Source organism: Dermacentor variabilis, chromosome 5 (assembly GCF_050947875.1).
Source record: "Dermacentor variabilis isolate Ectoservices chromosome 5, ASM5094787v1, whole genome shotgun sequence".
In the NCBI taxonomy this organism is placed as follows: domain Eukaryota; kingdom Metazoa; phylum Arthropoda; class Arachnida; order Ixodida; family Ixodidae; genus Dermacentor; species Dermacentor variabilis.
This window is the reverse complement of record NC_134572.1, coordinates 59,550,112-59,687,135: the sequence shown is the minus strand read 5'-3', so window position 1 is coordinate 59,687,135 and position 137,024 is coordinate 59,550,112. Positions and strand designations below refer to the sequence as shown.

Genomic DNA, 137,024 nt, shown 5'->3' with positions numbered 1-137,024 from the left:
AATGTGGGAGAACTTGGCATTGGCTGCAGAACGGACGACGTGTATCGAAAGATTTTCAACCATATTCCACCCAACGACGTTCTCCGAGGGGGCGCATACTAGTGGAAAACCTCATTACGGCAAGCACGTGCTAGACTCGCTTTTCAAATTTTACGCGGAGACGCGCCTGACGGTGCAGCTCTAGCTCCTGTGCCTCGTGTTTAACCCTTCCGAACAAGACAACATACGACCGATTGGAGATAGGATCCTGTAGTTCAAATAAGTCCATTTTTACCGACACTTAATGACTCGATTGTGCGCCTCCTGCACACAGGCAAAATTAATGAAGCATCGGTCGCCAAGCGGATGAGGCACAGGATACGCAATGTCATATAGGGCGTGTTCTTAGCGTATTATTAGAGCAGATTGTGCCTCCTTCTATGATATAAACAAAGGGATACGCCACTAAAGATAGAGAGAGAGAAAAGCAGGAAGGCTAACGCGATGAGAGTTTCGGGTTTGCTATCCTGCACCGGGGTGGGGAAATGTAGGGTTGGATAGGAAACAGAAAGGGAGAGAGATGTAAAAAGCTTAAAAGAAGAAACAAGAAGAGGGTTTCCGTTAGAAGTGGTTACACGGGCAGGTTCACACAGGCACGGCCTTCTGATATGGCGAGAAATGCCCGTCGATGCTGCAGAACCTTTTGTTGGGACAGAGGCCGGTCGTCCAACTTGTTAAGCATGATCAAGAGTTATCGTATTTGTACACTACAATGCTGGCAGTGTCACAGAGTATGCCGCTAAAATGTGTCGACGGGTAGTTCTAATGCCCTGCAAAGCTGAATTTCTGAGATATTGGGGTGCAGTCATGTTTAAATACGACGCAATATTTATTTCATCTTGTGTGTGCGTATGTGTATGCGCGACAGTCGTCTCCACCTTACTTTGTCATCGTTAAACACAATGGAGTTATTCGTGCGTGGCAAAAGTGCCCCACAGGCAGCGCAAAAGTCCGTGGACAATTATATTGAGAACCACTGTATTAGAGAGAAAGATCGGCTTAGCTATGCTTTTAATTAAAACAGTAGTCACCGCGATACAGTGACACGTTTAATTTCACATCTGCAGACCATGCGGTAAACAAGCTCCGCAGTCACCTCTTCTATCCAAAGGAATAGGGAAAAGTTTGCGACAAAATTTGCCGTCATTTCCAGTATCATAAAAACAAAGTAAATAAACAAAACATCGGGATCGCAATGGCTGCTGGCTGTTCAGGCCACGCATCAAAACCAAGTAGTTGCTTCGATTGATTTTATTTTACTCTGTGACAAACGGGCATCTCCAGACAGATAGTGCTTCGGGCCTTCTAACGGATCATCACTTATGCAGGTACCTCAGAAAGAACGCCAAAATTCTAGATAACTTGAAAAACTCTAGCTTTCCTGCGTCTGCCCAAAAATCGAACTTTTGGCAACAACGTTCTTGCCGACGAACTGAAGGTAAGTACTCAACGTAGGCCGGCACACCACACGTTTGAAAGTAAACAGTACAAATTCAGGCAGTGATAAAAAAAAATGTCTTATCTAGCTACTTTTTCCCAAAGTACTTTTTCAGTATTCTTTGCCACAACGAGCAATATTTCCCCAGACAACGTTGCGCTTCTGGTGGAAGATTTCCTGTCACGAGGAGTGTTCAAGTGGTCTTTCGCGCTGATCGTAACAGAAGAAAGAAAGCCAACATCGCATCTGTGGGCTTCTTTATTCAAACGTCGCACACAGGACAAATATTGTGAACGCCATTGCTTTACTGCACCGTTATTTTCATTGGCGCCACTCTCTTTTATTCTTCATGCCTCGCATATTGCTTGTCTCGAAACATGTCAATCTTGCGTTGTTTTCCTTAGTGTTTGTTTCTTATCACTCTTCACCCTAGTATCCGCCTGCATGAAAACACGTTATCCGGGGCAACACGACGAAACTTCGTCGCCAAGGAAGTTGACCGACCGAAACTGTAGTCAAAAACGCCAGCTGTTTCGTACGCGCAACAACCGAAGGGTGGAAGACACTGTATTTTTTTTCATATGCTTCCCATGTCTAACAGGTAGAGGCAACAAGAAATAAACTGCTGGTAGCTTGCTCTAGCTCCTACGTGAAGTTTCCCAACAAAAGAACACGCTCTACGGTTTTCTGTGGTGAAATTCAGACTTACGAGGACGAATTTTGCCACTCAGGAAATATATATATCTAATATCTATATCAGTCAACGTATATCTCATATATATATATGTGTGTGTGTGTGTGTGTGTGTGTGTGTGTGTGTGTGTGTGTGTGTGTGTGTGTGTGTGTGTGTGTGTGTGTGTGTGTGTGTGTGTGTGTGTGTGTGTGTGTGTGTAACGTTGATAACTCTTAAAATCACGCAAGGCTTACAGAGTTCTCAGAGGTTTGGCATGCAGTGGAGCGTGAGATAACCTGAGCAAATATATGTTATGCCTGAAGGGGAGATGAAACGAAATAATCTGTGCACAACAAGGAGAGTTAAGCAAATTAAACATAAGTTTTGTCATAGTTAGTCATTGCCATTTACTTGGAAAGTTTCTGTTCTTTTCTATCGAGTTCAGAGCCGACAAAATAGTGGGAACCACAAGTTGTATACCAGCACCTTTGTCACGACGTAAAGAATGCATGTTCGGCATTACATTTACGAGGTCCTAAGCGAATTAAACGGCTGGCAGTGAGTGGAACAGAGTTTAAAGCAGTCTGTTATGCATTTGTGCCAAAGTCATAAAAATTAAGAGCCCCACGTTGTCCTGCATAATATCGAGTGGACAAAGCAATCAAACAATTTCAAAACATCTCGCCTCTCTCTAAGTTGTTGTTCAAATTTTTCGAACCTGCTCCTCACTGACAACCGCTCTGGACTGGGATAAAGACATATTTAATAAATGCAAAAAAGCAGTGTTCTGTAACGCTTAGATTGAAGTCAAGTTGTTCAAATTCGATTGAAGACGCCCGAAATCTTGTCGCATTCATTCGGTGCATTCCGAAATTTACAATGAGAACGTCCGCCCATCTGCCCTTAAAACAACCGGCGTACTTTGTAAAAGGTTGTTCAAAGGAGCGCGCTGAAGCCGCCTTGAAAAGATGCTTGGGAGTCTGAACGACAGAAGAGGGAAAATAACATTCCTACCAGGTTTGGTGCCTCGACGTGTATTACTAGCTATTTTTCACAAACCTTCTCTGCGTTTTTACATACCGTATGACTGATGGCAGTAGGAGTGAAATGTTTATTGTTTGGGCAGGTTCGGCGAACACAGTGAGCCGATAAAAAACCAGCCCGAAACCAGCACTTGAGGACACAGTAATGTTTGTTTAAGAAGTTTAGCATGCTGAAAGTCCAGCATTTGCCTGTTCCGGGGTTATTGCATATACGCATCCCTTCTTCCTGTCTTCATCCTTTTTCATTATTCTTTCTCTCTCCTACTCTCCTTCCCCTGTGCAGCGTAGAAGGGCAGAGCATGCTATCTCCGGCCGACCTCTGTGCCCGTTCGCAATAATAAACTCTCCTCTCTCTCTCTCTCTTAGCGATACTTTACTTGCGTAATGACGGTTATTTATTAAAAACTGTGTGGGGCTCACCGTGGAACGCTTTGTACACAACATGAGTACAGAAGCCTATAAGTAGATCGTAAAGTTACAACTTTGTATTATACTACCAAACACGACAAGGCCATGTCGTGTTAGCGAGGACCTGGCCTGAGCAACTTGAGCGGTCACGACAGGCGCCTGTGTAAGTCAGCACTGGAGCTAATCTTAATGATGACCCGGTGCTCCTCCGGCAGGCGCGTCATCAGTCACGAGCGGCTGTCTTCAGTGCAGATACTGTTGCATCCTTCTACATATCCCTATAATAGGACTGCAATATAAATTGATATTTAATAATACTAACCACCAAATGCAAGCTACCGGGTCACATACCAGGCCTGCAAGGCACCGTCTTCTTCCGAAAATAGGAGACACTTTAAGAAACTAAATGAGAGAAAAGAAAGGTCGGGAATCGTTTTTGCGAATGCCTCGTTCAAGGATCTGGTAAATGTAATGCGATATGTAATATGTCCACGATTTATATAATGTATCCGTTCTTCACTTTTACGCACGTGTCTTGAATGTCGCTGAGATTTTTGTCGTTCGGTTTGCTGCAATCACATCTTTTAATGGTAAAAGTACAAAGCGGGAAGCACGTTCCTTCACACACGGGTGCTCTGAAATAAGGGTGATGTGAATACATTTAACTACAGGATGCCCAGCAGTAGCGGAAAAAAAGTGGACAGCGAAATTGTTCTTGTGTTATTTTTGTCACGTATGCGGCCGTCCTAATGCTATACTTTTGTACTCCTACACCACTTAGGAGAAACCGGTGCTAGCGAGCCTTCCAGTAGCTCTGTTCCGAAAGTGGACCAAAAGAATGCCGCTTGGTCAGATAATTGAATACACAAAGACACTTTTTTGACTAATGCTGGGACCACTTGGAACACGAAATATTTCTTTTTTTCTAATAGGGCAGAATGGGGACAAAGAGGGAGAGTAAATAGAGCGGTTTGGTGTTCTCATAGATTTGCCCAGCTCAGGCGGAATACTTCCTTCTTTTATCTTCAGTCGTTGTCGCTGAATATACCGGACGTATTCTGCATAAATACAGCAGCAAAAGAAAATTGCATTGGTTCTGCAGAAAAGCTTCATTCCAGTAACTCGTGTTTTAATGCATTCAGCGAAGCAAGGTGTTATGCAGAGGTAAACTATTACCAAAAATGTCATTCTTAGCACAATCCAACATACTTTGACGCGTACTGAGAGTACCCAGGAAAGGACATTTAAAAAGTTCAAAGGACACTGTTTTTGCAGTTTATGGTTCTCCCCGTCAACTCCGTTCTCGAATACAATGCCGCAAAACCTAGGTACAATGCGACGGAGGGAGATGGTCATAGAAGTATAATTTGAGCACCGTCGAAAACCTCTGATTTTGCGGCAGCATACGTACCCACTTAATTTCCTTCACATCGTGCAGCTGATGCTCCTTGAGAGTTCGTTCCTGAAAGTTGTGGTTACTGATGGACATGCTTAATTTAAAGAGCTCAGCGGCATAAGTTTCATAAGTCTGTTTTATAAGTGCGTGTCCCGCGACACAAAATTATCAAGCCTGCAGCTTAAAAACAAATTTCCAATCACCATGGTGGTTCTCAATGGAGCAGGGCTACGTGCTGTTAGGCGGGCGGGAATCAAGTTCAACCCAACCTTTGCGTGCTATCGGATTAGAAGGACATGTGGCTTGATGAGTAGTTGAACGTGCTAGCCATACGCCTGCATGTCATCACATCAGTAAGGACTGTTGCTCGGGTTTACGAATAGATTCGGGTGACATACGAATCACATTTACGAAAGCATTCCCTTATGTCGTTGTTATACGATAGTGTTTATTTGATGCCAGTCACAGTAACGAGATGCAAAGCCCCTTCTAGCCGGTTCGGTAAAACAGGGTTTGTTGTATTATGGTATATTCTAGGATTAAGAAAGTAGATAAAGAATTCAACTGGCAGCAGCTTTTTCGAAACTGCTAAAGCAGCTATGAAGTCTGTGCATTTATACAATCATCGGAAACAAACAAGTTTATTGTTGATTTAGCAGCAGAATCTATTTCATAATTTAACAAGAAAGCTTCACGATAGTACCCATATTAAGTTCGCGTCAAAGAATAATAAACAACCACTCTTCATACATTAGCGCCACTTTTGGCCATTTTGAGAAGAAAATTAGCTATTCCAGGATGTCGGCTGCGAAATTCCAGTTGGAGCCTCAATCTTAATGAAAAAGAAAGTCTGCCCATGATTTGAAATTTTCGCTAGGGAAGCTTTTCGGTTTTCCATTCATACTTCGAAACAACGCCTCGCAACCCCACAAAATGATAACAAGCCCGCAAAATTACTTTTCAGTTCTGACACATACGAAGCCATTTCGTAACGCCGACGAGTTCTATAAGAGTAATGGTGTTTACTTGGCTCCAAGGCGGAACATGCAAGTTTATAAACTTTTTTTCTTTAAGCGCACTATTGAGAGCATTTGCTATTTGCTGAGCTATTGGTCTTTTCGCAGAAATAGAACGGAGCACCTTTCGCACTGCAAGTAAAAAGGTGTGTGGGAGAGGGGGGAGGGGGGAGCTTAACCTTTAGGAAGTAAATTCCAAATGTCATTATGGCTTGCCTTTGGTATATGAGATCATTTCAATTTACCTCAACATACGCGCCTATTGTTCCTTTCGTTCAGCGTAAGAAAGGGCGATGAAGCAATAAGTAAAAAAGAAATTACTCGAAACAAGCGTGGCTAAACAAAAAGATTTCATTTTCCGACCACTGAATTCCTTCGTGAAATGAAATTTACTCTTTATAGAAGCTTGTTCCGGTTAGTCATTCTTGCGTCTATGTGCATGTATAATAATCTAAGTGTTTCCACAGTGACATTTGCGTTGATTGCCAAGCAAAGAGTACTAGAAATTTTTCTCAGATGATGATAATGATTATTGTTGTTATTATCAGTAGTAGTAGTAGTAGTAGTATAGTGTCGTCATTGTCTTTGTTGTTGTTGTTGTTGTTGTTGTTGTTGTTGTTGTTGTTGTTGTTGTTGTTGTTGTTGTTGTTGTTGTTGTTGTTGTTGTTGTTGTTGTTGTTGTTGTTGTTGTTGTTGTTGTTGTTGTTGTTGTTGTTGTTGTTGTTGTTGTTGTTGTTGTTGTTGTTGTTGTTGTTGTTGTTGTTGTTCAGCAGCAGCAGCACAGCAAGACCAACTTCACTTTACACTATTTTCAAACTGTATATTTTCCACGCTGCATAACACATTAGTGCAGCGCTACTTGAAGCCAGAATTTAGCCAAGTAAACGTGTAAGAGTGACAGGTTCAGCGCTTATGGAAGGGCTATAGGCGCAAGTGCTGGGCACCAGCAGGCGCTGATGTTCGGTCTCCTCTATGGTCTCAATGTCCACCCTGCCTAGCACCGCTTGCGTTTGTGCTGTAAACAAAATGACAGAACTTCGCTGCCTGTTCGTGCATGCCAAGCATCGAGTCCGGCTTTTGGGTTGTTTCCAGCTCTCAAGTGACGCATCTTCGGCGCTAGAACGCTGCCTATGAAGTACTTCGGAAGAAAGCCAGCCGTTTATGAAACAAGTTCGGAAGCAAGTAATTATACTGCGGAGCTCCTCGACACGTGACTTGTTCTCTTCGCAGTCGAGTCCGTATCGCCCCCAACAAATTATATTATATTTATAAAGAGAAACAAAAGCTAAGAAGATAGCAAAGCCAACGTGGTCGAGATGATGCTGCAAACTCCACTGGAATGATAGACACAGCTGCATATGAACAAAACATAGAATAGCTAATAAATCGCAACGGCTTCCCGCAGTCGCTTAATTGCAGACATGCGAGCCCTCCATGCAGAAAGTATCCGAAGAGCTCCGCATCACTTCAGCGCTGCATATCATTAGCGCTTGTCACAGAAAATCAAAAACACGCAGCTCAATTTCCTACGCTCCAGATGCTCTCGCTCAGCTTGCAGCGCGTGCCCGTGATTGGTCTCCCACCCCGCCTTCTTTCTTTTTTTTATTTCCCTAACCAATACAGAGACCCACTGCTCACTTTGGCAAGAAACTCTCGACGCTGCCTTTCCAAACTCGGGGTTATGAAACTTCTTGATGCTCATTGTTTTGTATGCGTGTGGGAGCACAGCAAAGCGTTCGTTTCGATGGACACGAGGCGTGCTGCCTGGTCATTTGTGAAAGAGGCTCAGTACAAGAAATTTTAAAAACAACAAGGTAATATCAACCCGTCACACGCTTAGAAAGAAATGATTAAGCGAGACAGCACCCAGATACTTTTTCCTGCGTTAGCAAACAATCTTCTTTTATCACAGAAAATTGCACTTTTTCATTACATGCAAGGAAACACTGGAGCAAGTGGTCTATCAACCATATGCCACCCTACGGTAACAGTACCGTAAATTGTTATTCTCTTAAATATAAACTTGTTTTTCCTTTTATATATTTTTACTGGCAATAAATCAAAAATAATAAACGGGGATACTTCCTTTCTGGCAATAATGACTCGTAATTACAGCTGCATGTACTCGAACATATTTCGGCTAGGTAATAATTACAAGAAGACGAAGGGGTGTAAATGCGGAGTAATAAATAGGTTTGAATACAGCGCAACGCGCTGTATTTGATGACGTTAAGAAGAACCGATACTGCATAGCTGTGAAATTATCAACGTTAACATGCCAAACAGTGACCTCTGTAGTAAATAATAGGGCTCGGTCTGTCTTAGATGATATTTAGGATCATCGAAAAACAAGAAAGAAAACGCACTAATGCAGTAGTCGACAAGAACAAAACAATATATCGAAATTACTTAAGAAATGCGAGTTTGAAGAGTGTGCATCACACATAGCCATGTAATGTGGCCAAGAACATATTTGCTTCTGCATGGTGAGCTCGAATAATTGCAAACTCTACATAATAACCTCTCGCGCCAACACAGAAAAGATAGAAAACTATGACGTTCTTAGTTGTCCGATAAACAAAGCCAAGAGACCTTAAAGAGCCGCTAAAGATATTTTTTTCTAGAAGTCGTGAGGACACTCAGGCGCTAGCGGGCGAGCAGAGAAAGCTTTCAGTTTTTTTTTTTTTCTTGTCGGAAGTTCGGAGCTCAAGATCAGTTCCTTGAAGAGTATCCAGTCTAACTTCAGTTCTTCTTGACGTCATTAAATGTCTGTGCTTTTGGCTGTAGAGCATAGAGTGTCGATCAATCCTGGCATATTATATATAATATACACTTTGTTTAAGATCATCAAATTATCTTAATATATAAACCAATTCGCAACTTGACTTCTTTTGCTAGATGTCAAGAAATCAGTCTGATAGGAAAAAAGAGATTCAGTATTAGAGTTTGAAGTGCATCTAGTTCGCAAACTTCATTGAAGAACGGTTGTTGCTGTTTTATTTTTCTCTTAACGTCGACTTTTCCAAGCAGCACATTCGAAGATTGTGTTACGCCCCGCACATATCGTTTCATGGCCGGTACGTGATGATGAATCTGTTTCCCACAGTACAGGCAATAAATACTTCAGGATGGAACGCATTAAAGGCTCTTCTTTATGCGCATTTGGTGGGTACGCAACGCAATATACGCAACGTATATTGCGCTGATCGAAACAGCAAATCAGCCGAAAACTATAATTCTCTTCTCAGCAACAATGTAGTTTCCTGTATGGTTCTTGTTCTGCAGGTTAAGATCAACGAAGCACGACTCCCTTCTTTCATTTGGGGGGCGAAAGTAAATTAAGCACTGTTCCAAACTACCAACCAATGGGTGTCCTTAGGGTAGCGTTTTTTTAGAACACTGTGAATGACCCCGATTAGCCATATTCAGATCGTGTCGTCTGTACAAGCGTGTCTGCCGAAACTAACAAACCACCATCGTTGTTCAATATCATATCTGTATGTGTTCTATGGTCTCCTCGCGTCAGCAGTGACTGCAGGCCGCGCTGTCGTCCATACCGACTCGGAAGGCAAAACGTCTTGTGAAAGCGACACCAAGTCACAGTCGGCAAAGTACTGTTGTCTCGAGTCGAGAGAGTCCATATGGGGGTCGAAGTCGAAGGGACGGGTCCAGTTGGTGCAGATGTGTGTGCTTCAAGCTGTGTGTGTACCATAAAGGCCTTATGGCTTCATTTGCAAGCACACGAGTTTTCCTTGCTGCGTCTGTTCTTGAGAATAGTATGGAGTCTTGCAAGCCCTCCTCATGTGCAGATCGGGCTGCTGCACTGCCATGTTTATTGCCCATTTTACCGCAGTGGCTTGGAATACACTGTAACGTACGTGATGTCGCGTCCTTGCTCAACGAGGTGGTGAAGCAGCAGTCTGATTTCTAGAACTAGTTATTGGTGAGGTCCGCGGCGTAAGGCAGAAACCATACAATGAAGAGCAGCGTTGCCGTCACTGAACACTTTCCATTTCCTGGGCAGTTCATCAGAAATTACGCGAAGTGTACAACAAAGAGCAGCGAGTTTTGCGGCAGTCGATGTAGTCTGGTGAGATAGTCGAGTGTTTACGGTGGAGGTTTTTGCAGGAAAAATCACCGATCCTGCAGACCCATTCACCCTTCTTGAAACGGCAGTATATAGATGATGATGCTCGCTGTTTGTCTCCTATAGCAAAAGCAGTGAAAGCTGCTTGAGTGCTGGAGACGAGAGTTGTGCGTTTGTTCGTATTCCTGATATCATCAGTCGAACTTTGCTTGATCCAAGCAACATGGGGGAAACGGAACTCTCACTCGAGCTGTATAACCTGATTGAAGGTATGCACGATAGGACAGGATTGTCTGACAAAAGAAATCACGTGGTCGATCCTCTGGCAGCCACTGTCCTCGATACAGCGCGCACCGGCTGTCGCTAGCGGCCGTGTTGGCACGCCTTGACGACAGGCCACTTTCAGAACGGACAGTCTTGGAATACCGACATGAACTGTCGTCGCAACGAAAGTCGGTCAAGGCTTTGTTGACCTTTTTTACATGGCAGTGACCTATGAGAAAGACTATAATGATCCCGTCCTTCTTTTTTTACGCTTTTCTTTTTGTCCTCGCTCCTTCCGTCTTAACTTCTGCTTTCCCTTCCCCTAATGCAGGGAAAGTTAACCGGAGGCTTTTACTCTGGTTAACTCGCTACTTTTCTCTCATTTGCATCTCTCTCTATATATGTACATGTAGATTAGGAGAACTGAGTATGAGCCGTAACTAGAATCTAGCTCACAGTATGAGCAATGAGCTAAAGAGTTTCAAAATACTTCATTCTGAAGTTGCATGTGCTTTCACATAAATTCATGTGTTTATTTGCTTTAAAGCAGTTGTTTCAGAATGTATTTTGTCGAATGTCTGTGACTGTCTTTATCAGGACATTTCTCTGACGTCTGCATATGCAACATACAGTCTCTTTATAACATCCGCATATGCGCACGAATACTGATCGTTCTTTTTTATCTCCTTTCGTGCACATCTCACTGCTGCCTGCCAGTGGAACAGCATAATATGTAAATAACTGTTCCCTAGTCAAGGGCATTATGAAGGTGCTACGTTTGAACTGCTAGACATTAGCAAGCAGTCAACGTATTTCTTTTTCCTTTATCATTTTTGACTCCTGCTCGGCCCATGTAGGCATTCTTTCAATTTTTCTTTTTCTGGAGCAAGGGAAAGAAAATGAAACATACAATTGTTCATTCAACGTTGCATCTTTTCTTTGGCTACGATTATCTTTCTTCTTTCTCACTCACAACAATGAACATTCGCCGCGAGAGGCCGATCGATGACCACCTACAAACCACATCTTCGTCGAAAGCATCGCGGACCCTGAAGCCGATAGGAGACGTTCCATACGTGACCATTTCCTTGGCTTCCTTGCGAGATGAAACAATGCCTCGAACAGCGGCGTCTGCAGCAGCAGTCTGAAAACGATCCGAAAGAAAGCTTCTTTCTGAAGCTGCTGGCAGTGCGTAGACAGCTGTTCGTGGGGCGAGCAGGCTTTCATTTTGTTACCTGAAGCCTGCGAAGTGCCAGGGCGCAAGAAATCCCCCTAAGGGCCTCCGTCAGTCCGCTGGCAGGGGATCCACCGTCTCTTCTTGGCCTCGGCGCGGCCACCGCCGCAACTTTCGGCTAAAGCACTTAGATCAGGATACGACGGTATCAGCCGCCGTTCCTGCTTCTTGAGAAAGCGCCTGGCTTGCTGGCTGGCTCCAAATGACTCCTCGCACGGAAGCGATGTTTTCCTCGGCCCCGCTCTATCTAATGCGGGCTTGCTTCATCCATACATCCCCTCTTTTCCTGATTTTTGTATATGCATCCTTTATTATTGGCGGACCTGTTCACTGGTGGCAAATGCGAGAGCTGGTAGGAGCATGGTAGGCAAGAAACGATGCGACTGAGCACCCTTCGATTGATGCATCCGGAACTATTTGTTTGCTCTAGAGAACTTGTCGAATGGCGACAACCGTACGCCTCAAGGGAGCGAAATTTGTAAAGATACATTTGCCAAAATTCCTAAAACTTCTTTCTTACGTAATGCTATTAAGCGTGTGGAGTAAGTTCTCGCAACATGTTGCAGACAGTGAAGCTTGGCCGACATTCCCACGCATTGGTAGCAGAGTACAGTTGACGACGGTTACTTGTTTGTGCCAAATTTTTCGTCTCCTGCTTATGTGTCATTTAGTTCGTATACATTCTTTTCTCAATTTTCGTTGCTTTTTTGTGGTCGTCGTTTAAACTTCTTTATTACAATAGTGTCCTTGGGGCATGCTTTCGGCTTCATTCCCTACAACATAGAATAGAGGTCAGAACCCATGATGAAAAACCGGAGCGAGTTATGCTGAGGAGCGTACACTTCTGGGTCGAATCTGAGCCGTTCGAATGACTGGGCGAGATGTGCGTTCGAGGAAGGTGTTTTCTTCTGACGTCTCTTCCGTTTAATGGCCTTTCCAGAGCAGATGCGTTGGAAGGGCATCATTGCACTTCATCCGATTGCTTTTATTGTAGTGTTGCTTTATCAAGATTTTGAAGCGTATTGCAAATTTAACTTTTATGCAATTCTAAAACAGAGCAATTTTCTCTGGTTTATTTTTGGTTCATAAACATGAACAAATAAGAAAGGTGTGTGTGTGTGTGTGTGTGTGTGTGTGTGTGTGTGTGTGTGTGTGTGTGTGTGTGTGTGTGTGTGTGTGTGTGTGTGTGCGTGTGTGTGTGTGTGTGTGTGTGTGTGTGTGTGTGTGTGTGTGTGTGTGTGTGTGTGTGTGTGTGTGTGTGTGTGTGTGTGTGTGTGTGTGTGTGTGTGTGTGTGTGTGTGTGTGTGTGTGTGTGTGTGTGTGTGTGTGTGTGTGTGTGTGTGTGTGTGTGTGTGTGTGTGTGTGTGTGTGTGTGATTGCTGCAGCCCAAAAGCGTTATTAAACCGAAGAAGCCTCAGGGCAAGTCGCATGAATAATAGTAGTGTTACAATGCTAGATATGCTAACGTGCAAGTTACGGCATACGCTTAGTGCGGACATATGCATTGCATATGCAGACATTACCTATGATTACGAGTCCTGCACTTATAAAAGAAGTTGGTCGCAGAGCTCCTTAAAGGAATCTGTTTCTGCAAGCATCTAATTCTGCCATCTTCTGTAAAACTTGCAGTCTTGCAGACGGCCCTCTACTTTCCACGCAGCTTGTGCTGAAATAAATTGCAACACCGTGGCGTCTTGCAAGCTTGTCGGTACGCTGTTTTGCGCTGTTCCCCTGTCGATTATACTGAAAGATTGTGGCTGAGTAAAAAGCGGACTACGGAGCCCTTAACACTGCCTAGAAGCTGAACATGAAGTATTTCAATTCGGGCCACTGTTTTTGTTTTGTTTCTTTTTCTTTCTGTTCTTTTCTCTCCTAGTTATGTTCTGTTCTGTACTGTTCTGTTCTGTGTTGCCATGTTATATGATGGGCTGTTCTGTTCTTTTCTATTATACATTAGTTCCTGTGTAGTCATTGAGGTAAAAAAATACCTGATCTATGTACTCCATTTATTCATGTTATAAAATAAAATAAACAAATAAAAAACATTTACTCAAATAAGATAATGAATGAATTAAGTGACAATAACGCTAATAACGATAACACTGCTGCAACAGGTGCTTCTCATGAGTTTGGACCAGGGTAGTAATAATCTACCTCTGCACACAGCGGAAAGGTCCCTGGTGTTTAAATATTCAGTATTTCACCGTTAGTCATTGCCGTTGGTGTTGCTTGTATAAGAGAATATTCTTTTGTAATCAACAGCAGCAAAAGACAAAGAGTAGTGAAGCAGTTGCCAAGCGCCAAGAAATGAAGGAGGAGGAGGAGCAGGAGGAGGAGGAGGAGGAGGAGGAGGAGGAGGAGGAGGAAAAACATTTATTAAAGAACAGACAAGCAGGTGTCTTTCTGCTTGTGCGGGGAGGTGCCCTGGTAAAGCGCATTTCTTACTTATGCAATGGATACACAAAATGCGTGTATTTCTCCCCTGTGAAAGCCATTAATTATGTGCTCATATAACAGCCCTTTCTATACGTCCTTGTAAGATGGCTTTCTCTCTTTTCCTTACTTTTGATAATGCCACGAACACTTCCCGTTTAAGAAAGAGCGGCAAATGTAACAGAATTGTTTTTCTCTGACGCAAGCCTTCGCTAACCAAACCTAACCGAGTTACTGCGAGTAAGAGTTCTCTGATGTGCAATGTATATCCAAGAAATCACTCCCATATATACTAATGCATGACAACAGAGAAAATTTTCCATAGCGTGTACAGTACGTTCAAGTTTAAGATCACCATACGCGTATTAACTTGCGCAGCGGGTATGCGAACCGTACAGTATTTCTTGACGAGCATATCGTATTATACGCACGAAAACAGCAAGGGGTGCCAGAATCCCAGCCACGGCGTGTCTTAATTAACCCGCACTAGCTCCAGTTTCGCGAAGGGAGGGCCAAGTGTAAACGATACGATACTATCCCGTTACATATTCCTGCTCACGTTATAGAAGGTTACTTTTGTTTTAGTGGCTCTAAATGAACCTGCGTGATCTTGGTTAAACAAAAATTGCGGCATAACCCATCTCACGATGGTTGCTGACGGTAATGCGTTGGCATGCAATCAATATAGCGGCATAACGTATCACCATCGTCGAACCGAATTATGTATGAGGCGCGTACTGCAACGCGACTCCTCTTTCGCGCTCGCCTAAGAACACTGGGCTCCATCTGGCGCCTCCACCACGAAGTCTGCGTGTGTCCTTCGAAATGCATCACGCGCCGGTGCGTGCGCATGCCGAGAAATTCGTCATGCGTTAGCCGTGCTCTTCTCTCGCGAACTCCAACTTAGCGACACTTCGGACTGGAAGGTAGGTGTCCAACTAGGACCCTGCGGTCCAGCTGCGGGGTCAATTGGGATTTGGAGACCGCCAAAATTGAAGTGCCTACGGCCACCTCACGCTGCCTGGCAGAAGAAAGAGCCCAAAATTCATAGAACTCTAACATCTGACGAAAATAATGTTTTTCCTCCTCTTCCTCCTCCTCTCTCGCGCTTCTTTGCGGATGCGATGCGCCATCTAGTGGCGCTGTCTAGAAGTCCTCGCGTGGCCTCTGAGACGAGAAGCGTGGGGCACTGGTGCTTGCGAACGCTTAGAATTGTTCCTTAGCTTGCCGCTCACTCAGTAGCGCATCGTCAGTGAACTCAGTTGGCAAGAGGTTCATTGAAGAGTGGCACATACCCAGTTCGTTTGCGGCGCAGCCTGTTAAAGCATCGGGTTGCTGTCTTTGAAGAGACCTTGTGACATAATTCCGCTCAGCATCGAAGAAATTTAAGGGATCTTTTCAGTCATTGTAGAGCGGCCCATTGCCAGTATCACATACGTAGTTGTCCAAGTTGGCATCAAAGACGTTCATTGAAGAACGGCACACACCTACTGACACATAACCAGGGCTCTATGTCGGCGTCAAAGAGCTTCTTAGAATAGTGGTCCCGCGCCTACAGTGACCCATGTCACCGTGAAAGAGGTTTGTTGATGAGCGGCTCGTATGCACAAATACCCATATACTCATTGACCTGAGTTAGTACGGTGGTGTGTTTCGAATCCTGTTACCTCAGCACGGCAACCCGATGTGCTACCCATTCGACCACAGACAGACAGACAGACAGACAGACAGACAGACAGACAGACAGACAGACAGACAGACAGACAGACAGACAGACAGACAGACAGACAGACAGACAGACAGACAGATATGCGAACGCATTAAAAACGCATCATTAATTTTGTCGCTGATCAATTTCCTCAGCACTACACAAATGCGCATGGTGTACCATAGCGTCGATTGCACATTCCGTGCACTGTAACAGAATTTTTTACGATTCACAATCAGTCTTTGGGCTTGGCACTCGCTTCTTTTGGCTCAGCCACTCCGATCTTCTGATTGCTATTCGCGTACACAGACCCACTCTGGTTTCGCTTTTACAATTCATCATAGAAAAATCATATATTGTTGATACCATTCAAAATAACGCCGAGTGATTATGTAGACACATATGATATGTAAATTTCTGCAGGCTTTACTCAGAAATAGTCACGCAAAATCACACTTTCTACACTCTTCCCACCCTTTGGAAGTGGCCTAGATCTATAGCGCAATAACTATCGGTTTCCTTCAATGTGGTAGGTAGGTTTAAACGGGGTCAAGCTCGAGAGGTTGGTAGCCAGTATGCCTTCATCTCCTCCATTTCACTTATGCAGAAAACTAAAATTTGCCTAAAAATTGTGAATAAATTAATATATCCAACATTATTGGGACGAGGACCCACGTGAAACAGGTACAGTCCTCATTTGCAGCAGCATAATCAACAAGCAAGGATTTCGCCGTAATTATTTCCTTGTTGGTGTAATTCAAGCGCTTTGCAAGATGTTCACTCAGTGATGGCATCCTTTCAATACATGGCACAGATATACCGAGTAGCCTCCACGTCTGAGGATCATATTCTTTAACTCGTCACTGAAAATGCGCTAAACGTGCTCATTCTTCACAACTTGAAACTACACCAGTTAAGGGCATCAAATACACATAAAATGCTTTAGTAGCACTCATACAACTCTCAAGTTATCTTAAATGCCATAATATACTTTATTTAACATACATACATACATACATACATACATACATACATACATACATACATACATACATACATACATACATACATACATACATACATACATACATACATACATACATACATACATACATACATACATACATACATACATACATACATACATACATACATACATACATACATACATACATACATACATACATACATACATACATACATACATACATACATACATACATACATACATACATACATACATACATACATACATACATACATACATACATACCACTGTGTATTAATGGCATATTTATGCATGAACGCCCATAAGTTTCTACGACTTGCAGCTGCAGTGAAGAAACCTATAAACGTATAGAAATGTGTGCGCCTTCTATAAGATACCCAAGCTTCGTTTGTTTCTTTCGGAATGCTTCTGTCTTTGTGGGCAACATTTTATAACTTACGTGCCGTCGTTGCATTTCACAGCGCTCTCACATTCGTTCAAAAGCGTTTTGAGGCAGCACTGAAAAGACGAAAAGTACGGTCGTTCGAGGTGCGGTCTCATTCCTCTGGTTCCTGTTACAAATGACACTTCCAGGGCTTTCCACAATCTCCTTTCGCTACATTGACCACAATGATCCGTAGCCGAGTAGCGAGAAAAGCCAGAAAAGAAAAGAAAAGGGGTAATACTGAACTGGGCGCAGAGAATGCGTCATGGCAGATTTTCCGGTCTAAATAGCTTTTATCTGGGCTCTATACGCTACCAGGTTTCTTAGTTCCTGCAAATACGTGAGGTTTGCGAAACCGATATACTGCGTGCCCCAAATTCCTTACCCAGCGCGAAACTTTTCAAGCTGCGTTTGGAATGAAAAGTACATTTAGACTTTATAAGGGCAGTTGTCCGCTTGATGACGGTCGCTCCGTTGTCGCCTTTTCATCGTGCGTACGGCGTAGAACCTATTTTTATACGAAAGCCTTTAACACGTACGATGAAATAATAAAGGTACCGCTACAAGAACTTGGGGAACACATCATGGAGAGTCGCAGCTGGATTCCACGGCCCGATAATAGAGCAGGCCTATTCGCCGGGTGAGAAATTGGATTCCTAAATTAAGTGATAGTGTGGAGGACATACATTTTTCAATGCCCCTAGGCGTCATGCGTTTGCATTTCATTTTTTTTTTGTCAAATTTCAGGAGCAGGCATTCGCGACCTATTGATTGAGTTCGCAGCAGCGAAAAGTCATGCATTACTCAAGACTGTGGTCTTGACATATCAAAACCGGACAAACGTCGCTTCTTTGTCGAAGCTAAAAGGTGGCTCGAGTAAAGCAAGCAAGATGTAAATAATATTTGGTAGTAGTTGCGAGAGAGGGAAGGGAGCAAGTAACGACAGCGAGGTTAACCGGATTGATTCCGGTTAGATACCCTACAAGTAGTAGTGGGGATACTGAAGTGAAATAAAAATAAAATACATGACTCTATATCGCACTTTCACATGCACTAAGCTCGGTGCAGCATGTCTACAGTCGGGCACTCAACTCTGTTGCCTCCGGGTACTGAAGAAGCACTCGAATGGCTTTCTGGGCTGATGAACTGTGACGTCAGGCTCCCAACACTTTTGCTTCTCTAAAAGGCCTATCATCAAGTCTATTCAAAGCACACTGGAGAGTCTGACGTTGATTATCGAAGCGAGAACAGCGGCACAGAAGGGGATTGGTGGGCTCTTCACACTTGTACTTAGCGGACATCGGTGAGTCCGCCATTCCAATACGTTAGTTGTAGGAATTAGTGAATGCTACTCCTACCTACAGCCGACACAGTAGCGTTATGTCACATCATGAAAGGTTGGCTGGTAATTTCAGTTTCAGTGATGGCTCTAGGCTGCATAATCGACGGGTAGAGTTCTGCGGTGCATCCTCAAGGTGATGGTACGAGCGAGACTGCGAAGCTCTCTTGCAGCGTCTACTCTCGATGAAGGTATAAGGAGTGTCGGTGCTCCAGCCTTTGGCACGTCGGGCGGTGTCATCGGTGAGGTGAATACCAAAGATGCCACAATGTACCGACAACCAGTGAAAAATTATATCATGTCCGATTTCAGAAGCGCAATGGCAAATTTTGTTGATTTGGGACACTATCTGGTCGTAGTCACCACGTCGTAAAACTCGCAAGCTTTGGGGGCTGCTTTCGAATCACAAAGTATTGCCCATTTGATAGGCGGTTCTTTTTCAATGTATTCCACAGCAGTGCGAAAAGCGGCCATTTCGGAACCAGTACATGGCGTGATGTGTGGAGTCTTATACTTGACGACGACCGATTGAGATGGCTTAGCAATAGCCTCCGTCGAAATTTCTGAGACCAAGCCGTCCGTGTAGACATGGATTAGCTTAGCGTGCGAACAATGCAAAAAGTTACGATTTTGAAGGAGACGCGTGTCGCTGTAATATTCGTATTTGAAAACATAATCAGCTTGCTATATTTAACCTTCGGGCGAGATGGAAGTTCCGATAACTTATTTTAATCAGCCGAGCCCAATGAGTGGGGTGCCTTACGGCATGAGATCGTTAAATTAATAAATGTTGGATCTATTTAATATCTGTCCAGAAACAGCCTAAATAGCGTTTAAGTGTGAGTATCTTATCACGATCAAAATATAATCAAACTTCTTACAAGTGTTACTGTCGAATTTCATTCCTTAATCACGACTTATCGTAGCTCGTGAAAGTGACCTTGGTAGAACGTGCAGAGCTATTTCAATACCAATTATTATTTCAGTACACTGAATTGAATTTTTTCTAAAGGCATGTGTCACTTCTGACTTCGACGATTTCATTTTCGGGCTGTTCATAAATAAGAGCAGCACTCTTACTTGTTTGCCGAAAGGAGAAGGAATAGCAAATATTTCGTATTCTAAAAAAACTGAGGACCCCTTTTTGGCGACGTGTTCCGAAAATCTGCACTGTGTAGGTTGCTTACATGCTCTGAAAATAGTCAATAAATCGTCGCTTTCTCTCAATTTTTATGCGTTATACACGACATTTAGTTGTATCCCACCGGCATCCATGTTAACATATGTGGGGCATGGTGTTCATATTTATTCGAAGTACGAAGCAGTGTTCTGAGTGACGAGCGATATATGTTTATTCTGTGTAGGTTAATCACAGCCGTTGTAGAACGTCACTCATTGAAGCGTTACAGGGTTTTATACTGCCGGTGATCGGAATGTTTCCCAGACTCCCGAAACAATAGCACAAGAGATCGACAATTGAAATTCCGTGAATATAGAGAGAATCTCAAACGCAATATGTTGCCAAACTTTCACTTTCCTGCTTGAAGTGTTGCAGATAATTACTGAATCGCCGTTTTTCCATGTGTTTTCTTGTATCATACGAGATTCGTAGTTTGTTTCTCCGGTGTTCTCGGTGAGCTGAACAAGCGCCTTGCTTATATCAGGGGAACAATTAGGGGCACGGTATGGTCAATGTGTAGGCAATGTTCCAAATGGGTGGGTTAAATACGTATTTTTTCAGTATATCATGTATGCAAGCGGTCAATCGCGTTATTAGCAGTGCTGGGCAGTATCCAAGATACCTGTACGTTAGATACTATCTTACTCTTTCGGTATCTTCTATATATTTCATGATACGTCTGGTAAGACGCGTATCAGTATCTGCATTTCCGATACACGAAAGACTGTATCGTGTATCTTAACATGCAATATACTCCTATCGCGACATCACCGTGTGAAACAATAGACGTTGGCTTAACTCTGCTTCTCAAGCTGATACTGCTGCCACTAAGCCACCTGAATAAAACTAAAGGCAGCGACATCCTTTTATCTTTCCGCCCGAGCCCTCAGCGAGGGCAGACGATTAGGTCTGCGCGTCCCTATTGGCGTAGCAGAATCACGTGGTGGCGCTCGCGCCGTCTCGACAAAAACAAGCGTGCGAACGTCTACACGCAGCCGACCTTTTATTTCCTCGATGTTTTTGTTTTTACTTGCGTCGGTGCCATGAAACTTGCTCGTGGCCATCGCACTGCGCTGCGTGCGCCAATGCGCGAGGCGTCTTTCGCGTGAATTCTGATGCCGCTATGTAGTGTCGTTATCCACATTTCTCTCGCGTGGTGCTTTGTTAAGAAGTCTGAAGAATACTAGAAGTCAGAAAGGGTATTCGAGAAACATTATAATACCAAATACTCCTTTTTCCTTATGAGCGTACACACGAGCCGTTTTAAGCTATTTTCCACGGGTACTGAGTTTTCTATTGCTTGACCCTAACAGGTGAGTTGACAATACTTCAGGCTTAAATGGCATAGCTATGTGTGGTGCCGCCTATATCTTGTTTTTATGTATTCAATGCGATTCTGTGGTGCGGAACCACCTTTCTGTTTTACTTACTTAAATTTTCAGTTTTTTATCTCACCGTTAAGTTTCTTCCTGTAACAAATCACCAGGTAATCGGAGCTACAAGTAGCAGTAGTGTGAATAACGGCGGTATCCTGCGACGCTTTGTGCCACTGCATTATTTATGAACGTTCTTGGGCTGCACAAGTTTTCTCTCGTGGAAGACAAATCGTAAAAGAATTGTACGTTAATGAATACGTCGCTAACAAATGCTCTACGCCAGCGTATAAGTAGAACATGAAAGGTCATTGCAGATTTATGTGCTCTCTGTATACACAATGCTTCACAAAAAGATGTAGCACGTCACACAAGGTAGACACGGATACATGTGCGTATTTCCATCATTTGGTAATGGTAGTGGTAATAGCTTTGTGATTACTGTGATATGCAATGATTAGTTCGGTTACAACCTTAGAATCTTGGCCAAAGTTAAATCTATACATGACCGTTGTATAGTTGAGTACCTTGGGATGGTGTGGCGCTTCAAACCAAACTCTTCTAGCACAAACTGAGTGAACCATTTCTTGTCTGGTTTTGAAATGTCCCCATTGAAGTCTCCAACGATGATCACGGGGCTGGTGTCATCACGGCTAACACATGCAAAGTGCGTGGTCATGAATTTCTCGATATCAAACTTGGTCTGCTGTAGATATCACAATTCTGTCTTTCGGTTCTACGGCTCAGACATCCTCACAGTACGTGGCATTGTCCTCTTGTGAGTCAAGGGTGTATATATATATATATATATATATATATATATATATATATATATATATATATATATATATTATTAGGGGTGGAGTGAAGGGGAAAGGCCACTTTATTCTTTTTAATGCGGAGACACGTGTATTGGTTTCCATTATGAGGTTGCAACGAATAGGGAATTAAAGGAGTACTGACACAAAAAAAATCCACGTGGTGTTTTCTGCTTTAATAAGTAGTTAATGACCCAGTAATCATGGCACGAGACCTCATTTACTTCAGAGCGCGACAGGTAATTATTTGCAGTCTTTTTTGTAGCGACCAGTCCAAGTTTCGGTTTCAGAGAGCAACGAGACGGCCAAACGGGAGTGTAAACAAAGTGGTCACGTGTTCGCAAAAAACCATGACGTATGCTCTGACGCGCAGCCAGCGTGCGGCGCGCCGGCACGCGAGCTTCCTTTTGCTAGTCGTCTGCTACGCCTGCACGTGGTTTGCCATGTCCTCGCCATCATCGTCGTCGTCGTCGTCCTCGTTTTCGTCGTCCAGTGGCGACAATTTCCTGCATGTGGGAGTCGCGAACTCGGTCCACTTCTGCCAGTGAAGGGTATCGTGGGGAAAACTATGCATAGTTATACCCAACCCTGAATATATGTTCCGCAGAAGTCAACGCAGCAGTATGTACGCGGCATGGTACTGTACTCGCAATTCGTGCGTGGTCAGTGCAGCGCAGCCAAGCTGATAGTGTGGGAAATATCCCGACGGACGCGACAAAAACTGCAGTTGCAGCGACACGGAGAGCGTCCCACTACAACAGCTAGAACAAGCAACAACAGAGGAGAAGAGCACGCGTAAGCCGCATGGCAGCCAACGAAAATTCGTGACGTAGCCACACGACGTAGCGTTGTCTTGGCTATTTACAATCCCGGGTGATGTCAATGTCGCGAGGTGCTCTGTTTTGCGGTTGGCTGCGCGCACGTACTTTAAAATTGATTTTAAATATGTTCTAAGCGATATTCGCCGCTGATATTTTATAGACGATGTGTGTGTGACCAACTAAATCGATCTCACAAGTTATCTCTACTTCAAATTTTTGTGTCAGTGCTCCTTTAAGCTAAGTTCTGTGCGGATATAAACAATTAGTTTGCTGGATTTCCCGTCCGTCGACGCCATAAAGATTTTGCACCTAGAGAGCCTTAGCGCCTTTTACACGTTTGTTTCACATATTACCACTATAGAAAACCAGTTTGGTAAAAACTCATTGGCGAAAACATGACATCCGTGATTTAATTGCTCTGGCATTCCAGTGGAAAATCGTCGCATTATGCACCTCATACTGAGTGAAGGCAATGGAAGAGCCATTGTGCCTACGCAAGATTTGCAAGCACTGGGCTCGGGGCATCCAACACTTCCACTGCGCTTCGAGCTGTATGGCGTATTCGAATTGCCCACAAACATGCAAATCGCATTTATCAAAGACGTGAGCATTTTCACAATTCGGCGGTCATACTTTGTCGCCTCAAAGGAAAGGTGTGGAGCATTGTGGTGCCACTCCTTGTTGTAGTTTATCCAGAAGGATTATCTTTGGCAATGGTGGCGTGCTTCATCCACGGCTTTCTCTTTAGCTGCTCAATTATCAATGCACAATTTGAATACATTCCGCAGCAGTGGTGGAGCGGATTCAACAGCAAGAGGCTTTGCGGAACGGTGCATTCTTTGTGCGGAGAGCAGAATTCCTTGGCGAGCGTCTGCGACGAGAACGACGCCGCCTGACGTCAGCAGCTGCTTCTCGATGAGTCGAACGGTCCCTCACCATTTTATTCAAGACGGAGAGTTCCCGCTTAACTTTCGGACATTCCTTTGATGAGGCGTCGGGGGGTCCCTGACAGTTTGGACACTTATAAAAGTTTTAGCCTGGAAGTTGTCTGCAGAATGTGCTACACAACAGGAACATATCGTAGACTTTCCACAGATGACGCTCACGTGACTGAATTCCTGGCATTCTCTGCACTGAAGTGGCTTGAGGACCAAGGGCTGGACAGCACGTCGGAAATGACCTCCCTTCAGATGCGACAGAAGGCAGTCACACTTAAAGACGATTTTTACACATCGGGAATTTCCGAGACGGGCCACGTGGAGTATTTGGGTAGTAGTTGTAATAGTAGTAGTAGTAATAGTAGTGGTAATAAGAAAAAGAGTGAGAGGAGACAGGGAGTAGATGGCAGTAACACTGAATTGCATACTGACATACATGAGTATAAGACACTCTGAGAAATCATTCGTATCAGCCGGCGAACAAATGAATGATTGCTCAGTATTGGAATGTGTATTTTTATTGTTTGTTTGTTATTTACACATTGTCAACTGCATGAAAATGGATGTTTTGCAATTGTATCCCCTTTATAAAAATGCCCTCAACAGGCGCTGTAGGTACCTGAATAAATAAAAAAATATATAGATGACACATGTGGGCTATCTACCATTTCAGGCGATAAGGTCTTGCAGCTTTATTTTATCAGAAAAAAAAAGAAATAAACATTTACACATTATCATAGGTTGTTAGCATTCGGCTACAGTTAAGACGGAGCCATCGTGTTAGACGTCGGTCAGTAGTGTGAACGTATTTAGTTTTCCCAATTCCTAACTTGTGGTATGGCAGAGCATGCAAAATTAGCTTCATCTTTCTGCTGTGCTCTCTAGGTTCTATATTTTCGAGGCCCGCATTTTGCGTAAGAGGTGTCGGTGATAAATGACATTGGCAAGCACCAAATACAAGCCTTATTGCATTTTGGGGGAAGCAGGGATCCCATACAGCTGACATGTATTCCAGTGTTGGCCTGAGAAACGTGTTATAGGCAAACATTACTTTTTTTTTTTAGTTTGATGACTGTTCTTAAGTATCCAAACTTTCGTAATGCATTTATTTCAGCACCTACATGGTCATTCCAGCTCCTAGTTGATGGTGTGACAGTTTCGGTTGAGAGTGTCAACGCATGTGCCGTGTTTATGTTTCGTTTATTTTCCTGCCCAACACATAGCAATGTGTTTCATTTCCACAAAATTTCGGACGTGCTGTTTCTCATGATAACTTATGTAGCGTAAGAGCTAGTAGGCTTTCTTCATTTAGATGCGTTCCTCTCACCACGTCGTTCTCAACAAGCGGCCCATGCTCATGAACCTGAGCTGAGTGGTTTGCGACAACCGCCGCACATCATATCAAGCAGACGTAAACGCCACACTTCTCTCGTAGACAGGGCAACAGCGACAAAAATGTCAACAGCGATCGCCCGGTGAGAGAACAGCCATTGGTGATTTGTGTACGAGGTTGTTCCCAGCCGACGGTAAACTCCTACGCCGTACAAAAAGAAAAGGAAACTGGAGGTGGCTGTCTGTGCCGCTTTCCATACCGATGGCGAAATGAAGCAACCTGTTTGGGGATTCTGGTGCCGATAGGAATCCATTTATTTAGTCCGTAGCGCGTGACAAACTCAACAAACGCAAAAGTAAACAGTTGACGTAGGAACGACGTTGAAAAAGCGACGCAATATGTCGTTGGGCGAAGTTCTAGGCAGTTCTGACGTTCCGTAGAAAGAAAACTGCTCTGAGAGTTTCACGCTAATCTTCGACAAGTGTTTCTTTTCTGATGAGGCAGGGTATTTTCAGTTTCAGCAAATCGAACACGTTAACGTTAGACTAGCTGTCCTGCCAATATGACAAGCAGCCATAAGTTATGCCAGTGCGTTTTCTACACGCCGTTGTTAGGGTTGCCTAACGTTAATCTCAAATACGGATTACTTTGTTTCCAACGTTCTATTTGCATGAGCCGCCTAGCCAAAGTGGTGCGTGCGTGAAATCTACATATGTTTGGTATCCGCTGAACATTGGACAGCGTTTCTGTCACAGCATGGCTACTTTATATGTTTCATATCGTTTTGCTTCCGTTCTTTTGCTTGTGCGAGGAAGACAAATGACCACCTTCAATGGGTTGCGAAGGCGTATGAATACTCTGAGCTCATACAAAAGAAAGCTCAAAAGGCAGTAGTGTGTCACGTACACTCTGCAAAGTGCGCGTTGCGTAGCTGGAAGTGAGAACACCGCTTGTTTCCTGTTTTGATTGTAAGCCATTAGATGCAAAGAACGGCTCAGTAGGCTTGACATGGATTAAGGATTTACCATGAAATATAGGCGGAGACTTAAACATGGCTTCTGATTAGTGTAACAATATACAGGGTATTTACAGTGATGACGAACGAGTCAGCTGTTCGGCTCCGTCGTTTTAGGCGATTTGGTGGTCGGTGCAAACCGCGTTCAGAAAGCGCTCCAAGTTTATGCGGAGGCAAGGACCATTCTAGTGGACACCGGCATGGAGCTTTGTAAATAAGCATCAAACTATTCAATACTGCGAGAACACTTCCAAGCGGACCAGCTCTCTTTTGAAGGCGAAGGTGGCGATCCAGACACCATAAAAATCCCTGGTTCAATGCTGGATTTCGGCATCACTTGAAATGTAGCTAAACAACGGACCCGGACATCTGACTCGTTCGTTATCTGGCAGCAACTAAGCGAGCAGCGCCCATGGCCGCTGCCCGTGCTCGGCTCACCTTCTTATTTTTTATTTGCAACACACTCCCGCGGCCGATGAAGTTGCTATAGGCTGCCGGCTTCAAGAAAGTAAACTGTTTGGACGCCAGCTTCAAGCAGCACGCTCGAGCGACGCCGTCGCAACCACGAAACATTCCCGTCACTTGGGCCAGCTTCTACAGCATAGGCGGCGAATCGTCGTTGCGCACCAGGACAACGTCTCCAGCTTGAATTCGTGGTGGCAGCTTGGGTGTCGCCTCGTGTGCAATAATCAGCGAGTACTCCTTGCTCCAGCGCTTCCAAAGGTGGTCTGTTAAAGCTTTTCGATGCATGCTTCCATTCTTCGGCGTCGCAGATCGGTGCTTGTTGATTGGGGTAGCGTGGCGCCCAACTGTTGAGGCAAGCACGTTGCCAAGTAAGAAGTGTGAAGGCGTTAGTGCGCATAGCTCGTCAAGGTCCACAGACAAATTTGTTAAGGGACGGCTCTTGATGTTCGCCTCTGCCTCACATAGAACAGTTATCTCTTCAAAGGATAAGGAATTGCGACCCAGAGCGCAATTCAAGGTGAGCTTGTTAATGCGGACCAATCGTTTCCACCATCGTCCCCACCAAGGCACTGGCTCGATGTTGAACTTCAATTCGATTGCGACGTGTGCTGCAGAAATCTGCTCAACTGCAGATCTGCTCAACGACAAGTCGGATGATTTCCGACTTGTCGAGCGCAGTGATCAAAGGAGAGGGTGTTGTCCGAATAAATGGTCGAAGCAGTACCAGGAGCGGAGATAAAACGCCGCAATGCAGAGAGGAAGCTGGTAGCTGTCGTGTCAGCTGGCTGTGAGCTCAAGATGAAGAGCACGCGTTATCGCACATGAGAAGACTGCAATGCAGGCTTTGGGGTGAATTTTCTGTGCTGAACGACAATAAAAGTGGTCTGCAGAAGTCAACCCCACCAACTGTAAACGAACTCCCTTCTGAAATCCGGTGTCGTGGCAATGATGCTATGGGTGCAGACCATGGGTGCACTATGGCTTCCACGTACATGTCACATGTGCGTAGAAGTTAAAAACTCGATATACGCTGCGTTAAGAGGGCTAAACATTGTCACCACGTATAAAAATGGCCGTCTAACAAACACTTTCACAAAACTAAGTTAGCCTCCAAAAATAGAGCACTTTCCAGCAGACATCCACGTTCCTGGCGAACAGTCAAAAGTAGCTGCAAAAGGCAGAAAATTGCGCAGAGGGAAGTTGCATTCCTCAGCTCCGCCACTCCGCTCTTTACCACACAGCGCGTGGCAATAGCTCATGAAGAATAACTTGGCACCTGACGTGGGTCCCAATTCCACTGCGTCAATTGTAATATCCTGGTCAGGTTGCCTTGAGAAGGCAGCATACGCAACTTCTAACGCTGCCAGGAAAGGCAGCAGCGGCACGTGGTCAACTCTCTGCACGTCTGCCATCTGGCAGTCTGCTCTCTGCCTGTACTCCGTGATACTTTCTTTCATCCACAACGCGCCACTATCATTGGAGCTGTACGTCGCCCCCGTCTTATCCAGGAGGCGCAGCAGCTGGCTGGCGTATACAGAAGTGAGACCTCCGTAGTTCACGGAGCTTGGCGTGTGCGGATAAAAGAAGGGAGCTCCGATGACGGCAACAGACATAAGAACGCGATTCACGTGGTAAATGTAGCCGGCTGCTCCTAAGGGTGTAGACTTCAGGTTCCCGAATAATACGTCCGAATAACGCTCGTTGCCAAGGAGTGACCTCGAATTAGTAAGGACAGCAAGAAAATTGTCATGCTTCGAAGTTCGCATCTTGCTATGGAGAGCGAGGAGCGCTTCGATGCTTAAAACTGTGACTTCGGGCCACACGTCTCGCTGCACTTTTCTAGCCTTTGCCACCACGCGTTCCTTTGTTTTGGCGTCTATCCAGGTGGATGCGTTGGCGAGAATAATCAGTTCCTTGTCGATGCTCTCGAAGATTTCATTTAGCTGCCTTTGCGATGATTCCGGAAAGGTGTCCTTAATGTGATTAGCCCCACTGAGTAGTCCTAGAAAAGTATCCACGTAGGCTAGGCACGCTGCAGGTCTGTGTCTCTGCAATAGTCTGGAGTCGCTCTCCATATCCGAGGTTTCCTTTGCTGTCGCGTGTGAATCATTGGAGCGCAGGTCTGTCAAGAGCCACAGATACTCTTCCACAAACACCCAGCAAACACTGGCCACGACATCCTCCCGTTTGTACTTGGTCAGAACGCCATCAAGGCTCTTCACCATGCCGACGTTCTCTAGTACAATTAGACTGCTTTCATCGAACACTTGCTGGCTACGACTGTGGGCGTTCAGAAATGTCATCCACTCTTGAACTGATGTCGTGGCCATGGTTAGGTTGGCCAGTGTGAGTAATGTCTGGTCTTCACGCTCGAAATTCACGGCGTTGAAGAAATCTTCTTGCACGGCGCGCAACAGCTGCACGTCGGCACTGGCGAATGCGTTGATGTGTTTCCGGACGTGTGTCCGAGCGTATCGGCTAGCAGCACTGCGTACTTCCGGTACCACATGCTTCCGGTGTCTCGTGAGCAAAAGGAAAGGTTTGCGATTGTCAGAGACGACTCGCAAGCCGAAAACTAGGTGTAGGTTCCACCGAAGGCAGAGACGCACGAGATGGTCCATCGGGTGGCCTGAAAATTTGTCTTCTGCGGACATGGGAAGGCCCAGAAGCTTGGCGACACCAATGAATGCATCTGCACTGACGCCGATCTTATTTGCGACGCATGTCGAAACAAGGTTTCCAACGACTCTGTTGCTGGCTAAAGGTCGCTCCAGGCTGCTGATCACGTCCACCGCTAGCGTCATGGCAGCGTCCTCTGCCTGACTCCGAGCTCCCTTATGAAATGCCCGCCACCGGCCACAGACGTAGGCGTAAAAGTCTACGCATGGGTCCGCTGCTCTGTTGGAGGCGGATGCGAGGCGATACGCGTGATACAGGCAGCCCTCGGATCTGCACGGCGTCGGCGGCTCAGTTGTGCTGGCTGCCAGCATGCTGGAGGTGAATGCGCTCACCAGAAGAACTCCGACCGAGACTGCGCAGAGGATACGTGGTACGACCGAGACTCCGGCCGAGCCACCGCCACACGACGCACACGACGGCTTCGCCACGTGTTCTTGAGTGAGCATGGGTGGCGATATTGTCACGACAGCAGCGGCCATAGCCAATGCGTCTTGCAGTGTAACCACAGGTGAAGAATCTGCAGCGTCCTTTGATCTGTGGCGCCGGCGTGCAGACGGCTTCCGCTGAGGCTGCGCGCTTTCTTCTTTAAGTGGTCGGGTCGTTGCTTCCTGAGCAGGCACAACCTTGGTCTTAGACGATTTGTGATGGGTTCCAGTGGTTGTTACCAACTCAGGGTGCTGCTGCTGCGGCTCGGCCGCGTCCTTGGGCACCGGCTTCGAGCGGTTCCGAGCACGACTGCTGCGCTGTTTGCGAACCGTGGACTCGCCGCCCTGCCTCGCTGCTGCCTCGTCAATGATCGGCTCCTTCTCGTTCCTGTTGCGATGACCGCGTCTCCTATGACCGCGTTTCTTAGTCTTGCCGATGCGCACTTCGGTTGACATTTTCTTCTTCTTTATTTCCAGCGATGAAGTCATTCTAACATCGTCTTCTGAATTCCTCCATCTTTGTTTCCCGTGGAATAAAATAACTGGTGTCCTTCAAAGCAACTTGAAGTTTCCTTTACAAACCTGAGATGTCGTATACCGCCTCTCAATTTTTACTTACACAGGTCCCGTCTGGCTGCGTCCCCTTTTTGTTCTTTTTGCAATGCGCCTGAATCTACTGAGCATTTCCTTCTCTCGTGCCGTCCATTTTTAAGACAAAGAAAACTCTTAAAATTTCAATGCTACAAGTTGTGCTATCGCTAACCTCGCCACCCATTCTTTCTTTTGGGACGACTTCACTGGGATCCAGCCACAGAGATGCATTTCTCTCAGTTTACAATTTTATTAGAGCGGCAAAAACAGTACCTTGCTGAATTTCTAAAATAATCAAGTATTTCTGTTATTTCAGTTCTTTGTGTCAAATTATTTTACCAGAACTCTTAACAATATTTTTCTGATTTCTAAATTATACTTCTTGAGCGCACCTTCCATTATGCAATTTTAGTTTTTGTTTAGTTGCAAACATAACTGAAACCGCCTGCTTCTTGGCCAATCTTCCGTAGTGGGTATGCACCAGTATTTGGACACAAGACAAGATTGCAGCGTTGATTATTGATGACAGTGGTGAAAGAGAGCGCGCTTGGAAATTGACAAGGATATATCTCAGCACGTAAGATACAGCGTGACTTTTTTCACTATACACTTCTTTTTTTTTAAGTATAAGAACAAAAGTCCTTAGTTAGACAGATCAGCCAGGCCGCAGAAGTCAGTGGGGCCCTGGCCGGGGGTGCTCCGACCACCCCTCCTTAAAATCATTTCCATATATATATATATATATATATATATATATGAGCACAGCGCACGTAGCGTTTTTGCTAAGGAGTTCCTAGGTGAGGTAGACATGCTTTGCTGCTGATAACGTGAACTTCAAAAGACTATATTAACAACTTATTAATTACCTTTTTTATTAGTGCCTTGGGAGCGATTGTTTAAATGGCAGTGCTGTATTTATTTAGTTACTTGCTATTTTGCAAAACAGTTGATACTTTTCAATGTGTTTAAAATTTTGCTGTAAATAGTGTTGATATTTCCTGTCTTATTAGTTGTATCTTGTTTTCTCGGTAAACTGCTACTTCTGCTGCTCCAGCGAGGTAAAGACCTTAGTCAGGAGGATTACGCCCTCCTTTTACCTTACCTTGCGGGCAAACCTTGTATTTGTTTTGCCCAAGTAATTAAACAAATAAAGATAATAAATAAAATTTGAAGGCAGTCACATTTTTGTGTCCTAAATTTTTTTAAAAGTCCTAGATATAGCACCTAATTCGAGATCATCGTAAGGAGCTGCAGCCACCTATTTTTGTGACCACTGCAGGACGAAGTGCTTTCCCAGCGATCTCCAGTTACCCCTGTATTTCGCTAGCTGATTCCAACTTGCGCCTACAAATTTTCTAATTTCATCATCCCACCTAAATATCTGCCGTTCTCAACGTTGCTTCCCTTTCCGTGGCACCCATTTTGGGCTCACGGCACGCTCGACTCCGATATTACCTGGATTTACAGCTGAAATTTTATCATGAATATCTTCGGTGTGATTTTCCATATTAAAAGAAAGAATACATCAAAATATTACCACCTCCAAATTTGCGATTTAAATAGGGTACTGCTCCTAAAGCAATCATAAAAGGTTAATTAACAAGCTTTTGTTATTTAGCCTCCTGAACCTCGCGTTATTAGGGGCAAAGAACGTCTGCACTGCCTATGGTTTCTCCCACAAGTACGCCACATTCGCTGCTCTTATAGCTTTCCTATAAAAAAAATATGTATGGTTTAAAAAGGCACCTGATATAAGTAGCATATCGGTAGCAGGTGAGAAGCATCAACACTAGGGAACTTTTTTCTTCAGTAAGTTCGCCCTACGCAAGCAAGAATAAATTCTACTTTTAGTGAAGATACTTAAGAACACAAACAACTATGGTGAGCTTCAACTATAACGAAGTAGAGAGGATAAGAAATCCTTTTGAAGTACCTCTGACATCGACTTTTGTTCGCGCCTAAGATCATTTACTCACGCAAGAGCATCGAACGACAGGTTGATTGAGCGCGACTCTACATTACGTAGTAGTCGGATGTACATGGTGAACGAGTTTGTTGGTGGTCACTTACTTTTTTGGCAACATTAGCGCCCAAAATTCTCCGTTATGTACAAGGTCGCAACAGAGGAACATTTGTCAACGTTCGTTGCGTCGCATCGCTGGCCCTGAGGGCCTACCGTGCCGAACATTCGCCTAAGAAAGGAGTGGGCGTGTATTTTCAAGCCCAACAAAGCAAAGCCGTCAGTTTGAATGCCTTCCGCGAGCGCCTTGAGGTGACGTAACTGAGAAAGCGACGGTGGACTGTGATGGACGGCATTGCGCGTCTTCGATTACGCACATGTCAAGCCCGTGTCTCCTTCTTCAGGTTCACCTGTAAGACCATCGTTATGTCTATGGAGAAAGAAGCTCACGCCTGCAATGAAGTTTCCGGCATTTCTTTTTTCTTTCCTTTCTTTTTTAATAGCAGTGTTTTATGACCGAATGTTTCAAGTAGGACTGTTTCTAGCACAAAATAATTTGAATCTCTTGTGGATGGTACAGGAGAGTGAATCCGCAATGGTATAGTTAGTCGGTGCAAATTGAGGTGAACCATTATGTAAACTTAATCTAAACAATGATATTTCTACCGCTATTTAGAAGGAAATTTGGCGCAGTGTGTACGATGGTTTTCATGATTATTTCCTAACCCCTTCATCTGCTTCTCTTTTCTTTTTTTTAGGTATGGGAAGTCGATAAGTTGGCTTTGCCGTTCCCTAAGCCCACAATCTGCGAATCTACAGACGTGAAAATTCCACATTTATGTTTCATTTTTTTACTTCTTCATCTTTTTTTTTGCCTGCCTTTGGGGCACAGGTGTGAGGCGCAAAAGACGCGCACTACCGTATTCCTACAACTCTATTTGTTAATTATCACAATATTCATTTCTTTATCGAAATTTAACACATTCGATGTCGAGCGCCGCTTAAAGCACGGCATATACGAGAGAAGTGATAGCGTGAAAGGCGCGCACGAATACACGCAATATTGCCGCGCCACTGGCCGCTCGAGGAACCTTGCATGTATTCGCGGGCTACATTCACGCCCCGGAAAAACACTTTTATGGAACACGTATCGAGCAACAGAAATCTCTACCGGGAGTTTTTCATGTTGCCCTACAATTTTGTCATTCATACTTTTAATCTAATTGTAATATTTGAGAAGTTGAATAATGAATTAAGTCTGATTATGTAATTAGGCGGAATGCAAAAAATAGTCTGACTATCTCCAAGCGACGGCAAACAATATTACCTTGGTACTGCCCTGTTAAGTGGCATTGTCATATACTTAAATCCTGGAGCATGACAGTTATAAAGATCCTGGATTTTCCGCTCTTAAAAAGGCGAAAAATATCTAAGGACATTAGAGTTATTAATTAAGTTTTACTTAAAAGGTAAACTTATTAGTGGCGTTTATCAATATTTCCTCCTATACGAAATTGAACTTGATCACGGAAGCTCTGCAATGCAATGCTTCAAAAGTCTCGCAATTCCAACCCCAACGGACGACCTCCCAGGGCACCAGTTATAAGACGCCTCATGTCCTTGCGCACAGAAATATGAATCTTTCTCGATTTGAAATTCAAAACGCGAACGGGTCCCGGTTAAATGAAACATTTCGCATCGGTATACGTTTGCGTTGTCTTGACTTCAACGAGAACTCGTCTGCTAACTCAGTCACTGACCACATACAGGCAAACTGATGCCCCCAAGGCTGCGTTCAGTTGGATTTCGAAAGCACGTAACATTCGTATAAACTTTTCAAACAAATATACATGTAACGTGAACATTGCTTCTGAGACAAAATTTTGTAAGCCCATTTTCTGGCGAAATTTATCTATGAACACGTTTGAATGATGGTATGGAAATCAAACGATGAAGCCGCTGTTCGCGTAGAAAACAAGTATTCGAATAGCCATTATATAGTTTAACCGGTCTTGCAGTTTCAGAGGGGACATAGAGGGGACACATAGAGGACACGATAGCTGGTTAACGACAACGAAAGATCTCTCGTCTATAAGCAAGCGATGGTTCGAGCGGTTGTGTCCTGTTTGTCATTACAAATAACTCTGGCCCTTTTACGGACTGCATACAAATCACAACCACACAAAACATCGATGTAAAGCCAGTCGTTGCAATGGGAAATATTTGTAATGGGGATGATAGTTTAATAGTGCCTCTTTACGACGACGAGTTAGCTTGTTTACGACAGAGAGAGAGATCTCGTCCTTAAGCAAAGGATGGCTGAAGAGCTTGCGTCCTCTTTGTCCTTACAAGTGACGCGGATAATTTTATACACAGCATACATTTCGCAACTTTACAATACCCCAGTGCCATTGTTGGCCATTAAAACGGGAGCTTTCGCGAAAATACTGAGTATATTATTTCAGAGGCACTCAAACCTGCTCTTGGTATTTCCTTCATTTCTTTCGTTTTTCGTTCTTTTTTGTTGTTTTCTTTATTTCTCGTTTTTTCGTTTTTGAGTTGGTGCAGTATGATTTGAAGGTATGAAGAAAAACCGTCCACGGAGGACATGGAAGATGCGTTCAGCAGTCATTTCCAGCGAACATTAGTTACTAGCAACTCTTTATTCGTGGTCTACGAGAAAACATTTTAAAGCGGCACATCCAGTCTGTGTTGCTTGAACTTTTTCTTGTTGTTTGTCTGATTGATTGATTGATTGATTGATTGATTGATTGATTGATTGATTGATTGTTTGATTGATTGATTGATTGATTGATTGATTGATTGATTGATTGATTGATTGATTGATTGATTGATTGATTGATTGATTGATTGATTCTAGATGTCATATTCTCAGCTTTATTTGCGGGAATTCGCGGTATTCTTTTACTGCTATTACGAGAGTGCGAGAGTGCAGAGAAAGAACAAAAATAAAGTGTCTCCTGCGTTTCGGAGCACGCAAAGCTCGTTAGCCGCATACCATGCACTTTAATTGCATTAGGAGCCAACTACAAAGCGCCGATAAAGTTTAGGCATATCTGTTATTTTAGCTCTTCTTTCATTTTCTTTAAGCTATGCCTGCCGCTTTATGCATTTGATATTCAGTATAGCGGCCCATAAGATAGCCGAACGCAAAATCTAACGAATATTGCCGGTTTTAACGCGTCGTACATGTATTTGGCTAATTGTATCTTTCCCCAAGGCAAATGTAGCGCAGTCATTCGAACTTTCATTCGATCTGTCATTCGAACTTGAATAATCCCAAAGCACTGCAACCACGCTAATATGATAACGAACAATGGTAAACATTTTCCAGAAGAACAGAAAGATCAAGGTTGGGTAGCATCAAAGATCGCCGTTGCAGCAGTTCGCAGAATAATCTTGATAGGATCCGCACTGTGTACGTTCCACACTTGCCAGCCACGACATTCGCAAAGCATGACAGACAGCAGCTGCGCATTTCCAGCGTGGCTAAGAGCGAATCTTTAAGTTACTTTTTAGTCAGGAGGTACAAAAGTGTAAAAGGCAGGACGTATAAAAGTATTCAAGACCTTATCTGTGCGTGTAATGGCGAACGAACCGCGCTTTGAAATAAATAAAATTTGTTTAATGTAGCCACACTTTCCTTTCTCTCTAAAGTTTTCCATACAGTAAGAAGGCTTTGAATTTGTACATAAGGCCCTTTTTCACTGACACACAGTATTTAGATGGTGATTCTGCCGACAGAAACACTTCCGTGGAGCACCACGCTCTTTCTTTTGTTACTTAACCTTAATGCAGCGTAAATGTAACGACAGATTATCTAACTATGCAAGTTAGTCCCTCTTAGACTTCGTCAGAACGCTTGCTGGTTTGACATACTACTAAACGCATTAGTTGACAAGTATATAGTTTCGCATTGCACTAGCATAGCTGGTCCACGGTCCGCGATAACGTCTTGGCAAATCCCGCATGGGAACAAAAGCGGCTTCCTGCTTCACTCCGCCTTTCAGCGTTTTTTGCTTTCACCGTCCACAAAAGGAAGCTTTTGGAAGTGTGCCCATTTACCAACGCAACTTGATAACTTGGCCGAGTCCCGCTAGTGTTCGCACTAAGTTAGTATTTCGCAACGGTAATTCTGCGGGCATTACTGGCGGTGAATAGCACATAAGCGCTTCTCAGCCATTCTCTCTGTGCCGGATTCGCTTTATCTGCTCTTACTACGCCGCAATCTACGACGCTTGCAGGCTGACAGTGGCGAGGCTTTTCACGCTCTCTAAGCCCAGAGCAGGCGTTTTATGGACGAGAGGTTGTTGCTGTTTGTGCTGCTCAAACTTATCCGACGTAGTGTGTGGGAGTTGCACGGCCCGGCTTTCATTAGGCGTTATGACTTCCGGTTGCCACAAAGACGGTGCGCAATGCCACCTGGTTCCGACAAGTGCGTGCGTCCAAAGCTTGTATAGCTGTTGACGATTCCCTCGAGACAAACTTCACGCGCGGCCTGTTCGGAACAAATACGATGTTTCCGTTCGGGACACTTGACGTCTTTCCTTCGACTAGGCTGCTCTGGAAACCTGAGCGTTATGACGACCGAAAAAAGTTTTTGTATCTCAAGAAGGGATGTGAAGTACTTGGGATGTCCTGATGTGAAATAGGACGCGGGAGCGAAGAACTTCGGCTGAAAAGGCAGTCCGCGTCCAAAATGTTAGTACAGATTGCTTGGCTCAAAATGAGGAGGAAAACTGACATCTCAAAGCGTGGTACTAAGCTCCTTGTAAAGGCGCAATACTTCTTTCTTGAACCTGCATGCGCTCTTTTTTGAAAATGTAAACCGAAGAACTCAATGTAAAAGTGCACGTGACACTCGCCTCCTGTAAATAAGTTGGCAGTCCCAGATATTTTTATTTCTTAGTTGGTACGAAACCGTTCTTCAATAAAGCAGCAGACTGAATCGTTTTCTTCATTCTTAATTTAATTAAAAATTAATGCTACTAATGAGGGAAAGATAGCAGAGTGCCCTGATTCGAACGAATCATGCTTTTTACGACTATTCTTTTTTCTTATTGGATGAGTTTTTAGTAATGGCTGTTCGAATAGTGAAATTTTCAAATCGAAGCAAGCGTTCGAGAAAAACGACCTTCGCATACCAAATAAAGGATTGCATATTTCCTCACTTCTGAAGTAGCATCAAATACGAAGGCTGCGTGGGTCCGTATTGCGACAAAAAGAAGAATGGCTTATATGCATTTTAATACTGTTCACAATTAGACGTCCAAATAACTTAAGATCTTGTAAACGATAAAAGACTGATTTTTGTTATCTGAGGCAGCATAGTCATGACGGTACTGAAACAAAGGAAGAGCATGTTACCAGATCCACGTAGAGCGCTGTGTTCTCCGAAGAAGAGAAGCGTGATATTATAGCAGCGTCCATTTTCTTAAAGGGATGCAAATACGCTGAGACTGGCAAAATAATAAATCAATAGTAATTGGTACACAGGCTGCTTAAACGTGAGCCATTCTTATTAAATTACAGAAAATTATTGAGCAGAAGTTTTCTCCTGCATTCGTTCAGGAATTGGTGCCCCTGCGCAACAACGGAAACTATCCTGCAGCAAAACCATTTGAAACAGTCTTCACATTCTTCGTTCTGTCTTAATGAAGGCTTCAATAAGTGTTTCTATCGCTTAAATATTCGTAAGAAACGAATATTCGAAAACTTCGAAAAGTTAATTGTCGATTCAAATATAAGTATAATAGCCGGGAGTATTCGATTCTTATTCATAATCTTTGACATTTCACACCCCTGGTTTTTAGCTTTAGTTCCTGCACTGCTGTGACTTCCTTTCTTTTTTGGGTGTAAGGGACCAAGAGGGAGAGGGTTTACTTAAAAGAAACGATAGTCGAGCAACTGCCACTCCCACATACCTATTCTTGCTTTCAAAAGAGGTATTTTACTGGCAACCGGGGTTTCTAGCGATTTAAGAACGCAGGCTTCCATGAGTCATGAAATTTAAACACTTATATTTGCAAGTTAGGTTCTACACATAAAATGTGAAATCCTAGATGAGCAGTGTTAAGTGCTCAATAACGCCACCATTATTATTACATCATAACGTTTGGTATCGATAAAAATCTGCACCAAGTGTGTTAAAGTCTAGAGGTATTCATTTTGTTTAGTATTATAGTGCTTTATTAGGCAATATACAATGCTCTGAACTCTGACATCTCTAATCCCTGCCGTCAAGCGGCTCAGATGAAAATATCGCGTTCGTTAAACGTACCCTCTGCACTTCCTGTGCAAGACGAGCTAAGAGATTTCGGCGTTTTCGTGTGCGTGTTGATAGAGGCACTGCAACTGGCCACAGTTTGAAACGTACTTTCTCACTCATCCCCCTGCTATCTGCAAAAACACGCCACAAAAACTTACAAATACTTTTGCCATACTGTATTTTATTCGCTTGATTCTACAGTCTACAGAGGCAAGGCAAGAAAGAATAGAAAGTATGTAGAGTGTTATTGTGTCTGGTTCATTCTTCCTGAGCATGCATACGCCTTTTCCCCTTCCCCAGTAGAAAGTAGCCAACCGAAGATATGCTCTGGTTAACCTCCTTGGCTTTCCTTTGCTTTCATCTCTTTCTCTCTTTGTGTGAATCTGTCGTCACAGTCACAAACACATCATTCGCTGCATGTATACGTAATTAATCCGGTACACTGATGTCTAGTCATTGGACATTGAACATTTCCCTAATGAAGGGACAGATAAATTTTTACATCACAAAGTCCGGTTCGAACCTGAGCTATAGTATAATTTAGGGATTCCCTTCGGTTGATTCTAGTCCATACCTCTACCGTTCTCGATCGGTCGGTTCTTGTGACAACGTAGGTAGAGCCCCGCTCGGGCAACGGATGAAACAGGAAAAGGAAAACAATTTTGGTGCGGACTCGTTACAGTATCTCAACCCTGCAATCATATTGGTAAGACACAAAGAACTTGTCCCAGCATGTGGCATCAGACTCAAATAAGCACTTTTTTTTCTTTCTTTTTTTTTTGCTATTTGTGTTCAAGAACATGTTAACGCTTGTATGTGGTATCGGTTATTCATTTTCTCTGTCTTGATAAATGTGTATAAAATGACGCAAGTATGACGGGCAAATGAAGCAAGTTTACCTTTTTTCCTCCCCCTTAATGCAAACAACAATACCTCCGCAGACTCCGAACGTTTTTCTTAGTAGTAGGAAAAGTTTCAGCGGCGCTCATCAGTGACATATTCCGTCGAATGCTTCGATGGAAGAATAGATACTTGGAATAGCCCTCGACAACGATATATTGTACTCCAATACTCCTATCAGAACTGGCTCTTCGAAAATAAAAGAGAAAGAAAAAAGGAACATATAATCTAGACACGTTGAACAAATCTGCGACACAATGCTTTTCAAAACCGGAAGGATGAGACGAACAATGAAGTAAAATGAATTGCAAAGCAACTTTTTTTTTTCTATAAGACTACATTTTAACATTTCCGGCAGGATGTGAGCTGACAATGAATGGTCCCAGAAAGAGCAAATGAGAACCATGTCTCGGGATATATATTTCTTTTCTGTTCAAAAAAAAAAGAACCCTGGAACCAAGCGGAAGTTATCACATCTTATGCGATATTCGGTAAAAAAAAAAAAACAGGACGAACCTTTTTTTTTAAAGAGAACAAACGTGCTGTTTTTCTCATTCATAATTCAAGGCACGCATACCTGGTTTCTATTTTTGTTTGGGATGTATTTGCTCACGCTAGAGTCATCGGAGCATCCAGTCGTAATCTTTCTCGTTTCTGAATTATTCGTAACAGTGGCACCAAAGCTGATATTTTACCGAAGGCGACGCGTAGAGAACGGAAATGGCGCTTCTTGCCCGGTGAGTCAACCCTATTGCCCAGGGGCGTCGTAAGGCAAACGTCTTCGATGCTCGCGCTTCTCTTCCGTACTCGACACAGATAATTTACCTCGGTCCTCGCTTCGCGCCACTCCTTATCCAGGGCAAAGCGAAGAATGCGAAACAAACAGGAATTTCCGAACGTTGCGATGGCAACCAGAGGCGTCGTAAAACAGATCACGCCGCCTTGCCCGACCATCGAAGTGAACTTATTACTCTCCAGGCGTTCTCGTGAGGCACCTAAGAGCGACACGTAAAGGGGAACACAACGGAGCAGTGGCGTTTACAGCACCGGCACTTAACCCAGTTTTCGGGGCTGACAGTATTGGCTATGCGTCGCTTAAGCCATCGAGTATACGGTGTGTGTTTGTGGTATGAAGCAGACACCCTCGCCCGGCACGCGTCATGACCGGAATACATGGTCCAGGAAATCGTGCGGATGACGGTCATGAACAGGTGCCAAGTACAGGGATATTTACAAGGACACACTTTACAGGCTCCTGTAATGACGTGTTTAATAGAATCGCTGTTGACTGTGCGTTTACTATTTACTAGAATCGCGGCGGTTCGATGGCTGCAGCGCTCAAGCTTCTATAGCGAGCGCGAGGTCGTCAGATCGACCGGTCGCTGACTGTGCATGAAAGTCGTTTTTCCGGTGGGTTCGCAGCGCGAACAACTTTTGCGCACCTGGATTTATGTCCGCGTTTATTAATCCCGGATGGTGAAGATTAACACGGAGTCATCCATCCACTTCGGCGTCCCTTTGTGCAGATTCGTAAAATTCAATTAATACATCATTACATTTCGCCAACGAAAACGACACATGGTGTGTCCTTCCGCAAAGCAAATTAGCAATAAATGCTAAGAAAAAATAGTGCTTATCACGCGTTCGTTACCTCATGTGAGCACTGTGAAGAAAAGATTTGCAGTAAAATTTACCAAACTGAACAAGCTATTTCTAACATCAAACGAGATATCTGGAACGAGGTCTACAAGCGACAAGCTCGCCGGTCATGCTTCAAGTATGGCCTTTTCTCGCCATTATATTTGCGCAGATAGATTATATTTGTTTCAGATCATTTTGACGGTCCTTACTGCATCGTCTTTACTTTGTTGTGAAAGAATTCGACGTATATTTGTTCGCCCGAGGTGTTGGCTTAGTGGCTATGGCAGTGCGATGTAAAGCATGAGGTTACAGGTTCGAGTCCTGACCACGGCGACCGTACTTCGGTGGGGTTGCAAAGCAAGAACGCTCGTGTACCGTGCATTAGGTGCACGTTAAAGAACCCTAGGTGGTAAAAATTAATCCATAGCTCTTAACTACAGCGTGTCTTATAATCAGATGGTTGTTTCGGCACGTAAAAGACCAAAATAGTTTTATTTAAATTAAGTATTTGTTTGAGCGGAAATGCCCAAACAAAACTCAATTTTATTAGGAAACTGATGATTGCGAATTTACAAGGAGAAATAGTCGCGTATCATTCACGATACAGAATTCACCCCAGTTACGGGTAAATTTTTTTATAACCATGCAGGAACGTTGAATTGAAAAAAAAAACCGTAAAATATCACAAACAATGAAGGAAGCTTGAAACTTTGTTGTGATAACTGTTACGCATTTCTCGCAGGTAAAATTAGTATAAGTCAAGTTATGGTGTGGAATGACGTAATGTCTGATTGACTAAATGATAGACTCGATATCTAAGCCGGATTCATTAGTGCGCTTCCTTTTATGTGAATTTTTGCTATACGCAGGCTTTACGAGCTTAACGCAAACAGAAAGAATGCCTTCTCTCTCTTTCTCCGAGAGTTGCTTGTCATTGCTCTGTGTTAAGTGCTTAGAACACGGCTGGGGCCCCACGATATGTCTGTCGTCAAAGCTGCTGGAGTTTTCACTTTCTCACATGTTCATCACAGTAATGGTGCTCAGCAAAAGTATAGCCTGTAAACGTATTACGTTTCGCCCGCAAACTTGTTTTCTCTCAACAAAACAAATCTTTGCTCTCCTCCGCATAACTGTTCATAACTACACGTTGTATCATATTGTTACGTGAAAGCACAGTGTCGAAACTATTTACATGGTGTACATACAAAGGTAGCAGGCACTCGCCAACATGAAAACCAGCCAACATCCAGCAAAGCACGTCATCGGCAACAGATCAGCAGTGGCCACTTATTGGTACGTCCCACTAAATCCAAGGGTCAGCATCATCGTCTTCTGGTAGCACGTAGCAATGTAATTACACAGCAATTAATATGTGCCTCACAGAACTATCAGCGCGCATTTCTCGTTCAAAATATCATAATACTATCGATTATGATGCTACTGAATGTGTTTCTTGGCGCTTTCTTTTTCGCCGTGTTCTTGCTGCTCTAATACTCTTATGTGCCCACTAATGATAGGAAGTCCCCCTGGCAGTTTCTCACTCTGGCACCTCCTGATGCTGTATATATGTAAGCCCTAAACACTAAACTTCGACTTCAGCAATATTATGAAGAGTAGACAAATCTATATCATTTCTGCGCTGTTTTCAGGTGACAAGATTTATGAAAATTACCAGGAGCCGAATTCACGAAGCTTAATTCTGTTCGTAAGTTCTCTTTTCATCGGTCGACTGCCTTCGACATATAAGATGTCCAACATCCCGATTGGGGAGCATATTCTCTTACAAACAGTTTCCGAGTAAGAACATTTTTGTAAACATGGGGCCTGTGCTATTACCTTTTTTCTTGCGCTTTGGGCAATGGATCACCGCAGTGCACATTTTTATAGATAACTCGGTAATAATTACTGGACTACCAGCCGCTATGAATTTTATCGCTAGAGACGACACAGATTCCGAGGTAAATACGTGATGCTTTGTTTCGTGCCTATTCTATTAAACTGAAAGAAACTGTTCTACGCATGCCATGTATAATGCACCATGCGGTGAGCCTTTAACGTGCAATTGACGATTCGCTGCCGTGATGCACGTAGGAATGGTTACATACCCGCATGCACAGCTCTCCAACAAGACCGCAAGCAGTCCCTCAGGTTCTCGCTTTGTGCCTCGCGCGGTGTTTGGGCACTAGAGCTATCAAAAGACTCCTTAGTAAATGCAGAACTAGAGACAACGTTTTAATAGTCGATATAATAGGAAGAACTAAGGATCAGGTGAGCTGGGCGCTTGTTATCTAGACAGGCAAACTATTACCTAATTCTAAGAGAGGCCTGGTGACGGAGAAGTGATTTTTTCTTTGATGAATTGTACTCTTTATATACGTAACTAATAGCAGGAAGCCTTCATGACTACTGATGACCGAAACCTTGATTCCCGAAGCCGTTCAGAGGCAACAAAAATTTCATAAGAAGGAGGATCAGTCAATAGCTTTAATTAAAGGGATGACACCAAAGGCATTAAACATTGTCTAAATTGTTTTTACGAACGAACTCTGTGAATAAGTCACTAGAACGCAGATTCGAGAATTTTTTTATCCCAAAAGTTTCATAAACCAATATAATAGTAACAATAAGAAGAACAGAGGTAAGCGCAATGGCAACGCCGAACTATTGCTTACAAGATTGCCATTCCAGTCCAGATAATAAAAAGTGCAGCTGCGGCTCAAAGGGGTCTGCGTAGAACGCTAGAAAAGCGCCATCCACAGACTTCGTCCACCGCTTGAGCCTGGGAGTACCGGTGTTTACGCACGCCGAGGCTCGCGGCACAAAGCCTCTTTACGGCGCGAGATTTAGAACTGTAAACTGTGTCTCTACCGCGCCGCCACGCATGCGACCAACATTACGCCGAGCTGGGACATCGCAAACGCCGTCGAGTTGGCACGTCCACAAGTAGCGGACGCTCCGCCGGCAATTAGGCGCTGGCTGCCCACAGCCGCAGGGTTAGCAGAGCTTTCCCATGAGAACGACTCCCGTGCTCCAGCTGGTTACAAATGCGTGAAATGGCCGAACCATGTTGCTTGCGTCCGGCAAGATGGCCGCGTGCTCGTAAGCACCACACTTAGTGCGCACGGGGCGCAGTAATGCGGGACAACGCAGTGGCGAACTCGAAGTGCCGGGTAACTCCAAGCGCCAAACTTTTACTGCGAGTCTGTGGCACACAAGCTTACGTAAATGTTGGGCTAGCAGGATATATATATATATATATATATATATATATATATATATATATATATATATATATATATATATATATATATATATATATATATATCTTCAGTGAATCCACATGGTAAGCACTACAAATCAACGCCTAGCTCTGTTTTGGTTTCCGTGTTGTAAACACACATGAACGTTCGTCCCTCGGAAGTCTTCTCAAATGGGAAACGAACTTAATGTGTCTACGAAATGCCATAGGAAGTAGCAGCAAGCGTTCCTTGCGAATGTGGCTCGTGCGTGTTCTATACGCTGTACATGAAGTTGTTGTTGTTGTTGTTGTTGTTGTTGTTGTTGTTGTTGTTGTTGTTGTTGTTGTTGTTGTTGTTGTTGTTGTTGTTGTTGTTGTTGTTGTTGTTGTTGTTGTTGTTGTTGTTGTTGTTGTTGTTGTTGTTGTTGTAAATTAATAGCTAAATCGCCGCCCAAAACTGACGCTTTGCAGCAGGGTTATTAGTAGCAATGGATACAACTCACGAAACAAAAAAATCAAAACAAAATTATAGTGTCTGTAATGACTCAAAGCAACACGCGCTCTATGGAGAGACATCGCAGTGGTGTTCTCCGCAATAATATCGACCACTTTGTGTTGCTTTTAACTTGAGAAGGGCAAATCACTTTCTCGCAAATTAAAGTATATATGCACAAGCGTTTTTCAATTCGACAAAATTATAAGGTAACTATTATAAAAAAATATCCCTCATCACTGATTGTCAAGGCGTTAATTTAAGTTCGAAAAACGGTGAAACGTGTCTCTTGGCGGGGCTGTGACGGGTACTAGCAGGCGATATGTTAATGCCAACGCGGTTCTCTGTACCTTCATTTTCTTTATGTGCTATACCTTGACAACAATGCCTTAGCGTGCCTTAGCTTATTTCAGTTACGTGTACCGCACTTCGTCACTGGGAAGCCTAAGCATGCTGCCTCGGCCCGAACGAGAACTCCGTGGCTTGGAGCCTGCGTTCCGGGCTACCTTATTAAACTAACACCACCTACTGAAACACGAAAACAAACTCACGAGAATAGACGCAATGTAAAGAGCACTCAGGTTTGCTTTCGAAAGTGTGCTTCTGGGATTATTTGCCAGTGCCCAATTTTATCAACTCACTGTTTCTCTTCGAGCTCAGAAAGGGCTGTACAATGAGAGGGAAAAGAAACGTGTAAAACATTTGCACATATCGGAGAGACGTAACAAAATAACATAAATTCTAACAGAAAAAAAAATGTCAGGAGGAAAGCTCGTCAACCTTCAGTACTTCAATAAGACAACACAATAACTATATGGAACTGCTCTGAGAAAACGAGAAGCATGACGCCGTTTCCTCTTCTTGAACGCGGTCCAAGGGCGCAGAAGAAAGTGACTAAAAGTAATTTACGAAGTCTATATTTGCAAGACTGAGATTAATGCAGAGACTACAGGAGACTCCGTGGAGCTCTTGTGGAGTCTCGTCTATTTCGCATTGCATAGCGGAACCCGATTCATGAGGCGGAGCAATTACTGTCCTTGATCGCCAGGCTAAACACACCTGTAGCTACAACACACCACCACCACCACCATGAGCAGCCACTTGATAATAAGGAAAGTCCAAGAAATATCTCCCGCCAAGTAAAATCTGGGCACTTGACTCCTCGGTCTCTCGATTTCTAGATCATGAGCTTATCGGCGTAAGAATTTGACTTGAGAAGTTAAGGCTTTTGTGAAGCGTGCGGTACATTTCGGGAGCCGTGGCTATGATAACCAAACGAACAGTAACAAGACCAAATCTGACAAAACAGATATAAGGAGTACCAGCCCATGTACCTCTCAAATCCGAAAAGTCCGCACAGAAAGCATGCAGTATGCTTTAAAGTTGTGTACACTGCTTTAAGAGCGCAACCTCGCCGCGAACTGGTAATCGATAGCTTAAATGTAAATTTGTGAAGAACCACGCAAGCAAAATGTTAGTTAAGTACCATGCAAAATACCGACAGCTGGCCCGGCGACGACGAAAATAATGACTACCACCGACGAATACAAGACACAGAAGCGTTTCGGATGGAAACGTCGAGTGGTCCATGGCGAAATTACCGTAACATTCCAGTACACGTTCTCGTGGCTTTGCTGCCTCCGACCAAATTATTTAATGTTGGCATGCTGCTGCTGCTGCTGCTGCTGCTGCTGCTGCTGATGATGATGATGATGATGATGATGATGATGATGATGATGGTGGTGGTGGTGGTGGTGGTGGTGGTGGTGGTGAGGATGATGATGATGATGATTCCTGCTATAGAAGACACGAACAAGTACCATCGATACCCTACCAGCTGTCGCTGCTGAAATGTGAATAACAAGGTCATTACGATTCCAATTTGATTTCACACAGCCGTTATGCCTTGTGGAAACCCAAGCAAACAAAAAATAAAAAGAAGACTAAGATTTCATCTGTTACTGAGAGTTATAGCAGTTAAACTCATTCAAGCCCGTTTGAGTTGCATCAAAGTTGCAACTTTCTCCTGGTGCGAAATAACTGTCATCTGGCCTTTCCCAAGGCAAATAACGTGTGCACATGTGCGTTTAGCACTAAAGGCTTTTTCATTTGCACAAAGGATTTCGAGGACCATTAACAGTGTGCGTGTGATGACAGTACAAGAAAACATTTCGTGCTCCCACGTTATTATTGTATTTAAACACATTTCACACTTACAGCAACCTACTGCAACAAGTCTTATTTTTTTTGCTTTCACATGGCAATATGTACTCCATAAACATTACGGGACCACTTACAAGCTTTGTTTTTACTGCACTGCGGCTGCTGTCAAACTTGAGCATCGCATAGCCGAAAATCTCGCTGCTGTCCCTCAGGAGCGTCTCTTAAAAATTTTGGCATAGGTATGCTTATTTGGAAGGCGTTAATCAAGTTATGCTGGTCTCTACTGCACATAAGGAACAAACCCTTTATTTTATCGGAGGTTGGCCGCCGCTCTGCGCAGCTCAAACCTGGGCATCCAGACGTGGGCAGTCCAGCAAGCCCGTGAGGCGGCATTGAGGCAGGGCCTTGACGTTCCCCCGTTAGAGACCTGAGCCCGGGTCGCGTTAAACCTTGCCGGGCATACAATAAAGTTGTATCCATCCATCCATACTACTCCGTCTGTCATCACCATTATCATCAGCCTGGTTACGCCCACTGCAGGGCAAAGGCCTCTCCCAACTTCTCAAACTACTCCGGTCTTGTACTAATTCTGGCCATGTCATCCCTGCAAACTTCTTAATCTCATCCGCCCACCTAACTTTCTGCCGCCCTCTGCTACGCTTCCCTTCCCTCGGAATCCAGTCCGTAACCCTTAATGACTATCGGTTATCTTCCCTCCTCATTACATGTCTGCTCATGCCCATTTCTTTTTCTTGATTTCAACTAAGATGTCATTAACTTAGGTTTGTTCCCTCATCCGATCTGCTCTTTTCTTATCCCTTACTGTTACACCCATCATTCTTCTTTCTATAGCTCGCTGCGTCGTCCTCAATTTAAGTAGAACCCTTTTCGTAAGCCTCCAGGTTTCTGCCCCGTGGGTGAGTACTGGTAAGACACAGCTGTTATACACTTTCCTTTTGAGGGATAATGGCAACCTGCTGTTCATGATCTGAGAATGCCTGCCAAACGCACCCCAGCCCATTCTTATTCTTCTGATTATCTGAGTCTCATGATCCGGATCCGCGGTCACTACCTGCCTTAAGTAGATGTATTCCCTTACCACTTCCAGTGCCTCGCTACCTATAGTAAATTGCTGCTCTCTTCCGAGACTGCAATATTCCGAGACTGGTAGCGAGGCACTCGAAGCGGTAAGGTAAGCGGAAGGTAAGGTTTGTATTCTTCCAATATTCGGTCATCGACAAGCATGAGTCTGCGCATTGTGAAACAGTACGAGGTCAGTTACGTCAGTATAGAACTCAGTTAGGTCACCAATACAATGTAGTGAAACCTCCAGGCACGGTTTTTAACCATGAGGAAATCATGCCAAAGTCCCGGTGCGAGGAGTAAAATACAGCGACGTGAATTAATCCCTACGCCGACCGCAGGGTAAGGTCTTTCACCCGGAGGCCAAAGTTGACAGATGGAATTAGGCTATAGCTTCTTTACCAGGCATTATTTTTCTTTTTCTTTTCTGACAAGCACATCCTTCTTCTTCCGTCTTCCTCCCGAAAAGCTCGTCTGCCGGTGCAGCAAGCCACGCGCACCGATAAGCGGGTGGGCCGGCAGCCCGCACCAACGCATCGGCGCCGCGCCAGGAGTTGTCGTGTGAGCGCGGCGTGGGGAGAACGCGATCACCATTTCTCTCTCGCATGGCGCGACTCTTCCGATGGCCGGACGCGACGAATTCGCTCCCATCGATCCCCGCTGCGATCGCTGTCCGCTCGAGCCTACGCCGTGATAGCGGCGACTACGGCACAGAAGCGACGGCTCGCAGCAAGAAGCAGACAGCAAGAGGCGAAAGCTTCTCTTGCATTTTACACCTCAGCAGCGTTGTCTTTCCTAATACAAGACTTGCTCCCTCCAATTTTGTCATCTCCGAACCCCAACCCCTTCTCCCAACGTCTCCCGTATGTGACTTTCTTGCCGTCAATAAAGCTGCGTAGGAAGCTTTATCATTAGGCAAGAAAAGGAAGAGAGAGAGAGAGAGAGAAAGAACGGCATCGATACAGAGAGAAACGGAATGCGGGGTCATTTGCGGTCAGGTGGAACTCCAATAGATCCTTCTCTGTCGATATTACTCCTGTAGACGCTGCCTGTAAGCCTTCTTGTGCATTCCGTGATTTGACTGAGTATTAGGTGAGGCAGAGGAGGCCGCGAAATGGCAGTACAGAGTAGCAACATCCGTATCCCATTTCGGTCGTCCTGCCCACGCTGCTGCCTACAGCTGCCTTTGTCGTATAAAGTTGTCGTTTATGTATAACGTAGGACACGGTTGTCGTGACATGAAATGGGTCCCTACTGCGTTGTCTGGACCCTCCCGCATGGTGGCGCTTCCTATGTGCGCTGCCGCTCTATGGCGGCTACGAAGGGAAGAGGCGGCACCGCTACGTGTGTTCGTCATAACGCAACAAATCAGCCCTCGGTGACGCCTATATTCCATTGTTGTATAGGCGAATTCGCTGTAGTGGTCTTCGCTAGAAGCGTTCGCAATACGTATAGCGGATAGGAATTGGGCAGGTACATAAGAAATCCTTCGTTATGCACGTCATTTCGTTGTAGAGGCGATCGCTGAAGAGGCGTTCAACTGTATTTTTCGTTTTTTTTTTATTTCACTGCTCAAGAAATTTCCTCGCAAACTCACATACCTAAGCATTTGTCTACGTTTTTTTTTTTTTTTACATGTCATCTTCCGAACTTTATAGGCACTGAGGAATACAAACGTCTGCTTAGCGGAAGTAAGTACGAAGGTGCGAGATATTAAGCTCAACTGACTTTAATTGAATATGTCATCAGTTGTTTAATTAACTCGTACGCAGGTTCATTGCATAATTTTTTTATTTAAGAAAGACCGTTTTGATATCATAACGTGCACGGCCTGCCTAGAACATCAGTCAAATTCCACTCGAAGTGAAGTGAAGTGAAAGCGACAGTGACATGCTGTTGCTGAATTCCATTCAATGCTATTTATGTCCTCCATTCCTACGCTGAGCTTCTGTTCGTATATGTAAACAAGAGCCAGATGCTGGAGAATTCACTGCGCATAGAACAGTACTGAACATTCAAAGCTTCAGTATTGGATATAGTCGAGAGTGCAATTTCGAACAAAATGATTTTCCAAACGGCTGCCTATTTAGAAGGAGATCAGAGAAGTGTGTTAACGTTCTCGTATGTATACGGCACCTCGCGGTACCACGTCAGTGTAGTTTGAAAAAATTTTAAAGGGAATTTCGGGTTCTTCTACAACTTTTTCTGTCTTTCTGTATTTCTGTCCTTCTTTCTTTTTTCTTGCTGCTATTCTTGCTGCTGCGCTGCTGGGTTGACCGGTGTAGATATAAGTAGTAAGATTATATGTGCGCCGAATGCAAATGCCAGCAAACAGGCTTAGATACACCTGTATGCTGAGCGACAAAGTAGTACCAGTAAGCGCACTCTGTTCTGCGTAAAAATAAAATAAATTCCTGCATAATGCCTCAGCATGTAATTTTGGTTAGTAGATATCTCTCAAGCACACCGGCTTCTTAGAATGAATTAGTACTTTACCTCCAATGGCATTTTAGATTTACACTATCTTCTTTGATCTGGCCATTCGGTACGTATGTGCCACTAAGTACGGGCCCATTCCTGACGAATCCTCAAGAAGGGGCATGTCCTACTGTAACGTAAGAGGTGCAGAATCCTTAAACGTAGCTGTACATGTGTGTTACTTCTCTGTGCGTGCGCCTGTCATCACCAATCGTCCCTCGACAGATATCGTGCATCGCCTACGTCCTCGTGACATAGCGTAGAGGTCTCACGCTACGCATTCACCTGAGCCTGTGTTTGCATTTGATGTATACACAGCTTGTGAGCGCTGTAGTACATAAACATAAAATTTAGAGAGGGGTTAATATAATCAAAAATCGTGAATATGAATCGAATACTAATAGTAAATATCGAATGCCGAATTAAATATCAAATGGTGAAATGCAGACGCAGATGCATATTTACGGTAGCAGGAATATTTACTTCTATATGATCAGGTACCATGCCTGTACTGACAAGTCCAAAAAAGACAGCCGATAATCAAAGACAAAAAAGTTTTAAACGCAAGGGCACTAATTGTCATTAAAGAACTGCACGAATAGCCTGTCAACGCCGTTAGAGCCTGGTTGCAAACACGCTTTCCTTCCAATACTGAATGGCTGCTGTATGGAATAGACTTTTACAAAAAAAAAACGCTAAAAAAATGGCTGCTGAAAAACGATAAAAAATTGGGGGGGGGGGGGGGAGCTGTTGAAGGACTTACGTGCCATAAGGACATGTAAAAAGGCCCGTTGCAAGGAAATCATCACTGGTCATACCATAAAAGATACAAATGCTGCTTGATTTCACTGCCAAAAACACTCAATGACAGAATACAAGCAAAACTCGCATGCTGTCACAAGCTTCCACTGGGAAACGAAAAACAAACTTTGCATCATCCGTCTTGTTTCTGCATTCCTTCAAGATCTTTTGTCGTTGTTTCGCTTCTGATAATTTTCGATAATTTGCTTAGCAGAAAGCCTAAGGCTCACTTGTTAGGAAATATTTGGTTAGTTTTAAATATTCGAAAATATCTGCACAGGCGCTTTTTGAATACGAATACAAATAGCCAGTGCGTAATATTCAATTCATATTCTAAACTTCGAACATTCGCCCAGCCTCTATTATAAAATTGCACGTATTAAACATTTCTTCACCGAAAAGAGAAAGCTTTAATCTCATGAGAATAAAGTTCCGAGATTTGTGTTTTACAAATTAACATAAACATGGCTTGAGATTATATATTCGTTGCATAAAATGACATGAAATTCAATGTTTGGCGGAACCCCGTCTAGAAGCATGAGGAATAAAAGAGGACGCCGACCAAGACCTAAAAAACATTTAGTTAAAAAATTAAGAAGTCGTATCGACTCCTGCGCGGAAGTCTTGTTGAGCTTGCTTATTCACGTTTATTCATAGTAGGATGAAAGTAAACGCATTGTGCGCTTTGCTGCTAGCTGCAGAGGACGTAATACATACCGCTTCACATAGATTCCAGCATGCGCGTTGGACCTGCATATATATATATATATATATATATATATATATAACGTTATTCATTTCACAGTACCACGCGCCTCGCACGAACATTGCGTGACGTCACCAAAATGTAATCCATACCAGTAGCAAAGCCAGACTCAAACATCTAAAGAAAGTAGTACGAAAGGACGGAATATCATGAATATCGTGCTTACGAGGGGGCTGCCCAACTGCGCTGTAACGCTTTTCAATTTTGGGAAGCGAGCTTTATTATAGTAGCTGTATGTGTTCGCCTTCTTTTTTTTTTTTTTATGGTGCACAAGCACGTTAATTTTTCTGTTTTACCAGGTAAGCATCTGAGATGCGAACGAAACAGCGATTATGAGAGGTCAAATTTTTATAATGGCCCAACCATTTCGGAACAAAAGTGTTTGAAGAGGCGCTTGAAGAGAGGAAAAAAAAAACGCATTCAAACGCGGAGTATTGACGCGGGAGATAATCGCTTCTAACGCAATAGAGCATGCACCTGCGCACACGTGAACTCATCTTATCAACCAAGCAGTGAAATAACTCAAACACTGGCTTTTTGCCAAGACACTGCACGTTTGATTCTGCGTTACTTATAATAACAATCGACACTGTTTAACAAGCTAAGTCGGGACGTCTCAATCCTAGCGCAGTAGCTATAAGAGATAATAAATAGCTAATTTAATATGCGATTTCCTTAAGGCAGGTATGTGGCATGCATAAAGCAATTTTCCAAACAGCGTAAGACCTAGAATTTTCTCCTGAAATTTCGGCATGTCGAGCTTTTGCATCCAAACAGAAAGCGGCACTAAATATGTGGCCGTTCTTGGCCAATCCTCCAGAATGGGTCTGTGCCACTGTGACATAAAAAGGGTATGGAATCCTGAAACCTAGCTAGATATATGTCGTATTTATCTGCGCATTCGCCCGTCATCGGCACGAATTAGACGCGTAGGTACGCATATTTCGTCGTGAACGCGCTCTATTCCTCGGCCCAAGAGCCACCCGAGAGTAAAGCACGTCGATCTTTAGCCAAAGTTGTGTGAGTATCGCCCTCGCGTGGTCAGTCAGAGAACCTGCTCTGCGTGTGCTCATATTAGACTAAGACGTCTCTCTGGCGCGCGATTCGAAGCGCTTATACGCAGAGTCACGTAAGCAGAAGGGCTATTCAGACGCTTGTCAGCTACAGGCACGTAGCCAGAATTTTCTTTGAAGGGGGGGGGGGGGGGGGGCTGAAGCATGGTAGCCACCCTTCCCTGTTAAGTTTCGCATGCTTGGTGCATAATCATACAACTATTAGGGTCCTCCGTCTGCCTGAAGGCGTGTACCATCCTTTACTTGCCTGGGGCACGCGTTCGAAGCATATGCGCCTTCGTACATAGGCGACGTGCCAGGCAAAAAGGGAGCAGGGCGCCGGCCGGAAAAACACTGGGGGGGGGGGGGGGGGGGAGGGAGGGTGAAGGGGCTGAAGCCCGGCAGCCGACTCGAGCACTCTCCACTCGCCCCCCCCCCCCCCCCCCCCCCCCTGGCTACGGCACTTATCGGTTATGTTCAGTTTATGGGATGAGAAGCAAACAAAATTATCTACTCAAAAGCAGCGAAAAAGTGGCGAAATATCGCAGGGATTCACTGTCATGTTTTATGTCTATTTAGGATAACTTGCACGATAATTACATTATTGGTATCTAATCCACGTACAGACTACACCACCAGCCTGATCAATGATATCTTGACAGCAGTATCTACGACAACAAGCTATGGGTTGACGCAAGCTATGCGTTACAGAAATGCAAGCAGCACGTCGACGATTGCCCCGCGATGCGTTCTTTCTGTTCCTTGAAACACCGCTAACCAAACATTTCGCACCACGTACTGCAACTATGTGCTTCGGAGAGATGGATAAATATAAAATATTCTCGTCAGCACTGCCACTCAGTGGTTCATTCGTGCTTATTCTTCAAATTAGATACTTTGGCAGACCGAACGGTTCTTGTAAGTACACAGAGTTAATCACACTTGCCTGTAGAGTGGTCCAGAGGCCGGCTTCGAACAGCGCGTGCGCCTGCAGCTACTGGGGTTCCAGACCTATTTGTTGTGCAGAGCACGGGCGGAGCACGCGGGCACGACCGTGCATGGTATTATGGCAGCGTCGGCCTGCACATTTTCTCGCGAAAGATGGTGACCGAATCAGACTCAGTAGGCCGATTCGGTCACCATCTGCATACCCATGGCACATACACTTTCCTTGAAGAAATCGCATGGCCAAATCAGCTATTTATTATCTCTTGGCTAGCGCACTAGCATTAGGACATCGCGAGTTAGTTCATTACTTAGTGTTAATTGTTCTTGTCGATAACGCAGAATCAAACGTGCGCGAAGGCTTCGTACAAGCCAATTACCGAGCTATTCGACTGCTTGGTTCCTAGGATGAGTTCACGTGTGCGTGCATGCATGTACTTTTGCGTTAGATGCGAGTATCTCCTTTCTCGTTACTCCGTGTTTAATTAAACGCGTCATTTCTAGCTCTTCAAGCGCCTAAACGAGTTTTGTTGCGACATGTATAGGCCACTACAAAAATGTTGACCTCTTACGATCGTTATTTCGTTCGCACCGCAGATGTTTAACTGATGAAATAGAACATTAACGTGCGGGTGCATCATAAAAAAAAAGGAAATTAACCCTTAAGACTGCCAAGCAAAGCTTGCTTTCCAAAGTTCAAAAACGCAAAAGCCGAGCTTAGTATACACAGCCCCTTCGTCCGCATAAAACAACTGCACTATTCTCCATTCACTTTTTATTGTGTAATTTCTTAAGGTATTTCATGATAGCTGTGCGAGTGGTATGGGTTGTATTCTTAGTTAAACATTTCGGGGCTTTTCTATTGCCCTTCGCGGGGAGACGACGACAAACATTTCTTTTTTACTTTTCTTTTTTTTTTTTCAAGACGTATCCGTACCTTCTTACCCTTTTGTTTTTAATGTGTGAGCGCCCGGCTGCGGACTGTAGCGCGGTCATTCAGGGCCTCCAAGATGCAAGGCGCTGCGCGACGCAACACGCGCAAATCTGGGACGCCGTGAGCCACTTCGATGCACTGGTCTCGGCGTGACCTGCACCACACGCTCTGGTGCTCATAACCACGCTATTACGAGCCGGCCTTCTTGCGATTCATTTATAAGTGCCTCTTTAGCGCACAAATTAAGAAGAAACTGTTTACCCACGTACATCGAGGCCATTCTGTATTTCAACTCACAGTGCGAATGTCTTATGCCCATGTCAATTTGCTTAAGTTCGCGAACACTTCATCGAGATGAAGCCACCTTGAACGCAAGCATACACACCGCAGCACCCATGGCACGGGAATGCAAGAGTTCTCGAAAGTATTCGCAGTCTACTAAAGAAAGCAAATAAAATTACGTCAAAGTCATTGCAAGCCACTCGCTCACAGAAGCAAAAGTGACAAACAGCCCGATTTCGGGGCACAAATATTTTTAAGCAGAGGCTTAATTAAGGAAACTACAGTACAAAAGCGCGTATGTCATGGTCTGATACACAAGTTGCGGCAGACATTAAGATATCATTTTTGTGGACCGCGGCTGTCACACCCAATGTTCCGCGTCTTTTCCAGCCGTCGATGACAAGTGAAGAGTCTGCGCAAGGCTTTTAACAGCAGGCGACTGTTTGTGCGATTAAGCTTCCGTTCGACTTGTCACCTGAGGCGTACACCGCGTGTGTTGACATTTCATCGTTTTTCACAATTTTCTCACGTTTGCTACCTCTTATCGTCGCAGTCGCTCCCTTCGCTGCAAACATATGGCTTTATTTTCTGCCTTTCGGCCTCGAAGAACACCATCGTTTAACCGAATGTCGCACGTCGCTTGTTTTCCCGTTTAGAGGTTGCTTCCCCGTTGCGCCAAAAGCAATGTGGGGCTGCATCCACCCCGGGAATAAAAAATTGTTTCGCGTTGCGGTGATAACAGATGTGTGCTTTATTATTATGTTTTTATTTATTAAGTTATTATTCTTGCTGCTAGCTTTCTTTTTAAAAAGGTGTGCGTGTGAAGGGGCGACTGGGCTATACAGTGAAGAAAAACAGCGATGGGAAAGGTATTTATACGTCGCAAGGTTCCGCGAGATTTTTCTTTAAGAATATGTGTATATATTAAAAAAAAATATGGACTACCTTGCTAGTTGACAGAAGGAAAAATAACAGTGGATGAAATTGAAAGCAGAGAAGAAGCAGACGTGGGCTAAACCTGCTCGTGACATGCCAGCAAAACCGCGAACGGCCATTTTCCGCCGGATTAAACTGCCGAGCAAAACGTAAAACAGCCAGTGAGAGGTAGGAATGCTTTTGTTCACTCAAAGAAGCAGAGGTAACGAATGTGGTGAAGCCTTTCAGAAAATGAAGTGGCAAGTGACGTGTGTACACAAAGACACAACAAAAACGAAAGAAAAAATATGCTTGGATCAAACCGGCTGTAGTAGACGCTACTTTCAATAACTCGGGCGTATTTAAAGGCGCGAAAAGCCGAATACAATTAGTAAAAATATCATGAATTAGCAGCGCGCAGGATCTCTCGACTGCTCTATTCTCAATCTTATTACTAGTGTGTATGCATGCGGTTGCGCATGCGTGAACTTTTGCGTGTGTGTTCGCATGCTACGCGCGCGTACTTGCGTTTTTCACAAGGAAGCTGTTCGTTTTTTTCTTTTTTTTTTTTTTTTCTCTAAGGCGAAGCTGTTTCTGCGGCTATAGATGCGTTTGAAAACGTTATAAGGGGGTTTGTGCGGTGGTCTGGGAGAACTAGATCATTCATCTAGTTTACAAGTGCGTAAAATAGAAACAGGCCAGGGGGGAGGGGAGGAGAAGGCGTTAGTGGTGATGTGCAGACTAATTTCTCAGCGCGTAGCTCAATTATGGGTTAAATGAAAATTGCTGTGCGCTCGCTTTTTCTGCCTGTTTAGAGGCAGAACCTGCCTTTCCGTCTTTTGTCCGCATTTGGGCTGTGCACATCATCATGGATTACCAAACAATCGGCGTGTTTCTTGATTTCTCGGACAAGGTCGTCGAAGTCTGAAAGGTGGTCTCTGGGAGTGCCGTACATACTCGTTATACGAAGACGCTCCTGAGCGATTTCCTCTCCGGTACAATTTCTATGAAGGTGTGTTCGATCGGTGTGTTGACCGGTTCCGATTCCTGCACAGTGAGATTCATCTTGGTGAGAATTGCCGTGCGTTTTGTATGTACGTGGGCGTTGTAACCTTGTAGCCGGATGTTTTGTGCATACGTTTTTTGCAGCGCTATGCGATCGGGTGGATCTTGTTTGACAAATTATTGTAAGGTAGCGTGCCGTGGGCAATAGGAATTACAGTTCCGCTGCCATATGCGGAGAGTCGAGAGCGCATTTGTAGTCCTGTGATTAGGGACCGCTATCTTCGATTGGTTCTGTTCCCTGCCGGCGCTCGCGGGTAGCTGAAACTGAAAGAGAGGTACTTCGGCCGTTTGGCTCGCGCCCGATTTCTGTCGCGCTGAATGTCATTTAGTGACGTGTTGAGGTGCTGTTTTATTACGCAGATCTTCTTCTCGTGGGCTATGAATTTGTTTTGCTGCGCTGCAAGTCTTGGCGTCTAGCGTCTAGCGTGCCAATCTTATTGGCTATACTTGCGGCGAAATCTGCTATTGCTGCCTGGACGATTTTCTCAACTGTGGCGTGGGTGCTTTTCACGAGTTTCTTGGAGGATTTGAAATCTTGCGTCAACTACGCATGCATTCCAGATCTGCGTTGGAAAGTGAGGGTCGCGGCTGGGCAGTGTTCTCTTGGACTTTCGTACATCTCTGTTGCAGCTTGTCAATGAAATTAATTTGCTCCTCGCACTTCTGAAGGAACCTGTTTATGCTGTCTTGCTGTTTCTGCTGGCATTGTATCAGCTCGTCGACGAGTGCCTGTTGGGTTTGTAGTTGACTGTTTTGATTATGCAACGTGTTTTATCGGATTTTCGAGAGCCTGAAGTGCCGCAGTTTCGGCCAACAAGAATTTGGTGCTCCTCGTGGGTTTCGATACACTCGATCCACTTACCACATCCGAGTGCGAGCGTCATCGGGAGGGCGATCTAGATCTACTTCGTTTGGGGATGCTGCCACCACTGCTGCTTAAGCTGCAGTGGTTGAGCTTCCCTATTCCGGGAATTCTTCGCCGCCTGAGCTCCAGCGACTGTCTCTCACTTTCAGCCTGTCCATGCGTTGCTGTCGTACGTTGAATGGCGGCGGGTTTGGTTTCAGTCTTTTCTTGCAATCTTTGCTTGCGGTTTCATGCCCTTCTCCGCATAACTTACATGCGGGTTTGCACTCGTGGTCGGGTAGTTGATCGGTCTTGCCACATTTAGAGCAGAAGGCTGCCAATAGTCTTGGTGCATTAGGTGGAATGCAAAAAATAATCCAAGTATTTAAGCGACGGCAAACATTGCCTTGGTTCTGCATAGCTATGTACCATTCGCATATTTTTGTATCTTGGTGCACGATATTTGGGACACCCTTTGTGCATGTGTGTAGCAAGTTTCAGCGAACTTACAAAATTTTTTAAAGGCTGCCTGTGACAGCATATTTCTAGTTCATGAGCTGCATGCCCGCCATGAAGAGGCGGGCATGCAAAAAAATTTAAATGCATAATAAACTTATTAAGAAAATGTCACTAATTAAGGTTTTAGCTAATTACATTATGGCCCATATTACATTTTACAAATTCTAGCCTTGGAGTTCACAAGGCGGATCCACTTGAACGAATTCTCAGGATGACACATTTCGAGATATTAGTTCCTGAACTATGCATTTGCTTTCCAGTTACTTTCTTAACAGAACGTCATTTACGCATTAAAGTAACTGAGTGGGCATCATCTTTCAATATGTACCCACCCCTCATGTAATGTCCCGTTTTGGGACCTTTGAGGTGTAATAAATAACGTATTTATGTGCTGCATGTTTCTCTCACTCTCTCTCTCTCTCTGCGTGTGTGTGTGTGTGTGTGTGAAATTAAAGTACTGCTATACAGTAGAGTGGCTGTTTGCACACACTTAACAGTCAAGATAATGAATAATGAATATTTTCCACAAAAGTATATTTTTCTTCTTGCTTTGTTTTAAGTAGGCTGAACCTACTGTCAATACGTTGGCAGGTCTGCATTCTTTCAAAAAAGAACGATTTATATGGCATGTGAAATGTCAGAACGAGAGAACAACCATGGGTCAATTTGCAGAAAATGGCGTCAAAAACCGTGGTGATGGCACATTAGTGCGACGCTAGTTTTCAAAGCACATCCTGGTCTTTCGGTCATTTTAGCACAATAAAGTTCTTGAAACTTTTGGTTTAGTATTTCAGCTTACAAAATGCAATGTAACCCCTACTTTGTTTGGAATTCGGAACTATTCGGAATTCTGCAGACTGTAAAAATGTGTTGAGCCTCATTTTAAATGGCTGCTTTGCTTTATAGACGCATAGCTCATAAATATTACTGGAGAAAACAATAGCCAAATCTAGCTATCTGGAGCATAGCTGGACCCAGGCACGTACCCAAGGGGGACGGAGCGGTGCCTGCCCCCCCCTCCCCCGAAATTAAGCGGCATACCCCCTCCCCCCCCCCCCCTTCCCCGCGCCGCCACTCATCACACATTCCTAAAGCGCCGCCAAATCAATCTTAAGAGTTGACAGCTATCCGGCGGTCAACACTTTGCTGACTCTTACACTCCTTTTGGATGGCGGTAGTTATCGGCATCTCCTGGGATGTGAAGGCCGCTTTCCTCATCGATTCGCTGCCCGCGCGATTAACTCTGACCAGTGTGCTCGTGGAACGAGTTGCAGCCGGAGACAACGCCGGTTGCGTTGCCAACAATGGCAGTCGCATGCTTGGTTGCTTAAGGCACAATTTCTCTATGGCACCATACTCATTAAAACTTTTACTCTATAAATAGCTCGTACGCCCAAAACTGGAATATGCACGCTTGGTGTGGGGTCCCGGTCTCGAGTGTTTCATTCAAACTTTGGAATCGGTGCAATATCGCATGGCAAGATTCATACTTCACTACTTTTTTTTTTTTTCAGTTTCAGTTTCAGTTTATTGAGCGTTTGAAATGTTTTACAGAAGCAACTCTAGGAGGTCCCATAGTCAAAGACTGAGGAGGGACCTCCACTACACACTAGATATACTCTCGTATATCTAGTGTGTCCACAATTAACGCCACTTTGTACCTTTCTCTTCTTTCCTTATGAAGGAAAGTGTCTCGGTCATCACCCTTTCACAAAATTTATCATCGCCATCTTAAATAAGCCTTATCTGAGCCAGAATACATTTTATCCCGTAGAGATCACCTTCATAATGAAGGCGTCCAGTTTTCTCGAACTCATATTTTTATTCATTAATTCCTAAGACAAGTAACAATTGAAACCGCCTCCCCCCCCCCCTCAATTGCCGCAATTACCGACACAGTGTTTAAGTCTCCCATTGAGGTTATTGTTTATTTTCAGTAATCTGCATTTTGCTGCAACATGGTCAACTGTTGTTTCTATTCTTGTTTTCTTTATTGCCGCATTTCTGTGTCAATAAATTTGTTTTTCATGCATTCCACTCCCTTCTATAATACCCACGGGCCCTGAAGGTATTTAAATAAATAAATAAATTAAACGTTTCCTTTTGCTTCATTGTTTCCTCGAGTGATGGCTTGGCGCGACCCTGGCATACCCTCCGAGCCATGTACCCCTTATAAAGGTGAGATAAGGTGGAAAATAATATCACGAGAAACAACGTCCATGATCAAACCCTGCAATAACCGTTAAACTCATAAGGAATGTGAATGTCACCCGTTACCTCGTCTCGTTTTTCGCCAATTGTACAGCAGTTTTCATGCAAAATTGGCAACTGGAAACAAGAGTCGCAAGGAGTTCAGAAATTAAGCGATCTACTAAGGGAGAGAGCCGAAGCAATAGCCAAACAGGGAGAGAGAGAGAGAGAGAGAACTAAACTTTTATTTTCTGAAACGGTAATCCGAGTCAGAACCCGGTTCACCCTAAGTGGGAGGATTCCTTATTCCAAGAACCCTCTGGCTTGGCCAGGAAGGAAAAACGAAAATTCACAAATTTACAATTTGCTTGTGAAACTATTTATGAACCAACATATATTTATTTAAAAAGATAAAGGAAACACCGCCTGAAGTGGAGGAGGATTCTATGTGTTTTGAATGACGCTTCCACCGTTATGTCTAACCGCCTGACGTAGCCACATCTGAGCTATATGCTCACGTGTTTTTCTAACCTTCCGCGGTGGGCGGAAGAACCGCAGCGTCCTGCTCTCTACGCGGTTGCACGGAACTGGCAGCCACGCATCGTTACGCTGCATCGCTTATAACAATAAGAGTCGGTTTTGGCACTAAACTTGGCAGAGCAATAAATTGGGGATCCAAAAGAAGTGCGATCGTTACGCAAATATGTATTTCTCGGCATTTCTCCAGGGCTAATTAAAGAAACGCTACTAGAAATCTTTGTTACACTTTCGCCTGTTTACTTGTTCTTCCTGCGCGAGTCCATTTGATGTACTTCCTTGTCAAACAAAGGAGATTGTCTGCTTCACAGGCGTACACCTGTAAGATACATCTTATTTCTCTTAAGCGAGTTTATGCGTTTTTATGGCGAACGGTGGGCATTATTCACATTTACAATAGTAAAGGCATCCCCCGCCTCTCCCCCTCGATAAAGAATCCTGTGGGTACGTGCCCGTCTAGACGCCAAAAGACGTTAAAATGCACATCATTGTAACCTGGTGCAAAATCTTCAGGGAAATGTCACGAGTCTACTGCCACGCTTCTGCACAAGTGTGATACAGCGTACTTTAAAATTCCTTTTTAATCTGCCACAGAAATATGCAAACTATCGAGATAAGCCTGAGGAGCAATCTATAAACAAACCATGGAGCCAAGGGCATTTTGATCCCAGAGCGTTTAAACTAAGCCAACGGCAGCCTTGTCCTGAAGTGTGAACTGCTCACACTTAAACATTTCAGCTACTATAGTGCCCACTCAGGCTGCCACACTTCAGTACAAAGGAGAAAAGTGCTGTTAGCTCTTTTCATTCAGCTCAGTGGATTTAGCATTCCAACTGAAAGGAAGACTTCATGCAAGACCTACTACTGTTGACATTAAAACAAATTTAAGTGTAAACAAAAGAGCAGTTTATTGGAAACACAATGTAAGCACAGCAGCTTGGATGTGGTACTGGACCATTTTATTTCCCTTTTTACAGCCAAATGGTAGGTCCTAGTGCTGTTTTTTCCTGAACGAGCATCCTGCAAAAAGAAGAAAGAAGTTATAAAGCACTATGGATCAACACACCTGTTAACTGCAGTCAAATATCATGCACAATATTTCAGTGAATATATCCCATGATATATACAAAAAATCTCCAATGCCGTAGAAAGCAGTAGCATCACCTTCAGTAGTGTTGGTGTAGGCAAGGCACATGGCCATCCACCACTGTATACAACCCCAAATGAAGTTGCAGGCATACTTAGTACATGTCACAAACATGAATACTGCTGAGAAAGCATTAAAGAGACACTAAAGAGAAACTATTAGCCTAATCAAACATTCCTAGAAAACTATTTGTGTTAATTTCAACAGAATAGGTTGAGATTAGCAAAAAAAATAATGCAGTTCGCCATTTTGCATTTTACGACAGAAAACCAGCACTGATATGTCAGTGACATCACGGATTTCAAATTGTTTTCTACTTGCACCATTGTGGCTCAGTAAAATTCCTTGAAATTTGCAGACTTCAGTTTGTCAAAATCCATGATGCCACAGCAAGCTGGTGTGGGATGGATGGATATGAGCATCCCCTTTGGATCGGGGCGGTGGTTCGCTCCACCAAGCTCTTGCTATTATACTGCCTAATGTCCTCCTGGGTAAAAAAAAAACAAAAAAAAACATGAAGAATTCCCATAACCAAATTCTCTGACCCCGTATTGCGAACTTTGTTTTTGTGCTTCTCCGTTTTTTTTCGTCACCCTACCTTTTTTTTTTTTCAATCGCCTCTTGCTAATCTCTAGTGCGGACATGTTTACTGCTGAACCCAAGGGCTTCAAGGAGGCGAGTGGTGCCTAAATCGACTGCTGGGCAGATATCTTCACATTGTATTAAGCATGCTACATCGTTTCCCCAGCTTTTCGCAGCAAGCACATGCAGCTTCCTTCTTATGTCTCACTTTATAGGTGCGTGTTCTAAGGCATCCTGATCTCGCTTCGAAAAGTAATGAGCTTCCCTTTAAGTTATCATACATTGTTTCTTTCCTGATTTCGTTTTTTCCTTTTAAATAGTTACTCATGGCAGGTTTTTTTTCTATTGCCGCCACCCATGAGATTGTTTCAGCCTCTCCGACTTTCCGCTTGATGTTCTTTGTTGCCGTGTTGCTCACCCTACAGGTCACATACTTGCTGGCTAAGCTTCCTAGTTCTTTTCTTCTCCTGAGAATGAATGTTTTTAGTGTACAAATACTTCAAACACTCTCCCAGCCCATTTACTTTTTCCCATATTCCTCAGTCGTTCTTCAAAATCAATTTTACTGTGAGCTTCCCTCACTTCAAAACTTGCCCAGCCAATATCACCTTGCACAGCTTCATTTGTAGTCTACCTATGAGTGCCCAATACCAGGCGTCCCACTGACCTTTTGGTTGGCACAGAGTCCTGACTGTACCCCTGATTTTAAGCAATCAACCGCATTTCCAAAAGTATGTCCTGGAACCATTACACCTTTCCACATGCCCCTGAGCAGCTTATACCTATTGTATCCCCATAGCGCTGTTTCATTATGGCTGCATTTCTCTTCCCCTTTACTGTTACCATTCCTTCCTGTGATTCCATATATCTATTGCCTTCGTTTATCCATATACCAAGGTATGTATATTATTTTACCCGAAGTATTTCCTGGCCCTGTATTGCCACTGTCTGTTCACTACGGATGGATGGATGGAAGGTAGGAGCGTGCCCTTTGAAACGGGGCGATGGCAGTTGCCACCATGCTCAGATTTTTATTTTTATCTGTGCTGTGCGTTATTGAATTTCTCGATTTTCTTTAAATACGTCTTCCTACCCTCTTAACCTTATGTCACCTCTCTGCTTTTGTGCCACCAATCCTCCAATCGCCTTTTGCTAATTTCCACCGCATATTTATTTACATGACTATTATTATCTCTGAACCCTAGGGACTCAGGAAGGGTGACTGTGGCCGCATCGACATCGGGCTTGATACCATCACATTTTAGTATGAGGTGTTCCATTGTTTCTACATATTTACCACACACAGTACATGTGTCTACTTCTTCGTTAAATTTCTTTTTATAGCTCCGCGTTCTAAGACATCCTGATCTAGCTTCAAAGAGTAGGGCACTGCCTCTTGAGTTATCATAAAACGCTTCCTTCCTGAACTGCTGTTTCCAGTATCGATATAGTTCCACACTATGCTTCTTTTCCATTGAATTTATACAATTTTTGCCTTCCGCGTTTTTAACCTGTCGTTTAATGCTCTGTCTTTCTTCGTCCTCGTGTCTGGCATACTTACTGGTTAGCTTCCTAGTTCTTTTCCGCCATTGTGAGTCAACGCTCTTTCTGTATAGGTATTTAAACACCTTAGCTGCCCACCTGTTATCGTCCAATTTCCTCAGATGTTTTTCGTATAGGATTTTACTCTGAGCTTCCCGTGCTTTGAACGATGCCCAGCCCATGTCCCCCTGTACTGCTTCGTTTGCGGTTTTCCCGTGGGCACCTAGTGCTAACCTTCCCACAGCTCTCTGATTTACTTCTAGTCTTGACTGAACCTCTGCCCTTAAACACAGGACCGCATTCCCGAAAGTAAGCCCTGGCACCATTACTGTCTTCCAAATACCTCTCAGTACCTCATACCTGTTGTACCCCCACAATGCCCCCACAAGCGCCACCTGTCTCAATCTTGTGCCTTTTTTTGACCCAGATGACAGTGCGACGATAAAAACCATCGTCGCACATCAGTAACCAGCGTGCTACTTTGACCAGGCTACCAACAAACAAGCTGGTGGCCATTACATGTTCCCAGCGCACGCAATCGCTTCTGGCACTTGGTTGTTTTTGTAAACAAGAATAGCAGTGCCCAAGCAAGTGTAACGTGGTGATATTTTATGCAATTTTAGTGCAAAGCAATCAGATTTGAACATATTTTGGAGCCTGCTAGCCTTGCTCGAGTAGGTAATATGCGGGGTTACGTTCTCGCAAATTTTGTTAAAGCGTCGTCTCGTTGTCGAGGGGTACGAAATGCATTCAATCCTATGGGCATTCGCCGCGATACAAAAATATATTTTTGGCAGAATTTCGTTATCATGGGATTCAACTAATTGCAGTAGTTACTATTGGTCACACTACGCAATGCATAAGGCACGTACGCAAAACATGATATACCTATGTAAAATAGCACTCACTGAAACCCACAGCAAATCATAGGGTGGCATACCCACGAGTACATGGATCGGCTCCCCACATTCATGTCACAAGAAACAGCGTTAGTGCATGACGTTAGGCCATTCAATGTGAGAATGAAAAAAAAAAAAAAAGCCAGTGACCGATTTTAAACAGACTTGGAACACGAGTCATGGACGGCGAATGCGAGTGCCCTCGAGCATGAATAGGCGGCTATGAACACAAGTGCTAACGAGTGTGCATGCAATACAGCCTGCGAAAATACTCAAGTATGAATGAGTATCCATTTATTCTGCCGACAAACGCTTTACATTTATTCCACGCTACTTACAAGTAGTCATTTACTGCCCAAAATGATGTTTCCAATTACTGGGTAGCTAAGAAAAGCAAGACCAAGCACAATGCTGTTTCGGGCAACTACAGCAATGTTCATTCTGGCTGCATCACCATTAGGAAAAACAAGGATTAAGACTAGTAGCAAAAAGGACTGCATGTTTGACATAACTCACGTTTCATTTGTTTTTTCCATTTTAGCTGGGAGGGTCAACTAACGTGGCTTAACAGCAAGCTCTCTTTTGCCCCAGAAAACTTTAATATATGTAGAAGTTTTCCTGGCATTATGCCAACAAAATAGGCCGTAAATGCTTTAGTGTATTTTACTCAACTTCCAAGACTTGGCCCGATCACTAATGTGGCCTTTTCAAAAATGATTTTGCTCAATACAGTACAGGTGACATAAAATGAGTGAGCATAACCACTATTATTGCATATATCTCGTAGAGGAGGTCTGAAACTAGCACTTCAATGCACAATTACACTCGAACCTCGCTATAACGAAGTTGAAGGGACAGGTGAAATTACTCCATTATATCCACTGCCATTAACTGCAACGAGCAGCCCGTGACAATACAGCCCTCCACTGTGGGATCTAGGCAAGCGAACTTCGGCTCAAGGCCTCCGAGAATGCACCGGTGCCAATGCAATCTCAGAGGACACGCCCAGCTGCCAGCCCACGAGGTGCACCACAGGGAGAGGTAGAAGTGAATGCAAGGCCTGGGCATGATCCCCGAGATCACGCTGGGGAGGTCTCTAACGCCAGGTGCAGCTTCGCCTGCTGGCACGGCGCAGTAGAACTGTATGTGCTAACCTTTCACACCCGGAAAAACACTTATGTTGCACGTATTGAGGAAAAGAAAGCTGTATCGGGAGTTTCCATGCCGCTCTGCAATTTTCTCATTGACACTCTTTATCTAAATATATTTGAGAATTAAGGACTGCTTATCTAATTAGGTGGAAGATTGTTAATTGTATTTGCGACATCTCCAGTGACGGCGACCTGAAGGAAGACTGGGTCACTGAACACAGATGATATCGTGTCAAACACTGATGTTTTAGTGCACATGAACAAACTCCGCACTTTCACCGCTCGGTGCAATGACGTACCCAATGAGGCATTGCACAAAGTGGAAGATGTAGATGCATTCCTAATCGGTAGTGCGTGCTGCACATGCCAGGGGAAAATCACCAGAGTTCTTCAAATAAAGCAGCTTTGAAGCGAGTGAAACATTTTTATTTGAGAGTATGCTTGTCTGCACACGCACCTACTGCCAAGGTACAGCACTTTAATTCCTAGGTTTGTCCACTGGGTTATAACCACAAGTTTTTGGCAGTCCACATGTGATTCGTTATATCGAAATTTAACCATCTATCTACAGGCTACAGGTTAACATAATCCAACTTTTGAAAGGGAATTAGTCAACGCCAATGTGAAAAGTACTGCCACTATCACCAGCTGAAACACTATCGCTCAAGCTCTTAATGTCTTTCTTCGTGACGGTGATGGGTAGCTTTAAGTGATTAGTCTACGTAAATCAAAACCTCACTGCATTTTCGCACTATGTAAATGTCTATATTGCATGTAAAGACCTACTGCCATTAGTCTCCCACTATTTTATGTTATCAGATGACAACTAAATCTTAAATTTAGAGAGTTTAGGGAACTCACTGAATGTGTTTCATAAAGGGCATACCTGCCAACTTGTACACCTCAAAACTCCAGAGATTCACCGAGCGGGGGGATGAGAACTACCACAATGATGATGGGGGGGGGGGGACATTTCTTCCTAATCACAGCAATGTCATAAACAGCGCTGAGTGGCTGCCAGTATAGTTATTTGACATTTCAGTGCTCGTACTGCGATGCGCATGTCTATAAGTTAGTAACGAGTCCTATGTCTCGTGACAGCGGTCACTCTTCACTTTTAATATGCTTCATCACATAGAATGACTGCATTGCAACAAAACGGGTCCAAGGGAACCAGCCATCATGCAACACATATCGATGACCTTTGCCCCCTGCACACTCCTCGCCACATGTCTGAATTTTCAGCGAACTGAGTTAGGTCTACACAGCCAGCACATAGATGGCTTGGATTAAAATTGGACTTCAGCTAGTTATCTTGGGCACAATGGTAATTACGATGCAAATGTGCAGCATGCTGGGGTCTCTTAGGGAGTTATTTTCTCATGGTGGGGTTGGGGTAGGTTTTTGGGAGATTTATGGCCGTGCCCCTATGACCAGGAGGACTGGTCAAAGTGCAGGAGTCTCCTGGACCCATCAGCAGAGTTGGTGGGTATGCAAATGCACACTCGCCAGCAAAAGGCCATAGGAGATTGCGCACGTCCTGCACTTTGTGACAATGCACGAAACGCATCGAGCTGCACGACGGGTCAACGCAAAGTGCCCCTGTGGTCGCGCCATTGCATTATTGTAAGCAGATTATTCCAACGAAGCACGCCGCAGAGCAAAACAAGGTGTTTTCCTCATACCACTGCCATTGTAAAAAGCAACTGATTTGATTATCACCGCTAACATTTTCTTTTTTCTCTCCTCGGATATTTGGCACAGGCATGTTGCAATACCGGTGATAACAACCGGGCATAGTATGGAGCAGCATTTTCTCCACACTGCATTTTGGCACAGCTTTACCATTACTATCTATAACACAGAGGATTCACTCTGACCATTTAGTGCAAATTCAAACACATCATCACGGCTGTTCCATGTGAAAGCATTATTTTGCTGTGGAGCACCAATCTAATGGCACTCAGTGTATCAGATGGCATTAGATATAGGGCTGTATTCTGAGAAGATCCACTTCAGCGATACTATCACCTTGGCGGTAGTTCGCTGTGTAGCACATGCGGACTAGCTGGTTGAGCAAAATTGGATGAGCTATGTCATTCAATTTTGCTAAAACAACCAGTTGGCATGCGCCTGACAGTGAACTATCGCTGAGGTGATAGTATCGCCGAAGTGGATCGTTTGAGAATAAGGCCCATAAATAAAATTTTAACTTTTTTCTCGTGGCACAGTATAGGCACGACAAATCAACGAATTCACAATGAACATCTCTGTTCGACAGTAAATGTTTGAAATGCATAAGGTGCAAGCTCCCTTATCTATAAGAAAAATTTCTGTCATAACAAAGGTCTTACTTTCGAAGTAGTGCACTGGTCTACTACCAACAGTGCTGATAATAACACCACTGGCCTCTAAAGGGCCATGCAATGCTTACCTTCAGTTAGCCTAGCCCGACCTCCTGTTGGCTGGCAAAGAACTGTGGAGCATCCAACACACAGTACTACTGTCTGGGCATGGCTGAACACTGTAGTGATCTTGTAGCATCCTGCAAATGAAAAACACGAGGTCAAATTTTGCGAGTACATGCGTTACTGAAACCACACCGCGAAATGTTGGCATTTCAGCAACGCCGTCACCACCTATTTTCACCGGCGCCACTATCGCAGCCATTACGAGCGATCGCAAATATACAAACTCAATAAAACTAACCTTACGTTTAACATGCGGTCAGACGGGTAACGCCAACGTAGCCCCTAGCATACCATCATGCACATTACATTCACACATTTCTTTCCACACAAGTGGAACATCTCACGCGAATCCGCCAAGCCCATCTGAATGTCTCTGATCGTTACCATTCTCCTGGTTCGGGTCAAACCGATCGTGAGGCCTCCGATCATTTGCACTCACTTAAGCGATCGCTGCTGCTTCAGCCACATGTTGTGGAGACTCAAAACTTGAACGTAGTTTAGCGAGGCATTTAACACGCACATATGCACATGCTTGTACTGTCGTGACATGTTGGGCACATGGTTACTCCTTCGCATTCAATAGGGCTATCGTGATTGCTTCAGATTGTGTCGTGCACATTTCAAAGCCTTCAAAATGTTGAGCCCAATCGAACTGCAGGCGGCAAAAGAAGCATGAGGCAATTTCCCGTCCGCTGACGTGCATCGACATGTCATTGCTTTTGACTACATCGTCGCAGCCGTTTGACAAAACCGCCACAGGATCGCACGTACCGGGGCATTTAACGTCCATGAAGAATGACTTCGGATGCTGGACCAACCGCTTTAGCTTGCACTTCCTGCGCTCCTCCTCAGGCGAGGGATTCAGCAAGTCCTTAGCGAGCTGAAAGGAAACAAAACAACAAAACATGAGCTGGCTCCAACGGCACTGCGACACCATCTGCGTATTCCGGAGCTCAAGTCGACAGGTAAGTGCTTCTTGTAGCTTCTACGAGCACAACAACGTTGACGAAATGTGGATCCTCAGAGCGCGTAGACAACGAATGCGTCGTAACGCTTTTCGTCCGTAGGCGACATGGCCGGTACACGTTCAGGCAAGTCCGCGCCGCATTTAGGCTTAAGAGCAGCAACGTGACCACAAAGCAAGTCAAATAGCGACATTTCACCACATAAGACTCGCGCAACAGGCAGCTTAAGCAGCACTCGCTTTACTGAGCGAATGCGATGCCGACTTCAATAACCACGAACTAACACAAGAATTAGTTATTACATTGACACGACACTCACAGGCATGATTGCCGACTCGAGTACACACGGCGAAAGGGATGAGGGACGGGGCAAATTATTTACGCGAAGGGGCTTGATTGAATCACGATGCCGTTTGCGGTCTCTAGTGGAGTTTTTGGTTTCGGTCGTCGTCCTACAGGTATTTACGTTTCTGAAGGCTCAACAAGCTAGTCAAAGTTTTACCGCCCAGAATGTATTTCGTACAATGAGCTGTAGGTGGAATTTTCTTTTTATTTTGCTAACTAGATCGGGTCGATTCACACCGTGCACTGTTTTTCACTGATCACTAATATCACGCATCTTGAGCACCAACAGTAACTTAAACACCACTGTGACGTTGAAATATTATTTATGCGTCTGATTCTTTAATTCATTAATAGAAATATAGAGATAATTTGCAATGTTCATGCTTTTAGCGTAAAAAGTTCATATTTAAACTTTTTTTTTCTTTACGATATTTGTTGCGTTGACATTTTCGGAAGTGACGACGGCTTTCCCTTCTTTTCCGGTTTAGTTGCTTGACATGGCGAAATCGTACGATTTTTTGTTTAAGTTGCTTCTCATAGGAGATTCCGGAGTCGGCAAAACGTCTATTTTGTTCAGGTTTTCCGACAACAAGTTCGACGGAAGCTTCATATCGACAATAGGTAACCTGTCACTTACCCATTCATCTTAGGTCATATGCTCGAGATGTGTAGCTCACTAGTTCGTCCTCTATGCTTGCGGCTTTCGTCGCCTCCAGCATAAATATCCGTATTAAGGTATTAAATGGTTGTTAAATATTGATACTGATGATATATAATCACATTGCGATGCGCAGTTAAGCCGTAACAGCTGCTGAGTTTTATGCGTACGCGATGGCACGCAGTGGTGTTCGTGGCGGCCACTAATACCGTTACCTAATGCTTATGGCACGAAACATAGACTCTGTCCACGGTTACTCTGTCGATCAAGGGATCAGCTCAAAGTACGCATTGTTAAGATTATGACATCGCACAAAAACAAATGAAACAAGAAACTAATTCAGGGCTGTGGTGTTTATATAGTCGGGATGACCGATGTGGAGTTTGTTGACGTCAAATTTGTGACACTGGAAAACCAGTTTTTGTTTATTACGGCCTGCTAACGTGTGCGCCCTTGTTACAATTGCAGGAATCGATTTTAAAATACGGATTATCGAAATTGACGGGAAGAAAATCAAGCTGCAAATATGGTAATAGCATCTCCTCGCATCTAAGCCGCCGCTTGTCACTAGCCTCTGACAGTCCGCGTGTTTGTCTTGTGTTCTTAGGGACACGGCTGGCCAGGAGCGCTTCCGCACGATAACGACTGCCTACTACAGGGGGGCAATGGTGAGAATTGCGATAACATTGTTTCAAGTTTGTGTGTTAAACTTTTTCATTTCCGCCACATGCAGGGAATCATGCTCGTTTACGATGTCACAAAGGAAGCCACATTCGAAAACATAAAGACGTGGATCAGGAACACAGACGAGGCACGTTATTTGCAGTCTGCATCTTTTCTACCGAATGTTTCTGACGCGCAACTCTTTCTATTTTAACCAGAGTCACCTCGTTGAAATGTGATTTCGTTGGTTTGCTCATTCATGCAGCATGCGGCGGCAGACGTTGAAAAGATGATACTTGGAAACAAGTGTGACATGAACGAACTCAGACAAGTTTCGAAAGAGCGTGGAGAAAAGGTAATGTGGTGCTTAACTCTTTCTTCTTTATTAGAAGAGGTAACGATACCGAAATTACAGCTACTTATTTTTCCAAAGGACTGAAAGTTGGGCTAGTTGGTGTGGGTTCGTTCTGGTGTAATGGCACCGCAAAAAATAAACGAAGATAGATAAAGACATGCAGCACACAAGCAAGATAAAACTGTTACTGCGAATCACTGGGCACATTCATTTTCAAATTTCTTCCAGCATGTTGGTATGGTTCTTGCGATGCCCTGAATGGCACTTGTGACAGGTGTGGTTTTGATCACATGATTCTAAGCAGCGAGGACATATCTATGCATGTTTTTCCAAGGGCTCCAAAGTCATAAAGCCATTGCACACATTCTGATCTGCACATGGGTTGCATTGGCTTGTTAACGTGCTAGCATTAAGGGCCCCGTGTCGCAAAATATCTGATGTTGGCATTGGACATCGCTTGGCGAAAATCTGAACCACAACCACGCAGGTACTCTGCATGGCACAGAGGCATTACGAAACTAATTGAATTCCTCAAAGTAAAATGTGTACAAAAATTGTAATGTATGACCTGAACACAACGTACAGATATGATAGCATCGGAGTTTAATTTGAATATGCTAGAAACCATAATTCTGTTACATGGAAACTCAAACACAAACCCCTGTTGCAAGTGGCTCAGCCCGCTCGGTTCCTTGCAGCACCACCATCACACTCTCCTCCATGCAACTGCAAGAAAGCTGCAGTCGCCGGGAAGTGTGACAGGCAGTCAGAGATTGTTGAAATCTATCGCATTCCACTCTTAGAGGGGAAGCTTAAGCGTCCTCCAAGTTTTGCTCATGTGCTGTGAATATTCTGTTTCTACCACTAACACTCTTTTCACATGGGGTTTATGGTTCTCTTTGTAATCAGTTTGCGTCAAGCTCTTCTTGTGAAATTAAAGGATGAGGCATAATTGAGTACAGCAGGTTTGATGTCACGTATGCTTGAAAACTACGTAATGTTCAGTGTGTATTCGGCATACAGTCACCGTTGGATCATGCATACTCGAAAGTGCCCCTGTCACATGGCTATGAATTGGACAGATTCAAAAGCTGAAATTGCCATATAAAAATTTTTGGCCGTGGCTTATTGCTCATCGTGACCTGCGAATAGCAATTGCAAGCACATTGTCACAACAAAGAAAGTATGACTGAAATATTTATATCTGTAAAGCTTGTCTTTTGCCTTTTGTTAGTTTGTTACAAGGGGCCACAGCATTTTGCTCTTGCTTTCAGTTGGCAATAGAACACAACATCAAGTTCATGGAGACCAGTGCTGTGTCATCAATCAACGTGGAGGACGCCTTCTACACACTTGCAAGAGACATCAAAGAGAAAATGGAGCGAAAGGTGGTAAGAGTGCCTCTCCTTTGCAATTAGGAAATGGTTGGGGTCGTTTTGATCAGCAGAATATTAATTTGGATTCAAAAGGCAATTTTTGAGGAGTGTAGAACGGCAAGCCAGGCAAGTTCAATACTGTTCATATTGGCAACACAGCCCAACAAACAAGGAACACAAAATTGCAAACACAGGAGAGCCAATGACTCTCTGTACATCAGAGGTAAACTTGCTTAGTCACTAGGCTGTACTGCCATGAACATCTGGGGTCAATTTCTATTCCTGTACATGCTGCTCAGAGCATCCAGTTCTGCTTGAAAGGCTGCCTGTCTTATCCTTCGATCTTTCAAAGCACCCACCACTTTTTCTTTCTCACTGTTCTGCAAAAGTAAAGCTGGTGGCTACTGGGTGGATTTCTGTAGATTTCATGGCTAAGTAGTGCTTCTGGCAGAAAGTTGGTTACTGATATGTGCTGTGGCACAACTTCTTGGCAGAGATTGAGGCCATTGTGCCGGTACCATGGCCTCTGAGATTCGTGGTGCTGTGGAGGGTCACACTACACCGTCCAATGTTGATACCTTGGCACAATGATGGGTGGAGTATGTCAATCACGCTCCTGCGTGGGTGCAGTAGCACAGCTTCTAGTGCAGCTTGGAACGATAAAAAAGGGAGGAATGCAGGGATGGAAGTGCTGCACCGTGAAGGAAATCCCTGCCACATACTGCGTCAAATTGTCATTTATTGCTAGTATTGTGCCAGGCCTGCGCTGACAAGCACCTGCTGCGAAATGGAAATATTTTGCACATGCAAGAAGGGGGAACACATCCAGTCACCATCCTTCTTAACTCACCCTCGCGCACTTTCCATCACTGCTACAGCATATATGGCAAGCGGCCACCATCTTACTGCACTTGGACATCATAGGGAACCTCATGGCCACGTTGAAGCAGATGACAATTGCAGAAATTTGCCCGGAGTGTTCATATGTTATGTAATTTTGATGATGCACAATTGTGAGGGCACAGCTGCTCGATGTGCTTTTCTTGGAGTCGCCTGGTAGTATATCGACAAATGCATAAGGCGCATTTTATTACAAGGCAGCCTCGAAAACTGGAAATGGACGTAGTAACGGATGCACAAGTCACACAACACAGGCATTATTCAATTTATACCTGCGAGGACAATTGAAATAGTATCATTATTTCTGTTCCATTTGAATTTGTTCTGCTTAAGCGTGCTTTTGATCAACTACCAACTTGCTCAACTAGTAATTTCAATTGTAGGGATATATAGGGTCGATATAGTATGGCCGTTCAATTCTTTATTAAAATTGTGTAACTGCCAAACAGATAGTGCGCCATTGTCTTGCTTGGAACAGCCTAGAATACCATAAGCTGTGATTAGCATGAGCTTTCAGCACGTGAGCTTATCCTTGTGCATTATTATTAATGTGCGAGAATACAGCACTCGCGCCATATTAATAAAAAATTTGGCAGCTGTATATATTCTACTTGTTCAGCAGATTAAATGCTATAATAGATGAAACGTTTATCAGATGAAATGATAATTTGATGGTGGGGGAGGGGTAACTCTTTATTGAAATGCAGAATTAACTGTGAATCAGGATGAAGCTTGCACGTATCTTCATCCTCTTATATAATAACATTAAAATGGACCAGTCAGTTGAAAAAAATAGTCGCAGTTCTGCCCAAAGATGAAGCATCGATTGCGATAGCAAATTAGTTGATAGCTATGCGAAGTAAGGATAATAGCTTTATTGGTCATGTAAACTTCTAAATATTCACTTACTAAATTAGCAAGCACGGCATCATGCATACACAGGCAAACATGAACACATCTCACTCAATGACAACAGCAACTCGCTGTAAGAACGCTGGAGTGAGGAAGCACGGCAGCAGCAGAGAGTGAATTGACCTTCGTGCTGCCTCTTGCTTCAATGTGAAGTAGCCATTGAAAGCATAGTGCATATGAAGCTACCACCACTCGTCGGCGCACTTTGTCCGCATCACAGATCGCTTTCAAGATGTGGCTCCCGCTTGGCTGCACCGTATGCAGTAGCCGCAAAGTAGAACCCCCCCCCCCCCCCCCCCCCCCTACTCCCCTCAGTGCCTTGCATGCAACGGAAGATGGCACACTTCCTCCCCACTTTCTTCCCTTGTGCGTGCAAGATTGTGCTGCGATTGTGGGGTGACCCTTGCAAGTTTCACTCCCACATACAGCATATGGCACGCAGTGACGATGTTATTGTGCTTGGACTTTATACGGAACATCACAGCGACGACGATGACAATGGCAGAAGTGCACCTTGGGTGTCCACATAATTGCTAGCACAATAAAAATACTTGAATCTTAGTATAATACATATTGAATGCAATGTTTCAGAAAGTACTAACTTATACAGTGCTTCCTCTTTGCACTAGGGCAGTAAGTTACTGCTCCAATGCTTTCTTTTCTTGCTCCAAACAATTTTCCAACATTTTTCTGCTTCAAAAGACCCAAGTGCCACTTCCATCACTGGGAATGCCATGAGGGCAAGACAGCAGCAGCAGTTGGTTGCTTGTAACTCCACTGACACAGGGCGTGTTCAAAATGTTGAAGCGGAAGAGCTCTTTAATACCACAGCAGATACTCTCGGTCAGTCACTTTTGCAAATTTTTGTGTTACTCGGCACCGGAAGCATCATCGTCTGCGATGATGCTTTGAGATGATGATTCAGATGATGCATCTGAGACAGCGCACTCGCCACTGTGCAAGGCACACCGTCTCCCACAAATGCCAACACCTCTGGTGCCAAGCCACACAGAAGTGATCATCTGAGAATACGGCTTTTGGATACATTCCACACCTTTCATGAAAGGTGCCTGCTTTTATCAGTACCCATTTGATTCTTTCCAAGATATGAAACAGTGGTTACTCGAAACTTCTTGCCAGATTGAAATCTTTCCTGCCATGCTCCTATAACTATGGGACATTGGTTTGCACCTCATTGGTTTGCCCACTTTGACATAAGGGCATCTGGGATTGTTTTCTGTGAATTTTTACTTCACAGAGCACTGCCATATTTAGGAGGGTATTTGCTTAGCTGACTTGTGGTAGTACTATACAGATTTCACCAAAAGTTTCATGATCAGCCTTTAGCTGACTTGGTTAAAATTGTAATTAGACGCACTTAATTTTTCAAGCCATGGGTATTCCACTTTCGTGTCTCTTTTGTTCAATGCTATAAAAAGAAGAAAAAGAGATGCAACCTCCTATGATATTTGAAATGTGTGTACCACAAACACCACTAAAAGTCACTTACAGAACATGTACTGTGGCTGGGTGCTGCAGGGTTTCAAATTCAAAAACTGTACACACGTTATCACAGATGTGCCAAACTTTAGCCAGCCTTGGCCAGAGAAAACAGAATAGCGAAGAAAACAATTAAAATTAGCAAAAGAAATAGGTGCACTCTGAATGACTACGTCTGGTCATAAATATCCAGCGCAAGTAGAATTACACGAAATGGTAGTAAAGCATTACCTTGATAATTGAAGCTGATAATTGAAGATAGTTTGGTTTGATTACGCTTGCAAGAATAGCTTGCTTACAAGGAATTTAAAAGAAAACAGACAGGTTCCCCTCTCAGTAGAAGCTTCCTTGGAGCAGTGCACCATGAAATACTTTCCGATTTTAAGAGATGCTTGATTTTCACAATTTAGCACATGTGTAGTTATGCCCAAGTTGTGTTTGTGGAGTAACAAATGGACTCTTATGTGCAAAATTCAACGTAATTTTCTGATTTATGGCACTACTACAATACCTGATATACTGCTGTCAAAAGTAGCCAAAGAGAGTGCCTGAGTAGTTGAGGAGCTGATAGTCTTAGAATCAAAAAGCCGCAAATATAGCCAATTTGGCACAAAGTAGTTCATTTTGACGGTCCTGATCCTCAACGCTCATCTCCACGTTGTTTTGCACACAAGACAGATTCACACAACAGACCTGACCACCAATTCAGTCCACAATCGAGGCACCACCTGACTCACTAGCACAGAATTTCAAGTTATTTGAGCTGCTTGCAGCATGGTTCAATGTCATTTGTTCATGTGACACTGAATTGTCAATTATGTCATCAACTGAGCTTTCGTAGACAAGCATATGAAGTAAGCAGGGGACAGTATTGGCACCACCACTAAAACTGCAGAATCAATTGCCACTGATGCTTGAGGTTTCATTAATAACAAACTTGTATGTATTACTTGTAATCAATTGCATTATTTGGTAATATTGTAATTTGGCAATTATTTTGTTTACTCAATAGCCAATTACATGCAACAAGATACATTTTTGACAAAACGAGCTATAACAGGGAACATAACTTTGAGTACTTAAATGTGGCAGGAACTACAGTATCCAAAGAGATGAAAACATGTACATGGGTTACCTCCTTCCCACAATCAGTATCCTGCAGGTACGCCTAAATTACAGTGGCTACAAGGGGGAAGTGTGAGCAGCGCGCCGCTCGCCGTATGCGGTCCACTGAGGCCTTTGAGGAGGATCCGACAGGCGGCGCTCGACGACGTTTGCACGTCAGTCGATGGGCAAGGCGCGGTGGCATACGCTGGCGTGAGCTGTGCTGCACGTGTTTCTCTCGGCTTTGCCGGCAGTTGTGTGAGTTATTTCTTGTGCGCTGTATGTGTGGTGATGCCCAGAAAACAGAGCCACTGTTTTGTGCCTGGGTGCACTACTGGCTACAAATCGTGCAAGATGAAACTGTCGCTGTTTGGTGTACCCAAGAATGAACTGGCGTTGGCGCAGTGGCAGCGGGCTATACCGCGTGCTGACAAACAACTCGAGAAGAACTCTGCGGTGTGCGAGCTTCATTTCGACACAAGGTACATTTCAAGGTACTTTGAGCACACAGTGAATGGAGAGCTCGTCCGAATCGAAAGAAGCAGGCCTCTGTTGCTTCCTGGAGCTGTGCCCACGCTTTTCCCAAACCTACCAAAGTATTTATCGAAGCAACTGCCGCCTGACAGGAAGCGGCCCGCAAAGCCTGAACCCACAGCTCCAGCCAAGAAGAAATGTGCAGAAGACAGTGCCGTTTCTGTGAGTGTGGGCTTCGAGGAGGTTCCGTACTGCACAGCTTCGTTTCAGGACCTCACTTTACCGTCGTGTTCGTGGGGCATGCACACGTTGAACCCTTCGCCGTTGACTGTGGCTTACAGTGTGTGCAAACCAGGGAAGGATAAACGGGTCCTATATGCAAGCAAGCTGGTTGTGTTTTCACAAGAAGCGAACTGTGTGAAACAAGATGTTTTTTTAAAGGGAGTGCGCCAGTCGGGGCTGTCATCCACCGATCCTACATCTCTTTTGAAAGAGGTCGACAGCATGGAAGTCTGTGTTGGAGCCGGCACAGTCGATGAATTTCCGTTTGCGTTGGGAAGCAAGAAATTTCACTTTTTTGACGCAATCATTTCAAGCATAAAGTGTCGTGGTGTAGCGCATGACAGTAGGCCATGTGTGATGTGCAAGCATCTAAGAAAAGCTCTTTTGAACCAGCGATCAAAAAAGCGTCGTAGCCAGAATTCAGCTCCCAGACTCTCAAGGAAGAAAAAACTTCAAACGCAAACTGTTCGGCGACTCAAGGCCAAGTTGTCAGTCTACACACAAACCATCAAGGATCTTGAGAGGCAGAGTGTAGAACTGGAAGAGAGCGTCCTGGAAGACAGATTAAAAGCTCTTCCACCTAAGCAAAGGCTCGCGGTACTGCAGTGTTTTCAGGCAGCTCGTCGCAAATCACTGAGAGGGATGAAATACAACCCAGATTGGCTACTCGAGTGCATTATAATGCGCATGAAGAGTCCAAGACTCTACGAGCACGTCAGAAGAGAGGGAATACTAACACTCCCGAACAGAACCTGCTTGAAGACATATATGCGGAAGTATAAGAGCGGGTTTGGCTTCAACTCCCTTGTGCTTGCAGGGATTGGCAAGAAAACGAAGACCATGGATGAATTCAGGTGCCACGGTGGCCTGATAATAGATGAGATGAAACTGTCGGAGTGTTTCAGTGTAGTTGGAGGGGGAAAGATTGAGGGACTTGTGGACTTAGGAAAATTCACCCCCGAAAGTGAGAAACATGTGCCTTGTGATCACGGTCTAGTGGTCATGTTTCAACCTCTAAGCGGTTCTTGGCATCAAATACTTGGTGTTTTTGCCTCAAGGGGCAATGTGAAGGCAGCTCTGTTGTCGAAAATCGTCCTAGAAGCTGTGATTCTTGCCGAAAAAGCTGGCCTGAAGGTTGATTTTGTGACAGCTGATGGCGCTTCATGGAACCGCTCTATGTGGCGCATATTTGGAATATCTGGTTCCTCGAGCTGTGTGAAGTCGTCGGTTGCTCATCCTGTTGATAAAGAAAGACGTCTTTTTTTTATGTCAGATTTTCCCCACTTGATAAAATGCGTAAGGAACGGTTTCCTGAAGTGCTTCTACAAAACTCCGGATGGTGCTGCCTACATTGAGCACATCAGGGTGGCACACGAGGAAGATAAATGTGCAGTCACCCTCAAGGTCATGCCAAAAATTAGTGCATGCCACGTGAAGCCCAATAATTTTGAGAAAATGAGGGTGAACTTAGCATTCCAACTTTTCAGCTCAGAAGTCGTTCGTGGCCTTTTCTTTTACAAGAATGAAATTCAAAGGAATTGGGGTGACCCAGCAGCAACTGAGGCATTTGTCAGCACAATGGCCAAGCTAATAGAGGCGATGACAGCACGTATTCCATCCGAAGCTCTAAGACTTGGGTCCATTCAAGAGAAAAACATCAAAGATTTCATCGAGTACCTTAACAAATGGGAAAGATCCTTGGCACCTTCCAGAGTAGGTTTTTTGTCAGCAAGCACAGCTGAAGGACTGAGGGTTACCCTCCATGCAACATTAGATCTGTTAAAGTATGTCCATGACAAGCTTGGGTACAAGTACTTGCTGACAAGCCGCCTTTGTCAGGATAGCCTGGAAAAACTGTTTGGCGTCATACGTCAGTTTTCCGGCTGTAATGACCACCCCAACGCAACCCAGTTCCTCATCACTGTTAATTGCCTAAGTTTTTATAACTTAGTGAAAGCGCCGAGCAGCGGAAACTGTGAAGGAGGCACCCTGCAGTTTTTGCTGGGTGAGAAGGAAGCAGGCGGTGAAGTGGATGAACTTCTTGACAGAGGACAGATAGAAGATGCTTCACAAAGGCTCCAGAAATCTGAGCTTCTCTCTGACCATGTGTACAATGAAAAAACGAGCGACAGCCGCCTGGTGTTTTACATTGCAGGGTATGTTGCACGAAAGACCATCCTGAAAACTCACTGCAAAGACTGTTTTGATCAGCTTCTCGTGAATCCGGAGAATGCTAACAAAGAACTCTCGACATTTACCAAATTTTGTGACAAAGGTGGTCTGCTCTACCCATCCCACGAACTTTTCTCGTTTGTAGAGGCGTTAGAACTCACCTTTTCTATGTGGTTTAGCAACAACCAACTGCACTATGACAGCCTTGATCAGCTGACATGCTGTCTCAGGAAGAACAATGTCTTGATTGGCTGTGAACTTCATGGGCTGAGTATTACCAACCACATCACCAAGTTTTTCCTGCTAACACGCCTTCATTTCTACATGAAATCCCTTAACAAAGAGAGGGAATCATCGCGGGAAAAAAAGAAGCACTTGAAACTGAGGCGGGTTACCTAAGGACTGTTTGGAAGAGGTTTCACTCCCAAGTACCAGGAAATCATTTTATTTTGCCGCTACCAGAGCAGCTTAGCAAAATAAAGCTTTATTCAGAAATTTTGCGCATTTGAACATGTGGTGCTTTGTCCGAGTACAGCAGAAATCAACCCGTCGCGAAATAATCTACGCTGTTGGGCGATCCAACATGGAAACGGTAAGTCTGCTTTCTCTTGACATTCTGCTCAATTTGGAATTAACTCAGTAATATTTCCGGCTCTCTTGTACAACCAAGTGTCCAGCAGAACCGATTTCTGTAATATAGTGAGAGCCATGGAAACATGACGAAAGAAAAACTGCGTCCGCCGCGTATAAAACACGCGTTTACCAACGCTGCAGCCGAAGAATCTGACGTGTATGCGCGCTGCAGCGCCATCTGCCCCTTTCCTTCCAAAGCGCTTCGCCTGCCCGGGCGCGCTCCTCACACTTCCCCCTTGTAGCCACTGTACCTAAATCGCCTGAACATGGCAGGCTTGCAGATTTGCATACCTCTCTTGGAAGTCTGACCCCTGAGCTTCTCACTTGTAATAAATGTTTTTCTTTCTTCCCTGTGAGGCAGTAAGAGCTGCTGCTCAATTCATCTTCACGTAATGACTTCTGGGACTTAGACAGAAGACTTTGGTGAATACTAAACGCTTATGTTTCTCTTTGTTTGATATGTGGAACTCATATGCACCTTTTCTTGCGATTTAGCGCCAAACATGTGTGCTGTCTGTGTTCTTTTATCCCGTTTCTGACGCACTATGCATTTTATCTCAATCATGATATATCAACACGCCCAACTTGCAACTGTAGCACAGAAAAATCATTTTTAAGGCTGAATAATATGCAGCTTTATATTAAATTACATTACAGAGTCAGCATCATTTTTGTCAATGCGAATATTTGCTGGCATATGTTATAATTAGTTGTTTAGGTCTAAATAGCAAAGGAGCAAAAGGCGCCATTAGCAGGCCCACCAGGTGGTAGCCGACAAATTAACATGGCACCTCTATGGCTTGATAATAATTGCCACTTCAGACATTTCTGCCAGGGAGTCACCCATAGATTTTTTTAGCTTTTCACTGACTTTACCAGAAGCACGTTCCCAAGCTCCAGCAACAATGAAGTGCTGTGCTTCATAAAGGACACACAACCGAGCATCGACTGTGGCATTACCGCATTTACTTGCGTAATGATCGCACTCACGTAATGATTGCATCCCTGAATTTTGTCGTTAAAATTCAATTTTTTTTCTTTCCCGTGTAATGGTAGCACCCTGAACTTGTCGCAGCGATATGCCGTGTGCCAAGTCTAGCTTATGATGATCGCGCTTACCATCTGTTGAATGCTACGCGAACGACTCTTGAAGACATACCAAGCGGTCTGCACGCACCCAACATTCTTAAGCAGGTGCCCCATTTCATTCCATTCATCACTTTCCGCACTTCCATGAAAAAAGAAGCTACAACCAAACCTGCCTCAGCTTTCTTATTTGTAGGCTTCATAATGGTTTCAACAACAACGTAAAGGGCGCCCTTCGATTCTTCTCGTCTGCACTCATGGGCACGCAAGAAATGGTGAGCGGCAACGATAGTGGCCACGTTTACACTTATACGTTAGAAGTGTACCCTATTTATACACCGACGCTTGTAACGCAGCTAAGATATTCGCCCACCCTTAGCGGAAACGTGCCGTATTAGGATAGCAGTGAAGACGAATGCCGCAGTTTCCGCAGCATGCCCACCATGTGTTTCTATGTCACTGGCAGCTGCGCATGCCCATTTGTTTCTGTCCCCTCAAAGGGGACATGGCTATGTTATTGTCGCATACTTGCCGATATTAACGATATTATTCATTACTGATACGGAAGAAACTGTTTCAATGCGCATAATGTGCTCACGAGAAGAAAAATAATCTCGTTCGGCTTGCTCCGCAGGCCGCCACTTTTGTTTTGGTGTCCCACACTGACAGCGGCAGCCACCTGCTTGTCATCCCGCAGCAAATGTGGAATGAAAAAAGGAAAACTTTTCTTTTTGTGGGAAATTTAACCCACGTAATGATCGCGCTCCTGAATTTGCGTCAATTTTTTAAACGAAAAAGTGTGATCATTATGTGATTAAATATGGTAAGTAACCACAATCTTGTCAGCAAGGTGCTCGTGCGTTACAACACAGCCCTTTACTCCAGCGTACACATCTACAGAGTATTCAGTGTCACTGCACATGTCTTCTCAAGCATACATGGGAAGACTACCGAATAAAATTTTGAAAAGCAATTCTTAGTGAAATTGAACAAAGTTTGAAGGGCTGTAGAGGATGCATTAAAAGAGCCAGGCCAGCCCATTCTATTTACTGTGTTTTTTTCAATGCTAATAAAAATACGGAGGAAAGTAACATGAAATTAATCTATTACTTTGTAATAATTGCTGAATTACCTTTTAATGGGCAGTAATCACTAACTTCACTAAGAATTGTTTTTCAAAATTTTATTCAGTAATCTTTCCTCGTTTACCTGTGAAGACATTTGCAGCGGCGCTGAAAGCTCTCAAAATGTGTGCACTAGAGATAAGGGTCTGTTGTGTGGTAATTGTAATGAAAAAAAATTTTTGAAAGTAGTAATTGTAATTGGTTAATTTTTTCTGTAATGTGTACAAGTTTGATTAATCATTCTTAAATAATGAATTACCCACTGATTGTTATAAGTTTGACCTACTTATTAGGTATTCCTGCGGGTCATTGGTGCTAGCTTTTGACATTGCCCTGCTCTGACTGTTGAGAGTTATATGCCACCCAGAAAAGCATGAAAACTGAGATACTAGCACAGTGAAGGAATGAACTGCACAATTAAATGAGTGACATCTTTTCTCATATAGTTTCCTATTTTATGATTTTCTCGGCCAGTAGGTCATTGTAATTAGGACCAACTGCTGGGCAACTAAGTGCGTGATCTACTGAATGAAAACCAGTGAAAAAGATTCATGCGTGACAGACAAGTGTGCAGGATTGCTACTGGGCACGTCGGCACTATTCTTTACATGTTGCACACATTTATTGTGTGTAGCAATTGTTCATTTAACGCTTTCCTTGAGCACGCGCCTTTTGTGTGATACGTATGCACTTTATTAATGATGGTTTAGCTTTAGGCACAACACACAAGCAGCAGCAGCCAATCTGGAACAGCCAAGGCTAACAAGCAACACATTTTTTTATATCACAGTAAGTCCAGTACGTTTTTCAGCGACTTTGCTGGTGGATACCTCGCCTGCTTTGGGAACTTGTTGCTATCAACTTGCTCGAAAGAAGCTTCTCTCTTGCACCCTTTCACCATAGGAAAACTTCTAAGAGGAGGTCCGGAGGCCGACAAGCGAAAGTTTTTTGCAAGCAGCATTTTTCTTAAAAAGCCCCTCACCAGGTTCCACAGCAAATTTTTATTATACTCTGGAAGTTGTTACGCCTCCTTTAGGGAGCGTTCTGCCATAAAAATATTTTCAAACCGGCTCTTTAATAGCCAAAATAAAAATATTCCAGTGCTGCGAACCCATGATTTCAGGAGGCGAGCTCCACTGCCAAGCAAGACACTCTCTCCACTCGCCCCGTCTAGCCTCAGCAAGCAAAATTCCTTTCCTGTGTTTTCCCATACCGGACCTCGAGGATCACGTGACACATAAGTCATGGGTGCCACCTTCATTTTTTTTTCTCCTCTCTTGCGGCGCGGCGCACTTCCACTGACGGCATCGCGCGCGAGCTGTTGTGATCGTCTAGTTTCACGCAGCACACGATTTTGTGCACTGTACACGAGGACATGTGACTAGCAGTATAAGTTTCTGCTACACAAATACTGAGGCAGACACAAGCGAATCACGAAGTATGATCCCACACTGGAACACGGTAAAAAATTACATATTTTCGGTGTCTGCACGCACGACTGCACGATGTGGGAACAAGCAGACGAAACGGAAGTACATCTCTCTCGCTGCGATGCCAAGTAAAACAAAAACGTGCAGACATTTGGTTTGTGTGTTTTATTATTTCTCTAAGCTGTAATCCGTCTATTCAAGCAACATATTACACAAATAACAGATGTTGCCTTGAATAATTCTCGAACACATGTGTCGCTACAAGCAACGTCACAGTGCAAACATGTATACATAAACACACTAGCATGTGTACATCATCCTCCGGGTTGGAGCGGAGCTGCTGTGAGGAGAAGGAAAACGGCATTCGGATTGAATTTTCAGATCTTTCCGCGACACGTAACAATGTAATACTTTGCAGGCACAATAATTATTGTGCTGTGTGTGCTCTGAGCTTGTTAGCTCAATATGGCCAGACCTGGTGAGGGGCCCTTTAAAACTTGAATCATAAAACAATCCTAAATCCTTTAAGTTTACAAGAGATGTGGGAGATTTGGCAGGTATGCGTCCATCAATCATACTTTGTACTGATTGTCTGTTTTTGCTGGCTTTCTTCTTAGTAGACTAGGTCATGTCTTAATGCTGAACAACACTGCAAGATTCTGCGGACTATAATATATTGTATAAAGCCTGCCTTTTTTTATACCTTTATGCATTGCTGCAAGGCGGAAAAAAGTAGTCACCGTGTGTGTGCTCTCCTACCTGTACACTGTGACTTTTGGCAAAACCTGTCTATTCTCTGTCAATATCCCTGTTCACTTTGTGATTCAAGATTGTCCATTACCTCCTTTTCTCTTCTGCCTCATTTCAACCCTAGCTGGGTTCCATGATGGGAGCACATAAGGTAAATACTCCTCTCACACGAGTGAGCATCGGGACTAACAGCCTGTTGTGCCACAGTCGTCTGCCTTGCTACGCACAGCATGAATACTAGGTGGTAGCAACAATGTGAAGCATGTCTATTTAGTAATACCCCTCGCTTTGTGCTCCTTGCTCTTTCTGTTGTAGCCAAGATAAGAGTACTGAAGCATATTGCGTAGCTTTTAAGTAGCATCGATGGCAATTAGAGCAACAACAGCAGTAGGTCGGTGTCTTATGCGGTGTGACTGATAATTTCAAAGAAATCCGGGGAGATATGTGCTGCTTTCAGTTCACAATCTGTAGGCGATGCTGTCATGAACATGCGAGCCAAATATATAATCCCTGTGCATGCAGCAGGGAGTCCACAATCGTGCATAAAATAATATTGCTCTCCTGCTGCTTTCGAGGTCCTCTCTATTATGCCCAACCTATAACATCATAGATCTGCGCTACAGCCCATAGATGACAGCCATTTGGTGGTTGTTCACAATCGTGAATCACTCCTGAGTGAACACTCGCACATTCAGTGTTTTAGCAAATAGGGAAGCAGTGGTTGTTTGTGCGTCCTGCCCGTTCTGTCACCACTCCTTTGTTGCTCTTCGGCACTTCTATCCGATACCAACTTCAAAGGGTGGCTACAAGTGCATTGTGGAAAAGAAAATAAGAAAGAAATAAAGGAGCAACAGGGCATTGCTATTGGTACTGCCCTGAGGAATGGGGAAAGTAGACATTGTGCAATTTATATTTCTTTTATTACTGGATCCCTTTTCAAAGATGTCTGTGGCAATGTATTAATTGAAAAGTGTAATATTTATTGCAGTGTGTTCTGAGTTTTGAAGAAAAACTGTTGGCAGGGCCTCTTTAACTAATTTCTTTTTGCTTTAAAGTGATAGCTTTCTTTGGCTCTTCCCCTTGCTTTGAGGTCTGTATGTCTCTAGCTGTTTGTGGCCAACTTGAGACACTAGATGCCCCTAGTTACCGCTAGAATAAATAAAACAAATAAAAATGCTGTAGCCATATAACCCGCATATATTGCATGTCATATAGGAAGGCGTGGCATATAGCATACATATACCTAAATGTGTATGGAACCTCACACTGATGACAACGGCAAAAATTTATTTTGAGTGTCCATATAATTGCCATCACAATAAAATGTTCACTGATTGGTTTCAAACCCTGACCCGCCAGCAGCTATGGTGTTGTGCTGCTAAGCACGACGAGGTCGCAGGATCAAATCCTGGCTGCAGAATTCATATTTTGATGGGGACGAAAGGCAAAAACGCCTGTCTATGGTGCATTAGGTGCCCGTAAAAGATCTTCAAGTGGTCAAAATTAATGCGCAGTTCCATGCTATCGCACACCTTGTAAGGGTCATTCACACCAGCGACTGACAGTGGTCGCATTGCAACCAACTTGGTCGCAAAGCGGCCAGTCGCAAATGGTCACTTTTCTTGAAAGGTGACTGTTTTGGGCCAGTCGCTTGCTGTTCGATTTTTCAGCCACATGACCGTAGTTGCAGAACTGCTAAACCAACCAGCGCCGTGTATAAAGTTATGCTAGCATGTGTTTTCATCCGCGTCCTGTGCTGCACCAAATACCAAGTCCAAGCCACCATGGCAGATTACAGGAATGTAATTGGTGTCTTGCTTCGTGATGCTAGGCCACAGCAGTTCCAGCAATGTGTCGATTGTGCGCGGTAGCATGCGCAGGAAGCTAAACAACGGCAAAAGAATGCGCATAAATGATGCGCCGATTCCCATGCAACACGAACTAGAAATTACAACTTACTTTCGATAATACTCCTAGCTATGCGTGCGGAGTTCGGGCAGGAGGCGGCTAGCATGGCCGGCTACTTATCGTAAACAGAGGCACCGGCGCACGCACTAGCGTTGCTTTTTCTTCAGAGGCTTCCGCGCTGCCACAGCTGATACCACGGCAGAGCATGGCTGTTACCGGAATACGAAACCAGCAAAGTGCGCGCGAACTGCGTAGATCCCTATAGAGTTCTCGCTGAAAACTATTTTAATAATCTCCAGGAATGCAACCTGCAGGTCGGGCACAGTCGGGCTTGCTGGTGTGAGCTTCGGTCACGTTACTCGCTTTTTGGTCACCAGTTGCAAGTGGTCATGCAATCTCCCTAAGTCGTCGGTGTGATTGAGCCTATAATCAAGCCGGTGTGAGCTTCGGTCACCTTACTCGCTTTTTGGTCACCAGTTGCAAGTGGTCATGCAATCTCCCTAAGTCGTCGGTGTGATTGAGCCTATAATCAGATCATGGCATTGACATGTAAAACCGCGCAATTGAATTTTCTGTTTGTTTGAACCTAGTCCCCTATCACAGAAGCCTGGTTCTCTAACCATTAGACCGTGGATGCAAGCCTGAAAAGGTGAAATAATTTCGTGCAAGTCAGCGCTTGAGGCATTTGGTGCATAAGACATGCCACAGAGCAACAGTTATAAAATGTGAGCGAGCGCATCATCTAGCTGACAACGAAGAAAGAAGTTACGGGTTGCATTTGCGCCTGAAATTTACTGCATGTCCTCTCATCATACTGTGGTGCTTTGGCATGTTTCTACAAAGTCAAACGTTGTGTCTTGTAATTGCGCACAATTTAATGCTGGATAAAGGTATCGCTTTCTCTGCAAGGTCCACTATGCTTGCTGAGGTACATGTTTGTCGCTGACATCTGCAGTGCGTCTCTTGTCATAATGCACAAGCAATTGCCTACAAAGATAACGCGAAGTTGAATCTGCCAGGATATTTTTGGCTTATGACTACCTCATGCACTTTAACACAGCAAAGAGCAGCGAGGGGTGATCAGTGAGCAGCGCACCTTTTGCCTTCAATGAAGAAGGCAAGGGCCTTGCACAAGATCTTGCAAGTTGAGAGGTGAGGCACGGGGTGTTTTGAAAGAGAGAGACAGGGAATGTGCAAGGTTGGTGGCCGAGTGCGGCAGTGGCCGACTGTTCGTCATCAAATAACTATACCTTGGGACTCATGCCAACTAATCTTCCATAATGCCAGCGAGAATGAGAAGTGTGTCAGGTTTTGTCACTGCGTTGACTAGCTAAACTAAGAATTTAGTCTCTTATGCTTAGATGCACGCCTATTTCGTTATAGGCTGTTTACGGATAGAAATGTAAGTACCCGTGCTCATAACACTCATGCCTGCAGCAGCAAATAGAGAGTACCTATCACTGGAGTACCAGGCCAAATAAACAGAATGTAGCAACACATCCAGTTGACTTATTTGTAGTTTCACACTTAGTTTATTGAAAATATGAAATCAGTGCAGTTCTCTGCATCACCTGAGCGTGCAAATTGTGGGCAGAGCAGGCACATTGAGAAGTTATGATAAATCTTTCTATTTGTGTCTAGTAACGCTGAAAACAAAATTGATTGGCCAGTTGGTCTCTGTTTTATCTCTGAAGGAATGAGTGATACCCACAGCTGCAGTGCATTTATCTTTTTTTTTTCATGGTTTAAGATTAGTCACTTGGAGACAGTTTTGTATGTGCTGAATTGTGAATTGTGTGAAAAGCATGCCGTGCTACTGCATGCTTGCTTTCCTACAAGCTCTGTTGAAAAGTAGCTCACAGGCATGAAGCTTCAATACAGTATTTTAGCATAGCGTTAGCATACTGCCATTCCAATACTGATGCTAGCTGCCATAACAGCACAAGTGCAGAGTTTACCAGGCTCCCAGTATTTGCCGCTACAGTGCTGGCGTATACGTAACTAGACAAATCATCAGCAAATCAATGTTAAATGCTGTGGCGCCCTCTGATAGGTAGAAATAAATACATTTATGCAGCTCTGTGCTGTTCTCTTAGGCCCAACAGTGTTGACACAAACAGCTGATCTCAAAAATAATGACAGAACATTCCTAATAATTTGTTCTCAGCCCGATATGAGACTAAGCAGAGGCTGCTTCTACCATTTATTTCTTGCAGTCAGGATGGAGAGCAGGTAATGAGAGCAAATTAGAATTGAAGCAGTCAGCTTGGGCATTGCCATGTTGTTTTGCAATTACGATAACCAATGGAAGCCATCTGGCAAACTCTGGATGGTAGCTGTAGATGGCAAATTTCACGCAGGCATAGCAGCTAGTATTGGAAATAGTATGACATAACACTGTGCTAAAACTGTCCAGTAGTTTTCTTCCTTTAGCCAATTTATACTGTGCTCTGCAAAAAAAGAAAGAAAGAGCATGCTACAAGTGGTTCACTGGCATTTTGTTCTCACAATAACCAAGCATGTCTATGTAAACTGTGATCGGTTAAGTGTGCTGTCATTGAGTGTTCATTCTACATTAGGTCGCTCTTGTGTCCCCATTTAGTGACTGCTATTCTGATAAATTATTTGGCAGGGCACCTATGCTCTGAAAATAGTGTAGTCGACTGTCATTAATTAGTCCACTATAGGACCGTCCCATTCAGTAGTGTACCCCATGGTGTCTTCAAAATTTTGGATTGTACCACATTTTAAAGGGATTGTTGAAAAATATTGTTTGACTTTGTAGTGTCATTTTTCTGAATTGAGAAAGTTTTCTCAAGTCGTTTGTGTGACATAGGTAGTGCAGGAAACATCGGGTAAACATTAACAACAGTCTACATTTGTAAGAAATGAAATTTGTGCTTCCTTATCTATGAGGAATACCGTGAGAAACTTTGCTGTGAACTCAGTATTTTGCAATTTTATTCCCTACTGAAATATTGGAACAATTTGAGTACACATTTCGTGGACAGCCAGTGCCCAGAGTTTCATTTGTGTAATAGCACAAATAGTTCTCAGGACAAGTTTTTGTCTGAACAGTATATATGGAGTTGGTGAAAATTGCAGAAATATGTGTTTGCAAAGACCAAGCTGTTTCGAGTGCCTCGTTGGTCTTTGGGGTAGAAATAATGTTGGTGGCAGCATCACCACAACTGCTTAATTTCAAATTATCCAGCCATCTCTGTGGCCAACAGATTTTCCATGTAAGAACAGCAATGTATTAGCTTTTAGCTCAATACTCAATAGGGTCTAAAAACTATTTAGCCCCTTCTGCATTTTTTAGGAGCTCTGCTTGTCGATTTCGCATTAGTACAGTTTATTTCATGCGATTATGCCTGGTTTTTGTTGCTTCAGACAAGCAAGGTTTTTCACTGTCAGTTTGACATTTTGATCACAGACGGCAGCAGTTTCGTATTTGCCACCAATGAATGTGTTGCAAATAGGTGTGACATGAATGTTCAACATCCAAAAAAAGAAAGAAAGCTGTGGCTTTCTTTCTAGAACTTTCTAGAAGCATTGCTAGAACTGCAGCATGATATGTGCTGCAGTTCTAGCAATGCTTAATTGCAGTATTGCTTTTAGTATGTAGTGCTAATGTATCTACTGTAGTAATGTTTTACTTTGTAATGTTTTCGCTGGAGAAGTTTGTTGAAACTAGTGTGCACCTACATGTTCTGCTAGCAGGGTTCATTGCCAACTATGTGATGTACATACACATTTTGCGGTAGGTAGTGTTGAGTACTTAGTATAGTTTCCTTGCATGTGCAATTTGGCATGATGCACATCTCTGTCATGTCGCCTCGCATCATATATTTCAAAGGAGACCTTTATCTTCTGCACGTATGGCATGGCCTACTTGCATGCTACTTGGACGAGCCCCTTTTTTTCTCATTTGGGTCTAGTGACTGTTAGAATTTTAGTATTATTGAGATTTTTTCACGTAAGAATGTATAGGTACCCATTGTGGTTCTCCTAACAAGTCTGAATTAAGTAAATTTTGTATTTACAAGTGTTTAGTCGATAGAAGTCGTGTATGTTGAGTTGCATCACTTGTACAAGTTAAGGCAAATTCATGGACTCGTATTGTGATGAACTAGCAGCATTCAAAGCATAGTCTAAAAGTTCATGCAGGTTTCTGTAGAAAATGTTTGCATACAGAATGAGAAAGTGCTGTGCCTTTTTGAGTGGATTTCCTGTGGCACCTTACTGTGATCTTCCATTGCATAGCTGTTATTTCTGCAAGTTAGCGTTCTGTGATGTTAGTCCTCACAAGTTTACATGAAAGAAACTTGGCTGCTGGAAATGCTTTTAAGGAGTGGGTTGCAACCATACTTTAGATCTAAGTACGTCATCCACATTTGCTTAGATGAGTTACATTATGTAACATTAAGTGTAGTTTGCTGGCAATGTTGAAAAGTTGCAATCTTGAAAAGAATTGCGAGGGTCATACCTTGAAAGGGGAGCCTGTCTATGTACAGACACCTAGTTACTGAACTTAAGATGCTTTTGCTAGACACCCCTGAATTGAAAGCAGCTCTGCATTGATATGCACAGCTGGCGAGGGCTTTAAGCATGAAGTGCTTATGTTAGCAGCATCAAGCAGATTCACAGGATCCTGCAGAGCCTCATGAAACACCTCTCGTCACTTTTGTCATCGGGTAGCAACCATGATACAAAAGCTTCCATGAAAGGAAGATGATGTCTGCCTTTTGCGTTCTTTTATCATATGGCATGTTTTTGTGGCTTAGGATATGTAGCAACTCTTCCTGTGGCATGTAATAACGTAGAACAGTGGAAATTGTGCTTCAATGAATAAGCATGCAGTCAAACATTTGACATCTCGATTCTATGGCTGGCTCTCACAACCATATAAGAGGGTATGCTTTAAAAAATGTGCTAATGTTCATTGGCACCCTCTCTTCCAGGCGGCTCGGGCGCAGCCAAAGCCAGCAGGCCCTCACCTACACGCTGCTGAACCTGTGCGAAAGAGGACCCGGTTCACGTGCACTCTCCTATGATGTCTGTAGACTGTGAAGCACAAGTAGTGCAGTGACTCGTACCAGTGCCTAAAAAGGGTGCCTGCCAGCTGCAGAATCCAGTCTTCAACCGCCACACTTTGGCATGACCGACATTTCTTTGTGGGCTGGCATCATGTGATGCCCCTGGCTTGTTGCTCCTAGGCTCTTCATGTCTGTCTCTCCCAGAGGCGTACACACCGCACATCGCTGCACGTGCGGTCACAGAGGCATATATACACAAACACCTCTTGTTCTGACCACACTGAATGCAAAAGGTGCCCCCCCCCCCCCCCCCCCGGTCTTATAAACTCTTATGTGAACGGCAATCAAAGAGAAGGTGCACTTTGTCTTCCACGTATTTTTTCGCTCTGTACAGTAAGGCGCTAATCACATCGGCATACTAATTGCAGTTAAACCTGAGTTGCACTCTAGTTACACATGCATGACTAATTATGGTTAAGCTGAACCTAAGTTTTGGCCTACAGCTGTTATGAAAAGTTACACGGAAAGCGTAATTGCAGTTAATTAGTTAATAGCCATGCGAGGTATGTTAGGTTTTCCATGTAAGTGAATGTAACTGCTGCAATTGGTAAGAGAAGTTTCGCTGAGCTGCAGTTAGTGAGCAAACTCAATTAGGGTATTGCAGCCTACTCTAGTTGTGCTCAATCGCTACAAAATTTTGACCACATTTACTGTGGTTAATGATTCAAACAATTAAGTTTTTGTAACTAGGCATAACTAGACTGGGCCGCAACTAAACCCCGTATTCAGAAATGTGAAAGCCACAACTCGACTTAATCCAAGTCCTGCTCAATATAATGGCTGATGTCAACATGTCCAAGACACTCAATGTGTTTCCTTGGGTGCAATCACATCAAGCGATATCTTGAACCAGACTTGACCAAGTCGTCCTGGCTTCAAGTTAAGGCGCATTTGTGAATATGGAGGTAAGACCTGGCTTAACTGCAATTAGTGTGCCCATATAACTAAGGTATAAGCGATGTGTTTTCCTTGTTTTTCCTGCATCTTGATTTTACTCCCTGTTCAAGGGTGAGTGCCTCTGTTATGAAAGGGTCTCATTTGTTGTGCTGATGTATCGATTTGAGACATAATGTACTTGTGCTGTGGCCTTGAGCTGAATGTTGTCAGGTTTTCAGCGGCTGTAGGAACCTTAACAGGGTGCGTTGAGAGTTACAAGGGATAATAACTCCTTATGTGTACAGCGTAATTGATGTCCAGGTTGTTGTCTTTTTTCATCTTGTTCTGCCAATCTCGTCCTTTTGTGACTGCATTGTTTTGTGGCTACTGGTTCCATTCACATCCCTTTCTTTCTTTCTTTTTCTTGAAGGCAGTGCACGAAATTTGCCTGCATCTTTTCGAGAGGAATTTTTATGCCTAAAAGACAAGTACGCTTTTTTATCTTGTATGTACCCAGATTAGTGTGACATTACCAGCAAAAACAAGACGTCACCATTGCCAACATTTTCCACCTAAGTGCTATCGTGGACAAACAAAACGCTGACAGCAAAGTTTAAAACATTGAACATCTCTCGTAGGTAATGAATACAAAAGTGCAGTTTCACTCCACTGCATATCCACTAGCCAACGATTTCGTCCAGAACTGAACGTATGGTATAAAATTGGTCTGACGTCGCTTGAAGCGGTGAAAACCAGTAATGGAAAAACCTGCTTTAGTTAAACTTGTTCACATTTCATTTGTCCATGATAGTGCAAGCCTGCAAATACCTGACTTTTTGTCAGTCGCTTGATGTATTCAGAATGCTGTTTATTCAAATTTGCAATTTCTTTGTACATGTTCTCTATCCTGATCCTGCCTTTCAATGGGCCAGAAATTTTTACTTTTTACTTGATGCTTTCTTTTTCTAAGTTGAGTGGTGCTGCTGAAGTTGCACAATATACTTTGCAGCTGCGATTTCATATGCTATACACATATACTCAAAGTCCTTTTTTTCTCCTACTCATTGGTGTGTGCAAACGCAGCAGTTCTATACACTCAAGTTTGTGATCACTCTTCCTCTTATCACACCACCAAATGCTCCTCTACCACATTGATTGTGCTAACTTTCATCATCACCTCTGATGCTTGACTGATGTTATTATGCACTCACTTTATGTTATAAATGCATCTGAAGCAGCAAGTTTTGCTTATGGGGCTTTTTTTAATTTCAATGGAGGGATGCGAGGTGCGGAGATTGCAGTCTTTCAGCATATTTTGGTGATATGGGCTCATGTCAAACACTGGCATCATGTGTCCATCTTTCATGTCGTAGATTTGACATATGATGTTCTCACTCTGAATTATACTTAACATCAACATCAATACTGGGTAAAAAAATGGCTCTTTGTACAAAAAAAAAAATAAATAACGTACACGTTATTGCATCAAATGCAAAACACACTGCAGTCGAACCTTGCTATGATGAAGTCACATCCAACACTAAGATACCTTCGCTATAGCCCCTATTTGTTACAAGCGTATATTCGTTACGTGCTAATTTGGCAATAAACATTTACAATTTACTTTATTATGTCCAATAATTTGTCATTTCTGTGTTCGTTATATCAGGGTTCGACTGAATTATAGTAACATTGTGTCTTGTGCATTGCTGCAACAAGTGCTGTGTTGGCGTAAGGCAGTTGTTAATTGTAAATTAGTCTGGTCAAGCACGTAGGTGATATCCAGATTCTTAGAAATTGTTGCAAAAGCCTTTAAGTAGCAAGACAATTCAGTTTGTGGTTTAGATCATCTGTCACATGCACATAGTGAGTCACAAGCTGGCAATAACAGCTTTAATGCCAGGAAATTTCTGCTGCAGGTATAGCTGGGACAAGGCGCCATCTCCTCAGGTGCTGTTTGGGAGTATCATACACTTATTCACTGCCTCCATTTAGTTGGCTATCCACAGTCTATTTCTATTGCTGAAGGCAAATTAATTGTCATATACAATTTGGCTTTGCCCTAGAGCTCCATTTCACAGCGGTGTTATAATTGTATGCAGACAGTCCACTACCTTTGCTGTAGCATTCTCTGCTGATGTTCATGAATTGAGTTCAATTTCACCTGCCTGCTGGCAGTCAACCAGTAGAACACCTTTGCAATGCTGTGCCTGTTGTAAATGCCTACCATTCCGGTAGTCAGTTGTGGGACACAAACATCGTAGCACATGTAAACATCGTAGTGCTGTGATAGACAATCTCAACTGCAAGTTTAAACTTTGAAATGTGCATGCAAACTTTGGGCACAAAAACCTTTTCCCCCCTCACTAACCTGTTTCTTTTCATAGTTGTCACGCAGTACGTGCTTTATTTGCGCCAATATGACAGTCGGAATCCACTTGACAATGAGAATGAAGATCCTAACTTGAGTTTATGGTGGGAGCAATTTGTAAAGAAATCTCTACTTGGTGTCGTCCGAGAATCAGCCATTGTCATTGTAGCTTGTACACTACATTGCACTTTTTACATTAAATTGGTGCCCTGCCATTGGCTGTGATCGTACAGGTGGAGGTAGCCTTGCAAATTCATCAGCTGACAAGGTTTTTTTGTATTATTAAATTTATTCTTCCGGGCTTGTATAGGACTGTAGTCTACTTGCTAGACTAGTTGCATTGTAAAACATTCCTTTACATACACCATTTGATACTGTTTGAATACAAACATGCTGCACTGTTCAGACACGCGTTCTGGTTTCTTTATATATGACATTTTGCACATTACAGTGCACACATTAAGATAAGGATATCATATGTGTGGAACATAGGCCTTAGTCGGTAACGGGTGCCTAAAAATTTGTCACGTAATGCTGTGCATTTTTCATGGCTTGCAGCTGTCACCAGCCAGTATAGGTTAGTGTACAGTAGACTCGCAAGAATTCAAACTTAAGTTATTCAAAATCCAGATGATTAAAAAAATTAGGCTCACTTTTCCATGTTTTCAGTGGTCCTTGAAGCCACCTTTAAGTCAAACAAGGCAGTCATTGATTTTGGTTAATTCATACCTTCTTTTACTTTCTAGGGGTTATAAAAGCATTCATTAATGTGAATGGCCTAAACATGCCCTTGTCTGATATTCAGGTTGCTGTGTATCTTAACTGGAGACACTACAGATTGATGTCCTTGACCCCAGTTGCCACAGAAAGTGATGAAGTCTTGCGTACCTCTTTTCAGACATGACCATGTATGTCCATGTACACCCGCGATCAAAAGTATATGGCAAGGGTACTGACAAAAAAGTAAAAACAAATTTCTTGTAACACAGACTGACAACGTGCAACTGACAATTGGACTGCAATCTTTGCAATGTCCGATCTAAACTGCAGTCTTCAGTGTTATGTTACATGTTTAGGCATCGAGGAAGTTCGGTCTCTGTCGAAAATCTGGTCCACATACTTTTGATCATTGGTGTACCTGTAAATTTAGTATGTCATAATTCTGTTGTGTAAAGAATTTGTGGTCCACAGAAGTTTGAATTAAAACGAGTTGACTGTAGTTGTGTTCCAAGAAAAAGCTGTCACAAGTGCTAAGCGTCCTAACATTTGTAATTGCTGCAAACCTAGGAAAGCAGTCTAACATGCGAGCACTTATGTGGGCAGAGAGTGTATTTAAGCAATCTGCTACCTACTCTCTAGCATATTGTGTAATATGAACTGTTTACCAGGTTTCTGAAGTCAAGCCAATTTTAGTGAAGGTACTTACGTTGTCATCATATCCTGAAGCCCCAAAGTTCCTCTAAATGTTCCTATGTATAGTGAACAGCACAGAACTGTAAAATGTGCGAGTACTTGCATAGCATGAATTCTGTTTTAGAGACTTGTTTTGTTGCGACTTCACACAAATTAATCAGGCGATAAAAAAAAAACTCCAAGCCAACTTTCACTGGAGGTACTTGCACCTCTCTTGAATGTTTTTAGAAACGAACAGAATGCATAAGCTTTTAGAAACTGCCTGCTTGTTATGATGTGGTCATTCTATCATGTGTGTCTCAAAACCCTGATGTAGCAGCTGAAACCCTGTGGTTGGCTGGGTAGCCCAAATCACCAAGTGATATGTTCCCCATGAAAAGAGCCGAGACACTTAGCCGAGGTGCAATGAAACAGCAGCCAGCAATCTGATTTGGGACGTCAAAACCCATAATTGAACCCTATCTATTTGCTATGTATTGGCTGCACATTTGTAATTGTTGCTTAAAGGGAAGCTGAAGAACTTCAGAATCGAGCATTGCCAAAAGAAGTTCTTAGTCTGCCAGTTTGCAAGATGCACATCGTGTATGCTGCCGCGAAGAAAAATGTGTTCATAGACTTGTAAAACAAAAACAGATGTTTAATTAGAATATGTACCTGCTGCTTTTGGTAGCTCTGTGATGGTGATGTCAACACCAGCATCCACGCTATATGGGCCAGTAGAGCCTACAGTATATCCCAACATAGAATTATTATTCACAATCTTGGTGCTGCCCTTCTCATGGGTATTATGAGGAAGAACTTTGCCGTGGGAGTGCGCTGTTAAATCAACAAACCACAGCGAATTTCATCATGCACTGGCTTTATGCTTAGAGAAAACTTTTTTTTTGCAGAGTGTAAGGTAGGTTCGGCTTTCCTTTAATTAAGCAACGTGAAATGGTGATTGTGGAACAGTTTCTAAACAACCCTACCGGTACGTGAGACAACTGGCAACATGAGAGCGCGCGTTTCTAAACAAAGTTGTTGTTACAGTCAGAAGCAGAAATCCCAGTGTTACTTGTGACATATAACTTGCCTTAATCAGTTGTCATGCTATTGACGGCACACACTATACTGACACTTTTGGTAAATGGCAATCTTAAAAAAAAGGAATTGCTATTTTGGTCATTCTTTGGGATGGGCTGCGCATCTTCTTAGTCAGTCAACAGTATTGAATGATCCTGGTCAGATGCATGTGCTTGTTAGTTGTATACAATTATGTGATTGTGAGGAAATGTCAAAATGCACAGGGATGATGAAAAGCATGTGATACTGGTCCCTTCCAATAAATGTTTTTTTTTTTCTTTAATGGTCTTGGTCTGATGTGAACTTGTAAGCTTTGTCTTTGAAATGATTGCCAGCACATTGTAATGAAGGAGAAATCTTTTTCAGAAAATAGTACAATGAGCCATGTTCTGTCAAAGTATTGCCAAGGTGTGAAAGCCGCTGCATGTATGACTGAGCCTGCTGGTGGGCTGCATAACAGCACTCTGCTGCACTGGTTCGTTGGCTATGCTCAGCATAGCCAGTACATCGATCGGTGTGCAATAAATCCAAAATTCATTCCTCTGAGCAAGTAAGTTCGACATGCTTGCTTGTAGCGGGACATGGCATGCAACCTCTTCCATATTTAAAATTGCAGGCAGCACAGTCCAGGTAATTTTCTCATTTACAAAGGAAATGAAAGAGCTGGCTTTGAAACCAAGTTGAACACTTTACCTTACATCGATGTTTAGGGCAGCACGGAGAACAGAATTAACCCTTAATTACAGTGAGTGTAAAACCAAGTTGAACACTTTACCTTACATCGATGTTTAGGGCAGCACGGAGAACAGAATTAACCCTTAATTACAGTGAGTGTGCACCTGAGTTTAAAAAGGTGGCAAACCAGTACACAATAGTTATCTGCACTGTACTACTGCCATCAAAGCAAGTTGTCATCCTTTGGCTTCATTTTGGTTTTTACAGCTACGACACAAAAGTGGGCTTGAACAGCTAGAAGAAGAAAAAAAAAAATTCTTGCCAGGTACCTGTTCTCTGTAACAGACAAAGCTGACAAGCACTTGTAGGCCACTCCGGTAAGAGCCTCCATAAGCTGCGCTTTCGACTCATTCTATCAAAGAGAGACTCCATAGGAAATTCCCTTGCTACTTCTCAAACCTCATCTCTGGTAACTCTCTTGCTGTCATTTTATGCTGGTGCATTCTGTTTAGACTGACGAAGTATTCTTTCCAAACTCATTAATTTTGTGGTGAGAGGTTAGTTGCTAGAAGATAAAATCAAGGTCAAGCTTCCGTTTATTAATCGCACACCAAGACCCCAGTGTCTCTATGTTAATGTGACGTGAATTTTAAACTAGTTTTGTTAAGTGGGCTGTTGTGGCACAGTGAATGTTCTCGCAACTTGCCAAGTCAATATTTGGCTCTTTCAGAATACAGTGCAGTCAACTCTTAACATTAATGAATGAATTATGCCTAAGCAGACACCATCAAAATCCATGACATGGTGAACTTGTGCGAGAACTTGAACCTGGTGTTGCAACTCGTATTTCTTTTCTGCGTCTTTTCTTGTCTATCAAGGCTGCTTGTGCAATAAGAGAAGATTTTTTAAATATTGTTACACTGTGGCAGCCACATATAAAATGTATTTACAGTATTTACAAGAGAGGCAACAATACATAAACGAGGTGGCTGTCGAGACTGATTCTTAATCTACACATCATATCTTCTTCTGACTGGCACCACTCTTGGTTGCACTGTAACACAATCCGCGCCTGTAAAGGCACCGACTCGTTAACTATAAGGGAAGTGAACTCGTGGCAAAGTAAAGGCTCATCATAGCGATCTCGTAGTCAACATCGCCAAGCTGATGCAATATCATGTAGGGCAAGACGACTGTCATGGTGGAATGATGAGTGCAAGGAAGCGCGGAAAAAACAAAAAGCATGGGGCACACTTAGCTGATCCCCAACTGCAGAAAATTTGATCGAATTCAAAAACGTTAAATATGGAAGGCGAATGCGGCGGCAAGCTAGGAGGGCAAGCTGGGAAAGGTTTCTTTCTGGCATTAATTCATGCACACAAGAGGCAAAAGTATGGAACGGGCTAAGGAGGCTCAAGGGACAACAAATTCATCCATTGCTCCTGGTGGATAAAGAAGGAAACAAGTTGGAAGACCAGGCCAATGCTCTTGGTCAACACTTTGAGCGCATGTCTAGCTCCACCTACTATTCGGATAACTTTCTGATATACAGAACAAAAGAAGAATGTAAGCCCCTGAACCAGAAATGTAGCCCAAATGAACCTTACAACTGTCCTTTTAGCATTGCCGAACATAAGGCTTCCTTATCAGCAGTCAGAGCCCTGCACCGGGCCTTGATAGAATCATGTGCGATATGATTAAGCACCTGTGCTCCGACATGCAAATCACACTACTCACTCTTTTCAATACTATCTGGCCTGCTGGGTATCTTCCCCATGTAAATAGAAAGAAGCTATTGTTATCTCAGTTTTGAAGCATGGTAATGATACTTAAAAAAAAAGTCTAAAGTTATAGAGCTTACTGTCCGTTGCCTACAAAGCATTCACTAAGGTAATTGCAAATAGAATCAGGAACACCTTAGACTTCCGTCAACCAAAGGACCAGGCAGGATTCCGTAAAGGCTACTCAACAATAGACCATATTCACACTATCAATCAGGTGATAGAGAAATGTGCGGAATATAACCAACCCTTATATATAGCTTTCATTGATTACGAGAAAGCGTTTGATTCAATCGAAACCTCAGCAGTCATGGAGGCATTACGGAATCGGGGTGTAGACGAGCCATATGTAAAAATACTGAAAGATATCTATAGCGGCTCCACAGCCACCGTAGTCCTCCATGAAGAAAGCAACAAAATCCCAATAAAGAAAGGCGTCGGGCAGGGAGATGTGATCTCTCCAATGCTATTCACAGCAAGTTTACAGGAGGTATTCAGAGACCTGGATTGGAAAGAATTGGAGATAAGAGTTAATGAGGAATATCTTAGTAACTTGCGATTCGCTGATGATATTGCCTTGCTTAGTAACTCAGGGGACCAATTACAATGCATGCTCACTGACCTGGAGAGGCAAAGAAGAAGGGTGGGTCTAAAAATGAATCTGCAGAAAATTGAAGTAATGTTTAACAGTCTCGGAAGAGAACAGCAGTTTACAATAGGTAGTGAGGCACTGGAAGTGGTAAGGGAATACATCTACTTAGGACAGGTAGTGACTGTGGATCCGGATCATGAGACTGAAATAATCAGAAGAATAAGAATGGGCTGGGGTGCATTTGGCAGGCATTCTCAGATCATCAACAGCAGGTTGCCATTATCCCTCAAGAGAAAAGTGTATAACAGCTGTGTCTTACCAGTACTCACGTACGAGGCACAAACCTGGAGGCTTACGAAAAGGGTTCTGCTTAAGTTGAGGATGATGCAACAAGCTATGGAAAGAAGAATGATAGGTGTAACGTTAAGGGATAAGAAAAGAGCAGATTGGGTGAGGGAACAAACGTGAGTTCATAACATCTTAGTTGAAATCAAGAAAAAGAAATACATACATATGCACTTTCGACAGCTCCAATCCAAGTAAACCTGCCCAGAGTTTTACACAGATGCGTCAAAGTCACAGGCCGGTGTCTCCTACGCGGCAGTCGGCCCATCGTTTTCAGAATCTGACTTTCTACATCCTGAAACCAGTATGGCAGAGGCCTATGCAATACTGTTTGCTACCAAACACATTGAAAACAAAGCCCCCAAAGGCCATCATATTCACAGATTCCCTGAGTGTCATCAAAACTTTACAATTGTAACGAAAACAGAAAAGTCCCGTAATAAACAACCTCTATACACTGCTGTAGAATACATGCATCTAACCAACAGGTTCTAATATGCCGGGTGCCTGGACACAGATGTATCTGTGTATGGTATGGTGTGTGGTAACGAGCTTGCAGATAATATGGCAACTCCCATAGCAACAAAACCTAGAAATCTGTCCATGCTCGTTCCTGCCACAGCGTTGAAGCCATTTCTATGTGAAACACTCGGGAGCTATTGGCAACATTTGTGGGATGAGCAAACATTGAATATGCTCCATGTAATTAAGCCACTGCTAGGGAACTAGCCATCATTAACAAAGTCATGACAATCTGAATTTCTCTTTTGCCGCCTCAGAATGGGACATACATGTGGTACACACTTATACATTTTAACTGGCGCTGAACATCCACATGTGTTGAAAGGCCGACTGTACTCCACGTCTTGCTGGAGTGCCAGGAAGCAGAAGCAGAGCAAAGATGGCACTTTGGCGTACAGACAATGTATCCCCTTGGATCTGACACTGTTTCTTGGCCCAGAACCTCTGCTTGAAACCAAGGCAGCGCTTAACTTTTAAAATGATGTGTGCTGCATGATTAGCTCGAGAGATTCGTAGCCCTCCCTCTATCTTGAAGGTATTGCTGTGAGCTTAGTGTTTAGTAGAGCATGTGCCTCCACACCCTTGGGCTCAAGGCTCTTAGTGAGGCAGTAATGCTAGTAGAATTGACTCATCTTTTTAGTGTTTTTCATTGTAGAATATATTTTATGGTGATTGCTCACATCACTTGTCCTTGACATTATTTTAATACTCGTATATTTTACGCACCTTATAGAATATTTTAGGCCTCTATACAGCCTCGATACAGTACATATTACAGATTTCATTCAATGCATCATTGACTTTCCCACACCATTTCTTGGTGCTCTTTGGCCATCCCTGGCCCTTGCACGAAAAAACCCCATTCTTCATAATCTTCTGACTGGTGTCACTATTGGTTGTGTCGTAACAATATGAAAGCATTCCTTGCCTTGGTACAAAGACTGTGTAAAAACAATCAAGAAAAGCTAGTCCCTGTGAGGAATTGAACCCTGGCCTGCAACCTGGTAGTGAGAACCTATCATCTACAGCTGAGAAGGGGTGTGGAATATGTGAAACAGAAGAGCGAAAGGGCACCGCCACCATTGTGCTGTCACAATATCGAAGCACATGCACAGCTTGCATGTGGAGGGTTAGAAGGTCTGTAGAGATGTGTGGTGCGTTTGGCTGCAAAAGTGAACAAAGAAATACACACCACCACTTCACAACTTCCATTACAGCTCAATCGGCTGTAGTGAAAGTTAAGTGTGTGTGCTGTGTGAATGCTCTTGTGTAACTTAGACAATCATAGCAGACGAATTCTTGCCAAATTTTTGGTATTGTAGAAGCATAATTTACTCATACAGCTCAACTTATTTTGCTCTCTGGTGTCCCTTTGAACTGACGAACTCCTAGAGTGAGTTTTAAGACGATGCTTCAGACACATCCTCTGATACACTAGATTTGACATCAAATTGAGTCAGCAGATCTTGCGCTGTACAACTGCAAACAAATGGAAGAATGGAAATCTGAACAGTCGTCTGCTACAACTCGGAACATCCAAATTTATGCAGACATTTGACCTTGGTATTACTATGGCAAGCCTGCAAAATCAAATTGATAGTGTAGCAGGTGAACAGGCATTGTGCCTACCCTCCCATCCCTGAAAAGACAAAAGAGTAGTTTTCGTAGCTGACAAAATAAGAATTCCAAAAGAGATGAATGCTCACCTAATAAAAAAAAAAAAATTGAAATCTGCCATTTTCCAAGCTAACATTGTGACCTGATTATGAGGCATGCTGTAATGGGGGACTCGGATCAATTTTGACCACCTGGAGTTCTTGACGTACACCCAACGCCTACTACACAGGCGTTCTTGCAGTCGGCTCCTATCAGAATGCGGCCATTGTGGCTGGGATGCAACCTGCAACTTCATACTCAGCAGTGCAATGCTGGAACTGCTGAGCTATCACGACGGATCTCACTGAATAAGTGAAAATGCTAAAACATTATGCAACATAAACATCTTTCTGTGACCTGCGTAAACATCAGAATAGTAAACCGTTGGGCTAGTTGGTGAGACATTTCGTGCAAAGGAGAGTTCTAAAGTCTAAGGAAAAAAATGTTGCAGTTTAGCCTGAAAGCCAACCATTGATTGCAATGGCAAATCACTAGACAGCTATACGAGGTAGGGATAGTAGTTTTATTGGCTGTATAAACTTGTAAACATTTGCTTAGCAACTAAATTAGCAAGCATGGCGTCGCGCACGCTCAGGCAAACATGAACACATCTCACTTGACGACCACGAAGATTCACTGTCAAAATGTTGGTATGAGGAAGAGCGGGGGCGGCAGCTTTCAAGATGGGACCTGTGCAGCTGCACCATATGCAGCCACCACCAGAGTAGGATCAGAGTAACACCGACGGAAATTTCTCTGAAGTGTCCATATAAACTGCTATCTCAATAAAAAGTGGAGAAGATTAATGGGAAAGACATCTCTTCTGTTTATGTTCTCCACTTCTTTCCATACTACTTCAGTGCCCTCCTTTGCACAAGATATAGTGGAAACATCTTGTGCAGACAGTTGAATGTAGTTTCTTTTATTTTGTTATGGTATGACATTCCGAATGACTGTTGGTGTTCAAAGTTTCAAAGCAACATGGAGCTAAAGAAGACGCCACAGTGGAGGGACTCTAGATTCATTTTGACCGCATGGGGTTTCTTTACTGAGCACCTTAAAGTACTTACACAAGTACTTTTTGCATTCCGCCCCCATCAGAACAAGATCGTAGTGACCGGGAATTGAACCCATGACCTTGTAGTCAGCAGCAGAGCCACCATAGCCATGGCCTTGTTTGTCCACCTTTGCCCCTATATGCCCTTTCCGTGTTCTATCCTGTTGTGCTTTTTGTCACCATTTATGATGAAGCAGTTTGCCCAACACGAAGACATGTTAGGTGCGCACAGCAAGTTTCGAAATAGCATGGATTCCACATACTATCTCACTTTTATTTTCAGTAACAATGCAGTGAAAACATATACAAAAGGTGTGTTCACAACTTCAGCAAATGAGCCGAGACCAATACCTGCTGCATGCGAACAGGTGATGAGGTGCCCTCCATGAGTGCTTAAAATTACAGCCACACTGCACGTTTCCCTTCCCACCCCCTCCCGTTCACACCTTCTCAAGTGATGAAAGTTCGTGTACAAATTACGGACAGTGGTGATGACTAGTCTTGCGATGTCGTGCAAGCATGTGATGGCTACCTCTCTTCCTCATCCTCTGCAACTGAAGCTGGGGTTTCCGTATTGGTCTCTTCGTTGTTCCACACGAAATTGTAGTTCTTCTCTAGCCTCTGGTGCTTTTCAATCTCCTGGACAGCCTCTTGGTTTCCCATCTGTTTTATCAATATGAACATCAATAACAAGCTTGTTAAGCTTTCTTTTACTAAAATAACATCTGAAATATTAATTTTAAATACTTACCAGGAGGGTCACTATCATGTTCTGAAACTGCCGAGTCTCTTCTGGAGAAAGAACGTTCAAGCCTTTGGCTTCCTCGTCATCGTAATAACCAGCAGTGATGATCTTGACTTCAATTTTCCTTCCTGTAAAAAAAAGAAAGAAAGAAAAATAAGAAAAAAAAAGACAGGAATAGAGGTAACACTACTTCAAAAGTGAGCACTCAGTTTCTTGCATGTTTCATACGGTCTTGCCATAACAAGTGATAGAACTCCTGCGCAAAGCCACAGCACGGATGCACAGAAAAATATTCTCAAGGGAAACAAGCTACAGCAAACAAGTAAGCCGTCACATAACCAATATTGAACTCAACTACAGTGAGTCTATAACACAAAAACAATAGAATGAAGGAAATGAATATTTTGCAATTGTTTTAGGTTAAATTGATGCAAGCATCAAAGATCCAACACAGAAGGTAAAAAGAGCAGGTAATAATACTCGGCATGAATTAAAATTTTATTTCCAGCCTGCCTCCTTGCTCAAGAGCTTTTCCATAACAGCACTCCAACAATGACAAGAAAGGACTACTAAACAGACACTAAGGACAAACCAATTAAGTCAAGCAAAAGTGACAGCAAGTTAGTGCTCTAATGTGTGTGTCGTATGTTATCTGTCACAGCCAGCGGCCGACATTAGTGACAACGAAGGCTTTGTGACAAAGGACAAAAAGAATGAAAAATGAAAATAATCATTATGTACTACAGGCCCCAAACAGCAAGGGCCTTGCAACATGACTTCTTTTGCAAGGCAACTGTACACTTTTTTATAGCTGAGGACGTCTTTTGATCATATTCGTCATCAAAACATTCTGTCCGAAAGAGCAATCTGTCTGCTTTGCAAGAGTATAACATACAGAGAAAAACAGTGCATCAACAGGACCAGGGAAAGACGAAACAACAGCAGCTGTGCTGTCTCCTCTTTCAGCGGTGCTGTTGCTGCGCTGTTTTTCTTGGAACGTTGTTCAACCAACTAGCCCAGCTTCACACTGTTGCATAATGTAGTATAAACATAGGCCTGGCTTTGCATTTCCATTCAATGTGCACCTAAATATCGCTGCTTACCTCCTGCAGTAACACCAGCTTTCTGTAGCCTGTCTCGCAGCGCAGTCTCCAACTTTGACTTGTCCTCAGATGGCAAGTCCAACTCCTGGTAAGTGGCAGCCTTCTTGCCAGGCTCTTTCGACTTGCGTCGGCCATACCGACGAATACGAACTCGCAGGCTACCCACCTCCTCTGGCTCCGCTTCTGCCCCTATGTTAAGGATATTTTTTTATTAAAAAAGAAACAAAGAACAAGTCATATCTTTGCTTATCGCTTGTTAGTTCCACAGGCTATGCATGAAAGTAGTTCAATTAAAGCCCAGATTTACTGTAATACGTACATAAATATAAGCACTAGTACCATCGGTTGGACATGCTTTGATAAGATGCTTGTTGGCTATCAAGCCGTGGTGCACTGATGTCGCTTTGAACCAGAAGTGATGTGTTAAACAAGATGGCAGTGGAACCTGTGAACACATTTATGGAACAAGGGATTGTAATGAAGTTTGTCACAAATGAAGGCCTAAAACTGAGTGGAATTCATGCAATACTTCAAGCTCAACGTGGGGACAAGCTTTTAAGCTGCATCACAATATTTTGGTGATGTAAATAGCTTCTAGATGATTGCGTGTTAGTGGAAGGCGATGCTGGACGAGACGGCTCATCAGCAGTGAAATTCAGATAACTATTTTCGGGGATGAACTTGGCATCATTTAATCTGATTTCCTCCCCAGTGCTGAAACCACTGAGTTTTACTGTGAGGTTCTTTAACATGTACTTAGTGCACTCGGGAAGAAATGGCCCGTCTTGATTACCACAGGTGTTCCTTTCATCCATGACAATGTCTGTCAGAATACATTGCACTGCACAATGTACACTTTGCGTGGCCTTGGCTGAAAGGTCCTGCCAAATCTGCCATACAGTCTTGACCTCACTCAAAGTGACTATCATTTGTTTGCACCACTGAGTGAGTTTATGGGAGGCCAACACTTGCGCAGCGACTATGTCGTCAAGTAGGCTGTCCGTTCATGGCTGTGGCGCAAGGAGAAATCCTATGCTGCTGGCATCTATGCACTGTCAAAAAGCCGGTTGATGTAGGTGCGTCAGTTTCACAATATATTAGCTCAATAACTGAGACCACTTATATGTGTCTGAACATGTTTCGTAATCCTGAAGAATAAACAAGCCCTCGTTTGACTTAGACACCCTTCACATAAATATAAAATTTCACTGAGACATCCATAGATTCATGCTCTGCCTGTGTGGCGTGTTGACTTACTAAATCCAGGGATGGTTCTTGGCCACTTTAAGCCCAGTGCCATTGGCACTGCCCGCATGGAAATGACTTAAGGGTATCATTACCAAGTGGCCAAAAGCATTCTGCGGTTGAGGTCATGTCAAGCAAAGAACTACTATTCTATGAGCAGATAAGAGACTGAAAACATGCAATGGATGTCAATTCGTAACTTGGCATATAACATGTTAACTACAGGCTCTCTCTAAGGAGATTGTTTTCAAGAGTGAGCACTCGAATTCACTGGCACTGATGATGCAGCCATTAGAAGTTTTGCTTTGATAAAAGAGGCATATGAGCTGAACATTTCAGAAAAAGAACAACTGTATAGTTAAAACAAGCAGATCTTTATGGATCCTTTATAGTTACTTTAACGGGCCCCTCACCATGTTTGGGCATTGCAAACAGACACGAGCGGTGTGTAGGTAACCCAGTGGCACTTATGTTCGCAGAGTATCAAGTGGCTGCACAATGTGAAAACAGCCAAACTTTCAAACAGAAGCCCACGCACTCTTACTCGAGAGAGATCCCCACATCTAATCGGAGAGTCACAGGGTCACAGGGAAAGATGCAGTACTTGCTACATCACCCATTATGGCACGTGACCTTGGTAAATTATCCAATGCAAAGTCACTGCGAACACATAGCACAAAGAGAGAAGAGAAAAAGAAGGAGGTGGCGCTCCCGGCATAAAAGTGATGTGGTCCCTTGGCTCAGGTACGGGAGAAGACAGGAAAGAAAAGTCACTTGAGGATACTAGTCCAGGCACAAGGAGAGCGTGTCTATGTTGGCAGTGAAGCTCACCCCCTGGTAGCATGGCAATGCGACATTTCAATTTCTACTATCTCCCGTTATGAATGAATATTAAAAATTCTTGCGGTGACACTTTCCCTAGACGGTGCTAAAATTTGCAATGAGGCTTGGTCAGGGACCCAGAGACACGAAAGTGGCTTACTATATTAGTGAATTTCACTTTTGGAATTTCAAACACGTCAGAGGCAGCATACTATGTGATGAGCAAACATGTCACAGTCATTGGCAATTTGACAATTTCTGCTGGCTGTTATTTGCTTAGCGATAAAAGAATATTACCAGGGTGTCTTGTCTTCCAAGTTGACATTTTCAATTTCCCTGAGTGCCTTTGCAAGATTCCCTGAGTGACACAGAACTTTGTTTTATGTTAAGATGGGCTGACACCATGTCGCCCGATGGTGTCACTATCTAGTAAGCATGTTAAAAAATGAAAAAACTTAATCCAGTTTGAATAGTAAGGAGTAGCGTTTATTTTATTCAAAAACAAAAACAGAAGGAAGGTGTTAGTAAAATGCATAGCAAAAAAATATATTTGAAAAAAAATGGTGAAACCCATTGTCAAACATTCCTAAATACGAATAAAAAGGAGATTAGTACAGAAGCAAATATTTTCGAAGATGAACTATTTCTATCAATTGATTGCAAGCTCATTGATATGAGAGCTGAACTTTGTCACCAGTGAGATTCTCTCTCAACAGCCGGTAACCTCAAGTGTCCTGACATACTCTCAGCCCATGCACAATGCCTAAGTGTTGCGTTTCACTGTTTTAAACAGTTTATTTTGGCTTGTATTAGGGACACCTTCATCTTGGCATCAGCCAGCACTTTTGTTTTTTTGAGCTCAAGCTCCTTCAAAAAAGTGGCAGCATGCTTCCTTTCATGCTCATTCGTCAATGCGTAGGTCCTTTCTGTTCTCATCCTCCTTCAGCCGCGCGTTCGCCCCACAGACCGTTTGAAGCATCCTCTCGCTCAGTTGTACAGTCAACATCCGATTTTTCAGACCCCCTGGGGGCCGCGAAAACTTCCGAAAATCGGGCAGTTATAAAAAATGAATGCATGTATTTTACTGTCCTTAAGGGCTCAAATCGTCACAGGCACATCCGAAAAAGTTCTGAAGGCCTGCCATTACACTTATTTGGCATATCGGTGCTCGTACTGTGACAGGAGATGGCGAGTGCAAGCGTGTATAATGAAGGAATACATACTGTGTCCCGGGACAATTACCCCTTGCCACGCTTGTTATGCTTCACCGCAAATACTTTTGCGTATGCTTCACAGCGTAACAATGCTGCACTGAGGTGAAGCTGACTTTCGGGAACCGGCACTGTGCAACGTGTTGTGTTTTCCCGAGCTTCGAATCTTGGTCATGAAAAAAAAATACTGGCGAGAAACAATACGCACTAGGTTTGCTTCGAGTAACGCAATTGCTCTTTTTTGTAAATCTGGGTACATGATAGTTAATTGGGACACCGTATATATATTTATCGCCTCTGCGTGCAAATGACGATGTTTCCATCCCTAATAAATGTTGTAAATGATTAGAAGAGTTCTTTTTTTTCATTAGTCATTAGCATTGCTTACAAGAAAGAGAAGCAATACTGAGACACATATATGGTTCGTGTTCATTTCACACGCTGTTGATAAAAGACTCTGCCGAAGGGATCATTGACGTCTGCAGGTTTTTTTCAGGGTCAAAAAAGCATGCAAAACAATTTAAAGTGAGGTGAACATACAGTAATGTATTCATTCTGTAGGCATAGGCTATCCATACCTTTAGAAATAGTTATTAATTGGCTACTTCCTTCTCTTTGAAAAATATAGTAAGCGTTGTCCTGTGCATATATTTAAATATATTGTGTATGTGCATGATGTTTACAGTGGAAATTTAAGACAATGTTGAAGTGAGAAAATACAGTGAGGTCAAGGCAAGTAAAAAGAAACCTCAAATGATATAGGTGACAAACTTCTGGTAATGAAACTTTAGGAGTGTGTGTGTGGGGGGGGGAGGGGGGTGCAGGGGAGGAGGGTGGAGGTTTCCGCATCTCCGGGGGGTGGGGAGCTCTGCCCCCTCCGGAAAACTCTGGAGAGGGCTCGGGCCCCGAAGCCCCCCAGTAGTCGCTTCCTATGGCTCCCCATAAGGGAGTGTATCTTTTCACATTTATTCAATGTATTTCCCCAGCCAGACGGATTGCCATCAAACTTTGGACTTCAAGTCAAAGGCACGATTACATGATAATACCATAAAATACATGGCATCACATAGGTGTCAACAGTGCTGCTGTTTGCACATCAAGTGTAAAAAGGAAATATTGCTCTTTCTTTTTCTCCCCTAGTCGCACATAGCCAATCATTCTGCAACACGACTATAATGAATTTATTGGATATAAGGAAGTAAATCTAAACTTTGAATGGCCATGCATTATCTTAACAAGTGCTCTACTGCCATACAAAACCAAAATTGCACGATCCCAGGGAACGTCTGTCATAGTGAAATGAAAATTTGTTTGCTTGTATCTCAAAGTATGTATTCCAGCGGCGAAAATGTCAAAATACTCAGCAACAGTAACATTAAATGGCAGATTCTGGACGTATGTTCACATTTTGAGAAATGTCTTGGCTTGGAGCCAGCCAAGCCAAAAAACTCAATGTGCCTATCCCGTGTGACTGCACCAATTATACGATTGTGCCGTTCATGTGCTATGTATCGGCATGGCAAGGCACCAAGAGGTGATCAAACCAAAATTGACAGGAGACACTTTGCTGGCTCATCAGTGGCATCACATATGCATTTCTTTCCACAGAAAAAATTTTTTAGCGTGTGTGCTTAAACAGTAGACTTCCATAATTTGACTCTGGTTAACTAGATATTTCAGTTAATTCGATCCCGATCGCAGGTTTTAGCAGGTGCCCATGCACTTTATGGGTCCAAACTGTCGCTATTTTTGTAGTACAATTGGCCTATGCCAGATAATTTGAACTTGACCAGTCAGCATGCATGTGCCTGGTCCCTGTGGTGACCCCAATCGTGGCCCCTTCAGTGTCAGCGTCAATCACGGCTGAGCTTCGCAGACAGTGAATGCATTGAATGCACATGTATCAACGCCCTACCTAGGAAGATTTTGAATAACGGTAGCTCACAGCATACGATTATGGTATTTAGCCTCAAACGCATACCCTTTCTTTTCCAAAAACATACTGGGCCTGAAATTACCTGTGCAATGAAATCAAATACAAAAGCAAACCCGCGTTCGCATGCTTTACCGCATAACACTGCTGTATTACGGTGAAGACTTTAGGAACCTAGCCGCAGTTGCGCAACGCATGAGACCTTTGCTCATTTTTCTTACTAAAAAATGGAATGCATATCAGGTTTCTGCTTTTTTCAGGGGCTTTCATGTCAGTTTTATGTTAGTTTTTCACTTTGTAGGCATAGAAACCGGATTTCCGTTTGGTTCCATGGTGTGTTAGAATCGGGCAAATACTTCCACATGAATCAGCGAAGTGTTTTGCCAATTTTTCTGCATCCTGTTTAATCCGACCTGCCAGACAAAACAATCTCGTCGGCCCCTTCAGGGTCAAAATAATGGAAGACAACTGTAATGAATATAAAATTTAACTTAAAATTTAATTCTGGGGTTTTACGAGCCAAACCACAATCTGAATGTGAGAGGCAAGCCATAGTGGGAACTATTGATTAATTTTGACCACCTGGAGTTCTTTAACATAAACCCAATGCAGTACCCAAGCGTTCTTGCATTACACCCAGATCAGAATGCAGCTGCCGTGGCCGGGATCGAACCTGCTACCTCGTGCTCTTTAGGATTTATCATAGGTATTTTTGTGCCAGATGCAACTTTGTTATAGTGAGGTGAAACTGTAGTCTTTAATGAGTAGTTAATTGGTTTAGTGTTTCTCATCAATGGTCCATTAAAGGAAGTTTGATATATGGCCACTGGCATTGGTGCAATGCTTATTTAATAAGTGCATAAAGACAGCTTGGCTGTTCACCTGTTTGGCTCTCATGGTCCCCGTCTTCATCCTGTTTACTTGCATCAGAGTCCACTTGGCCATCTTCAACAGGGTATCCAGAGTTGTCTTCATAGTCTAAGGAAGAAAAATGTGCGAATTCATGCTGTGACCAAGACTTCTAGGCCTGTGGTCCACTCCACTGTGGTTACGTAACCACACATTTGGGCTTTGTGAAACCTTCTGTAATCTGTATTACAGGGACAGACAGAGTAATGTGCATTCAGTATACATATACACAATGTACAGCCAGTGTCGAAAGTGTATGGAGCATGCGTTTCGTGAAAAAGTTGTATTTCCAAGCAGCATGAGCTCACAGCAAGCAAAACTGTGTACCACTATGCTGTTTACATATTGTAGTACTAGTAGAGGCTGCAACATTGAATACCAAGCTGCTTGCCCAGGCTGTGCAAACATTGAGGCTTTTCTGATTTCATGATCCATAAACTTTTGATGCTCACTGTACAAATCATGCCCTTTCAAAAGTGTTGATGCATAATCTGCTATATGGTATAACCTTGGTGTCACTGTTGACAGCAGTAACTGCTCTTCTCATCGCCTTTTGCAAAAACTCTTCTTACAGGCACTAGCCAGTTATAAGAACGCTATGTGGAGGAAGCCTGTTGCACATTTGGTGCCAAGAATTGCATCACAAGGAGAATGCGTGGGCAAAGTCAGCTAGTACATGTTTCCATCACCTCACAGCTGTAATTATCATTATCAGGTCTACTCACTCATTTTATTTTTATTTTCATTTTTTCCACTTTACTCGGGAATATTTTGATCCCCTTCAGCCCTTCTATGCAGAGTGTTATGTCAGTGGTCGTATGCATGCAAGCATATCTCTCTGCCTTCCAATAAAGAGCTTCTTTTTCTCTCAATATTGTAACTGCGGAAATTGAACATCTGTCCCAGGAAAACTACTTGGGTGTTACCATCCATGGTTTTGCTAATGTGTAAGGGAACTTATGTTCCGGAAGTTAAGAAATAATCTTATGTTGTGGATTTCACTAAACTGAGATTTATTATGCCAATGTTTGATTATATGATGTCTTACATCATTCTATTATTCTATTACATATACTACTAGAATTATACAGTAGACTTCTGTTAATCCAGCTCCAGTTAATCTAATCTTTCAGTTAATTTGATAACAACCACAGGTACTGGCCAGCACCCATACATCTGTATGGACCAAAACTTTTGATATTTCAATTATGAAATTGGCCCTCATCAGATAATTTGTTTACTTGTCAGCACGCATACGTCTGACTCCAATGGTGGCCCTAATGGCTGCAGTGTCTGTTTGGTGGAACTAGGGGTCAGCAAATGTGTCGGACATGTTATCTGTTGACGAAAACACTGATTTTCTGCCTGCACAGCAAATTTTGAATGCACATGAAAAATTATGAATTTTCTGAACAAACAATGGAAGCTCACAATCAAATATAAGTAATTAGCTAATCCAAGTGCATACATTTAAAAAAAGATTGTCTGAAAACTGCATGCTGTAAGAGTTGGTGTCGGCCATGTCAAAAGGGGCAACTGGCCCATGCCGTCGTCTGACTCCACGGTAAGGACGTTGCACGTTAAGGACATTGTTGAAGGGAGGAACCTGTTCTTATCGACAACGAGGAGTACTGGAGAACGTTATGTCTCAACAGTCTAGCATGACTGGATTGAAACACCCTGAGGAGCCGAAAATGTCTGCTTAAGTTCCCTCTGTCCTTTCTAGATCCCAAGGCCAGGAAAATCTGCTGTCCCACCTCCTTCTAATCAGAGCGTCCAAAGTCGCCGAAAGATCCACGTTGAGGGCAAGTGTTCACACAATCACTCCGGCACCTTTGTTCACTGAACATGCAGATAGGAGGGGAGCTTCATAGACAGGGACTGTCACGCCTGACTCAATCTGGCACGTCTTGGTTCCTGAGATGACCCAGCAATTAGCTGGAGTGCCTGTCATAGGACTGTGGTGGTCACCAGAGCCTGTGAGGAAACGCTGTAGGATGCCCTTTTCCAGGAGTTTCTTGCTCCCCTTGTCCATGATGGCCACTGTGACAGTGAACAATCAAGCAACACTCGATCCGCCATACATGTCTCGCCTTGTTGTTGCCACAGGTTTGCCCGAGGGGATGTTTTGTTAGCTTCACGAAGCAATTCGTTGCAGTGGTGCAGGAGAGTCTAGAAGGTCACTACCTCCTCTGGCTGATCGTAACAATGTGCATTACAAGATACGGAACCAAAACCCTATCTGCAGTATAATCAACAGAACGGTTGGGAAAGCATTGCTATATCATACAGGGACAGAGACACATAGTACACATGAGGGAAGCTGTACTATGTGTCTCTGTCCCTGTGTTTCTTAGTGCTGCTTTTCCAACAGTTTGACTATGAACCAACTCGCCCAAACCAAGGTTCTGCGTTAGCAACAGCCTACTGTAAGAGCCAGCATCATCGACATGAAATCACAAGACGGTGGCAAAACAAGCTTTTGCATAGGATGGCAACGATGATTCACCACTTTCAGCCTTTAATTACGAAAGCTCATCTGACAGGCAACTTATTTTATATCAGAACTCGTGGCAACAGAGTTAAGGCGGAACCGCATGGCGCGATTTCAGGCGCGATTGACGCGTGGATGGTGGGACGCGCGCGTCATTTTGACGCGTGCCCAGCATGATCCGTCATGAAATAACGCCGCTGCGTGCTGCTGCTCGGAGTAGAAAAAAACGCGTCACGCGCATCCGCCAATCAGAGTTCAGGTAAGTTACATGGCATTTGGTCACGTGACATTTTGGTTTCTTTTTTTGCCACCAGATGGCTCTGCTCTCTGCGCATCTCGACGGAACCTCCTTGGCGCATTTTTTTTTTCCTCGAAAAAACTGGCGTGCACGTCAGGGAAAACACGTGCTAGCGTGATTTCGTTCGCGCATCATGTTCACCTAAAATGGACAAAGCAACCTTCAACGAGGCCCTAATAACTGAAGTGGAGAAGCGTCGCGTCTCATCGCTAATGCTGACAAGACAATTTGAAATAATATTACTAGTGTATGGTACTCGCTCTCTTCTCAGCCATGCAGGCCGCACCCACATAGACCTCCTGACCCACATTTTTTCTTGCTTCAGTATCAGCATCCCCCTTACTCGTAACAATCACCTCTTCTTCTCGGTAGTAAGCGGCCGACACTCCTTTATGTGAAGTTGTAAACAAGCAGCGGCCTCTCAGCATGCGGAAGGTACATAGTCGCAGTTTCGCACACAATATTGCTGCTTGAAATTAAGCTAGCTTGATAAATACACTTCGGAAAAAAACGTTGCTGTCTAATTACACTAAGATTATTTTTATTGTAGTTTTCTGTAAGTTTGGGGACATATTATATATGCGGTAACAGAGACAATGCATGTCGTTGAGAGTTATATTGCCTGGCAACACGGAAAACGCGGCGCGAAGGCGCCGCTTCTTTTTTTCGTACGGGTGCTCGCGCATCGGCGGCAACGCAGCCGTTTGCCGCGCGTCGCGTTTTTCGCGAGCGAAAAATGTGCCATGCGGTTCCAGCTTTACACCACATGTTTTGGCATTTCGTAGACTTCCGCACATTGCAGGAAAAACTGGTGAAGTGGTTTTTCTATGTGTGGATCACCAACCCCTTCGTGACTGTAGTGGAGCGATTAAAAGAATGCGGAGTTTCAAACTCAGTAGGCTGGACGGACAGCAACAACATTATGATTCACGGACAGCAATAAAGGGGTGTTCGCGATTTATGATGTTGGAGACAAATTTCCATTCTGTGACGATAAACTCTGCACGTTTTATCTCCTTTCTGATTGCCAGAATCAGAGGCAAGCCTTTTTTTGTTGTTGTAAAGTGGGTTGTGCATTATGTTTGGGTGAGCACTGTTTTCTGCTATGAACCCATAAAAGTTGAGTGCACATAACATTTAGGGGCATATGGGAGCTGGGCAAATACTGCCAAATGAAGCAGCAGTGTTTTTGAGCTTTCTTTTTCTGCCTCTTCTTTTAATGCCAACATGCTGGATAATTTGATCGATTTCATCATCTTGTGAAGGTCAAATTAACAGAAGTTAACTGTATTATTGATCCTATTTCTTTACATGTGCATTTCTTTCACTCACTCCTGCTTAAAGATCAACTGCAAGAAAATTTTGCACCGCAATGAAAGCTTACTTTCAGACAGTGCAGATATCAAGCAGCCTTTCTACAAATTTTTTTGCCTGAAATGCGAGTGGATGCATAATGAAGAGATAGCAAAAGTAGATGTTTGATAGTGCAGCTGAAGAAAATGCTACCATTAACTCTTACAGAAAATGACATACAATCTAGAATGTTCAGGACTGGCTTGCCGTGAGCTCCGAGATTAGACAGTGTCTGCCACACGCTGAAAATCTCGGAGGCAACACGCTGAGATTTGTGCTATATCCACTAACCATTGGGTGCATGTGCCACCTGCTAGGTGCTATTTAAAGGTTGTTAATAAAAAATGATACAAATACCAGCCCTGCAGCTGTGCCAAGACTGCTTCAATGCTTCAATCGTAAACAGTTGACTTCCGTTAATTTGATCCAGATGGGACTGTCGAAACTGACCAAATTATCCGGCAGGTTGAATTAAACAAGATGCAGAAAAAATGCCACAACACACTGTTGATTCATATGGCAGTATTTGCCTTATTTTAACGCTACCCTGAATCAAAAGCACCCACCTTATATGCATTCAAAGTAGAAAAGTAACATAAAAATAACATGAAAGCTCCTAAATGAAGTAGAAATCTAATGCGCACCTGATTTTTTAGCAACAGAAATGGGCAAGGGACTAATATGTGTGGCACAATAACAACAGGTGTGCAAAAGTCAGCTTCCAATACATACATGTTAGGCGGCAAAGCATACAAACGCTGTAAAGGCGGCTTTGGTCTTTTATTCAATTGCATTGCTAGGCAATGTCTGGCCCCCCCCAATTGCCCCCCCCCCCCTATAAGAAAGAAATAGGGGGGTGCGGGCAGCCGATATGATATGCAGTAAACACCAACTAGGCCAAACTGAAGTTCTTCTGAAGGTCTCACAGGGCTGGGTTGATCCCGTTCATGACTTATGGTGATGTTGGTGAGTTGGATACCAGCAAGTCAGAAGACGACAATGATGTGCCAGCAGAACCCCAACCTGAAGTAGCTGCATTGTTTCTAAGTGGCTCGAAGGAGGACAACTTTGATGGTGTTGACTAAATGTCGTCATGTAAGCTATCGATAGAGTTGTTGAGGCAATCGGAATAAAATACTTCTGAAAAGTATTGTCCAGGCATTTGAAGGCGCTTGCACGCATGTTAGCACAGCGTACTGCGGGATGTGTGCAGAGGCGGCGGCCACTGGAAGCACGTATTTTCATCACACTTTCTCACAACCTGATCCTCAACAAGTTTTCAAATCGTATACTGAATGAACAGGTGTGTCTTATACACCGGTGCAACTTATATACTGTATTTGCGCAATTCTAATACACACCTTTTATAATAAAGGGTGTGTTCAAATTTTCATGCGCATTACAATTGTAGCTAATTCTACTCAAAATCAAAACGAAACTGATTCTTACTAAAATAGAAAGCTCAACGTAAGGTAGCTTGCCTCAGTATAAACGAACGGACGTTGTTTTTATGCCTTGGTTTGGAGTCGCCATTTTCCAGTTTGCTGTAAATGTGGCATTTATAATAGATTAGATGTAACTGAAGACGACATCTGTGGTTGACAGACAACGAGAAGGAGGTGTCGTCGGACCCTGATAGCATCTAGTCACTAAGATTCACCTGTGTGCGAGTCTGTGTGCCTCTGTATGTCCCATAAAGTTCTTTCAACACACTGCGCGTTGACTCAAGTTTAGTTACTTGATGTGCATGGTAGAATCGGCACCAAGTTATTATTATTTTTTTTTGACGTTCGGGCGGTAGTATAACTGCGAGTTATAATCGGGGGCATGGTAGAATTGTGCGAATACGGTATGTTTCCTTTTTTTTTTTTTCGGAAAGACTGCCGTTTTGAAGGGGGCGCAACTTATACAAAGGTGCAACTTTACCGGAAAATATGGTAACTAAAATTCATCACCTCACAAGTCTTCTCCACTGTAAATTTTTATCAGGTACCTTGCGTGAGCACAATAATCAATGATCAAGTGCCCTTCCTGTCATGCCTTCATGGCCTTCCCCTCCTTTTTAGCCATTCCTTCTGTGCTCAAGCTGTATTGCTGTGCTGACAAGGAGCTATGTCTGGGTTACTCTGTCCATGACTGCAGTGGGCTCTAGCATGGCTTGAGGGAACAGTCAACTGATTGCACTGTACAATCTTGCAGGCCATAGCATTGGCACAGTGATATTATTCTCTCCCATCAGGTGGCAGCACCACCCTATCATTCACAAAAGTACTTTTGTTTTCGGTTCTGCCAGAAGCACAGTTTGGACATGGTGCTTGAAGGGATCTGGCCAAAAGCTATTATGTTTACTGGTGCAGTAGAGTAAAACGTATAGCAGCCGAGATATTGCCGCGATACCATCTGTGCCCAACCACGCTGACGACGAGGATGACGACCTCGTGTGTGCAAGCGAGGGTGCTAGAGAAGAAGAAGCCTAAACTGAACGCTTGTTCTAATGGTCTAGATTAAATACCGCTCTCCACTCTTGTCTCAAGTGAGCCGTGACACTGGTCGACGTGCTGGGTATCGCATCATCGCCTAATGATAGGGACGACTCCTGCGAGTAGCCCTGCATCCAGCCCTTCAAGACATCATCCACGCATCGAGACACCTGTGCACCGAGCAAGCCGCTGCCTGCAAGGTCTGTGCCCGGAATTCGGTCTCTTGCAACGAACTTCGTCAGCGACCTCACCGTCTCAGGAAATGGCGATTGCAAGTCCAACACAGGTGAATATCCAAAACAATCTACTCCCCACAAGCTTCCGCGGTGACACGTACGAAGACGCCGAAGACTGGCTGGACCAGTACGAACGCGTAGCTAAGGTCTATCAGTGGCGTCCAGACGAGAAGCTTTCCAATGTGTACTTCGCTCTTGAAGGTAGCGCAGGGACGTGGTTCCAAAACCGCGAGGCACATTTGACAATGTGGGATGAATTTTGCCGTCGGCTACTTGACACCTTCGGAAGCACTGATCACCGGGATAATGCACGCCTTCTCGAGTTGCGCATTCAGAAGCCCAATGAAAGCGTCTCCATGTTTGCCGAGGACATGTCTCGTTTGTTTCGTCGCGCAGATCCCAACATGCCGGATTCGAAGAAGCTGAGCCATCTCATGCGCGGCGTCAAAGAACAGCTATTCGCTAGTCTCATGCGTAACCTGCCTACAACAGTGGAAGAATTCATTAAGGAAGCCACAGCAATCGAGCGGGTGCTCCAGCAGCGTTGTCGGCAATACGAACGCCTGACTAACGATGCGCCTGCAGGAGTCGCAGTACTCACAGTGACAGACGAGACCTCGCTGCGTCAACTGATAAGAGACATTGTGCGCGAGGAGATTGCGAAGCAAACTGTGACACCGAAGGAGTTTACTGTTGCTTTGGTCGCTGAAGTTGTTCGCTAAGAAATTCGGCAAGAATTAGCACCTCCTGAGCCACTCCCTGAACTGAGTCCCGAGCCGCGCTTCGAGCCACGCGCATATAGCTACGCAGACGCTGTCCGTCGCCCGCTTTCTACCATGCCGTTACAGCAGTACCACCAGTGGCCACCTATTGCTGCCTGGATACAGAGGGAGCATTTCAGGCGACCCCTGCTTTGCAGGACCGACGTATGGCGCACTGCTGATCGCCGACCATTGTGTTTTCACTGCGGCGAACCAGGGCACATTATTGTTTTTGCCCTCATCGCCAGGGTGGCACCCAGGAAATATCACCTGCCACTCCGCGCCAGTTTCCAGAGAGATATCCACGCTTTGACGACAGTGTCACTCGGGAACAAGGCAGCTCAGCTAATCCTTGGTCGCGCTCGCCGTCTCCATTACGTTATTCTTCGCCGAACCGTCGCAGTTTCGCCGACATGGTACGAGGCCTCTCTCCAAGCCCACAGTGGGGAAACTGAAATCAGCGACCTCCGGGGGGAAGGTTGCAAGTCGTCGAACCGCTGAAAATCCCCCATTATTGCTGAGAAACGAGCAGAGCAACCCGAAGAAACGGGACGCCGACGAATTTGTAAGTGCCGACCTACTCTTAACAATTGATGGGCACGACGTGACAGCTTTGGTTGATACAGGTGCAGACTTTTCGATCATGAGTGAGCAGTTGGCAGACCGGCTTAAGAAAGTCAAAATGCAATGGATGGGCCCTTATATTCGAAATGCCGTGGGCGAGATAATGATACCTACAGGAAAATGTACTGCACGGCTCCAGATAGGAAATACAACTTTTGTCGCCACTTTTATGATTTTAAAAGAGTGCTGCAGATCACTCATCCTTGGAATGGACTTCTTGCGGGAGTACGGCGCCATGGTTAACATACGGGACGGCGAGATAACCTTGTGAACTAGTACAGACACGAGCCAAGACGAAGAGCGCCGACGTACATCGTTACGTGTCGCCGACGACGACGTCTGCATACCACCACTATCATGCAGTCTTGTCTCCGTAAGTTGCGGAGAATAGTTTGACAAGGACGGTGTAACCGAACAACTAACTGCAGTTCTGTTCCATCAAGGTATTGCCATGGCTCGGGGTATCGTCAGCCTAATCGGCGGTCGCACAGAGGTACTACTGACAAATTTTACCAATGAACGCTGGCACATCAGTAAAGGCACCGCTGTGGCGTACTTTGACGAAATTGACCACGTCCAACACTGTTTTGCTATAAAAGAGGAATCAACCACCGATACGATGCCATCTACACTCGTCGTCGACGTTGACCCAGGTTTAGCGCCGCAACAGAAACAAAGGCTCAGAGAACTGACTGACCATTTTAAGGACTGCTTCTCTACAATGTCCCAAGTGCGTCAAACACCACTGACGAAACACCGCATCATTATGGAGGAAACAGCAATACCCATCCGACAGCATCTGTATCGCGTGGCTAAGAAAGAGCGTGAAGCAATACAGCAGCAAGTCAAGAAAATGCTAGAAGATGATGTCATCCAGCCATCGAAAAGCCCTTGGGCATCGCCTGTGGTACTCATTAAGAAGAAGGATGGTAGCCTGAGGTTTTGTATCGATTATCGCAAGCTCAATCGGGTTACGAAAAAAGATGTGTATCCCTTACCACGCATCGACGATTCCCTCGACAGGCTACGGCATACACGTTACTTCTCATCGATGGATACTGGCAAATAGAGGTCGATGAGCGGGATCACGAAAAGACTGCGTTTGTGACGCCTGATGGGCTCTATGAATTCAAAATTCTCCCTTTTGGTTTGTGCTCCGCCCTAGCCACGTTCCAAAGGCTAATGGATACTGTTCTCTCAGACCTTAAGTGGAAGACTTGCTTAGTGTACCTAGACGATGTGATTGTTTATTCTGCCACATTTGATGAACATCTCAGTCGGCTACGGTCAGTTCTTCAAGCCATACGGTCCGCCGGGCTTACCTTAAAACCTGAAAAGTGCCACTTTGGCTATGAAGAACTACAGTTTTTGGGCCACATTGTAAGTCACACAGGTGTCAGACCTGATCCTGAGAAAATCGCAGCCGTCGCAAAGTTTTCAAGGCCTACGGACAAGAAGGCAGTCAGACGCTTTCTGGGCCTATGCTCATATTACCGGCGATTTATTGCGGGTTTTGGACGCATCGCCTCACCGCTCACCTGCCTAACCAGAGAATATGTCACGTTTGTGTGGGGTGAGGAGCAGGAGGCGGCATTTAATGAGTAGCGGCACCGTCTACAAACTCCGCCTGTTCTTGCCCACTTTGACGTGGATGCGCCGACAATGATCTACATCGACGCCACCAACGTGGGTCTAGGTGCTGTCCTTGTTCAGTGGCAAGACAGCGCTGAGCGAGTCATCGCTTACGCGAGTAGAACACTGTCACATGCCGAGTCGAACTACTCCATCACGGAGAAGGAATGCTTGGCTGTAGTATGGGCCATTACCAAGTTCCGCCCGTACATATATGGCCGCCCATTTCAAGTCATAAGTGACCACCATTCTCTCTGTTGGTTAACCAACACGAAAGATCCATCTGCATATTTGGCACGCCGGAGCCTACGGCTTCAAGAGTAAGACATGACAGTGGTCTATAAATCGGGAAGGCAGCACTTAGACGCTGACTGCCTTTCCAGATCACCGATCAAGTCGTCAGGTCGAGATGGGGGCGAACGCGCAGGCTTTTTAGGAGTTGTTGGTGCGGCTACCATCTCTCAACAACAGCAAGAGGACCAGGAGCTCGCTTCACTAATTGATTTCTTAGAAGGCTGCACCACAAACAAGCCCAGCTTGTTCTCAAGGAACTCGTCATCATTCTGCATACGCAACGGTGTTCTTTTTAGGAGGAACTTCTCTTCAACAGGGAAGAGATATCTACTGGTTATCCCTAAACCTCTCCGCAGTGAAATCTTGCAGGCCTGTCACGATGAAGCTACCTCGGGCCACCTAGGCTACACAAGAACATTAGCGCGGATCAAAGAGAAATACTAGTGGCCACGGCTCGCAACACAGGTGAAGCACTACGTTCGAACGTGCCTTGACTGTCAGCGACGAAAAGTGCCACCTACAAAACCTGCCGGACTATTACATCCCGTTCAAGTGCCGGAAATGCCGTTTGTACAAATTGGGATGGACCTTTTGGGCATATTCCCAATATCAACTGCCGGAAATAAGTGGATCGTAGCTGCGACAGATTACCTTACGCGTTATGCAGAAACCAAGGCACTTCCGAGCAGCACAGCAGCCGAAGCCGCGCAGTTCTTCATCGAAAACGTCGTCCTGAGGCACGGTGCTCCAGCGGTCATCGTAACCGACAGGGGAACCGCGTTCACGGCTGAACTTTTGCGAACTGTACTCACGCTCAGTGGCACGGCACACAGAAGGACGACAGCTTATCACCCGCAAAGCAATGGACTTACGGAGCGCCTCAACAAGACTCTCGCAGACATGCTGTGCATGTATGTCGATGTGGAACACAAGAACTGGGACCAAATATTACTCTACGTAATGTTTGCTTATAATACGGCTCGGCAAGAAACAACAAGAACGACGCCATTCAGTCTCCTCCACGGTCGAGAAGTGACTACAATGCTGGATGCTATGCTTCCTCATGATTCCAGCGATTCCGAGACTGACGCCACAGATTTTACAGAGCGTGCCGAAGAAGCAAGACAGCTCGCGCGCATTCGCATAACTAGCCAGCAAGACCGTGATGCGCGACGTTACAATCAACGCCATTGATGCATCGTCTACCAGCCCGGCCAAAGAGTCTGGGTTTGGACTCCAGTACGCCGCCGAGGCCTCGCGGAGAAACTTCTGCGCTGATAATTCAGACCGTACAAGGTTCTACAACGCCTTAGCGACGTCAACTATGAAGTCATTCCTGACAGCCAATCCTGCTCGAGGCGCCGTCAGGACCTGCCTGAGACTATGCACGTGGTGCGCATGAAACCTTATTTTGCTGAATGACATGGACACCTGCTGGTCAGCTGGACACCGGGTGCTACCCGCCGAACATCGGGACGATGCTCCTTCTGAAGGGGGGCAAATGCCGTAACGTCATCTGTGCCCAACTACACTGACGACGAGGACGACGACCTCGTATGTGCAAGCGAGGTTGCTAGAGAAGAAGAAGCCTAAACTGAACGTTTGTTCTAATTGTCTAGATTAAATACCGCTCTCCGCTCTTGTCTCAAGTGAGCTGTGACAATATCATGATGTTGGAGGAAAGTGTGTTCACAGGAAAGGAGCTGCAGCAGCAGCTACTTACAAGATGACTGTTCAGCTACTAGGTCATTGTAGGATAGCAAGGCCCTTGTGAGCCTTCACATAAAAGCCAGAAGTCCCCCCCCATCTTGCAAATTAAACAAATAAAAAGTAACAACACTTACTACACTACTCACACTGCACATGCACACAATGGACAATGTTACATAGATTAAATGGAATATGCAACAAAAATGCCAACAGCATTTTGAGGAAGTTGCAGCTTGCCACAGCTAACAAAACAAGAAAATACAGAGGAATTCAGTCAGAGATGGTTATAAAATGTGGCAGCCAAAAATATAATAATAAAAAAGAAACATGTACTTATCCTTGGAATGATGAAGCATGGTCTGCATTTTGTATTTGCCAGTGCAAGTACCGTGAACTAAAACTGAAACTTACCACCTTCTTCGCCAACGTCTTGACGCCCGTCTCTGCTGACCAAGCGACCGGTGTCCTCCCCATCGTATTCATCCTCCACAACCTCATCACCACTTGTCACATCCTGGGCAGCACTGTCCGGTTCTCCGACATGTTCACTGCCTTGCTGTCCCTCAGCGACATGCTGCTGAGAGGCGATTCCTGCACTCCCTTCTGCATCATCCTCAGCATCAGCCTCCATCTGTTTTAGACGTTTCATCAGCCTCTCGAGGACAGCATTCACGTTCGCATGACTGTCATCCTTGAACTGGGCAGTGGCCTCATCATGAAGGTCGCCCTCTCCCTTCTGAAAAGAAGCAATGTAAGCATCTGTCCTAAAAAGTATTTGAACAGAAAAGGTACACAATGCATGACCTCATCTTAACACAACTTTCTGACAAGCAGAAACAACACCTGTACAAAACTCTGTGCACTATGTGCACGTTGGTCTGAATTGGAGAATGAGTTAAATGTACCAGTGAATATAAACACCAACCTTGCTGAACACTTCTTTGAACTGCTTTGCCACATCGTTCCGTGTATTTTCCAGAATGGGCGCTTCATCATTCTGCGTCTCGGCTGGCACCTCCGGTCGTGCTGTGCAGTGAAGGAGCCACAAAATTTAGTGCTTTTCTTTCATGCCATTTGCACCTTCAAATGAGTAGAAGAAGCAGGCATTCTTTAAGTAACCCTTAAAAATAAAAGTCTAGCTGACTTTTATTTTCTAAAGAGATATCCCTTTATAAAATAAAAGACAGCTAGACTTTTATTTAGTCAGCGTTTAGCAATTTAGTCAGCCAGGCATACGCCATGTCCACAACACACGTTCGGTCATTATCGCAGTGAAGCTAACGAAACATTTTGACTGCGAGTCAGCATTTCACTCTCACCATTGTAACCATAATGTTGGTTCACATAAGAAATCTCATGAAGCAAATATCTATGACTGCTTAAAGGCCAACTGGAAAGAAATTTTGGACTGCGTAAGAAGCCTAGCTTAAGATAATGGAGATATAGAGGAGCCTCCGTACAAAATTTGACCTTTGAAATATGAGCAGGAGCATCACAGAAAGCTAGAAAAAAAACTTTTTTGATATTGACACTGAAAAAAAAACACTGCCATTACCGCTTACTGGAAGTTATGCATGACCTAACGCATGGCTTCTCAGCATGGCCTCCAAGACTCCAACAGCACACGTGTGCCCCTCTTGGAGGCCACGCTGCTGCATAGCGTAGGTACCATGGCTGCCTCGGGGTGCCACGACAAGCCCGCTCTCCATACTTGCTGCGCGAGATGCTCGAACTACCACAGGCTCCCACATGACCGGGCTCTGTGGATCTCCAGCTGTGGCAATGTGAAGCCGCCTACACACCTGGTGATCATGGTGCGCTGAACAATCTTGGATGCAGCATACTGGGATTTACGTCATAGTGAAATCATAAGGTGCACACTGTCTGCTTAGATGATCTTTTCAGGCTGCTAGCAAAAAAAACTATACAGTAAATAGGTCCATGGGTTTGCCAAGATTGGTTGAGTGGTATATACTACTCATTTATAACAAATTTAGCTAAAATGAAATTTCGTTGCACTTGGCCTTTGATAACATCTGAAGTTGTGAGAAAACATTCGTTTATGCACAAGGGTATGATTGACCTATCCCACAGTCTTAGCTGCTCATCTTGTTCAGCCATGTATGACTACATAACACTATCTGGAGTTCCAAAAGAACAACCGTGGTTTGCAAACATGTCCACAAGATTGTTGACTTGTAACTTCACGTCACTAAAACTAGGAATGGTAGTATGTGGAGTGATGACTGATCATGCTTTGCTTATTGAAACAAGGGTTGTGTAAAGCCAAACTCAGCACAACTCTGATCATCGAGGCCTAAAAAAAGTCATCTGCACTGAGGCCAAAAAATTCACAGAAACGATAAGAACAAGTGCCAACTACCCACCATTTATTTGAAAAGTTTAGTGTTACCTTAGAAGTTAGCTGCAAATTAACTTTGCAAATACAGAGTGGCCAGTTGAAAGGGTGACTGTGAACCTTCCAAACAAATGGCTAGTAGTTGGCATTAATCTTTGTCCCACATGCCTTCTTTCACCTATGTTTCATTTCATACTGATTCAACATGAAGTTCATCGGCCAGACATGAAGGAGACAGAAACGGAAACCGAGTGGCTCAATTTTTGTTAATGATGACCATATAGAGTCAATAGACAAAGAAGCCAAGGAAAGCACTGTGGCAATTTTAGACGTGCCACCCTCTTTCCTTGCATCTTACAGAGTGCACATGGTGAAGGTGGCATACTCTTGGTAGGAAATTTGCTGTTACATGTGCTCAAAAAGCACTGTTTCACACAATTCACTTGTTGCGGAAACATGCCTCTCGTATTTTCCTACTCCTCTGGTCCATTTCTCCCCCTTTTTATTTTTCTCACATTTTCTTTTTTGCTTACACTCTTCCTTCTTCTCCGATTCCATTTGTAGCCCTAACGTCTGTTATGGTTCCCAATATTCATTATGCATAGAAGCAGACTAGAGAAGAAATTTAGTGACGGCCCTTCAAAATTTAACATGGTGTGAAAAAGTGGGTGTAGGGCTGATAAAGCATTCAAGTCAGCCAGTGCCCTCACCCTCTTCAATGTCCACTACAGGTTTCTCCAGGTTGGTAATGGCATTGCTGGGTTCCTTCTTCACAAAAGATTTGATGGCTTCCAGGTTTTTCTGCTGCTCCAGCAGCCACAGTTTTCTCTTCTCTTCCTCCAATTTCTTCTCATCTGATAACAACCAGAAAGAATAGTTTGCCTACAATTAAGAACTTCAGGAATGACCAACATGGCATGTCTTGTGATAAACATAAGTGCACAACAATTCAGTAGTTGCCGAACAAAGCAGTTTCTCAATTCCCATATACAGTTGAACTACAATATATTGAACACAGGCGTAACTAATTTCAGATATAACCAAGTAAATCAAAAATTTTTCTCAACAGTATCAGCACCTAAAGAATATATTTTTACAACGAATATCAGATATAAAGAGAAGTTTTTTTGTTTCAGATGCAAGTTTTTTATAACGGATGAGAAGAAAAGTGGAAACAAAGGGCCTGATTATTGTTAGTCAAAAATATATGAAGCCAGGGAAACTATAGAGGAAATTTTATTTATTGTTTTAACTGAAATGCAGAAATGATAAAGTAAAGGAAAATGAAAGTGGATGACAAGATTCATTTGCCGCCAGTGTGAGCCATACCCAAGTCCTGCACCCTTTGGAAGAACCCAAGGTAAATCATCCTACCAACATCCCAATGCAACGAAAAGGCTATGAGATACTGTAATAAAGGACTCTTAATTTTGACCACCTGGAGTTCTTGCAAACATCCACCTGAATCTAAGCACCACACAAACATTTTCGCATTCCATGTCTATCTAAATGCAGCCAGAATTTGAACCCATGACCTCATGTTCATTAGCACAACGGACCATTGAGTGTGGGTCATCTGTGCCACTCAATCTAATGGGTCAAGGTGGTATTAACTCCCCACCAGACAGTACCCCTACCTTATATATATTGGGGTTTTGGTGTTTATGGTTCTGCAAAAGGCAATGCTTTATTATGACAATAAAAGAAATCTGGCCAATGTTTATCATGCTTATGGTGTGTCACAATAAGCATGAAAAGTGGCGTGAGTTTCACGCAGTTGACAGAAAGGGTCGGCAGTCCTCAGAGTGAAATTGCAGATTCCCTGTTGCATGTAGTCGAGCAATAGGTCGCTCAGCTGTTCAAGAGGGCATTTTCTAGCAACTAGCAACCACACACGCATATGTACCATGTTCGAAAACAGCTGCAGGCCATTTTATTTTTATTCACCTCGGTTGCCAGGCCGCATAATGTTGGAATGACATTACATAAAGAAATGGAGGCCCATTTCATGCAGATTACAGCAGATTCAACTTACAAAACATACAGTCCTTGGGTTATGGACCATTGTTCATGTTTAAGAATATGACTACGTGTTACCACATTGATAACAAGTACATTCCTCAAAGTGGTACAACATCATAAAGTTAATAGAGACAATAGCAGACAAAGCAACAAGACCAAAGACGGACTTTCATAGTGCCAAGTCAATGATTTTCTGTGTCACCATATCTCCTTTGGTCTCTGTCAGTTGCTTACTGTTATTCTACCACAACGTGCCGAGCCATCACAGCTGGTTTGTTCCCCTTTATCTCATGTTAGGCATCTAAGCCAACACTCCACAATATATTGTGGCAAAGGGTGAAGAGTAAAAATATAAAAAAGAAAACGCCGATCATGAAGGAAATAGTTTGCACTAAAAGAACACACACAAAAGAGAGAGACAGAAGAACACTGACAAAAATAAAAAATAATAAAAAAGAAGAAAAATGTATAGTGACGCACTTTCCTTGACTTCCAGGTACTTCTGGTACTGCTTTTCTGTGAGCCTGGGACTGCAAGAGATGGTGTGGGGCTTGGACGGAGATATCCGCTTCAGTGGTGGAAATGCACACACCCTCGATGTGTGCACCGTGAACACATAGCTGCACGTCTCTGGCTCTTCCACGCTTTCAATGTAATCAGTGGAGTCTTCATCACAGAAATACTACAGGAAAGAAAGTTGCGCACACATTCAGCAGGGCAAACATAACTAAGCGAACGCTATAACATTACAGCATCCTTGCAAGATCATGGTAAGATCGACATTATGCTTTCATTGTCTTTTCTCTCCCTTTTAAGAATGCACATCGCTGGTCGTAAACCACAAACAGGGTTGCCACATGTCTTGTTTTCAAGTGGTACAATTGACCTTTTTCTTTTTTGGGTGCCACTAACCGCCCGTTCAACATTCTGCCTGGCAAGCATTAGCTAGCTTACTGGTCCTGAACGAGCAACACAATAACTGCGTCACAAGAAAGACCGTTAGGTAGACAGGTGAGGTAGAAGGCAAAGTAAAATGAGTGAATTAAACTTTTGAGCTGTTCAAAGTGCAATGACACCCGCCGTGCTAGCATAGTGGCTTTGGCATTGCACTGCGAAGTCTGAGGGCACAGGATCAAATCCCGGCTGCGACAGATGCATTTTGATGGCAGCAAAATGGAAAAACACTTCTTGTCCTGTGCATTGGGTACATAGTACACTTAATGAATGACTCTGCCTTTTCTCAGCAAATGGCACCTCTCCACCATAACCACAACTCTCCTGCAGCAAAATCATGTTGAACAGTAATGGATCTGTCTTTCTCTCTGTTGACTCCAACAAGTGTTGTAACAAGTTATATTAAACATAAATGAATACTTGTGTATTACTAAATCAAATACAGGTCAAATAGAAAAGACTTCAATTCCTATTCAAAATTTCGAGTATACTTGCACACTGCTATTCATAAAATAAGTTGTTGTTCGACTCCACATAGTGCTCTTTGACTAGCAATGACATTCCTCTCAGTGGAAGAAAAAGAAAACAAGAGAAAAAAAATCAAGGTCTCCACCTCTTGAGCATTCAGCAGAAGTAAACCTGAAAAGATCATTTAACTCACTCTGACTTCTGCTCTCCTTGGTACACCGGTAATGTCACATTTGGAACCATGGCTGTAGACCTGGCTGTGATACTTTTGTTGGCCTGTTTTGTTGAACTGCTCCTAGCCACAAAAAAATGAATGAAGAAACATGCAGCTCACTAATTTCAAATACAGCCCCGTCTTGGTATAACAGCAAATTGAAGATGTGTGAAAGACATACCAAGTTTGTTTCGTTGTTCCAGTCAAAATCGTAGTCATAGAGACCGAGAAATATGATTGCGCCTTCTGGTTTGCCATCTGGGAAATAAAAACACCCAATGTGTTAAGCAAGTAGCACTGATGCACTGTTCACACCACATAAAGAGCTAGATGCTCATTCAATGTTACATCAACTATACAATTGTCAAAACATCAAGCTGGGCTTGGTGAATCTGGTGCACAGCTAGATACAACAAAAGGCATGACAGAAAAGTAAAAGTTATAAGGTCTGTGAATAAGTCAGTAGCCCACTCACTGCTATTAGCTGTAGACATCTGACAAAAAAAGAATCTGTGCCTTGGATTTAGCGTTTGCTTCAGGTGTTTAATTTTTTTTTTTGCCTTGCTGGTGTTAAGCTATTTCTGATATCATTGGTGTACAATAAGTTAATAGAAAAATAACCTCTTCATACCACTGGACTGTTCTAACACTAATGCAAATATACACAAAATCAAATGCTAGTGTTTCAGTATAGTAAAACAAAAAGATAGCTTATGTAATAAAGATGCTGGCCCTGTAGGGACTTGTATGAATCTGCAGCCTGCTCGAATGGGAAGAACTCTTCCCATTCTATACTTTGATAAACATTCTTGCATGATCTGTAAATCAAAGCTTTTTATTGAATCCACTGATTATTAATTAGCAAACAAACCAGTCAGTTTCACTAATTGAAAAATTGTGATATCACAAGAGCATCTGCACTCGTGGAAAGTTTTAAATGCCCAAAAGTGAGGGAAAAAACAGACAGCCAACAAACAGACTCCTTACTTTCTACATGAAATTGCTTGATGGACTTTCCATAGCAGAGTTCATACGTCCACCAGTTTCTTGTCTGAAAGTCATGATAACATAAATTAGTCATCATCCTGGCAGCTTGCATGCATGTTGATTTTTACCAATAAGTTAAATACTGCAGATAATTGGAGATGCACTGAAGCCAATACTCTGTATGTGTAACAAGACATCCCTACATATACATGTATAAGCAATTAAATTGTTAAATCAAAACATTGAATAGCAAATTACACAAAATGATACACTAATTTACTTCGATTACTCAAACATAAGGACTGTTATGAAATGCAATTACAATGAAAGGCCTTAAGAAATAATTAAAGCTTAGTTTTCCTACAACCGTGGTGCCCACTGCAAAAATTCACAAGGTAAATCACTTTATAAGGTTTTCTTTATTGCTCAAGCAGTTTTCCCAATCAAGCATGCACATTAAAACCCAATGCATTTCTTTATTAATTTTTTGCTATTAAAAGCAAGTGCCACGCTGCAGGATCAAATCAAACAAGTATAAATAGCAGCAGTTTGTTATCATCATAGTTGAGAGTGCATGCTGCCCAATGCACGTTTGGTTACATGTGCACATATGGAAAATGCGCAAAATAAAACCCAATGTATCAAGCATGCAACATATTGACAAACACGCTTGACACTAAGCAATGCATTGAGATCATAGCATAACAGCAATTACAGCGCAAGATGCTGATATGTCGTGCAGTGTCATACCTTAGTCAAACAAGGTGCATTTCTCAGCGGCTCCAGTAACCTTAAGACGTTCGGGGCCTCATCTTCAGCATCATCAGACTCTGTATGTTCCGTCGGGTAGGAACTCTCGGGTAGGGAACACTGGTACTCTTGTCCAAACTTTGTCATCATAAGTATTACCGATGCTCCAATATCCTAGAGGCAACATAAGTGACACGAAATGAGAAACCAATTCGATGTAAAAATTACCGTCAAATTCGATTGAAGTGCGGCGCATAACGTTATACCGGTGTCAAAATGGCAATATATCGATCTTGATTTTGCCTACGCAATAGGATAGAAAGTTGCGCGAGTTGGTACGGTAACATGATCTTATGGTCAAACATCATCAAATAAAATTTTAATTGAGAGTTAGCGCTCGTCCTGTCTGCTTCTAGTCTGTGTCCGTGTCCCTTCGCGCTGCAACCCAAGATCATGTTTGCCTACGAAGCTCAGATGTTTCTACATTGTCATCCTCAGTCACGCCTCGCGCTTGCAGATAGCAATGCAGATTGAGCTCAGCGAAGATCGAAGAGCCCGAGTAACAGGTGTTACTAGTAACACGTCATTAATAATCTGAAGTATTAACCCAAACACATCGTTTACCATACCCATCCCCTCTTCATCCTTCTCGAGTATGAACCAATCCTGACCCCTCCTATCACCGATCACTAAAAATTCGGAAATAAAATGAAGAAATGAAACCATTTCCACAGTATCCACTCGGCAAAACAATATTGCGAGCTTCGGCCCACCGATCATATTCCACAGCTTCCTAGCTCCTGTGCTATGACTGACGTCTGCCGTGACTAACCTTCAAAGACGTAACTACGGTTTGCAAATTAAACCTAGGCCAGTAGCGCTGTGCAGGCGTCACCCCGGACTTCTATAACACGTATCAAAAGCGTTGGTGTGTCGGGACAGCGGAAGACGTCAAAGCGATACATTGCGTACTTACATCGCTGATCTTCACAGGTGTGCTCACGATGTCAACTTCATAATTGAAACTCCTGAGCTCCTCCAAATTGAAATACGCGATCACACATCGTATAAATAACAGTAGTAACGTGACCGACGTGATCATGATAATTAAGGTGAGCTGACGACGAGTATACGTGCAAGGAGATATTACACGTAACCTCAAGCCGTGTCAGCTGTGTAAATAACGAAGTGAGTGAGCGTGAAAATGCGGGCATGCGTGTGCGAGAAGGCGTAGGGGCGTGCCATTGTTGCTTGCTGATGCGGATATTCGACTGAACGAAGGCCGTGACTCGGTTTCGGTTTTGCTTTGTGACGAATTGGCTGCGTTGCCGCCAAGGAGGTTAAGAAAAACTGCTGGAGAGGAAGGAGCGCCCGTCAAGCGAAGCCGCCGGTTCACCATTTTGAGGGAGGCAAAAACACGCCAGTCGCCACAGCTTCTGTGTATCGGGGTCATCGTGTCTTACCGTGCGCGGTGCTGTGCGCGTCGCAAGAGGTGCTAGCGCGCTCGGGTGTTTTTAGGAACGTTGACGTACAAGCAGTTGACATGTTAGCGTTATCCTTCTCATTTTAATTTATGTTGCAAATTAGCATTGCCTTACTTTAAAATAAAGGAAAATTTTATATTTCAGGCTAAAAGTAAACGGCGCCACCAGAGTTCCGGGACTCTCCATGCAATGAGGATGCTACACTCTTAAAACGGTTGCACCCTTTGGGGTGTGTATTTGTCCCACAACAATAATCGTCATCTGCCTTGCTGGCGTTTCCTTTCTTGAAAACTCGGCTCTGGGTACTTTCCTGTCGAGAAGCTGCGTCACACTGATAACGCGCATGCCGTTCGTGACTGGGAAGTACCGGGCTCGCAGCGTTAAAGAAAGGAAACGCGGGCCAGACAGATGACGATTATCGTTGTCAGACAAGATACGCCCCAAAGGGTGTAACTTTTTCTAAGAGTGTAAAGCACCGGCAGAGATACACTCCAAAGGGTGTAACTTTGTCTAATATACTCTTAGGTAAAGTTGCACCCTTTGGGGTGTACCTCTGCCACACAACGATAATCGTCATCTGCCTTGCTTGCGTTTCCTTTCTTGAAAACGCCGCGCCCGCTACTTTCTTGTCGGCAATGCTGTCATGCTGATAACGCGCATGCCGTTCGTTACTGGGAAGTACCGGGCTCGCAGCGCTCGAGAAAGAAAACGCGGACAAGACAGATGACGTTTATTGTCGTGTGGCAAGATATGACTCAAAGGGTGTAAATTTTAGAGTGGCAAAATTACACCCTCTGGGTAGTATAAACACACGTAAAATGGACTGAAAGTCGCGCAGTTTCTGATATCGCGTTCGGAGCAGCGGTTGCGTCCGCGTGCCCCACCGATAGAGAATGCGGCTGCGGGCGGTACCGTAATCTTCAGTGCGTCACGCCGCCGCAGTTGAACTAAGTGGACGCGACTGGAACATTCCGAAACCAGCAGAATATGGAAGGTCAGATTATGGCAACGATCATTTTCCTTCTGTTTCCTCGTGTGTTTTTTTGTTCTTTTTTGTTCTTGCAGACGAGCGGTTACTCGGAGTTGTTAATCTCGGCGATAACGGCTGCTGCAGTCCAGTAGCGACGATCGATGACGTCCGGCGGGCGAAGGAAAGACGCCTGGGCGCAGCAGCGCATGCGCCAACAGTTGAGAGTTGCGCTTAAATTTTGCTTTAAGAAATAGCCGCTGAGATACCCACCCTTCAATTTGCGTTTCACGCCGCAGCCACCCGTGTCAGCTGATCCTTCGCATCGTGCCGTATATGCTCTGGCAGCGACGGTCGACCACATCACCGACCCTGAAACAGCCATGGGTTCCGGCACTGGCTTCTGCTGTATGGCGTGCTTCGAAGCTTTAAGTCGCGGCTGCACCACTTACGGTCTGGACTTCTGCAATTGTGGTTACAGGACTCTCTTTTGCTCCGGAATTCTCGCACGGCCCATTGGAGCTCCCGGAATACGTATGCGACGCGCGGCGGCCATTGCATCCTTTCTCACGCACGAGCTGTCGCGCCAACGACGCCGTTGCTGCCAAGTCTGAAGTCTTGCCTGTCGCGGTTTTTTCTTTTGTGCGCGTGTTCCCACGAACGAACTCACCCTGCCATTTAACCGAGGGACAACGCTGCAACTGTCGTCGGCACGTGCTTCAACTACCTTGTGAGGTGAGCCACTGTGCATGTGTGCGTGTGTGCGCGCGCTTGTGTATTGGGGCGAGGAGTTACGGAGTCGCCATCTGTCGGAAGCGCCTGCCTTGCGTAGTATGAAGGATCACGCGGCGCGCTCCTCATAGGTTTCGCTTACGGCGCTCAATAAAATCACCACGCGGCAGCCCTCCTGGACATTTGTGTAGGTGCTCTCAAAACGAAGGAAGTTTTTGACTGCCGATATGATAATCTTGGTCAAACTGAAAGCACAGAATCGTTTACAGACGATATAGCGTCTCTAAGAAAAGGAGGATATGGGGTATTGAGGTTACTCCTCGAGGGGAGGAACTGATCTGCTACAACCATTCCTCCCTTTAGAGGGTAAGTGCGAGGGGATGAACTGTTACTCCCCATGCCGTTACTCCTCCGAGGACTAAAGGTTGCTCTTTTCCGATGCCCCTCAGGGGAGTAACGGTCATTATTTCCGATGCTCCGCAAAGGTGGAAGTAGGCATTTATACCCTCATAAAAAAATGATTACTGAGCTGAAAAAAAAGAAAAAAGGAGCCCGAAAGTACGATTCGAACTCACTCGCGCTCATAAGTCAGGTACTCTAACCACTGCACCACGGCAGATTTTTTTTTTCTTTCATGGTATTTATTATACTAGCATTCAACCCTACATTCACCAGTTCTGCATAGTCAGAGAATGGAGAGCACAGTGAAAGTCGCACACAGAAAAGATCGGTTGATGGGGCAGGAAATTGAGACAAGTTAAGCATCGGAACGCAGGTGTGGCAATATAAAAGGACTCGGCATATTGTGTATGTTGTGCGGGGAGAGTGTAACGTTGAGTGTACTTGCAACCACAAGCGAGTCTGCCCGAGTATTCAGGGTGATTTAAACTGAGGCACTGTGCGATGTAAACGTGTAGCGAGCTCAAACGGGGCACTTAAGACGACAGAGACGGACACTTTCTCTGTCGCTCAATGTGTCCCGTTTGAGCTACACATCGCTTCAGTTAAGTTCGTAATCTCCTTGGAACGGAAGGAACTTAGGTACTATTGGCCAGCAAAATCTGGCAGTCTATCAATGACTTGCGCGTTTAATGTGTTTCGCTCACTTATGGTGT

General features: G+C 43.9%; 4 protein-coding genes across 8 annotated transcripts; 1 reads left to right on the top strand and 3 right to left on the bottom strand.

The window, feature by feature from the left end:
- Positions 1-27,557: 27,557 nt before the first annotated feature.
- Positions 27,558-30,047, bottom strand: LOC142583539 (neprilysin-like). The gene has a single exon (XM_075694026.1). The coding sequence runs from the start codon at positions 30,045-30,047 to the stop codon at positions 27,558-27,560; it is 2,490 nt and encodes an 829-aa protein (XP_075550141.1).
- Positions 30,048-62,133: 32,086 nt separating this feature from the next.
- On the bottom strand, positions 62,134-70,455 carry RpS27 (ribosomal protein S27). The gene is made up of 4 exons (XM_075692563.1): positions 70,321-70,455; positions 69,808-69,916; positions 69,000-69,110; positions 62,134-62,264 (listed from the first exon to the last, which is right to left on the bottom strand). Exons 1-4 carry the CDS (start codon positions 70,324-70,326, stop codon positions 62,236-62,238), a joined length of 255 nt encoding a protein of 84 aa, XP_075548678.1. The 5' UTR covers positions 70,327-70,455; the 3' UTR covers positions 62,134-62,235.
- Positions 70,456-70,809: 354 nt separating this feature from the next.
- LOC142582643 (ras-related protein Rab-8A-like) lies at positions 70,810-98,777 on the top strand. 4 transcript variants are annotated; one of them, XM_075692560.1, is made up of 8 exons: positions 70,810-70,967; positions 71,473-71,533; positions 71,612-71,672; positions 71,738-71,815; positions 71,933-72,022; positions 73,297-73,410; positions 85,890-85,916; positions 92,638-98,777. In XM_075692560.1, exons 1-8 carry the CDS (start codon positions 70,844-70,846, stop codon positions 92,728-92,730), a joined length of 648 nt encoding a protein of 215 aa, XP_075548675.1. In that variant the 5' UTR covers positions 70,810-70,843; the 3' UTR covers positions 92,731-98,777. The 4 variants fall into 4 exon arrangements, with proteins under 4 accessions (XP_075548675.1, XP_075548674.1, XP_075548677.1 ...); XM_075692559.1 differs by having other exon boundaries at positions 73,297-73,413; XM_075692562.1 differs by lacking the exon at positions 85,890-85,916.
- Positions 98,778-105,353: 6,576 nt separating this feature from the next.
- On the bottom strand, positions 105,354-133,956 carry LOC142582642 (uncharacterized). 2 transcript variants are annotated; one of them, XM_075692557.1, is made up of 13 exons: positions 133,703-133,956; positions 132,727-132,900; positions 131,977-132,040; positions 131,171-131,247; positions 130,969-131,064; positions 129,834-130,035; positions 128,042-128,185; positions 125,898-125,998; positions 125,384-125,708; positions 113,064-113,159; positions 106,971-107,159; positions 105,874-105,995; positions 105,354-105,785 (listed from the first exon to the last, which is right to left on the bottom strand). In XM_075692557.1, exons 1-13 carry the CDS (start codon positions 133,826-133,828, stop codon positions 105,651-105,653), a joined length of 1,851 nt encoding a protein of 616 aa, XP_075548672.1. In that variant the 5' UTR covers positions 133,829-133,956; the 3' UTR covers positions 105,354-105,650. The 2 variants fall into 2 exon arrangements, with proteins under 2 accessions (XP_075548672.1, XP_075548671.1); XM_075692556.1 differs by having other exon boundaries at positions 130,969-131,070; positions 133,703-133,955.
- Between the last annotated feature and the right edge of the window lie 3,068 nt (positions 133,957-137,024).

What these genes read in the sequence shown, in the direction of transcription:
- LOC142582642 (XM_075692556.1), bottom strand. Translation starts at nt 133,828, where the DNA reads ATGATCACGTCGGTCACGTTACTACTGTTATTTATACGATGTGTGATC. An exon ending in GGAACAACGAAACAAACTTG is followed by an intron (nt 131,071 to 131,170) that starts GTATGTCTTTCA and finishes TTTTGTGGCTAG; the next exon opens with GAGCAGTTCAACAAAACAGG. An exon ending in CAAGGAGAGCAGAAGTCAGA is followed by an intron (nt 130,036 to 130,968) that starts GTGAGTTAAATG and finishes TCTTTCCTGTAG; the next exon opens with TATTTCTGTGATGAAGACTC.
- RpS27 (XM_075692563.1), bottom strand. An exon ending in CATGGACGTTAAATGCCCCG is followed by an intron (nt 69,111 to 69,807) that starts GTACGTGCGATC and finishes TTTCATTTGCAG; the next exon opens with GATGCTACAAGATCACTACA. An exon ending in TCGGGCTAGGCTAACTGAAG is followed by an intron (nt 62,265 to 68,999) that starts GTAAGCATTGCA and finishes TTCTTTTTGCAG; the next exon opens with GATGCTCGTTCAGGAAAAAA.
- LOC142583539 (XM_075694026.1), bottom strand. Translation starts at nt 30,047, where the DNA reads ATGACTTCATCGCTGGAAATAAAGAAGAAGAAAATGTCAACCGAAGTG.
- LOC142582643 (XM_075692559.1), top strand. Translation starts at nt 70,844, where the DNA reads ATGGCGAAATCGTACGATTTTTTGTTTAAGTTGCTTCTCATAGGAGAT. An exon ending in AAGCTTCATATCGACAATAG is followed by an intron (nt 70,968 to 71,472) that starts GTAACCTGTCAC and finishes TTACAATTGCAG; the next exon opens with GAATCGATTTTAAAATACGG. An exon ending in CCATGATGGGAGCACATAAG is followed by an intron (nt 85,917 to 92,637) that starts GTAAATACTCCT and finishes CCTCTCTTCCAG; the next exon opens with GCGGCTCGGGCGCAGCCAAA.